The sequence below is a fragment of the Aquarana catesbeiana genome, linkage group LG11, assembly GCF_042186555.1.
Source record: "Aquarana catesbeiana isolate 2022-GZ linkage group LG11, ASM4218655v1, whole genome shotgun sequence".
Classification (NCBI taxonomy): Eukaryota; Metazoa; Chordata; class Amphibia; order Anura; family Ranidae; genus Aquarana; species Aquarana catesbeiana.
Genome location: NC_133334.1, coordinates 234,086,758 through 234,193,107, shown reverse-complemented (window position 1 = coordinate 234,193,107; position 106,350 = coordinate 234,086,758). Strand labels below are relative to the sequence as shown.

The 106,350-nt window shown below is 42.9% G+C and overlaps 3 protein-coding genes and 1 pseudogene across 7 annotated transcripts; 2 read left to right on the top strand and 2 right to left on the bottom strand.

Moving 5' to 3' along the window:
• Window positions 1-9,569: 9,569 nt before the first annotated feature.
• Window positions 9,570-53,046, bottom strand: RSPRY1 (ring finger and SPRY domain containing 1). 2 transcript variants are annotated; one of them, XM_073605515.1, is made up of 15 exons: window positions 52,888-53,046; window positions 38,313-38,793; window positions 30,620-30,672; window positions 26,035-26,147; window positions 24,208-24,334; window positions 23,821-23,879; window positions 22,404-22,470; window positions 22,191-22,322; window positions 21,026-21,141; window positions 19,229-19,372; window positions 17,853-17,964; window positions 16,266-16,368; window positions 16,034-16,186; window positions 12,982-13,086; window positions 9,570-10,220 (listed from the first exon to the last, which is right to left on the bottom strand). In XM_073605515.1, the coding sequence occupies exons 2-15, from the start codon at window positions 38,657-38,659 to the stop codon at window positions 10,124-10,126; spliced, it is 1,728 nt and encodes a 575-aa protein (XP_073461616.1). In that variant the 5' UTR covers window positions 38,660-38,793; window positions 52,888-53,046; the 3' UTR covers window positions 9,570-10,123. The 2 variants fall into 2 exon arrangements, with proteins under 2 accessions (XP_073461616.1, XP_073461617.1); XM_073605516.1 differs by lacking the exon at window positions 52,888-53,046 and adding an exon at window positions 41,332-41,607.
• Window positions 53,021-84,490, top strand: PSME3IP1 (proteasome activator subunit 3 interacting protein 1). Of its 4 annotated transcripts, none has more exons than XM_073605520.1 (7): window positions 53,021-53,229; window positions 56,630-56,762; window positions 59,271-59,369; window positions 62,438-62,560; window positions 65,062-65,194; window positions 65,760-65,812; window positions 84,102-84,490. In XM_073605520.1, exons 2-7 carry the CDS (start codon window positions 56,639-56,641, stop codon window positions 84,314-84,316), a joined length of 747 nt encoding a protein of 248 aa, XP_073461621.1. In that variant the 5' UTR covers window positions 53,021-53,229; window positions 56,630-56,638; the 3' UTR covers window positions 84,317-84,490. The 4 variants fall into 4 exon arrangements, with proteins under 4 accessions (XP_073461621.1, XP_073461620.1, XP_073461619.1 ...); XM_073605519.1 differs by having other exon boundaries at window positions 53,023-53,249; XM_073605518.1 differs by lacking the exon at window positions 53,021-53,229 and adding an exon at window positions 55,084-55,107 and having other exon boundaries at window positions 65,763-65,812.
• LOC141113043 (5S ribosomal RNA) lies at window positions 69,369-69,487 on the top strand (annotated as a pseudogene).
• Window positions 84,491-96,527: 12,037 nt separating the features above from the next.
• On the bottom strand, window positions 96,528-99,033 carry LOC141111657 (carbohydrate sulfotransferase 5-like). Its single transcript, XM_073603809.1, has one exon. It carries the CDS (start codon window positions 97,884-97,886, stop codon window positions 96,753-96,755), a length of 1,134 nt encoding a protein of 377 aa, XP_073459910.1. The 5' UTR covers window positions 97,887-99,033; the 3' UTR covers window positions 96,528-96,752.
• Between the last annotated feature and the right edge of the window lie 7,317 nt (window positions 99,034-106,350).

Genomic DNA, 106,350 nt, shown 5'->3' with positions numbered 1-106,350 from the left:
ATCTTGAGGGTTTGGGGAATTTTCAGAATAGGGACAGAAGCAACACAAAACACTTCTTCCACACAAAAAAAAAAAAAATAAAGATTGTTGGGTTACCTGTAAAATAATTTCCCTGGGGTACATCACAGGACACAGGGCCTCTTCCTATCTATTTCAATAGGGTTATGCTGCCACCTTCAGGTAATTGGACCCTAGCAGAAAAAAAAAAAAAAAAAAGGAAGGCAGCAGTCTTCGTTTTGTAGCAAGTCGTGAGACAACCAACGAAGAGGGGTGGCATCTCTGTGTCCTCCGATGTACTCAAAGAAAGGGATTTTACGGGCAAACCAAAATTTCCAACATTTTTTTTTTCCCTATCTTACATCACATCTTTGTATCCATTACGATAGGGATCCCCCAAAGCACTGCATATGATGGGAGGGAAACCAGCCCCAAAAACCAACAGGTTAGAACCTCATATAGCTGCATGAAAGACCTTCTGCCTGAAGGTTGCATCTGTAGAGGCCTGAACATCTACCTAGTAGAAGTTAGTAAAGGTGTGAAGTTAAGACCAGGTTGCAGCCTTCCAAACTTGAGCAACAGAAGCCTTATGTTGAATAGCCCAGAAAGTGGCAACACTCTGTAGAATGAGCTGTGACAAGGAACAGCAGATCCATCATCTTAAAGTGGAACTCCAGGTTAGAACTAAGTTTAAAGTAGTTGTAAAGGCAGAAGGTTTTTTTTTTTTTTTTATCTTAATGCTGAGTTCTAACCTGGAGTTTATGTTTAGGATGCATTAGGATAAAAAGCCTTCTGTGTGTAGCAGCCCCCCTAATACTTACCTGAGCCCCATCTCTACCCAGAGATGTTGCAGGAGCGACTTGGCTGCTCTGGACTCTCCCTCTTCATTGGCTTAGACAGCAGCAGAGCGTCATTGGCTCTTGCTGCTGTCAGTGATGCAATGAGGAGAGAGAGGGGGCAGGGCCTAGCTGTGGCAGAGGTGCCCCCATAGCAAGCTGCTGGCTTTGGAGACACTCATCAAGAGGAAGGGGCCAGGAGCACCAGCAAGGGACCTGAGAAAAGGAGGATCTGGGTTGCTCAGTGCAAAACCACTGCACAGAGCAGGTAGGTAGTTTCGATGGAACATGTTCTGTGGTGCAAAAAGCACTAAAAATGCATAGGTTTGAATCAGGCCCTACAGAGTAGTTAGCGTAGGAGTTAGAAGGTGGGTGGGAGCAGTTTTACGCTTAGTTCTAGCCTGGAATTCCAATTTATGGCTGTAAGCCTGAGAAATAAGGTGATAGATCCATCTAGAGACTTAAAATCTTCACCACAAACAACATCCAAAAGGTATATGTAAAGCCAGATCAACATTGCTCTGATGATTAGGACAGAATTAAGACCACACAATATCCTGGTTGAGATAAAAATTAAGCCACCTGAAGCAAAAAGGTCAAATAACTACCTTTTGTCAGTAGATGATGACTAGGAGTGGTTCTTTATAGTCAATTGCCACCAACATTAAAACTTAACGAGCTGCTGAATGGAGAAAATCCAAAAAACTCATTCCCCCACTCATCCAAAAATACTTTTTAGATTTACCACTAAACTTGAAAGTTGTACTTTTGCCTGGTGTGAGGTTCAAAATCTTCAACCTCTCAGGTATGTTGTAGCATGAAACACAGACACCCCTATCTCAAAACCAAGCCAGCAGAGCAGGATAGAATAGACCCTGTGAAAAGGAGGTTGGCAAGGTCGAAGAGGCCACAGCTTGCTCACAGAAAAGGTTTGGATGTCCAAGTACCCAGTTCTCCTGGGCAAGCCCAGCAAGAGCAACTAGGATTACCATAATCTCTTCCAACCATTTGGGGAAGAAGCTAATGCAACAGAAATTAATCAAGGAAAACCTGTCCTACGGTGACACCAGGGCATTTGTCATGAAAGCCTGCAGGTTTCTGGGCTTGGATACAAATTCAGTGACTGGGTCCTCCTAGCCCATGCTGACAAGACATTCGTTGCAGAACCCTGGAATGAAACTGGATAAAGGGCACTGCCTTGAAGGAAGCGACCAGCTTTCCCAGAACTTTCATGCACAGAGGGTTGTGGCAAAGCTAGCTGTGACTCCACTTAAGTTCATACCAACAACTACTTCACTGGGGGCAGAATCACCTTTTGCTGATCTGTGTCCAAGATCAGACCCAAGTATTCCAGCCTTTCAATGGAAACTAAGATAGAACCGAGAAGCACCCGACGCACATTTTGAACCCAGAGGAGAGACGGAGTACTCTCAAAGCTGAAGGTCCAGGTAACCTAAAATGGGAACCTCCTGAGAACGTAAGTGACCTAAGACTGGAGCAAACACTTTCATCAACGCCCTGGGGGCTAGAGAAAGATTGAACAGCAGGGTGACAAACTGAAAGAGTCAGTTTTCTACTGCAGCGATGAAGAGGGGGATGCCCTGTGTCCTGCGATGTAGGAAAGGGAAAAATAAATTTTAATCCTGTTTGGTGTTCTACCTTTATCCTTTCAGTGCTATTATTGAATCAAAGTGCTTTCATTTAGAAAGATGTTTGTGTAAGTAGACCACACTTGGACCTCATCATGCAGCTAAATATACACATCACAGTACACAGCTTAAACCTCAGCACCTTCATAAAAAGTGTTCTAGTCATTTTCACTATAAATATAAAACTCTCAGACCCATTTTGTGGGTACACAAATGCACTTCCATGCAGAGCTGACACACCGGCCTACATATGTGTTTGGAAAACAAAAAAAAAAATCCCTGGTGCATGCAGCTCTGCATGCTGATGTCAAAATATTTTCTAGTTATAAGTAAGATTTAATTTGGTACCTGCACTTTGTGTAATTCCACTTCCTGGATAATCCGAGGCACTGATGATGTATCCAGGGCCTTACAGCTGCCCTCTGGGAAAGTTATGTCACCATTGCCTTCTACAGATCTAATTTTTTTTAGAAGAAATCTCATAAGATGGGGGGTTTACACAGTGCCATGGCTTCAGCAAGGTGAGTGTCTGGTAGCATAATGGTGCTTGTGCTGCCATAGCTATGACAACATATAAATAATAGAGAACCACCAGCAGCAAAAGCACAAGAAAAGCCCGGCCACTGATGATGGTTAAAATTAGGGTTGCACCGATACTAGGCTTTTGCAGGGGTATCAGTACTTGTGAAAATGTACTGATACCTGAAACCAATACCTTCTGGCTCAGTTCTTTCAGCAGGATTTCCCCACTAACAGCTGGAATGTAAAGAAAGGAATGCCAGCAATTATTGGTTGTTAAAGTGGGGTTCCACCCAAAAAAAACAAAAATACCTGAAAAATTCTAAAAAACAAAAAAAAAAAAACAAAAAAACATTTGGATTTTTTTTTTTTAACTTACCTCTAAATGCCTGTTGCTAGGTGGTCCCTCGTAGTCTGCCTCTTCCTTTGCCTGGGCTGGTGACATCACTTCCCCCTCGGCACAGGAAGGGCTCGGCTCTGCTCCCTCCCTCCTGTCAATCATCTTGGAACCCATTACAGGTCCCAGGTGATTGAGCGGCCAATCACAGCGCGCGGCGCCACTCGCGCATGCGCAGTGGGTGACAGGCTGTGAAGCCACAGCCCGGCGCCCACAGTTGAAATGCCGGCGCCGACGAGCGGAGAGGGGGGACGAGCGGGGCTTCGATCCCCTGCATCGCTGGACCCAGGGACAGGTAAGTGTCCAATTAAAAGTCAGCAGCTGCAGTACTTGTAGCTGCTGACTTTTAATTTTTTTTTTTTTTTTTAAATGGACCCCCTGGGTGGAACTCCTCTTTAAGGCTGGGTTCACACTGCTGCGGTGCGGGAACGCAGCGAATTTACTGCGGGTTCCCGCATCGCACCAGCTCGCACGGCAGTTCACACTGCCATATGCGAACTGCTGGGGAGTGTCATACAATGTTAATGACACCCCCAGTTCAGCCCGCATATCGCAATGCGAACTGACAATTCGGACATTTTCGGATCGCATAGGTGTGAACACCCATGCGATCCAATTTTGGTCCGAACAAAAAAAAAAGGGTCCTGTGCGAGTTTGGACCGAATGCGGTGCGATATCAGCCATACTATCTGTATGGCTGATATCGCACAGCACAGACATCGCATGTGATGTGAACAGCAGTGCGCTGCGAATCACATGCGATGTCTGCCACCGCAGCAGTGTGAACCCAGCCTAAGGTGCGGAGCCGCATCCTTAACAACAAATCACATTTCAGCTGTCAACAGGGGGGCATGTCTGGCCAGTGAATAAGAGGCAGCTTAGCTCAGTGCTTCTACCTTCCTGAGGTGTTCAGCGGGGGAACACAGCAACTTTAGAGGAGCGGATTCTGGCATTCTAGCAAGCTGCCGTCCAGGATCTTTTTTCACCTGGGTGACATGACCAAAAGTCCTCCAAGCCTCCCTAGCGGCCTACCCACTTCTATCCCTCGGGCAGGCAAGATGGTGCTGGCTGTATGCCTGGAGATGTGGCCCGTCTTCTCAGGACACCGGTGAATTCTCTCCCTCCTCTACCTGCCAAATCTAGGCAGAGGAGGGAGGAGAACACACAATCAGCTATGCAGCTTCAGGCTGATACTGGAGGAGACCCACAGAGAACACAGCCTACCTATTGATTCATTCCCTGCTGCTGACAACTCTACCTCAAATCACACCACGAAAAGTGAAATCGGCTGTCGAAAGCACCGTACTAAACGATCCAAAAATCGGCAGACAGCTCATCGTACGAATTTTCCCATCTGATTTTCGTATCGTGTGTACGGGGCCTTAAGTTCTCTGTTCAAAATTGTGTACCAACGATCTAATCCCCCCCGCTGTGCAGCTATTTCCCCCCCCACCCTGCCCTCACTTACCCCCCTACTCCCCCCCCCCCTCACTCTTCCTAGGTGATGGGTAAACGCCGAGTACTTAAAATTAAAAAAAAAAAAAAAAAAAAAAAAAAAAAAAAAAAATCGGTATTTGTACTCCGTGTTAAAAAAAATGGTATCAGTGCATTCCTAGTCAAAATGGTGGCTTAGATTTAGATTGCATTAGCACACAGAAACCAATAGGGCAAGTAATTTTACCTCTATGTATTTGGCTACAGTAATTACATTAATGGTGGCAAATAAATATGAGAGGTCCACTTTAATAATTGTGACAACTAAAGCTGATTTTTGTTTTGTTTATGGAGATACTCAAACTCTGCACAAATGTCTACCTTGGCTCAAGGCCCTGTATTATCAGACATTCTGTTTTATAAGAAGCCCTCCAAGGCTTCAAAACAGTGACATACTTACTGATGTCCCTGAAAAGTGTCAATAATTGACACTTGGGATTATCTGAAAAAAACAAAAACACTGTAAAACAAGCTTGCTGGATTGTGCTTGTTCCAAGAATGTTTACGGACAATTCTTACAAATCTCGGCTTGGAAAATTCTTTACTTGACATTCTTCCACTTAGGTTAACAAATCAGAACTTAAAAAGTACAGTGTGTACTTGCTTACAACAATATTAAATTCTGAGAGTTTTCAATTTACAGCACATTCATCTATAGAATTGGTGTTGATCAGTAGTTCAAAAATGAAAGTTTTGAAATGCTGTGGCTCTTAGGCATTGTGGAAAATGCAAATCCTCAACATCCTCCTGATTAAAAGACCTGGAGCCACTAAACAGTGTTAGGTGTTCAACATTTAAAATAAACTTCCATCTAAAACATGGGGTATTTTAAAAGAAAGACTTGTTAAAATGAATAAACCAATCATTTTCCCTTCCTGCACCCAGAGAACAGGATCTGCAACCTCACAAATTATGGGGTTTATTTACTAAAGGGGTAGAGGCCGTTTACCTTAAACCCAATAATCTGCTAGAAATTTTTTTATTTGTATACTTTCCCTTGTACACGATAGGATATTTAAAGTGAACGTTGTTTAACCTTGTTTACCAAAATTTACTATTGTAAATGAACAACAACCTGCTCTTTGAGGCTGGGTTCACACTAGCATGAATTGGATGCGGGGTGTCAGGAGACTGACTGGCTCTCAATGGAGCACACATCTCCGGGATGGCTGCGGAGCAGTTTGCGGATGAGTCCTGTGCCTCTTCCGGTCTGTCTTAGGTCCGAATCCAGCCAAAAATTCGGGGCGAAGCGGACCCCTGCTCTGAGCAGCTCCACACAGCAGTGTGAACCCAGCCTTAGTAAAATCCACCTCTATATGTCCACTGCTTTTCTGATTTAGGGCAAGTTCACACCACATGCAGTCCAGTGTGGTTTTTTTCTGCATTAAAAAGGCATGGAAAGTAGGGTACCGTATATGGTTTCCAATAGCATAGTTCACACCAATGCAGTCAGTTCCAAAAGGAAAAAAAAAAAAAAAAAAAAAAAAAAAGGTAGAACATGCTGCATTTTTCCTGCACTGGAATGATGTAAAAAGCATCAAAAATACACCAGATCCCAGTACAGTAAAAATAAAACCAGGGCGGGGGGGGAAGGAAAATAAGCATCTGGAAATGCATAAAAAAAACACACACCGGAACGCATCAAAATTGCGCATGCAGAAATGCATCTGGAGTGAGTTTTTGTGGTGTGAACCAGCCCTTACAACAAAACTCAAATTGGTGGAGCAGGAAGACTGCAGTAGGGCCGAAACAACTAATCGATTAATCGACAACTAATCGATTATGAAATTAATCGATTACTATTTTCATAATCGATTAATCGGCCAGTAACATAATGGGGTTAAAAAAGCTAAAATCAGCCCTATATAGTACAAAAAGAGCAAAAAAATCTCTACTGTAAATATTACTTTCAATGTTGCACAGTAAAAAAACGAAGGGCTAATTTTTTTTTTTTTTTTTTTTTAACTCCATTATGTTACTAAATGTCTTAGGATTGGTTCCCACCCATGTGTTTTTGGTGCTTTTTGCAGAAATGCACTACAGTTCATTTAACGTTCATATTTATGCTTTTTTCAGCTGCTGTGTATTTGGAAAGGGTGCTTTTTTGTTCAATATACTTCAATGGAGAAGCTGCAGAAAAGCATGTGATATTACAGTTCTGTTTGAAAATCTGCAAAACAGTCTAGAATTGTTTTTTTCTTTAAATAAAAAAATTTGTTCTGAGTCTGATGATATTTACCAGATTCAACCTCTAATAGTATATAGAGTATATCTCTTCTGTCTGTTATTCTCAGAGAGGATTAAAGATTTCACTCCCTAACCATATAGTTGGTTATTTATATTTACCACTGCATAGAGATATTTAAGAATAAATTGCCTTTTTTTTAAACTTTACATATTAACTAAATTATACACCACACTTTTTTTTAAGGTTATTAACCGATTAATCGATTAATCGAAACAATAATCGGCCAACTAATCGATTATGAAAATAATCGTTAGTTGCAGCCCTAGACTGCAGTTCTCTCACAGAGCCAAGTTATGGAAAGTAAGGAGTGGCCATGCACAGGAAAACAATATAGACATACCTGACACACAGCACAATCCATGGTGCAGTATTCTATTCCGTACCTAAAACAGTGGTGGCAACTGATTATTACCCTACATTGGACACCTAATTGTACCCCACTCTCTTCCAATCTTAAAGCCCAACTCCACATTTAATGTTCCTTTAAATAGTTTGCTTGGGCCAAGCTGGAACAAATGATTTACTGCACTAACAGGTGCGCTTGCAGGGTAGGGTGTGGTGTATTAACTGTATGTAGCCTCAGCTACAGTATACAGAGATGTATTCCGGCAGTGGGACAAGACCTTTCCATCCCACTCCCAGAATAAAAGAGTCACGCTGGTCAATGCTCAGCCATTTACAGGAAGCTTTGTATTCTATGAACGAATACAAAGTATCCTCTGGTTAAGTCGGAGGGTGTTATCATCCTGCCTCTCCATCCCAGCCAGGGGACACTTTGTATTTATTCACAGAATACAATGCTTTCTGCGAATGGCTGAGCGGCGATCAGCTGAACTCCGTTTTGTTCTGAGAGTGGTATGGGTGGTTCGTCCCACTGCCAGGATCCAGGGCTGTATACTGAATGTAGCTGAGACTACCCAGCAAACACACCTGCTTAACCACTTTAGTACCGCACTATAGCCAAAAGACGGATACAGTGCGGTACTATAGTTCTGGGAGGGCGTCCATGGACGTCCTTCCAGAACCCCACCTCCTGTGGCACACATCGGTGTAAGGGGCCAATCACAGTGGCCCTTTTACCTTGTGATCAGCTTTGTCCCATCACAGCTGATCACATGTAAACAGGCTTACCACTTATTGGCAGTCCTTTCTCTACATGCTGTATCTGTGTAAGGAAAGGAGCGCTGATCATAAGGCCATCAACGCACATCAGTGAAGAAGAAAAATTATTATTTGCAAAATGTTATAACAGAAACTAAGAAAAACAGCGCCCACACAGCGGCCCTTTACCATGTGATCAGCTGTGTCCAATCACAGCTGATCACATGTAACCAGCAAGTGCGACAGGGGACACAGATCATCGGGGCACTCATAATCAGTGCAGTCCCATCATTTCAGCTTCATCAGCACACATCAGTGAAGAAGAAAAATTACTTATGTGCAAAATTTTATAACAGAAACTAAGTAAAAGGTTTTTTATTTTTTTTCCCGGTCTTTGTTTTTCGTTTGTTTACCAAAAAATAACCCCGGTGGTGAGTAGATACCAACAAAAGAAAGCTCCATTTGTCTCAAAAGAAAAAAATTATAAAAACTTCATTTGGGTACAGTGTTGCATGACCGTGCAATTGTCATTCAAAGTGTGATAGCGCTGAAAGCTGAAAATTGGCCTGGGCAGGAAGAGGGTAAAAGTGCCCAGTACTGAAGTGGTTGAGAGACATTAATCATGGAGTTAGTCTTTAAGGTACCTGCACTTGGTGCTGTTGTTATTGCATAGACCGCTGGTGACTTTTACAGATACATCGCTATCCTTTACATATGGCTACATCATGTAAACACATGAATGCGGTATAAAAACAAAAAAAAAAATAAAAAAAACACATGATGTTCCAGGAAACAGATCTGAGCCCCTATAGGGCTGCATGAATCTGCATACACAAGATACAACACTCCAGATCTCTGACAAGGGTTTAGCATGTGTGGAATAGTCCCCATCACCTGTATTGTGAACACAGCTTGGCACAGCAGTGTAATACACCTCCACTTACATTGAAGTGCATAGTCAGACCATTGCTGCATATGCAGATGGAAGCGATTGAGGGCCATCCTGTACTACCAAACACATCACACCTATATAGAGTGACATTAGGGTTTCTGTTCATCCCTCCTAAACTGGATCATATCATTACAGACAAGCCTGCTTATATCAAATCATAAATAGTGAAAAAGATTTTCCAATTCTGTACATCACTACTGTACACACATTACAAAAACCTGTACAGTTACATCTGTAGATTGCATTATTTGCGTAGTTTAACCAAATGTTCTTTGGAATATAAATTAAGCCCTAGACGTTGATTTACTTATGACAATTATCCTGCAATCCACAGTTTTTAAAGACAAAACTACTGACCAGCAGAATGCCACGTGAATAGAAAACATTGGTCATATACTGTATTTTGTCTGGCAAAAATAGACACTTTGCAGTATAATACAATAAGTTACAGTTTTTGCAAATACATTGATGCATTACTATAGTGCAAACCCTTTTCCAGAAATGAAAGGAGGAAAACAGTGCCAAAAAAACATTTTAGGTGTCTTGAGGCAAGGTATATTTACTGCAACCACTGGGTGTGGTCTCCTGAAACTGGGTGGAGTTACTGCCCAAAAAAAAAAAAAAAAAAAAAAGAAAAAGGGTGTGGGACATAGCAGAAATGATGCCCCTAAGCTACAAGTACCCTAAAGGGACAATCCGTGTCCTTCGCATAAAACCCAACTCAAGTCAAAATGTAAGCGAAGTGTCTCATTCAATTGCTTCCCAATAGTCTCCAAGATGGCAGACGGGGCTATTTCTTGTTTAACCACTTTTGTAAAATATGGCCATTTCCGTCAAATGAAGCAGATATAAAACATATGCAAGATTTCCTTTGTAAACAAATGTCAATACAAGAGCCAAGAAAATCTTCCTGCGTTTACTCCACAGCTGTCATGAAATGTGAGCAATCTGACGGACGCGCGTTTTTATTTCCTGTCGGCAGAGTGGACAGGTCTCCAGCTGTAGAGCACATTCCATGCAAAGATCACTGCAGAGACAAGCAGAACACATACATTAGTTATATATCCATATATCCACCATACAGCAAGTACTACTAATAGACCTTTCATATGTGCCCTCCTCCGTTAAGGTAGCAATAGAACCGCACAGTTATCCTGATCAATTACAGGAAGATGTTCACCCAAAAGATATAACTGCCTTGCCCTGGAGTGATGATCTGTATGGCTCAGCTGCTGGGTACATGAAGGACACATTAATAATACTTCCCTTTTGTGTACAGTAATAAGGAAAGAGTTGTGCTTATTACACCGGTCTCACAACCAGCTTCTGTCTAACGGGCATCTAGAAAAATCACCACACCAACATTGCTTGTGTTAGTACAGCTATCTGTCAGGTTTTGTTTGTTCATCCCGCTGGGAGAAAGAGAGAAAGAAAGAAAGAGAGAAAGAAAGAGAAAGAAAGAGAGAAAGAAAGAGAGAAAGAAAGAGAGAAAGAAAGAGAGAAAGAAAGAGAGAAAGAAAGAGAGAAAGAAAGAGAGAGAGAAAGAAAGAAAGAAAGAAAGAAAGAAAGAAAGAAAAAAAAAAGAAGAGTAACCAGCTTAAAAAAGGGATTGTAAACCCTCAAGGTTTTTCACCTTAATGCATGAAGGTGAAAAACCTCCTGTAATGCAGCTTCGCCAACGGGGCACTCGAAAAGAGGAGGAGCCAGGAGCACCACTGGGGGGCCTCAGAAGAGGAGGATTGGGGGTCACTCTGTGCAAAACCAACTGAGGTAAGTATAACATGTTTGTTTTTTTTGTTTTTTTTTTTTAAACACTAACTTTTAGTTATCCTTGAGGCTGGGTTCACACCTATGCAAATTGGATGCGGGGGTTTTTCGGCATCCAATTCGCATGACAGGAGAATGTGACCAGCTCTCTATGAAGCCAGTTCACATATCTCAGGGGCGGCTGCGGAGCGGCTTGCACAGAAAGGCTGTGTGTCTTTGGCTCTGTTTCAGGCAATTTAGGCAAAGAATTTAGGCAAAGATTCGGCCCTCAAATGGAGAACAGGGACGCACAGCGTTCATGTGCGATCCGTGGCCAATTAGGTGTGAACCCAGCCTTAAAGTGATAATAAAGCCCTTTTTTTCCCCTAAAAACAACTCATGTTATACTTACCTGCTCTGTGTGGTGGGTTTTCCAGAGCAGCCCAGATCCTCCTTTTTTCAGGGCTGGCGCTCCTGGCTCCTCCCTGGTGCCCCCCCAGCAAGCAGCTTGCTGGGGGGGCACCCAAGCAGGCGTGGTCCCGAGCCGCAGCTCTATGTGTCTATTTACACACCGAGGCACGGCTCGGCCCTGCCCCCTCAGTCTCCTCATGGGCTCACTGGCTGTGATTGACAGAAGCGGGAGCGAATGGCTCCCGCTGCTGCCAGAAGTGCAAGTCCTCGGAGAGGCAAGGCTCTCGTGGACATCGCTGGATCGAGAGGGGGCTCAGGTAATTATTAAGGGGGACTGGTGCACACAGAAGGTTTTTTACCTTCATGCATAGAATACATGAAGGTAAAAAACCTTGTGCCTTTACAACCACTTTAAGGATAGCCGATATGCAGAAAAAGTCAGGCAGATCAGAATTTAATGATTGGATTTCAACTATGTGCTGTGTGGGAAGGTAGAGACAGGGTGTGGGTGGGGAGCTGCAACTTAAATTGGCCCACTTGCACCCACCTAGATCCAGCCATGAGGCATTTTACTTGCCTGGAGCTGTCTGAGTCCCTGCATTTACTGCTGGCAGTGCTATTACAAACAGGGCAGCCCCGGCATCCCTCCAGACACGAATGGGCTTGGCTTGTCTACGCCGGGCACTGCGGCTGCTATACTTGCACTGCATCCCTCCAGATGTTCCCCAGGCCAAATGCTTAACACTCTTGAGCCTCAGGAGGCCCGCAGGTTGGACACCCCTGGCTTACATTATATGTCCAACAGAATGTGAACACCCCTCCAAATTATTAGGGCGCACAAGGTCTATAAAAAAATTTTTGATGAGTGGTGTTGAGAAATTCAAGTGGTCTGCACAGAGCACTGACCTTTATTCTATTGAGCACCTTTGAAATAAATTGGTATACCGATGGTGAGCCATGTTCTTTCATCCAGCATCAAAACCGGACCTCAAAAATTTTTTCTGACTAAACAGCTACACATTGCCAAAGACCCACTCCATAACCTTGTAAAAAAACAATCCCAGAAGAGTCGAGGCTGGTCCATATTAAAAGAAGTACAGCCAAAGCTCGTATGGCTGTACTTCTCCTGTGGATCACAAGAGTGCAGATTGTTTGCACTCCTGTGACCTGTTTTCAGCAGATAGCGGGCTGAAGCCCGGTGTCAGATGATTGTCATAGAGCCAGGCCAGGCTTGGGAAAGATCGCAACAATATAGTTGGGATCTGCCCACATGCCTGAACCGACACCCGACTCAGCCTCTCAGTGATCCACAGTGAGCCTGAGCTGGCCGCTCCCGCCCCCTCCACAGCCCAGCCAGCGCTCCAGTGAACCGAGCGACTGGCGATGTTTGATTGCGCAGTTTTCTTAGCCTTAGAGCCAACGGCAATAGATGAAGCATCGGTCCCACCTTGGTAAGTATGAGTCTAAAAAAAAAATTTTTTTTAATTTATTTTCCCAGATTTTCTTTTAACGTCCATGGATTTAGAATCTGAAGGCCCAACAAGCTCACATAGCAGGTATCCACAAACACTTGGCCATATAGTGTACTTGTATAGCAGAAAAAAATAATACTAAATCCAGTTGTAACTTACCTGTGGCCACAGGGCTTTAATTCTGTGTCTGCTACCTCATCACAGCATAATGTGCAGCAGTTCTCTCGGATGCTGACCTGTTTTAGCAATGCTAGGCGTCTATGTCTATAGAAACAGAAAATAATGCTTCATCACCTTCTTTGTTGTACGTATGCCCAAATATAGTTTGGACGCAATACTTGGAAGATAAATAGAATAGTTTTGTAGACACAAATATATAAAACAAAAACATAAATATCCTAAAAAGAAAATCTAATGAGAAAATATATATATATATATATATATATATATATATATATATAAATAAATATAAAACACACAATCCTTACCATGGACCAACATGAAAATGAAAATATGCCTCTAGCCAGTATTTTTGCTAGGAAATTAGTTAGGAACTAATTTTTTTTTTTTTTTTTTTAAAGCAGAGGCCCTAGAGAATATGTTGGTGGGTTTTGTGCAGTGGTTTATCAAAACGCAATTTTTTTTAATATTAATGCAAAAAAAGAAAAAAAAAAAAAAAAAAAAAAAAAAAAAAAAAACACAAAAAACATAACCGAATTTTTTTTTTTTTTTGGGTAAAATATAAAAAGATGTTACGCCATGTAAATAGATACCAAACATGTCAGGCTTCAAAACTGCGCATGCTCGTGCAATAACCAACATAAATTTTACTATCCATAGGCGACACTATAAAAGCCTTTACAGTTTACCACTTTAGATTTACACAGGATGTCTGGTGCTAGAATTACTGCCCATGATCTGATTTTCGCGGTAATACCTTGCATGTGCGGAATAGTCAGTTTGCGCGCGGGGCCGACGCGTGCGTTCGCCTTTTCACACGAGCACGGGGGGCACTTTTTTTTTTTTTAATTACCGTATTCATTTATTTTTATACTGTAGCTTTCATTTTTTTTTTTTTTTTTTTTTTTTAAATCACTTCTTTTGCTGCCACAAGGAATGTTAACATCCTTGTGAAAGCAATAGGCGTGTGGACAGGTACTCTTTATGGAGAGATCTGGGGTCTATAAGACCCCAGATCCCTCCTCTGCCCTTAAAAGCACTTGAATATACACCAAGAGCGGTGTGATGGAAGGTTCTTGATTTTTGAAAATGGCACAGTTTACATCCAGGTAAACTGAAAGTGATGTCAGGTCACTTGCAGTCTTTGTTTGGCTCTGTGATCAGCCAACAGAAGCGCCAGCTGGTTGATCGGGACTCCCGGTGGGACGGGAGATCCCCGTAAAGTAATGGAAGACGTCCCCTCCCGCTGATTGTAAAAAATTGCTTTTACAAAAGAGCCGACCGCCGGCTCGAAAAAAAAAAAAAAAAAGGGTATTGGGATGATGTCTGCAGCTGCAGGCATCATCCCAGTATAACCACTTGAAGTCCAGCAACTGGTCGGCAAGTGTAGAACTCTTTGGGAGATTTCCCTTCACTTCCTGCCCTAAAGACATAAGGGACAGTGAATGAAAATCTCTTCAGAGTGGGAATTTCCCCTTGCATAGGTGTCCCCACTGGAAGATTTCCTCTTACCTAATGTTTCAATAGCAACTGTGAAATTGTTGATTTCTCATCATTTCAATGACAGTGGTCACCCGGAGAATTGGAGTGTGAATCACCCCAGTGTGATGAAGACAGCAGTAAAAAACAAACCACATAGGAAAGGATCTAACCCTATTAGATACACTTGAAACGCTCAACTCAAAGCTAGCATCCAAATACGCAAATGCTGAACTGGAATCATGGGGGGGAAATTAGAAGACGGCTCCAAATTGATTTGTGTCCCCCCCCCCCCCCCCCCAACGAAATATCCTTTGTATAGCATTTTCTAATATTTCCTCCACAGCATAGGTAGCCCCCTGCTACCTGTGCATATTTTTGTCCATATTGTAATAAATATAGAAAAGTTCTGTTTTCTCCAATCAATCAATCTGTAATACTGTTTAACCAGTCATGTAACCCAGACAGCACAGCCAGGTCCTAACTGCAGCTGCAACATGGCTTGATCATGACCCCCCCCCCCCCTTCATAAAGCCTGCTAATTTCCCACTTGAGCTCTGGGAGGATTTACCCCCTTCATAGCCAGAGCATTTTTTGCTATTCAGCACTGCAATACTTTTAACTGGCAATTGCCAGTTAAAATTTAATTTGCGCACAGGACCATGCAACACTGTGCGCAAATTAAATTTTTCATACAACTAGAACTTTCTTTTGCTGGTATTTGATCACCTCTGGGGGTTTTTTTATTATTATATAAATGAAAATAGACTGAGTACTTTGAAAGAAAAATTATGTATAATAAATATATTTATTTATTTTTAATACATTTTTTAATACCAGTAATGGCGGTGATCAGCGACTTATAGTGGGACTGTGATAATGCGACGGGCAATCTGACACTGGGTGGGAACTCACTGACTGACACAGACATTACCAGTGACACTAATACAGTGATCAGTGCTAATACTATACATTGTCACTGTACTAATGACACTGGCTGGGAAGGGGTTAACATCTAGGGGATTAGCTGTGTGCCTATCATTGTGTAATGTGTGCAATATGTGCTGCTTTAACTAATGGACGTTGCCGATTTTTGAAAAAACAGCCACATCTCTGCTCCATGTTGCTAGTGGTACAGTGCTCTGTATTGTGTATTGTGATCAGCAGGTCCCGGCCATAAATCATTGGCTGGGACCTGCTGACCGACATGTGCTGTGCCGAATCGCAGCATAGATTGGGCGGCAGGTGCGTGCCTCCCCCCTACCCTCTGTTTACACTAGTCTTTCCCCCGTTAGCAGCTTATTTCCTCTCAGTACACGTAACAAAGATTTACAGGCTCCTAGTGTTGTCTCCCTCTCCCAGTCTGAGTCCTAGAGGATAACTGGAGTGATATTGGGACAAATTCAAGTACCTACACTAACTGCAATAATAATAATACAGTACATTAATGGATTGAAAGCAGGATTTGTTACAATATCTGCCTTTCAAAAGATACGTAATAAATTTGTCCTTTTTTTTACCTTTTTAGAAAACCAATCTGCCTTACGCTTACCTTGGCAAAATGACCTTTTCTTCGGGGGCCAGAACAGCATACTCATTAAAAGTGCTACATTTGTTTGCAGGTGGATATTTGAAGGGCTTGGCTCCAAAATTGAACTCGCACTGCTGATAGGACATAAAACTTGCTGCAGCAAAAAATCCAGATCTACAAAGAAAAAGCAACCCCATAATAATGAAAGAGTAACTTCAACAATGGGACACATTAACACAGGTTCAGGACTTACGTTGCGGAGGTAAAAACTTGCTTCTCGGGAGGAAGCTGATGTCCATTTAATGAAAAAATCATTAACTTTTTGTGCAAATCCAATAAAAAGCCGACAGTGTCACCTGGAAGATTTAAGAGAAATAATAAAATAAATAAATGCATACCAGGATCCAAAAGTAGTCTTTACCCACTTGCCTACTGGGCACGTTCACCCCCTACCTGACCAGACCAATTTTCAGCTTTCCGTGCGGTTGCACTATGAATGACAATTGAGCAGTTTTGATTTTAGCTTTTTTTTTTTTTTTTTTTTACCACCAAAAGAGAACAGAAAATGTTGAAAAAAATAATAATGTTTTTCTCCGTTTCTGTAAGTACCAGTAAATTTTTCTTCTTCAATAATGTGCGCTGATGAGGACATCAGCTACACTGATTGGCACCGATGGGTCTGCACTGATGATCAGTGCCCTGATTATCAGTGTAAATGTCCTCTGTCACAGGATGAGCCGGTTTTCAAAATTTCCTTTCCTCACATACTGGACAGCGCTGAGGAAAGCAAATGCCGATAACTGGCACTTGTTTACATGCGATGAGCTGGGATTGGACACCGCCAATCACATGATAAAGGGCCACTGCGACTGGCCCTTTACCGCAACTTGATCAGCTGCCTCCGAAGGACACATCAATCGTAGAGGGCACCCAGAGGGTGTGCAGGGGGGTGGGGTTCTGGGTGGAAGTCAATAGACGCCCTCCCACAACTGGACGGCCGCGCGGTAGCTGTCTTTCAGCTATAGTGCGGTTGTCAAGTGGTTATACAGCAGCTAAAAAGGTAGCTGAAAAGTGGTGGGTGACTTACAAGAACCCAATCCAATACATTGGTAACGCTATTACCCATTTCCCCAGGTCTGATACCCAGCTACAGGTGGTCACGGGATACCAGTTATCACCACTGCTATGGCCAACGCACTCACCACACACAGTGTAAACGTGGTGGAGCAAACTGTACACTCAGAAAAAAATTGGTTAAACTTTGGATAGAGTTGGGTAGTTTTTATTGATGTTCTTATCCCTATTGAGGAAATTTCCTCCAACATTCTGTTCTGTCCTGGTGACACAACAGGAAGTTAGGAAAGTTCTTTTACAAAAGGTTTTATTGATAACCATAGCAATTACACAGTTTAACAGGGAAGTTAGGAAAGTTCAACAGGGACACAAACAGCAAAAGAAAACCTGATGCAGGTTCTAATCCTATCTACTCTACTAATAAAAACTTGCTTGTCTAAGTCCCCATTGGACAGCTTTCCTTTTACTTCCTGTCCTCTAAACATACCCAGAAGTAAGGAAAAACCTCCCCTTCAAAAGGCATTAGAGCAAGAGCCGGCAATCTGTTGATAGGTAGATTGCTATCAATGGTGGGCAGGTGACGAGTAGCTCACGTCCCTTCCTTCCCAACCCCAGAACCTGGACAGGTGCAGGGTGGCATTTATTGGAACCGTGCCCCTTTCCTCCAGCAGCAGCTGAAAGCTGCTTCTCCTCCTCATCCTCTATCTGAACAGAAGTATTCAGCTTTGTTCTTGTGCCATGGGGCACAGCAAATATTAGGCCTTACCTTCTTTCCAGCAGGGGTGTTGATGAGGTTTACTTTTTGCGTTGTACCAGATCAGCTGCCTGCAGCCATCATATGCACAGGAATACTCATCATCCCCAATTCCGTATCCTTCCTACATACATTAGGGACAGACATTTGTTTACTGATTCATATTGATCTTTTACTTATGAGCAATAGAGGTTTATTAATGTCCATTTTTAATAATTAACAGTAAAAGTTAAATACATTCCAAGTGCACCAAACTTAAAGTGATTATAAAGTTTTGTTTTTTTAATATGAAACACCACAACAACATGCTATACTTGCCTGCTCTGTACAGTGGATTTGCATAGAGCAGCCTGGATCCTCCTCTTCTCAGGTCCCTCCTCTGTGCTCCTGGCTCCTCCCTCCTGTTCAGTGCCCCCACAGCAAGCAGATTGCTATGGGGGCACCCGAGCCGGGTAACAGCTCCCTGGCTCCCTGTGTCCATTCAGACGTGGAGCCCTGACCCGGGCCCACCCCCTCTGATTGGCTAGTTGACATTGATTGACGACAGCAGCAACAAATGGCAACCGCTGCTGTCTCTCAGCCAATCAGGAGAGAGAATCTTGGACGGCTGAGACACTCACTGACACGCTGGACAGAGAGGGACCTCAGGTAAGTACTAGAGAGGCTGAGGGGTTGCTGGCACACACTAGTCTTACTAGTCATAGAATGCATTAAGATAAAAAAAACTTCTGACTTTACAACCCCCTTTAAGGTGAGAAAAGTCTTACCGTTTACTTTCCTTTACAATTCAGCCAAAGCCTGTCCTCTGCCAGCATCTGCACAGATGGACCCTTGCTCTCTGAGAGAAGTAGTTATTTTGCTGCAGAAGTTAAATATGTCCCCTACTGCAGAGCTATAGGTCGACTCAGTAGGGCGTGTGTCAGACCTTTGCAGCGAGACCACTGCTTCCCTACATAGAGCAAGGGTCCTTCTCTGCAGGTACTGGCAGGGGACAGGCTTTTTAAGAAAGAAAAAACGAACTGTAGGGCATTAACAGTGGTTAGGTCTTTGCCACATCATTATGAAAAGAAGCCTACAACCCAACACAAACAAAACCAAACTTCATCTCCACTACCAAGACATTGCAATTTTGGTGCAAGAAAGACAAGACACTACAGCTATGTGACATTGCTCAGTGTGGTACCACCAGCATATATCATTAATCTAGTTAAAACTCACCCAACATAAGCAACATCTTAGCATAATAAATGGTACAAAAAATATAAAGCCGAACCTCTAAACAACCATCATAGTGTACTTTATCGTAAAGGAATTCTCAGCGGTAAAAAAAAAAAAAAAAAGGAGGATTACATTTTCTTTCAAATACAATTTTGCCTTTTGTTACTTACGTGATTAAGGAATTTACTGTCTTTAGTGGCCCATCCTATCTGCATGACCCCAGAGGTAATGACAGTTACTTCATAGTACCACACGCCAGAGTCTACACAGAACGTGCAGCGAACACTCTCAAATGATGAAGCATCACAGCGGGCCTAGTACACAGCAAGTAAAAACACATTACGTTAGGCACAGCCTGTGGGAAAGAGCACTAATATGGATATTAGAGAACTTACTTATATTACTTTCACTTTTTTTGCAGAGATTTTTTTTTATCACTTTTTTTATCACTTTTTTTGCAGAGATTATATATACAGAGGGGACGGAAAGAATTCAGACCCCCTTAAACTTTTCACTCTGTTATATTGCAGCCATTTGCTAAAATCATTTAAGTTCATTTTTTTCCCTCATTAATGTACACACAGCACCCCATATTGACAGAAAAACACAGAATTGTTGACATTTTTGCAGATTTATTAAAAAAGAAAAACTGAAATATTACATGGTCCTAAGTATTCAGACCCTTTGCTATCAGCTCCTCCCCGCATCGTATAACCCCCTAGAAGAAGCACTCTCCCGGGGGGTTACCTTGCGGGCGCGCTCCCGAGTCCAGCATTTGCATCCATAGACGCAGAATGTAGGACTCGGCCCCGCCCCCCTGCGTCATTGTATTTGATTGACAGCAGCGGGAGCCAATGGCTGAGCTGCTATCAATCTATCCAATCAAGAGCAGAGAACCCCGGGCAGAGAGGTATAACGCGTCTCCGCCGAGGGATCGAAGGGGGTCAGGTGAGTAAAAACGGCGGGGGGGGGGGGGGGGGGGGGGGCGCGGGGGCATTCACTATCAGAAGTTTTTTCACCTTAATGCATTAAGGTGAAAAAACACGAGGGTTTACAACCCCTTTAAGCCAATAACCGGCATGTTTGTTTACATGTGACTGGACTCAGCTGTGACTGGACACAGCTGATCACATGGTAAAGGGCTGCTGTGATTGGCCCCTTATCACGATCGGTGATCAGCTATGTCCGAACACAGCACGAGCTGGATGTGCGATTCTGGGAGGATTTCCATGGACGTCCTTCGGGAACGAGAGAACCACGTTGGAGCCGTCCTCCTGCTATAACACGCTTCTGAAGTGGTTAAAAGAAACTTGTAACTTGTACTGAGAAAGCATGGAGGCCCCCCACTGCTGACCTCTCCTTCAGAAAATGCTATTTCTCTGGTTGTTATGATGATCCAGAACAAGAATGCAGATTATGAGTTCCGATTTCCTGATCTTTGTAGATTTTTCTTCAGTCATCACAACAGAAAATTAGGAAGCCAGAGAGCCAGTTAAAGAGGAAGTAAACTTTCATCTTTAAATGTTACCTATAGGTAAGCCTATAATAAGCCTATGACATCACTGGTGCATGTGCTCTGAAGGAACAGCAGCCTGTGCCGTTTCATCAGAGCCCTGTGCCGTGACGTTATCGCGGCTCCGGACAGTCACAGAGCCGGAGTTTGCAAACCCAGAAGGAAGACCAGGTGAAGATAGAAGCCGTCTTCAGCGATGACATCGCATTGCTGGAAGGCTTCGTTTTGAGGCAAGTTTCACATAATGTGCTAGTATGCCTTTGACTTGCAGGTTAGAAAAAAAAAAAAACAAACAAAAAAACCCATGAGCAGCGGTATACAACCACTTTATGTGACATTTTCAGAAGAAGCAATGGCAGCTTGAAATAAAAAATGACCAATGATGGTAACCCTTGGTATACTATGTTTATAAGCATGAATTACAGAGACAAGAACTGCCGAAAAGAACACTTACTTCTAGTCCATAAGGAGAAATTTTGAGGTACTCGCTCACATCATTACTATTAAGCATGGCGTTGATTGGTGATAAATCAGCCTTTTCATAAGTTAATTGTCTGCCTTCCTTTAAAACTAAAACAGAAAATGGAATTAGCAAAAATGACAACACCAAACCCCAATACGTATCAAATGCAACACTCCAGGGTTCGATTTTCAAAAACTGGAGCTGTCGAATACCATAATCATGCACAATTCCTTGTTGTCCAATCCTGGAGAAAGGAAGAAAATCCAAGTGGATGCTCAGGGCAAAAGCTTTAGTCCCGGTTCACACTGGTGTGATACGGGAAACCCTGCGACACTGACATCTGTGGGGGTGTCAACGTAAAGTTAATGACAGCCCCAGATCGGTTTGCAGTCGCAGTGCGAACTGTGCAAAGTTGGAGGAGTCGGATTGCATAGATGTGAATACCCATGTGATCCAATTCCAGTGTGGCCAAAAAAAGATCCTGCACCATTTTGGTGCAAATGTGATTTCATCCATACAGTTTGTATGACTGAATTTGCATCACACAGACATCGCATGTAATCTGCACAGCAATGCGAATCACATGCCATGTCTGTGATTTCACAAGTGTGAACTCAGCCTTACTTTTGTTAGACACTCTCTAAAACTATATATATATTTTTTTAAACAAGCTGAAGAATTCCAAGCAACAAGTAATCAATGAGCTGCTAATGTTATCCAGCAAATACTGCAATCAGAATGTTTACTCAAATTACCTTAATCTATATTTTCTGTAATCAACCATAACCAGAATTCAGGAAGCAACTCACAGGATCACTGGGAATGTACTTCCTGAAGTGGGTGCTGTGTAACCTCGATTGCATGGTTTCCTGTGTCACTAATCACGATCAACAATCCAGGACTATGCCAAAGTTCTCGGTACCAACTTTTTCATTTCATAAAAGCTGTTGTGAGTGTGTTTGGGAATAACACTTCTGAACAAGCAGGTGTTCCTAGATTACCAGCTAAGGGAAGTAAGGTGAACTGGTAAACTGCACGGTTATATGGATAAAATACTGAAACTATAAGCAGGTAGGCTGTGCTCCCTGAATGTATATAAAGGTCCCATTTTCAATTTCAGCTAGAATGTAGGTTTACAGACAAATACACAACTTACACAGGTTGTCTAGACTCCACTGGGCACAGAAGCCAACCTGACGCTTTAGAAAGTCACCATTGTTTGTCCAGGTCTCCAGCAAAAGCAGACGGTCACTTATTTGAGACTCTGAAACGGTCATCTTGTTTTCACCTAAAAAAGCGGCATTAATGATATTAGAATGCGACTAAATTAGAATATGGATGTATATAAAAGATCCAAACCAGATCTTACTTGTTTGTGAAAATTTTTCCAGTGCAATAAGTGCAAACAGAATGACCATGGGATGAAACCGGAAATTCTAGAAGGCAGAAGTTGAAGTCAGTGTTATAGTTTGTACACACAATACATTTTTTAATTTTATAATAAAAGTGTAATTTCACACACAACAGATTTATGCATTTTGGGCAGAGTGAGACAGGGCTCAATGCCTTGTGGGTGTTCAACACTGCCTTAGGCTTTGAAGGGAAATTTTCCCCCATTTTCAGCATTTTTACTTCTTACTGCTTCCTTTTGATGGTCTAAATACTGCTTACATGTCTTTAGAGCAGGGGTAGGCAACCTTAAAGAGGTGGAGATCTATCCGAACAACATCGGAGAAGTCAAAGATCACCGGGCACAGTGTCACCTCCTCACACCTGATTTTAACATATAATTGCTAGACTAACGCGTCGCAATCGCATGCATTGCACGGCAATCATGGCTCTCAATTTTAGCGATCCCAGTAAATTCTTCCAAAACCTTCCATACCACAACAGTAAAAAAAAGGTTTATACACACACACACACACACACACACACACACACACACACACACACACACACACTACAGAAGAATGTAAAAAAATATATTCCCATACTTTAATTGTACAAGTAACTTTTTTCCTGAGTAGTGTCTACTTTGTATGTCAATCTTACAGAGATGCAATTATTACATGACTGCAAAGGGGCGCAATAGACAAACATAGCACACACCAGGAAGGAGATACATCTGTCCAACTGAGGATCACTTACCACAATAGGATCATCAAGAACATGCCAGTAAAAGATTACAATGAGCAGGATCAGGTGCCCGACTCCCTAGCACAACTCTATGCTTATAAACACTTGGGAAGGGGGGGGGGAGGGATAATGAAGGGCAGTGACGGTAGGATCACACATGAATGAGGTGGTCACTGTCACATCTATATGTCTGGCACATGATGACTATAATGCAATACATTTGGGTGATGCAGAATCCTTTACACACCTAGCAGTGTGTGTGTGTCATTCAGTATTGGTCTCTTCCACTCACCCAGGTTTCTTGGCTGCTCCTGGAATCAAGTCCTTCCTAGGCAATCTGAGTGGAAGAGGCAGCAGGTACCTGTCAAAACCAGTTACCTGCTCCCTCTTCTCCCCAAAAAAAGTGCCATTTATGAAAGAGGAGGCCTTAAAGTGGAACCTCCTCTTTTGGGTGATGCTTCACTTTAAGTGCTTTGTATAAATATTTTGACCACCACTCCACGGCCTCTGAATCTGATTTTCAGTAGAGATTGACTGGTGGCACTGGGATAATGCAGCGGCAACTTCCAAAATCCACAGCATATTGCCCGCAACTTCCTATTGCGTTCCAAAAAAAAAAAAAAAAAAAAAAAAACAATACACAAACTTACCAAACTTTCTAACAAATATTCTAATATCCCTGGACTCAGTAGAGAAATGCTGGCAGGGCCTGAAAGAAAACAGCAGGCGTTAGGAGGAGAAAAGCTTTATACCCTTATGAATATATGTAACGCTATCCCTATTCAATTCAGTTACATGGTGCCAACCTACAAGTAAGATTTTGGATTGTGAAAGGAAACATTTTAAGAAAATGCATATCGCCAGTGGGAACTGAACCATGGAACCCAGCACTAGAGTATAACCTGTATTAACATCTATTCAAATATTTCTATAAGGTTTTGCAGGGATTAGGTAGCTTTTCATTGCATCAGTGTCAATTAGCAGGAATTCTGTTAGTAAAGGCAGCATGCAAAGACATTTAATATCACAATACTCACCTGCCAATTTCTCAGCCAAGCAGCCTAATACTGCAGTTGTATTGCGGTGTTTGGCAGGGTTACAGGAATCTTGAATTGCTGTGGTCCCACTTAGGTTCAGTTTTTCTGTCAGCTTCTGAAGAGCATCCTGTAAAGTATACCACATCATCAGAAACTGTTTATCTCTCTCTCTATAATTAAATATATATATATATATATATATATATATATATATATATATATATATATATATATATATATATATATATATATATATATATATTTTTTTTTTTTTTTTTTTTTACACACACACGGGGTGGATTTACTAAAACCGGAGCATTCAAAATCTGGGGCAGCTGTGCATGGTAGTTAATCAGCTTCCAACTTCAGCTTTTTCAATTAAAGTGATACTAAAGACCTATTTGTTTTGTTTAAAAATAACAAACATGTTATACTTACCTACTCTGTGCAGTTGGTTTAGCACAGAGCAGCCCCAATCCTCCTCTTCTCGGATCCCCCACCGGTGCTCCTGGCCCCTCCCTCCTGCCTAGTGCCCCCACAGCAAGCAGCTTGCTATGGGGGCGCCGACCCGCTGCTGTGTGTCCATTCAGGCACAGAGCCGCAGCTCGGCCCCATCCCCTCACTCTCTCTCTCCTCATTGGCTCCCTGACTTTGTTTGACAGCAGCGGGAGCCAATGGCATCAGGTGCTGTGTCTCAGCCAATCAGGAGGGAGAGTCCCTGGAATTTGTGTCTCTCATGCAACATCGCTGGATCAAGAGGGAGCTCAGGTAAGTATAAGGGGGGCTGCTGCACACTGAAGGTTTTTTATCTTAATGCATTACGATAAAAAACCTTCTGCCTTTAGAACCACTTTTTAATATCTGACAATAAAAGCTGGAGACTGATTGGTTTCACTGAAGAGCTGCACCAGATTTTGCACACTCCAGTTTTGTAAAATCCCCCTCCACGCTCCACTAATAGCTGCGTTTTGGTGCATTTGCTCACATTTCTCAAACCTGCACATTAGAACTCCTTCATTAGATGTGAATGCAACACAGGACTTTTTTTTTTTATCATCGGTCTCACTCAAATACCTAGCAAAAGGACAAGCTTTTCATCAAAGTGACCCCTAATATGTACTGTTGCAAGTTGTACACTGACACTAAAGTGCCTGAATTTGAATTGATATCGCCTGCCTACGATCGGCAGCTGGGACCCAGTTGTAATGTTCTCATATTATGAAGATGTAACATTTATGCTCTGATGCCTGCATATTTTTTATATTTTTTTTAGAGCCCTGTGCTTTTTTTCGCTACTTTTTCATGCTATCTTGGTAAATATTTTCAACGCAAACTGTCATTTATATAGTACAAAGCAGCACTGGGGAGGTAATGTATCTCAACTGTGCCATTTTGAAAGAAGAAAAAATGTTGGAGTTCCACTTTAACTTGTCCAAGAAAATGTGTTATGTAAACAAAAGGCTTTCTTTTTATGTGAAATCCAAGGAAAAAAAAAAGTGAATAATCTTGTCAAAGGCTATAAAACTAACTGTATACAGTATATGCAGAATCTTTGCCCAGTCATCACAATGACCAGACACATCGGAATCAGCCTTTTTTTTCTTGGCTAGGAACAAAATCCATCCTTAATTAACTATTACATCCCCGGGATGCCTAAACTCCATACCAAACCAACCATTAGGGAACGGCTACATTTGCACCACATGTTTTAGTAGAGCAGTTAGAGTCCCTGCCCCCTCCTACTGTACCGGAATGCAGGTTTTTATTCCTATTAGGAGGGAACAAATGATTTATTCATAGCTCGGAATATTACCAGATAACACATACTTTTGTTGGCAGCGGACACTCATCCAGTAGCAAAGTAATGACAGCTGGGCCCAGAGGATCTTCTAATGGAATGACTCTAATGAGAGACTGCACCACATCCAGCCAGCCGTTATCTGTCACAGGAAAACAAAGAGATCAACACAAAACACAATAACACAAATTAAAAACAAACATCCACGTCTTGTTTACTTGGATCAGATAAAACATATAATAAAGCTGAGTGATACAAAATGGGAGAAAAAGTCCAAGCTGTGTATAGCGACAAGCAGCTGATGCACATTTTTTTTTTTTTTTTTTTTTTTTATTTTATTTTAGTTTAAAAAAAGGACAGTTGAGATCTTATTGCTGCAAGACTCAGAAATCAGTAAAAGGAACTCAGAATGAATTTGCTCCACAAAGATGCTACTAAGAAGGACAAGCCAAGAATGCCGGACCCAAAGCCCTTTAAAAGAAATGTCACCTATATCTGATAAAGGCGCAACTTTTTTTTTACCTTAAGTCCTTGTTCACATTGAAGCGATTTGTCATGTCAAATCACATGACAAGCCGTAGCCTATTCCAGGCAATGTTCCAATCGGTGGCACTGCACCGATTTTTAAAAGTAGTACCTGCACTACTTCTGTAGATTTTGGGTGCGATTCAATAGACGTCTGTGCATGAAGCTGCACAGATGTCTTTCAAGACGGACCCGAAGTCGCACTGACATATGGCTTTAAAATCGTGCAATTTCAGATGAAGTGGCATGATTTCAAAGCCGTGTTCAATGTGAACAAGGGCTAAGTGCCGGTTCACATATGCGAATTGGATGCATTTTGAACCAAATCCGATTCGCATGACATGTGAAATAAGATTGGTATCCATTAAAGCTGCTTACATATGCGGTGCATCCACAGTTCAAATTGAATAAATTGAGTGCTGTGTGTTTTCTGAGCATTGTGGTGCGGTTCAGGTGCGAATTCCAGTCTCACTGACTTCTATGGGAGCGCTCCTGAATCGCACGTCATCAGTTTTAAAGAGGACGCAAACCCTCTCTAAATAAAAAATAAATAAATAGCATACTAGCTCATTATGAATTACTTACCTGAGATCGAAGCCCCCGAAGCGACCCTCATTCACCTCCCCCATCACGATACCCGGAGTGACTTCCGGGTATCGCTGCTCCGGCGCTGCATGCGCGCGGGAGCAATCAGTGACAGCATGATCGCCTTCACTAATGGTACGCTCCATGCATGCGCCGTAGACTTCGGTGCCCGTTTTTAGGTAAATATCTCCTTAACCGTGTAGATTAAGGAGATATTTCTTGCACCTACAGGTAAGCCTTAATCTAGGCTTATCTGTAGGTTAAAGTGGTCTGTAAGGGTTTACAGCCACTTTAAAAACACGATTTAAAATTTACCAAAAAAACCAAAAAAAAAAACCAAACACATGCACACACCACAGAGTGCCACCCCCCCCCCAATCCATACTAGGCCCTTTGGGTCCGGTATGGATTCGAAGAACATCATGCAAAAAAAAAAAAAAAAAAAAAAACAAAACAAAACAAAACAAAAAAAAAAAAAAGGGGCTGGATGTGGGGGTCCTCCGAAAATACATACCAGACCCTTATCCGAGCATGTAGCCTGAAGAAAGGGGGAATGAGCGAATGCCCAACCATGCCAGGCCACATGACCTCAACAAAGCACCCTGTTCCCATGTTGATAGGGGCACAGGCCTCTTCCCCACAACCCTCGCTTGTGTGTGTGTGTGTGTGTGTGTGTGTGTGTGTGTGTGTGTGTGTGTGTGTGGGGGGGGGGGGGGTGGACCGACCCTCACGTTGTTTTTTTTCTCAAGTTTTATCCGGCAATTATTTTGGTTTATTTTTGGTTTGGGGAATCTGGCCTGCTCCTTAACAACTAGCTATTGCCGCCCGCTCCCAAAATTTGCGCCAGAACTATATCTAAATCGCAGCTGAACAGCTACTTTGGAAATTTGCAGTGAAAACTAACCTGAAATTCACACTGCACATGTGTGAACCCTGTCTAATGCATTCTCTGCATCAAGGTAAAAAGTCTTCTATCATCAGCTCCCCCAAGTACTAACCTGGCTCATCTTTCAATACAGCGCTGTAACAGAGCAGCAACACCCCTGCCCCTCTACTCGCAGGACACAGAGGAAGCAGAAGGAGTCACTGGCTCCTGGTGCTGTCAATTAAATCTCATGAGGAGGGAGGGCGTGAGGGGGTGTTGCTGGGCCGAGCCATAGCCCGGCTTGGGAGCGAGCCTGCACATGTATCCTCATAGTAAGCAGCCTGCTATGGTGGGGCACACAGAACAGAAAGAGCAGGGCCCCTCTGTCCTTTTAAAGTGGTTGCAAATTTTGGACATGTAATATGAACAAAGGATATGCTTCTATAGTGGGTACTCAATAAGAGCACTAAGTGTCATTTCTGTCTGCTGCTTCCTTCCTCTGCTATCAGCACAAATCACTTCTTACAAGTTTTCCTGACACCAAGAGAAAAAAAAGTTGACAGGGGAGGGACCTCCAGCTGATTGACAGCCTCAGCCCTGTTGCTGGGTGCTGTGTGAAGGAGGGCGTGTCCCTCCCCTCCAATCAGCTGTCAGAGCTCTCCTCACTGTGTGCTGCAGAGTGTCATTTCAGATCTCCACCCCCTGTTTTCTGACTGCTCAGACAAGTTTTATAAAATATATATATATAATAAAAAATGTGATATATATATATTTTTTTTTATTTTTTTCTATAATTCACACCCACTTTAAAGTGCATGGCAAAAAAAAAAGCAGTACATCTCTGCAATACATGCGCATTTTCCCAAAGTTTAACAGTTTGACAGCCTAGCAGCGGAAGGCTAAACAAAGCAGCTTGAACAGGAACCACTGCAAGTCCCCAAGCAGATACCGCGCAGCCTGACCTACTAGACAGAAAGGAGAACAGCGGCGTCTGTCCACAAGAGAAGAGGCTGACTTTTTCAACAGTCACAAAAAAAAATAAAATAAAAATAAAAAAAAGGGGCATGGTCCCTGAAGCGCATAGTGCCCGCCCATTATCTCAATGTCTGCTGCATGTGGAGAGGAGGCTGACAGACACCAACGTTCTCCAACCTGTTTGGTGGGTTCGGCTGCACGGTATTGGCTCAGGGACTTACGGTGGTTGCTTTTCAATCTGCTGTGAATACCCTTCCACTGCTAAGCTGTCACATCGAGTTTTTAACATAAGTGTGGATATGCACTGTGTGAAATAAAGTTGTATCATTTTACATTTTCCTTGTCCGGCACTTTATTAAAGTGATTGTAAAGTCTCGTTTGTCATTTTTATTTAAAAAACAATCAATCATTACATTAGAACTAAGCATCAGGTAGTGAAGGTAAAGAAATGTTTCAGCTGCCACACACTTCTCCTGGCTGTGTAATTCACAGGTAAAAGCGGCCTCATCTCACGCCATCCAAGCCCTGTCCAACGTGTTTCACTCTGTCCTGGGTTTAATTATTTAATTAAAGTGATTCTAAAGGCAGTCTTCAAAAAAACCCACACACACACAAACAGGTTATGCCCCGTACACACGGTCGGACATTGATCGGACATTCCGACAACAAAATCCTAGGATTTTTTCAGACGGATGTTGGCTCAAACTTGTCTTGCATACACACAGTCACACAAAGTTGTCGGAAAATCCGATCGTTCTAAACGCGGTGACGTAAAACACGTACGTCGGGACTATAAACGGGGCAGTGGCCAATAGCTTTCATCTCTTTATTTATTCTGAGCACGCGTGGCACTTTGTCCGTCGGATTTGTGTACACACGATTGGAATTTCCGACAACGGATTTTGTTGTCGGAAAATTTTACATCCTGCTCTCAAACTTTGTGTGTCGGAAAATCCGATGGAAAATGTCCGATGGAGCCCACACACAGTCGGAATTTCCGACAACAAGGTCCTATCACACATTTTCCGTCAGAAAATCCGACCGTGTGTACGGGGCATTATACTTACCTGCTCTGTGCAGTGGTTTTGCATAGAGCAGCCCCGATCCTCCTCTTCTCGGGTCCCTCGCTGGTGCTCTTTGCCCCTTCCTCCTTTAGAGGGCCCCTAGAGCAAGCAGCTTTCAATGGGGGCACCCAAGCAGGTTCACTCCTGAGCCGCTGCTCTGCAGGTCCATTCAAACACAGAGACACGACTCAGGCCCCCCCTCTCTCCTCATTGGCTCAGTGGCTGTGATTGAAAGTAGCGAAAGCCAATGGCTCCTGCTGCCATTTCAGCCAATGAAGGAGAGTCCCCAGAGACAAAGCGCTCGTGCACATCGCTGGATCGAGATGGGGCTCAGGCGATTAGGGGGGCTGCTACACAGAGGAGATTTTTTTTACCTTCATGCACATGCGTATATATATATATATATATATATATATATATATATATATATATATATATATATATATATATATATATATAAATTTTTTTTTTATTTTTTTATTTTTTTTTTTATTTATATTACACACACACACACACACACACACACACACACACACACACACACACACACACACACACACACACACAAAGCAGAATATAAGAAAAGCGGACTCTAGATACCTGTTTCTGCCATTTCATGCAGCGTGATCATGGAATAGGGGGGCTCCTGGTCACTGAAAGATAATTGTTACAATATTGATTTTAGATAAGCACAGGAAAGGATGCGTAATCTTAATTAGACTCAAATGTTTCATCATTAACATGCAGTCAATGATCCGGGGATTATGTGTTTCAAAGCAAAGGACATGAGGATGGATCAGAGTCGTTCTAAACAGGAAATGATGGCAGATGTTGCACAGCCAGACTATCGATTCACAATCAGCTAGTGACATAACTTCAGCAGAAGGAGCAAACACCATCACCTCTGCTACAAGCTCTATGGAAGTTTAAAGTGGTGTTCCACCCTAAAAAAAAAAAAAAAAAAAAAAAAAATTCATGACTGTGCCAAAAAAAAAAAAAAAAAAAAAAAAAAAAAACCCATTTGGAAAATGTTTTTTTTTTTTTTTTTTTAATTTATTTACCTCTAAATGCCTGTTGCTAGGGGGGTCCCTCGTAGTCTGCCTCTTCCAGTGCCTGGGCTGGTGACATCACTTCCCCCTCGGCACAGGAAGGGCTCGGCTCTGCTCCCTCCTGTCAATCATTACAGGTCCGCAGGTGACTGAGCGGCCCAATCACGGCGCGCGGCGCGCTCCGCTCGCCGCAGTGGGTGCCAGGCTGTGAAGCCACAGCCCAGCGCGCCACAGGTTGCAATGCCGCGCGCCGCTGAACGGAGGGGGAGACGAGCGGGGCTTCGATCTCCCGCATCGCTGGGGTCCTGGGACAGGTAAGTGTCCAAAATAAAAGTCAGGCAGCTGCAGTATTTGTAGCTGCTGACTTTTAATTTCTTTTTTTTTTTTGATGGGCCCCTCCTCTCTTTAATGTAAGGAATGGACAAATCCCCGAAGACAAGCAACAAATGCTTCCAAAATCAAAACCAGTGGTAGAGAACTGGTGGACACAGAATCTGGTGCAGCTGTGCATAGTAACCAATCAGCTTCCAGATTTTATTGTCATAGCTTAATTGAACAAGTTAGAAGCTGGAAAAAAAAAAATAAAAAAAAAGAGAGAGAGGAGGCGCCTCTGGGTGCAGATTTTAAACAGGTTTAATATACACAATAAGGATTTTTTGTAATGCAATCACATTTTTGTAGTTATACAGAAGGCATGGAATGATATCCCAAAAACTTGGGTCTGTTCTTTGGTGTTGTCGATCCCTTTAACCCGTTTGTGTGCGTCCCATGGTGTAGAACAGGAGTTAGTTCAGGTGGCTGTGAAGAGGCTCTCCCAGCTGGGTAAGCATTTCCTGCTCCAGGCACTGCTGGATGGTGCTCGGCCGATCCGACGCGCTGTGGAGTCTATGCTTGACACGAGGCTTGCGAACGTAAGGAAGTGTTCAGGCGGGGCGGGGGTTGACGTCACCATACTGCGACGCGTTTCACAAGCATGCAGGCTGTTGATGACGTAAACAGCCGTGCTCCTTTCTCAAGCTATTAGGACTGTCCTAATTGCTTGAGAAAGAAGCACAGCTATTTACGTCATCAACAACCTGCACTCTCGTGAATCGCGTTGCAGTATGGTGACGTCACACCCCCCCCCCCCCCCGCCTGAACACTTCCTTGCGTTCCAAGCCTCGTGTCAAGGCATAGACTCCACAGCGATCGGGTCCGAGCACCATCCAGCAGTGCCTGGAGCAGGAAATGCTTACCCAGCTGAGAGACCTCTTCACAGCCACCTGAACTAACTCCTGTTCTACACCATGGAACGCACACAGACGGGTTAAAGGAAACGACCACACCAAGGACAGACCCAAGTTTTTGGGATATCATTCCATGCCTTCTTTTAACTACATAAAGAGTGCATTACAAAAAATCCTTATAGTATATTAAACCTGTTTAAACAGCTGCACCCAGAGGCGCCTCCTCTCTTTTTCTTTGCAGTTTTTGGGGAACATGGTTACTGTTCCCTTGTGACGGCAGCCCTGAGAGTGGATTATCCCCATCTCTTCCCCTCCCCCTTTACTAATCATTCTTCTTTGAAAGAATTTTTGTGGACTCTTCTCCATGATCTATGTTAGAGACTGTGGGCTTCATATATATGCCACCTAGCACCAAGTTATTACAGGATATTACTGTATTAATATTTTTTGCGCCTTTTTTACTTGTATACAATGAAGTTAGAAGCTGATTGGTTGCCATGTACAGCTGCAGTGGATTCTGTGTGCACCCGATTTAATAAATCCCCCCCAGTTTTTTTTTTCTAACACCATACATGAATGTGTCACGGGCAGACTGGAAACCTTGGTCTTGAGACCCCTCTTCTTCTGCTCTACCTTTTTCTGTTCTTCTCTCTGCTCCTTTCTGATATTTTTAGGTAACTCAGGGGAGTACTACCACCCTTGTATTGCTATTCTTTTTCTTCCATCTTTTATACCAAAATGTAAAAATGTTACTACAGTGTTCTTTCATGTCTAGGTCTACTGACATTGTAATCTGCATCTACTTTGCTACGATGTTCGATACTCTTCCATATAATATTTGCTCTTTTAGGTTCAACAAAAACACAATTTTGAGCAAAAATTAGACCAGTGCCTGTGTTGGAACCATTTTTTTTGCTGTTACAGATGAATTCCAGGAATTCAGACACTTTGTGAAGGCACGCTATAAGTTAAGTCCAAGGAGGTGCATAACATCTCCTGGATCTCTCTTTATTATTTCCCTTTAACAGGTTCTTGTTCTGCTGATCTGAGAGAAGAGAGGCACGCAGAGCAGCTATGTCTCCCCTCAGGTGTCCATTTACAGAGAGCCTTTGTATTATTTTGTGAATGATTTCATGCAATGCAAAGGCTTCTGTGATTGGGCAGGTGGAGGAGGAGAGGGAATAGCAGCTGCAGCGTCTCTACTGTTGAAGATTCCGAGATCAGAATGATTAGCATCAGGCTAGAGGGTCGACCGATATGGATTTTTCTCTGGCCGATGCCAATATTTAGAAATTGCGGGGGGCCGATATATGATTCTGATTTTTTTGGGCCGATATGTTAAGCCGATTTTTTTTTTTTTTCCTTTTTCCTTCATCTCATAAAATCTAACAGTTAGACCCCTTTCACAATGGGGCGTTTTTCAGGTGCTTTTGGGCTAAAAATAGTGCCTGTAAAGTGCCTGCAAAACGCGCTCCCCTGCAGTCTCAGTGTGATATCCCAAGTGCTTTCACACTAAGGCGATGCGCTGGCAGGATGTTAAAGTCCTGCAAGCAGCATCTTTGGAGTGGTGTATACCGCTCCTCCACCACTCCTGCCCATTGAAATGAACGCGCACCGCTGCCAAAGCGCCTGAAAAGCGATTCGGGCAGCGGCGTTCATGGGAGCATTCAACCCCTTCCTCGGGTGCTAGCTGGGTTTTAATTCCCCCGCTAGCAGCCGAATAGCGCCGCTAAAATGACGGTAAAGCACCACTAGAACTAGCAGTGTTTTACCGTCAACGCCTGCCCGCTCTCAGTGTGAAAGCAGCCTTAAGTAATACAGAAAATTTCTTACATTTAAGCAGGTAATCAAAACCTTTTGGACGAAAAAAAAAAAAATGGGCTAACTTTACTGCTTAGTTTTTTGTTTTTTTTAAATTCATTAGTGTATTTTTTTCCAAAAAAAAATGCGTCTTGAAAAAACCGCTGCGCAAATACCGTGTGACATAAAATATTGCAGCAACCGCTATTTTATTCCCTAGGGTCTCTGCAAAAAAAAAAAAAAAAAATTATATTAAATATATATATAGTATATAATATATATATATGTATAATATAGTATATAGATAATATATATATATATTATATATAATATATATATATAATTTTTTGGGGGTTCTAAGTGATTTTCTAGCAGGATTATATATTATATACAGGGATTTTTAGTTGTAAGCAACAGAATGTCAGAAAAGATTTAGTCTTTAAATGGTTAAAACTGAGAACTCCTACACATGGAGTTCAGTTCATTGACAAGTGGAAACATTGCATCTTTTTAGTTTCTTTTATCAGACTTGGCAGGCTGCCCAGAGAGGATAGAAGTCTCCACAAAAGACTTCAGGCAACTTGCATTGACTTCTATTACAGAAGTCATTTGCAAGTCACGCTGAAGTTATAATCGGGACCTTTTTTATCAGCACAATCAGCTGATGCCGATTAATTTAAGAAAAACGCCAAAATATCGGGCCGATATATCGGTTGACCTCTACATCAGGCTCCCAGACATACAGGGATAGCTTTCTTCTGTGAGTACTATAAACCTGTCAGATATAAATAATAGAGAAAAGTGCAGGAGATGTCATGCACCTTGTTGAGGTTAATACATAGCGTGCCTTCTCTTTTTTAGCAAAGGAGCTGAATTCTTGGAATTTAGCTTTAAAAGCTGAATACCAGGGAATTCAGGTCACTAAACTATGCTGGATTCTTATGTGGTTAAGTTGAACAAGGTGCATGCCAGCTTGTAGACTTATGTCTTATTTACAGACTGACAGTTTTACTTGAGCGCTGGGGAGTACAGTTATCAGTATAATCACAGGGCTCTGACAAGAGAAATTATTATTACAAAGGATTTTGATATAGTGCCAACAGTTTGTGCAGCACTTTAAAACGTTAGGGGCAAACAGTACAGTTACAAATCAAGACAGGAGGAATCAGAGGGTTCTGCTGTTAAGAGATGCTGCCTTCGCAAAATGGGTACCCACACACTGCCCACCCCTCCACTATCCATTCACAGAAGGTTTTGTATTTTGTGAATGAATAAAAGTGTTTTTCTTTTTTTTATTATACGCAATTCAAGCACTCTGTAGATGGGCAGGAGGAGAGAAGGGTTGGGCATTATTAGATATAGATATAGATATATAGATCTTTTTTATTTTTTTAGTAAAAAGATTCTGTGCTGTACAACTTTCCACTTGTGCTCAAATGTTTGTGAGTAAAGCTGCAATGGCAGTGCTGGGGCCACAAAGCAGACTAGTCCGCCTTCTGGCAGGCTTCAATTCAACGCTGTTCAGTGGAAAAAGATACCGGAAACTATGAGATCTGATACAATATGAAGACAAAAACAGCTCATTGACTTTAAAAAGGGTGATCGGATGATTAGGATCACTTTAACCACTTCAGCTCCGGAAGGGTTTACCCCCCCCCCCCCCCCCATGACCAGGCCATTTTTTTGCGATACGGCCCTGCGTTACTTTAACTGATAATTGCGCGATACTGTACTCAAAAAAAAAAATCCCCCCTCCCCCATAAATAGAGGTTTCTTTTGGTGGTATTTGGTCACCTCTGCGTTTTTTTTTTGTGCTACAAAATAAATTTTGAAAAAAAAAAAAAAAATTCTTCATCAATTTAGGCCAATATGTATTCTGCTACATGTTTAAGGCAAAAAAAATAAAAATAAATAAATCCCAATCGGCCTATATAATAATATAATTTTATTAGTAACAGCGGCAAATCGGAAACTTATAGCAGGACTGCAATATTGCGGTGGCCAAAATCTGGACGTGATTTTGCGCAGTATATATGCGGTGGGCGGTTGTTAAGCAGGTAAAGAGACCCTGTCACCTTACCCCTTATCCATGTGACTGCGCTCAAACATAGTAACTGCCAGCTAAGCCTTAGCGCTGATTCACACCTCCGCATTTTGTAGCTTGAAGCTCAAAGCTCCAAAATACTCAATACTGCATAATGGTTGAAGGTCTTATGCTTCCCTATGGCCTTATGCATTGGGCATTTTACAACTGCAGCCGCAAAGGGTGGAGCAGTGGTGGACTACTCTGAATGGTTGATAAAATGGTCAGGTGCCCCTCTTTACTTATCTTGACCAACTTCATTATATTCTATGTAATGAGAAGGGAGGAGAGAGCAGAGAGGAGGCTTCCTATATTGGCTTATCAAAAAGAAACAGTAATGCTGGGAATACTCAAAGTTTTGTTCGTTCAACCCAGTGGGCTAAACAAAAAAAAAAAAAAACTGGGGAGGTCTCTCGTACTAAGTGATGTTAGTTTAGCAATTTCCCCCGCTGTGCTTTTGTGTAATGCGCCCCCCCCCCCCCCCCACACACACCAATCAGCCATTGGCTACCATCACTGATCAGCTGCTAGTTTCCCAGCATGCCCGTTAGACCTGCTTCTGTCAGACAGGCTGCTGTACACACTTGGCCAAAAGTCGGCCAACTTCTTTTGGGAATCGGTATGGTGCCGCAAAGTCTGCGTCGCACCGATTAGGACGGTGCCGCTGCCGGCTATAGGCAGCAATTTGACATGTCAAAATGGCCCAATGTGAATGGGGGCTGAATGGTAGACTTCTGTTGAACAGGGAAGACTAAACATGGACTGAAATACTGCTGGTTCCTGCTGAACTGACTGAGATGGGATCCATCTATGGCCAGCTTAAAAATTCCCAGACGATAATAAAGTGTTTTTCTTTTTTTTTTTTTATTATACCAAACAGGCCCCAAGTCTTACAAATTTTCAAGGGTTGTCAAACTAATTTTTGATTAAAGTTAAAATCATTATGCACAGAAATCAGACTGAAACATGGGCACTGCCAGCGCACAGCAGAAACAATTTTCCTGCATGACCAAGAATCACTGTACCGTGACTGACTGGCCTAACAAAGAGCTTTTAATCTGAATAGTTACACAAGATGTAGGGATGAAGAGCTGCTGCTTAGAACAAGTTAGCACCCATTGAACATATAAGCATCCCAGGTAGTCAGTTTCACTTCTATTTGATCCCAAGTAGAGAGCACAATTAAAGAATAAACCATGCAGCTCTGCCCCAATCTCTGTGTAACTACTAATCCTATGAATAGAAATATAGATATTATTAACCACCTGCCGACCGAAGTGCAGTTGCTCCAGAGTTTAGTAAATGAGGGGGGAGCTCTGAGACTTCCATCATCCAATCATATGCAGGCAAAATGCTGTTTTTTTTATTTTCCTTGCATGTGATTGGTTGTTCCTTGCAAAGTGAAGCTTTACCCAATTTACTAAGCTCTTAAGCAACTGCATTTGCAAAAGTGCACAGTCTATTTGCCTTTAGTACATCATCCCCTATATAAAACTTTGGCACAAACCCATTAATATAAACTTATTGGGATTTGGGTTTTTCTTAATTTCTTTCTTACTTGGATTTTTTTTTTTTTTTTTTTTTTTTACCAAGGACATGTGGCAGAATACTTTTTGGCCTCCATTTTTTGAAGAAATTCGATTTATTGGATATGTTTTAACAGAAATGGGAAAAGTTTTTTTTTTTTTTTTTTTTTTTTCCCCTTTCTAAATTTTCAGTCTTTTTTTGTTTGTATAATAAAAAACCCTGTGGCAATCAAATACCACCAAAAGAAAGCTCTATTTGTGTGAAAAAAAAAAAAAGAATCTGTGTACATTGTTGCATGACCGCACAATTGCCAGTTAAAGCACAGTGCCGAATAGCAAAAAATGGCCTGGTCATAAAGGGAGTAAAATTTTCTGGAGGGCAAAAAAAAAAAAACAAAACAAAAAAAAAAAAAAAAAACAAATAATAGAGTGGTGCTGTGATTTTTTTTTTATTAGCACTAAAAGTTTTTCAGGACAAGCTTTTGGAGGACTACTATAAAAAATGATCTGTTATTGCACCAACACAGCTACAATCACCTTATGTGCGATTTATAGAAAAATCAAGTGTGTTGTTATGTGGCCAATGAACAGCATGAAGCTCAAACTTACTTGTCCACCAGCGTTCTGATGACAGCCAGAGTATCCAGCACCAGGCCGTCTACATTAGGTTTTTTCCTCCGAGGCTCGTGTGGCCCCCGACCTCTCCTCGGAGGCCTCACTGGGTCCCTTGGGCGGTTTCTGGCTTCGCTAACAGGTGTGATGCGGTTTTCAGTTTGTTGGCTCGGGGAATCTACATTGTCCTCCAGTCCACTCTCTTCTCTGCATACACAGGTATTTCCCATGTTTCTGGTCCCCGACTGTTCATTTACACAGACTGTACGATGCCCAAATCGTAACAGCAAACCTTGGAGAAGGCTTCTGCTGGTGTAAAAAGCAATCCAAGCGAGCACAATCATCTAGAACGTTGAATATTTTTTGACTCCATGTCCAGGATTTCTAGTTTTCGCCATGGTCCTCTAAAAAATTCAAGTGCTCTGGTATTCAGTGCTGGACATTATCTGGGGCAAGGATCCATGTCACACAAACTGGTCTATAAAAAAATAAATAAATTACAGGGTGTGAGTAGACATAAAAGTAAATACATACATAACACTCCTGTGCATTATTTAACATAGCAAGTATTTCATAGATCTTTTTAAAGGCTTGAAGGTAATGAACATATTTCTCCAATGCGCTTTGTCCAACAGTATGTAGGCACATAACCAGATGAACCTGCAGACAAATCCATCATGGAAGAAAATACCAGGGTTGAGTGGGGACACTTGAGGGGGAGCACTAAGTCACCAAAGATACTGGGAGCACTCAAGTCACGTTTTTGAAAAATTCCTTTTTCACCGTGTTGAAGACATCTTTATGTATCAAATATGGACTGTTATATAAACACTTTAAAATAATAAATTTTTTATAATAATTTTGTTCACCGATTATGCTTATGGACTTCATAACTTGGTAGCTGTATGTCATTTACCCAATTATATAATTCACCCAATTATATGGTGTTTTATGGGCATACCGCTATCTTTATTATCTATGATGCTATCACTAGTTGAGTTATAGTTACTGAGGTTTATTATTGATTTATCACTATTTTTTGCACGTATGCAGATGGGTTTATACATGTATAAGTCACTCTTCCGTACTTATATGGATACTACTTATGGCATAATTCTACACATGATGAGTGCATAATTTTGGTTGATCCACACTATTACTATCACCAGTACAATAATCACTTATTGTGAGGAGATTACACATGTAATAGTACACCTGGTTATACACATAAACCTGCAATTAGGTGGGGCACCCCCGCTGTGGAGCCAGCACATTGGCCCTCTTTTACTATCTTAGTTTTTTATTCTTACACTCACTTACGCTCATTATAAACAATCATAGGGAGCGCCATTACCCCATTCTATCTATTCGTTTACCTCTGAAGTAACCCTAGGGGAGCTTCTTTAGGGGGGCAGCATACCTACATATTGTCTTAAGCGCAGTCATCACACCATATACAAATGTCACATTTTACTACAATGCACAGGCAGACATTGCAGTGTGTTGCGCTGCTGTGTAGAGCCATGAATGAAGCAAACAGTGTGATGTGCTGAAATGAACATCACACCGCCCCATCACTGCAGCTGAAAACTGACAGCTGCCCACAAGCTAAAGTTTAGCATGGTGGGCAGTGTGAACGGGCCCTAAATGAGGCCGATACCAGCAGTATACGTAGCTTGTATCTAAACAGTACATTTAGAAATAAATTAATGAGGACAGAGCTGCTTTCATTTGTGCTTTTAGATCAGAGTTCATCTTCAGCCATTGAAAGAGCTTTCTTATATCCATTTGAGAAGTGCCAAAAAATACCTGTTGATCCTGTCAGAAGTCCAGGACTGTGCTATGCCCTGTGCACTCTGCAGTGTCATCATCTAACAAGAGATCTGATAAAAGGGCACCAGAGACAATGCATCAGCCAATACTTTTCACCACTGTATGCCTAGTCATACTTATGCAGTGCAATATGAGCAATATTTTTTGTGCAATTTCAAGAACACGTCCAGTGCAACCTGATGCAGATTCAGCTGTGATTTTAATGCATTTTGCATGCAATTTGGATGCAGCCTGGGGTCCTTGCACTCTCAAAATTCCATCACACCAAAACAGGCGCAGGACCCCATTTCAACCACTTGCGGGATCCAGGACATATCTATACGTCACTGGACTCAAGCAGCTGCAGGCATCATGCTGGTACTTATTTTTTTAGAACCAGCGGTCGGCTCTCTTGTAAAAGCAATCCCAGCAGCCAACTAGCCGCTCGATTGCTTTAACCCCTACCCTATTGGGCTCTTCCGTCGCACCAGGAGACCTGAGCGACCAGCTGGTACATCCGCCAGCTAGCCTGACAGCTAAACAAAGCTGGGATCGGCTCTCCATGGTAACCCGAAAGCGATGACCTGACATCAATTATGTTTTAAAAAGCAAAAAAAAAAAAAACCCTACACACAGAACTTGGTGTTTTGAATGCTTTTAAAGGGCGGAAGAGGGATTTGGGGTCTTATAGAACCCAGATCTCTCCATAAAGAGTACTATCACATGATCAAAAAATGAAATACCAAATGTAAAAGCAACAGTATAAAAAAAAAAAAAAAAAAGTACTAGTTACTTACCGGTAACTGTCTTTCTGGGAAATCTTCCAGGACGGCACACCTGGGAGATGAGAGGCTCCTCCCCACAGGAAACACAATCAATCAACAGCTGTTTTAAGTCCACACCCTTCCCCCTGATCCTCAGTTTGTCGAGAAGTAACTCCTGAACCTGGTTCACAAGGGAAATCATTCCTCATAGATACTCACCTTCTAGTGTTCTAAAATTTTCCCTCCTCCAACGGGTGGGAAGTAGGCCTGCCGTCCTGGAAGATTTCCCAGAAAGACAGTTATCGGTAAGTAACTAGTACTTTTCTCAAGTCATCTTCCAGGACGGCACACCTGAGAGGATAATCAAGTACCTCAGGCCTACCTTAGGGTGGGACCACTGCAAGACTCTTGGCGAACCTCGGTTCTGCAGTAAGCTTTACCTTTACTCCATATGCTTGATGAAGGTATCTTAGCTGGATCATGCGGCTGATCTGCCGGTCTACTTCACCGGTGTCCCTGCCTTCTCTGTTTCGGATGCAGGATCTAGGTGGAGTGGGCTCTTAAAGATGGAATCAGAAAACATGTTAAACTTGTAGGTTATCAATGTTGCCTGTCACACATCTACCAACAATGGCCTATTCTGCCTATAGGTGCTGTTTAGAACCACTAAAAAGATTAATCAGAGACCTGTGTTGTAAGACAAGGACACTACATTGATCCATAAGGGGGCCTGTCTTAAAACAACCCTGTCCAGGGAAATAAAACTGCCAAAAAAGGGGGGGCCCTGACAGACAACCCCTTTTTGTTCATTTTTAGCTTTACGTCAGCAAAGACTGAAGGGAAACCTACTTAAGGGAAATAGATTAACAAAAACTTAATCCCTGGGTTTAAGGCATGCCCAATCTATAGTTTTACTTACGCCTGAGAGCCTACTCAGGAGATTAACATCTATAGCAGGAGAAGAACACTCATATTGCTACATCTAGTTTTGCTAGAAGGGCAAAATGAAGGCCATGCACCGAGCTGTAATCTATTTGGTCGGGTATACATGTTTATACTTCATCTTCAGGCCATAAAACTCCTCTGAACGGAACTTCCTAAGTTCTTATTAAACAGGGCGATTCATTATCGCCTTCCTCCAGTGACCCATAACTCTACTGGGCTTCAACCCTAGGAAATGGCTCTGGCATCCCTGAATGTAAGGGGTCGAGGCTTTCTGACATGTGACATCTGCACCAGAACTCCTGGCCCTTTCACGGAAGAGAAGGCTGAAATACAAAAAAGGTGATACATGTATTATTAATATCACAAATAAAAAAAATCATAGATTGTGGACATAGCACAATAGATTTAGACAGAAAGGACACAAGCATAGACATCAATGTTGTGTATCTGAGTGTGACTAGCTAAACCAAAATATCAAATATGGGAAGAGACCCAAATCTGAACCTCACAGTCTGGTTTTCTGATGTGTGGCCAATATGTAAGCATTAAGACACAAACACACCTTAAATGCTGTGCATTTCTGAAGTGCAGCTAGCTAGGTCATAACTGGTAAATACAGAAAGGACGGGAACCCCTTTTACAGTGGTGTTTTACTGATGTACAGCAAAACAAGGCTATAAAGAGAAGACAGAAAGACCCAAACTTCTATGTTGCGTATTTATGACGAACCACCAAGTACAGTTATAAGACAATCCTTCCTGTTATGCAGTTCTGTAGTGCAGTTACATAGAACCAACAGAGAAAGAACACAAGCAACCTACCACATTGTGTTTTTCTGAAGTGCCATAAGGTAAGGCAATATGAAACAGAAAGCACCAACAAGCTTCAATGTTGAGTACTTCTGCTGTGCGGCAACATAAAAACAAAGAAACAACAGACAGCCTTTACAGCTGCGATCTTTCTGGTCTACTGCAAAATAAGGCAATAACTCCACAATGAGTATTCCTGCAGCATTGCAAAACCTGAACCAGAAGGGACAGATAAGCTTAGGGTTCCCACACCCGTGCGACCCAACCTGCCACTTGGGACTGCAAGACACATGAGAAGTCATACTATGGCTTCCAAAGGGTATCATTCGTGACTGTGCGACTCCAGGTCGCAGCGTATCCAGCAGTCCCTGCTTACGGAACCACAGACCTCAAGATTACACAGGTCGCAGGAAAAGCAGTTTTCGGGTCGAACAAACAAGGGGTCCCCATGCTGTGGCTCCCTGGAGGAGTGCAGCCAACAACCCCCTACTGTGTATACCTAAGAAACAGCAAGGAAGATCAATGAGAAACACCACTTACTGCTGTGCCTTTCTGATATACGGACGATAAGGCAGTAAATATAGGACATACAGGACACAAACAATGTTCAATCTTTGTGTATGTCTGATGTGTAGCATACACCAATACTGAGCAGAGATGTCATTACCCTCAATGTGTCTCCCTGCTGAGCAGCAAAAACAAATCAGAAAAAGACAAACAACCTTCACTGTTGTGTCCTTTCTGATATGCAGCCAATAAGGCAGTAAACCTTCAATTTTGTATGTGTCTGATGTGCAACAACAATCTTGAATAGAGATAGCACATCCATATTCAAGTGATTTGGCATGTGACTCAACATGTCAAATCGCATGCCTAAAATTGGCAGCCATTGCAGTTAATAGCACTGTCTGAATCAGCCCGGGCCACTTTGTGGTGCTGCACCGATTACCAATGGCAGTATGTGTACTACCCCTGGCACAGGTTCAATTTTGTATTTTCCAACAAAATCAGGACCATCCATCATCACTGCTGCCTTTCCGATAAGCAACCAATAAGGCAGTAATACAACACCCACAGACAAACTTCAATCGTGTATATCTCTAATGTGCAACAATCTAACAATTCTGAATAGAGATAGCACATCCATATTGAAGCGATTTGGCATGCGACTCACATGTCAAATCACATGCCTAAAAGCGGCAGCTATTGCCGTTAATAGCACTGTCTGAATCAGCACGACGCCACCTTGTGGTGCTGTACCGATTACCAAAGGCAGTATGTGTACTACCCCTGCCATCAATCTTTCCTGCTGCCTTTCTGATAAGCAACCAATAAGGCAGTAATACAGGACACAAAAACCCCACAGACAGACCCCAATCTTGTGTAGGTCTGATGTGCAGCAATATAACAATTATGAGCAGAAATGTCATCACCAGACTCAATGATGTGCGTTTCTGGCGTGCGGCACAAAACCAGAAAGTACAGACCACCTTCCCTGTTGTATTTTCTGATCTGTAGCCAAACAAAGCAGTACCTTTAGGATATAAAGGACACCCAACAAGCTTCAGCAGAGATGTCACAAATCTCAATGTGTACTTTAGTTGTGCCACCAAACACCCCAGCAAGGACAAACCTTCACTACTGAGGTCTACTGGTGAGCAGCCAAGAAGGAGTCATGGTGTATCCCTTTATGAAATAACCAAACAGGAGCAAATTATTTCATAGGCATAGCCTGGGCTGTAGATACTAATCCTTCACCACCAGTGAAGGAACCAATCCTAAAATGGTTGGACACCTTACTATAGTAGCTATTGTCCTACCTTACCTCCGTAGATTGAGCAAACGCTAGCCAGCTCATACACGGGTGGGGCTGATCAGTAACTAAAGTCTCAATGAGCCCAGCCCTAGAGACCAATATAAGACCTCTAAAAAAGGGTGGTTACCAATTTAGCCTGGAGGTAAATAGCCACCTGCAGCCCTTAAAGAAGCAATCATATAGCCATCTAGCTCTTGCATATGTTTGCACAGGAAATCCTTAATCAAAGGATATAGGAAAAACGATTTATGGTAAATCGCTTTTAGATCTGTCACTGAGTGGACTGTAGCCCAAACCAACAAAAAGGTTTTTCTTACCCCCTGCATTAAAATATAACCACAATGTAAGAGTGGAGTGGGAGGTTGGAGCTTATGAAAAGTTATCCATAGCAAGCAACCCCCAAAAGGAGGATCTGTCACAAGGGAACCCCTACTGTGCCACACAGAAGCTTGGTTCCTGCCACATTGTTGAAAGTTAGGTCAGCTTTTAAGCATCTTGGAGCAACTTTAAGCAGATTCCTAGCAGCTGGGCTAATAGGGCCAGATAACCTAGTGCACCTGCTGAGCAAGGGAGCTTACTCCTGAATCCTTCAACCATTGCACCATTAATAACTTGTTCAGTGATATACCTGGCCAGTAAGGAACTCTTTGTTCTACCAGGTCACCCTCTTTGCTGTATTCACCCCTACTAATGTACCACAACCGGGTATGTAGGGAGAGGCTGACAACCTACTGTTGTGATAACCACAGTGTTTCTGCTATAAGAGGAAGCTGTGGCTGGTGGTTTTTACCAGTAGCTTCTGGGCTATTTTGTTATGGAGACCCCAGGTCCTGCACTGCACCACTCAGTAAATACAGGTGGAAGGGGAAAAAATGCCTTACCTACCTCTTTCCCATCTGAAGTGGTTTAGGCACACTCGCTCCTCTGCACCACTTGTCCACCATACAGCATCTCTGATGTAGGAGGGAGCTGTGGCTGGTGTCTTTAGCAAAAGCTTCTGGGCTATTTGAATCCAGACCCCAGGGGAGATTATCTCAAATGCCCAGAAACCATCTGGCTGGGATTGGGGATTTTTGACTCACCGTTGTCGTCTTCCCCTTTTTCCACAGCCACCGGGCTTGCTTTTCCATCCTTATGGTCCACACGCAAGGAGGATAGCCGCCAAAGTGCCCCCCCCCCCACAACTGCTGTCCCTTTAGGGAGCTGCAAGGTTAGGCTGTGTCCTGCACTGTCCAGTCAGTATATACACATGGGGGGGGGGGGGGGGGCAATGCCGTACGTTCCTCATTCCCATGAGGTGGTTTAGGCAGACATTCACCATAGTAAACTATGAAGGAGGATGTGGGCGCCTGCTCCTGCTGACTCTCAGCCTTCCCTTCTGGGTAAGAACGCGGGTCGTTCAGGCGGTGCCCTCCCCAGCAGCCCACGCAAGCTACCAGGGACCCAGGAGTCAGGGGATACGATCCCCCTGGAAAGAACCGATGGCCAGCACCCCCATCTGAACGGACGTCCGGACAGGTAAAAGGGGGAGACAGGATAAAGGCCCCTGAAGTTCTGGGGACACCACTGTACCCAGGGGCCTTCAGCTCTCAGGGGGGCTTTCCCAGTTTCTGCTGCCCCCCCTGAGGAAAGGATAGGGGAACCCCCCCCCCGGGAAGGATAAATATATCCCGCCAGACCCAGAGGCTTCCCAGGCATTTGGTCCGGCTCCCAGGGGGAGACCACCAGCCCCAGGCTTCGGTCATTTGGAAAAAAAAAAAAAAACAAACAGTTTCGTCGTGTAGGGAGAAACACAATCAAAAACTGAGGATCAGGGGGAAGGGTGTGGACTTAAAACAGCTGTTGATTGATTGTGTTTCCTGTGGGGAGGAGCCTCTCATCTCTCAGGTGTGCCGTCCTGGAAGATGACTTGAGAAAATTAATTAATGATAATTAAAAAAAAATGTAAGTGCCCCTGTCCCTAAAAGGAGACTGCACGTGTCGGTCCTCCATTCATGCAAACAGCGATCATTCCATACATGGGAGGCCATCACTAAGCATGTCAGATCATGGGCAGCAATTCCAGCACTAAACCTCCTCTGTAAATTTAACGTTGTAACCTGTAAAGGCTTTTAAAGCACCGCCAATGGATATTAAAATTTACGCTGTTTGTCGCCATTGCACAGGCGTGCGCAATTTTGAAGCATGACACATTTTGTATCCATTTACTTGGCGCAACATCTTTTACAAAGCATTTGGGTTATGTAGTATGCTTTTTTGCACCAAAATTTTAAAAAGTGTATTCTTTACAAAAAAAAAAAAAAATAGCATTTGAAAAACCGCTGTGCAACAAAAATTTCAAAACCCAACATTTTATGCTCTAGCGCCTCTGCTTTAAAATAAAATTAAAATTTCACTAACATATACACACATATATATATATATATATATTTTTTTTTTTTTTCTTTCAAGGTTCTAAACTAATTTTAGCAAAACTTACTGATTTTTAAAGGTAAACAAGAGTGTCATAAAAAGGCCTGAAGGTCAAGTGGTTAAAATCGCATTGCCTTCACATTGCATATATGTGAACAGCCTCCAAAGAAAATAAGGTTATTTCACTTGTCATGCGATTCAATGCATTCTGGAAGGTATCAGTGTGGACCAAGGCTTACTTATACCTGCTGATCTGCCTTTTGGATTGTGGGATTTATATGCCTCTTGTCTACTGGTGTATGCGAGTAGCCATATAGTTTATTTATTCTTATAATAAAGTGTGAGCTTTCTTCACTAGGCCAGTGCGCTCAGCTTTATTCATATTGCTGGTTCTCCCTGATGGAAGAGCAGTAAGCCATTCAAGTTTTATCACTGATTTTATGGGTGTTGTGAGGCTACAATATATGTGACACTTTGATGCTGCTGGAAAGCACCTTGGAAATGGTGGTTTCTATGGACATGCATCTCAAACTGCCTTTCATGCTTATCTTTGACTCTTTGTATTGTCTGGTACTTTCTTCAATCATTGCCAGCACTCAAGCCCCGAGGAAGGGAGAATTGTGACCCCTCCATTTTAATTTTTTTTTAACGCAATTTATAATAGGACCCTGAAACCTTTACACTGAAAAAAAAAAAAAAAAAGAAGGATATTAACAAAAAAAAAAAAACCCACACAAAAAGAAAGATATTTATATAGCAGAGTGGAAGAGGGTTGGAGAGGAGGAAAAGTTTATTTTCAAGGTGAAGATCCGCTTTAAGTTGGGGAGGTTAAACCACAGCTGAAATGTGCGTTTTTTACCGTCCCCCAAATGCAAGCCTAAATGATCTCATCCTTTGTTCATGAAAAAGGAACATATTTCAAGTGATTAGTAATGAGATTAGATGATAGAAACAGATGCAATCAATTACAAGCGATGGTAAATTAAGATTGCATCTATCAATCAAATGCCACTTCCCCGTGGTATGGGAAGCCGATTACAAATAGATTATTCTTAGCCAGGGAGATAGATCGGAAAAGGAATCGATCATTTATAGAAGCATGCATGGCCACCATAAGGACACTTTGGGTGGCATTTATTAAAACTGGCGCACACAGAATCTGGTGCAACTGTACATAGTAACCAGCTTCTACCTTCAGCTTGTTCAATTAAAGCTTTGATAATAAAACCTGGAAGCCGATTGGTTACTACGTACTGCTTCACCAGTCTTAGTAAATCTCCCTCTTTGTTAGCCAAGTGTAGAAGTCCTTAGTCTAGCAGAGAAGCTCACAATCTACACTCATGCACACTAGGGGCCATATGGGGAGGAAACCAACAAAACCCATATTACTGTCACCTGGCATCCCACTAACCTCTTCCTGACCGCACTATAGCCAAAAGGCAGCTACAACGCGGTGGACCAGTTCTAGGAGGGCGTCCATGGACAGAACCACTACCCCCCCCCCCCGGCGTGCATCCGTGCACTCAATGATCTCTATATTCTTTGGTCATAGTTGCTCATAGATCGGTTTAAAGGGTCAATCACCACAGCCCTTTACCATGTGATCAGCTGTGTCCAATCACAGCTGATCACATGTAAGCAAACTTGCCTGTTGTAGGCATTCCTTTTCTAACGCGCTGCCACCGGCATATGTGAGAGGGGACATTTACGCGGATCATCAGGCACTGATAATCAGTGCAGCCCATCAGTGAAGGAGAAAATGTTTTTTTTTCTAAATTTTCAGCCTTTTTTTTTTTTTTTTTATCTTTTGCTAAACAAACAAAAAAAAAAACAGTGGTGATTAAATATCACCAAAAGAAAGCTCTGTCTCAAAAAAATTATACAAAATGTCATCTGGGTACAGCATTGCCTGACCACGCAATTGTCAAAGTGCGACAGCACTGAAAGCTGAAAATTGGCCTGGGCAGGAAGGGGGTGAAAATGCCTGGTGTTGAAGTGGTTAAAAGGGCAGTAGACAGATTCTAGATATAGATATATCAGCCATAACATTAAGACCACCCACCATAACCCATGAAGGCATGGACTCCACTAGAACTCTGAAGGTATGCTGTGGTATCTGGCACCAAGTCCTCAGTACAGGTCCGGCCCCACCATGGCACTCGGTGGGACCATGGGTCCCGAGCGGCACTTTCAGGGGGACGGCAAACAGCCTCCCAAGAGCAGTGAGAGAACTGCCGCCCGCCAGCAAGCCTGTTCCGCTGCTAATCCCACTGTGAGGAGCCCGGCACCACTGCTGTTAGAGGTGACAAGAACGCTGCATGCGGGAAGAACACTCTCTGCCCGGGGGAAGCAGTCAGCGGGTGAGGGAATGGGCAGGCCAGTCGGCAGGTGAGCGGCCTTGCTGGCCAGTCAGCGGGCCGAAGGGCGGGGGAGCAGAAAGATTACATCATCTCTCACCGCCCGCACTGCATCACTGCAGTTCCGCCCTCACTGTCCAGCCGCGGGCAGCAGAGAGATTACATTATCTGTTACCTGCCTTCACTCTGGGACACAGCAAGTGACAATCCACAACATGTGGCAAGTGACAATCTGCATCTGGTGGCAAGTGACAATCCGCATCTAGTGGCAAGTGGCGTGGCAAGTGACAATTAGCAACAAGTGGCAAGTGACAATCCGCATGTGGTGGTGGAGTCCGAATCAAAACTTTAAAGTACAAACACACATCACAAGTTGTATGAGACATGAGAGCCTGAGAGGGACTTGCCACTTACAGACCGGAAGGATTTGCCCCCTTAATGACTGGGACATTTTTTGCGATACGGCGCTGCGTCACTTTAACTGAAAATTGCGCGGTCGTGCAATGCTATACACAAATAAAATTGACGTCTTTTTTTCCCACAAATAGAGCTTTCTTTTGGTGGTATTTAATCACTTCTACGTTTTTTCTTTTTTGGGCTATAAACAAACAAAAAAAAAAAAAGCGACAATTTTGAAAAAAACCTTAATTTTTTTTACTTTTTGCTATAATAAAATATCCCAAAAAAAATTTTAAAAAACCCACAAAATGTCTTCATCAGTTTAGGCCAATATGTATTCTTCTACATATTTTTGGTAAAAACAAAAACGCAATTAGCGTATATTGATTAGTTTGCGCAAAAGTTATAGCGTCTACAAAATAGGGGATATATTTATGCCATTTATTTATTTTTACTAGTAATGGCGGCGATCTGTGATTTTTAGCGGGACTACGACAATGCAGTGGACAGACAGGACACCTGACACATTTTTTGAACCACTGATATATATACAGCGATCAGTGCTATAAAAATGCACTGACTACTGTATAAATGTCACTGGCAGGGAAGGGGTTAACACTAGAGGGTGATCAAGGGGTTAAATGTGTTCCCTGGGAGGTGTTTCTAACTGGGGGGGGGGGGGGGGGGGTTGGCTGTTCCTAATACCTAGGAACAGCAGATCTGTCTCTTCTCCCCTGTCAGAATGGGGATCTGTCTGTTTGCATTGACAGATCCCTGTTCTGGCTCTTTGGAGCTGCGGGCCACGCGCAGATCCTTTATTACCCCTATATACATGTATAGAGCCATGATAGGTCCTCTTTATACATGTATAGAGCCATGACAGGTCCACTTTATACTTGTGGCTTGTAGTTCTCAATGAACTACTGCAGCACTAGTGAGTTCTGGGTTAGTTCATTGAGGCTTCCTGGTAATGTGTAACTGCTTGGCTGTATGATGTATGGCCACAGAACCTGCAAGAGCCCTGCATATCACCCATGTTCTGCTGATCTTGGGTGCAAGGCTTTCCAGGTTCCCAATAAAAAAAATAAAATAAATGCTAATTTTTTCAAAAAGATGTGCATTTATTTTATTTTTTTTAAAAGGTGAAATTATCCTTTAAAAGGGGTTGTAAAGGCAGAAGGTTTTTGATCTTAATGCATTCCTTTTTTGTCCAGCGATGTCCATGAGTTTCTCAGCTGTCCGGGATTCTCCCTCCTGATTGGCTAAGATACAGCAGCAGCACCATTGGCTGCTACTGTTTTCAAAGTCAGCTAGCCAATCAGGAGAGAGAGGGAGTGGGGCCAGGTTGGGGCTCTGTGCCTGAATGGACATGGAGCAGTGACTCAGCTCGGGTGCCCCTATAGCAAGCTGCTTGCTGTGGCTGAACAGGAGGGAGGGGCCAGGATCACAGAAGAGGGACCAGAGAAGAGGAGGATCCGGGCTGATCGGTGCAAATCCACTGCAACAGAGCAGGTAAGTATAACATGTTTGTTATTTTTATAGGAAAAAAAAATGGAGACTTTACTATCACTTTAAAGCATTAGATCAGGGCTTGACAATTCATTTGCTTTGAATCCAGAAGCCAGCTAAAAAAGTTAGAAGCCTGTAATTGTGCCTGTCAGAATTGCCAATTACAAGCTCTCCTTTCCTCATGCTGTGACAGCACGTGAGGAAAGTACTGCCGATAACCAGCAAGTCCGTTTACAATGTGACCAGCTGTAATTGGACACAGCTGATCACATAATAAAGGACCACTGTGATTGGCCGTTTACCTTGATCCGTAATCAGCTGTCTGGCGGAAAGCACGCCTGGGGGGCGTGGTTCTAGGAGGACATGAACTGCAGTGCCATTAACTGTAGTGCCCTGATTACAATAGAAATACAGTGCCACCAATCAGTACCCATTAGCGATGCCAGTTAGTGCTGGCAATCAGTGCTGCCCATCACCGCTGTCGATCAATGCCCAGTGTCACCATCAGTGCCACCTATCAATGCCCATCAGTACCGCCTAGCAGTGCCATATAGCAGTGCGGCATATTAGTGCCTCCTCATCAATGCCACTAAATCAGTGCCCACCAGTTCAGCCTATCAGTGCCACCTCATCAGCGCACATCAGTGAAGGCAAAAAATTACCTGACAGATAAAAAGTAAAGAACACATTTTTTTTTCAAAATTTTTGGTCTTTTTTTTGTAAAGAATAAAAAACCCAGCGGTGATTAAATACCACCAAAAGAAAGCTCTGTGTGAAGAAAATGATAAAAAATTAGTTTGGGTATGATGGATGACCGGGCAATTGTCAAAGTGTGACAGCGCGGAAAGCCGAAAAATTGGCCTGGGCAGGAAGGGGGAGTAAGTGCCCTGTAGGCAAGTAGTTAATAGTCGCACTCCCAGAACTAACAGACCCTGCGGTCAGCAACCAGCTGCCTGGCGCCCAGAGGGGCACGTCCGAGGCTTCTGCCAATCGTTTTCGGCAATTTGAGCTCCAGTAGTTCTTCTATTGGATGGGATGACATGGCCCAGCCTTCATTCCTCATGTGCCTCAGTGAGCCTCGGCCGCCCCACATCCCTCTCACCGGTTTTCCTTCCATGGACACGTTCGGTCGGTCGGTCCTGACCGCCAACATCCCACAGGAGCTGCAGAGAGGATCTGACCCCCGTCATCCAATCATTACAGGTTGGTCCTCGTCGGAGTCACTCAAGTCTTTACACTTGCCCATGTTTTTCTGCTATCAACTTCAGGGACCACATGTTCACTTCCTGTTCCTGCCTAATATATCCCGCCTACTTTCAGGTGCCGTTATAATGAGATAATCAACGTTCACTTTACCTGTCAGTGGTCATAATGTTATGGCTGATGGGTGTGTATATATATATATATATATATATATATATATATAATGTATGGGCAGACACCCCCTCCCCTCCCCCATACTGACAGATCTACATCACCCATGTCTGTCCTATGATCCAGATCCTGTGGTCACCTATATATTGGATCCACACCATTATAGATATATATATATATATATATGAGATATGATATAATAATAATTCCCCCTCCTCCCCACGTGATGTGTGTGGGATGGCAGACTCTCCTCCTGTGCCCAGTGATATCAGACAAAGGACGGACACACAATGACGGGCAGGGCTCAGCCATGCTGCCAGGCGCTCCGCACACCTCCAGGCTCCTGTCACCACCATACGGGGCCCCTTCTCTTACCGTCACCAGGCTCCCCCACTCCTCCGCGCACTTCCTGTTTCCTTTCCTTCTTCTCTGTTGCTTCAAGCCGAGACCAATCCCGTAGTGACGACCCGGGAAGTAAGCTGAGACTTCTGCGCATGCTCACCAGCCCTTTTTTTTTTTTCCCTCAGTCTCGCACAGCCTTGAAGCCGAGGCGGCCATCTTTTCGTCAGGCGCTTTTTTGATTGGCCGGCTTTCCGTAGCGGCGGCCCGTGGTTGGTGCGCAAGTGTTGTCAGTGGCGCTTTGATTGGTCTGTAGAGGGCAGTGCGCCGCGTTTTGGTTGGCTGCCGGCTGCTGGCTGGAGAAGGCTGTGCTGAAGAGTGAGTCGGGCAAGAGAGAGGTGGGTGAGGGGGTGACACCGGGAGGTAGAGGGGGGTAATATGCCTTCTACAGGGAGTGAGAGTTGCCATGTCTGTGGGATCACTTTCCTTAGTTGGCAGCTGTGTGTGTAAGCTGGGTACACATTGGCCAAGGTGGGCATGATTACCCAGAACCCTTTGCTGCTGAAGCAGTGGCCCTGTCTGGTCAGAGGTCTGCCATACAGCTTTGCCTTGGTAGGCTGGAGAGTATTCCCTGCTGTGATAACCCACATTCAGTGGAAGCTGCCCCACCAGCCGCAGGGATCTGCCTTGATTTATAAAGGTGGTCATACACTATACAATCTGATTGTACAATCGCCTTCAGATCCACCAACAACTATGCATTACAAGTGAGCGCTTGATTGGATACAGATTGAATTGGTGGTCTAGGGTTGTCCTCATAGAGTTTTAGTAAAGTTTAAAGATTATATGGACGTTATACAATCAGATTGTATAGTGTATGGCCAGCCTTAGAGAGATCACAGTCGTTAATGGGTTGTTCATCAATGTAATGTGCAGCATAGACACTTAAAGGGCTAGTTCACCTACCTATGCAGATAAGGGGTGTCTGTATATAAAAACAAATTGTGCAGCTCTGACCAAAGTTGAATAATGTCCTTGCTATAGGTGTAAGCCATTTGCATACCTCCTGAAGCCTGAGTGGGAAACTCTTAGGACAGTGCTGAGAGACGACTCGCTGTTACTATTCTCACCCTCCAATCACAGGAGCGAGGTCTTTCTTTGATTCAAACCCCCTCACATATACACTATGTTGTCAAAATTATTGGGACACCTGCCTTTACATGCCCATTAACTTTAATGGCATCCCAGTCTGTAGGGTTGAATACTGAGTTGGCCCACCCTTTGCAGCTATAACAGCTTCAACTCTTCTGGGAAGGCCGTCCATGTGGGATCATTCTTCCAGAAGTGCATTTGTGAGGTCAGACACTGGTGTTGGATGAGAAGGCCTGGCTCTCAGTCTCCGCTCTAATTCAACCCAAAGGTGTTTTATCAGGTTGGGGTCAGGACTCTGTGCAGGCCAGTCAAGTTCCTCCACCCCAAACTCACTCATCCATGTCTTTATGGACCTTGCTTAGTGCACTGGTGTGCAGTCATGTTGGAAGAGGAAGGGGGCATCTCCAAACTGTTCCCACAAAGTTGGAAGCATGAAATTGTCCAAAATGTCTTGGTATGCTGACGCCTTAAGAGTTTCCATCACTGGAACTAAAGGGCCAAACCCAACCCCTGAAAAACAACCCCACACCATAATCCCCCCTCCACCAAATGATTTGGATCAGTGCACAAAGCAAGGTCCATAAAGACATGAATGAGTGAGTTTGGGGTGGAAGAACTTGACTGGCCTGCACAGAGTCCTGACCTCAACCTGATAGAACACTTTTGGGATGAATTAGAGTGGAGACTGTGAGCCAGGCCTACTGGTCCTCATCAGTGCCTGACCTCACAAATGCACTTCTGGAAGAATGGTCCAACATTCCCATAGACACACTCCTAAACCAAATGTGGACAGTCTTCTCAGAAGAGTTGAAGCTGCAAAGGATGGGCCAACTCAATATTGAACCCTATGGACCAAGACTGGATGCCATTAAAGTTCATGTGCGTGTAAAGGCAGACGTTCCAATATTTTTGGTAATATAGTGTACTTTCTCTCCTCTGATGCAGTAGTGCAAACACCACAACCTATAACTGGTCTTTGCAGCAAACAGCACATGGAAGGACAACGCTTGTCAAAAAACAACAAAGAAGAATTTCCAGCTCACTTGTCAGCCAGGCAGTAGCTCTAAGCTCAGCGTTGGAGAGCTCACTCCTGTGATGGTGGAGGTGAGCAGTGAGAGCCGAGATTCTCTTAGCATTGTTCTGGCAGTTTTCTAGTCAGGCTTCATGAAGTGCATAAATAGTGCGTAAATGGCCTACACCTATAGCAAGGATATTATTCAACTTTAGTTAGGGCTGCACAGTTTGTTTTTATCTACAAATGCCCCTTATCTGCATAGGCAGTTTTTTGGTAAAGGTGAACTAAGCCTTTGATAGACTGAGACGAGTTTTATCTCATCTGGTGTTGTTACCCATAGCAACCAATCAGCTCCTAGCCACAGTGGCAGTGACAGAGCAGGGAGGTGGTAAAGTAGCATGAATGAGCGAGGCTATCTTGCCAGGAGGTTGGGAGAGCGAGGCTATCTTGCTGGGTTGCAGGATGAGCGAGGCTATCTTGCCGGGAGGCTGGAAGAGCGAGGCTATCTTGCCGGGAGGCTGGAAGAGCGAGGCTCTCTTGCCGGGAGGCGGAAAGAGCGAGGCTCTCTTGCCGGGAGGCGGAAAGAGCGAGGCTCTCTTGCCGGGAGGCGGAAAGAGCGAGGCTCTCTTGCCGGGAGGCGGAAAGAGCGAGGCTCTCTTGCCGGGAGGCGGAAAGAGCGAGGCCCTCTTGCCGGGAGGCGGAAAGAGCGAGGCTCTCTTGCCGGGAGGCGGAAAGAGGGAGGCTCTCTTGCCGGGAGGCGGAAAGAGCGAGGATATCTTTCTGGGAGGTGGGAAGAATGAGGCTATCTTTCTGGGAGGTGGGAAGAGTGAGGATATCTTGCTAGGATGCAGGATGAGCGAGGCTATCTTGCCGGGAGGTGGAAAGAGCGAGGCTATCTTGCCGGGAGGCGGAAAGAGCGAGGCTCTCTTGCCGGGAGGTGGAAAGAGCGAGGCTATCTTGCCGGGAGGCGGAAAGAGCGAGGCTCTCTTGCCGGGAGGCGGAAAGAGCGAGGCTCTCTTGCCGGGAGGTGGAAAGAGCGAGGCTCTCTTGCCGGGAGGTGGAAAGAGCGAGGCTCTCTTGCCGGGAGGTGGAAAGAGCGAGGCTCTCTTGCCGGGAGGTGGAAAGAGCGAGGCTCTCTTGCCGGGAGGTGGAAAGAGCGAGGCTCTCTTGCCGGGAGGTGGAAAGAGCGAGGCTCTCTTGCCGGGAGGTGGAAAGAGCGAGGCTCTCTTGCCGGGAGGTGGAAAGAGCGAGGATATCTTGCAGGGTGGCGGGAAGAGAGATGATATCTTGCTAGGATGCAGGATGAGCAAGGATATCATGCCGGGAGGTGGAAAGAGCAAGAATATCTTGCCGGGAGGCAGGAAGAGCGAGGATATTTTTGCCGGGAGTTGGGAACAATGAGGCTATCTTTCCAGGAGGTGGAATGGATATCAAGAGGCACTGTCACATTGTCCTGCATTGTGAATATATGGGGTTATAATGAGGTTTTTGCACATGATTAGAGTTCTTTAAATGTACCAAGAATAAAAAAAAATAGGGCAAATTCAGTTGTTCTTGTTATTCATCACATAATCCATGCTAATAATGTTTTTATTTTGGCGCATTTTGCAGTCTTCAAAAATGGCTGGTAGCGAAGGGGATTTTGTCATAAACAAAAAATTTGTGACAGAATCTGAATTGGAGGAAAAAAGAAAGAAAAGACAAGAAGAATGGGAGAAGGTGCGGAAACCTGAAGATCCAGAAGGTACTACCTAAAACAAGCAATACCTATAATATTGCAGTACTCAAACTCTTATGCCCTGTACACACGCTCGGAATTTCCGACAACAAATGTTCGATGTGAGCTTGTTGTTGGAAATTCAGACCGTGTGTAGGCTCCATCGGACATTTGTTGTCGGAATTTCCAACAACAAAAATTTGAGAGCAGGTTCTTAAATTTTCCGACAACAAAATCCGTTGTCGGAAATTCCGATCATGTGTACACAGTTCCAATGCACAAAATTCCACGCATGCTCGGAATCAAGCAGAAGAGCCGCACTGGCTATTGAACTTCATTTTTCTCGGCTCGTCATACGTGTTGTACGTTACCGCGTTCTTGACGTTCGGAATTTCCGACATTTGTGTGACCGAGTGTATGTAAGACAAGTTTGAGCCAACATCCGTCGGAAATAAATCCACGGTTTTGTTGTCAGAATGTCCGATTGTGTGTACGCGGCATTAGTGTCCATTTACACTTCCACTACTTACTGCGATTTCCACTGCAACTTTACTGTGCATCTTGATGCGACTTTGGATGAGTGCGACTTTGTTATGACTTTTGGCTTGACCAGTGTGATGGTTTTGATTGTGCTCTACAAAGTTGCTAGACGTGCAGAATGGAAAAATTTTTTGTTTCGTTGGTTTCTTCATTTTCTAACGAATTCCAAATTTTCAGAACAATTCAAATTGGTCGAAAATTGATTGACCAATTCATCGGTTGTTAAGGACTTGGCGGCCGGCTTCCCAGCCCGCTCCTTAACAACCGATGACTCATCAGCTGTCAGCGGGTTTCCTCACTGAATGTAAACAAAAGAATACCGGTCTCTAAAATAAAAAAATAAAAAAAACGATGTAGCCCCCCCTAGAAGTTCATACCAGACCTTTATCCGAGCGTGCAGCCTGGCAGGTCAGGAAAGGGGGATGGCGAGCGCCCCCCTCAACCATGCCAGGCCACATGCCCTCAACATGGGTAAACGGGTGCTTTGCGGCTCTGCACCCCCCTTCAAAGCACCTTGTCCCTCTTGCTAGGGACAAGGGCCTCTTCCCTGCAACTCTGGCCAGTTGTTTAACAAGGGGGCCCCCAGATCCCGGATCCCCCCCCCCCCACTCATTCACCAAAAAAGTAAATAAAAACACACACACACAAGTCCTTTATTAAAAAATAAATTAAAAAATGTCCCCAGGTGTAAATCCATCGTCCTTCACAAAGCCCGTTGCCACTGCCGACCCGAAGAAAGGAAAAAAAACACTCCAGTCCTGATGAAGGCTCCTGCTGTCTGTCAGCTCTTAAATAACCAAGGGGTGGGGGCCACCCTTATTAAAGGGGGCTTCTATTTTCTGGTAAGCGACTGGCCGCAGATCCCCCACAACCACTGGCCAGGGTTGTGGGGGAGAGGACCCTGTCCCCATCAACATGGGGACAAGGTGCTTTAAGCCCCAAAGCACCCCCCTTCCATGCTGAGGGTATGGGCCTAGTATGGTTGAGGAGGAGGAGGGGGGGGGGGGCTTGCTCACCGACTTTTGAGGGTTTACATTGAAGTCTATGAAAGTTGGACCAAAGTAGTGCAGGAATTACTTTAAAGTCGCTGCCACTTTAAGTAGCACAGATATGAACGGTACTCATTGGGAAACATGGGGTGTGACTTGTCATGTGACTTTGGGGTCCAAAGTTGCATGACAAGTCCCATAAGTGTGAATGGGGCCTTACCTGATTACTGTGAAATACCTGACAGAGCTTCCCACCCTTCCACAGTCTAATTAAAATATATATATATATACTATTCATGCCCCTGTTGGAGAGATTTTGCTAATTTCTTGTCTTGATGACCGCATAGGGAATAAGGAAAATCTCCCCAAATGGCTACAGAGATTGTAACCCTATCCAGAAATAAACCATTTTGGCTGGCTTTATATTTTGGCAAACATACCCATCTTGCAAGGTTTTTTCTTGCCTAGGTAGGCCATCCCGGTCCCTTTCCGGCCCCATATCTGGGTGCAGGGGATTGCTAATCAAGCACTGCAGATGCACTTGGCCATTCCCCTTGTACAGACGTCACTTCTCTTCTGGATCCTAAAAGATCCCTGCCTCTGGACAGCCAATAGAAAATGCCCAATTTACCTTTGCTTCTGCAGGCAAGCAAGTAAAAATCTGCAAGACAATTTGCTAAAACCAATACAGAGTACACAGTATAGGTGACATGAAGAGGAATACATTTAGACACTTATATGGCATTACCATAATGTAATAAGCTCCTATTATCTGAAATGATTAGTATGGAGACCCGTATTGGCTATGTGTGGGGGGGAGTGCAGACCCCATTACGGTGTAGATGACCCCATTCTGCCCTCTTAAAGGTTTATAAGGACCATAATACAAATGTCTGGTGAGTCCTTGATTTGAGTGACTTGAAATGAATGCCATTATTATACTGTTGCTGCAAATTGTGTTATGGTGTTTATTAGCTGGAGATTGTAATTGAATTCTTTTCTCCAGAATGTCCAGAGGAAGTGTATGACCCTCGTTCTTTATATGAGAAGCTACAGGAACAGAAGGAGAAGAAACAGCAAGAATACGAAGAACAGTTTAAATTCAGTAAGTAACCATGTAAGTCATGCCAGTTACTTTTATAAGAAAATGTTTCAATTGGTGAAGAAGAAGTAAAACGGCAGATATGTCTGGCATCACTTTAATCCTACGGAACAAAAAGATAAACAATTGGTTCTTTACTCAACCTGGACTAGCCAGAGCTCTAGATTGCCCAGTGGCACTTGACCATTTCAGAAAGGACTATACACTTGTATGCCCATCCACATCCAAAATGTTATGCTTTATCATTGTGGTCAGTTTACGTTAATCAGTTAACGGGATAGCTGTATGCTTCGTAGTTAGTGCTTACAAACTGCATGGAAAATCAGCAATGCAAGCCTTATTTAGATGAGCAAATTCATCAGAGTGACTCTACTTAACTTTAGACCAGTGGCGGCTGGTGCTTAAAATTTTTGGGGGGGCACAAACAGACTGAAAAAAAAAAACAAACGCAGCCACTGTGCCCATCAAGCGCAGCCACTGTACCCATCAGCTACTGTGCCCCATCAATTGCTGCCAGTGTGCCCCATCAATTGCTGCCAGTGTGCCCCATCAATTGCTGCTACTGTGCCCCATCTATTGCTGCTACTGTGCCCCATCTATTGCTGCTACTGTGCCCCATCTATTGCTGCTACTGTGCCCCATCTATTGCTGCTACTGTGCCCCATCTATTGCTGCTACTGTGCCCCATCTATTGCTGCTACTGTGCCCCATCTATTGCTGCTACTGTGCCCCATCTATTGCTGCTACTGTGCCCCATCTATTGCTGCTACTGTGCCCCATCTATTGCTGCTACTGTGCCCCATCTATTGCCGCTACTGTGCCCCGTCTATTGCCGCTACTGTGCCCCATCAAATGCTGCCAGTGTGCATCGCCTGGGAGTCTGGACTTGCCTGTCTCGCAGCGAGTCACGGTGGCGTCCTCCATGCCCGCGCTCCTCAGTGTCTCTCTATCAGGCGTCAAATCACAGCGCCTGTTGTTTCAGCCAATCAGGTGACAGGTAACCAGACCCGAGCACCTATTGGCTGAGAGGCGGGTCAGCGTTAGGAAACCGATTTATTCGCTTTCCTAACACAACACTGAGTAAACAGTGAACGCACAGCATTGCGCCTGCTGTTTACCATTTTATAAGCCTATTAGAGCCTACGGCTCTAATCAGGACGCCTATTAGAGCCCACTGCTCTAATCAGGCGCTTCCAAAAAAACCCCACCGCTGTAATTCAGATGCCCGGCGCCCGACAAGGGGCCGGACACCTGAATAGGGGGCGGCAGCGGCGACCATAGATGGATTCATGCAATGCATGAATCCATCTATGGTGAGAGAGAGGGGGTGGTGCTCCTGCGCCCTTTATGGATGCACCACCACTGCTTTAGACTTTTTTTATTTTCAAGCAAGACCAGTCTATAAGCACATCACACTTGTGATGGTGGGGGTGAACAGTAACAGCTGGGAGTGTTCTAACAACATCGTAGGAACAAGGCAGGACAGGGGATGCCATCTCTGGGAGTTTTTTAGCCAGGTTTCGGAAGGTATGTAAATGGCTATATACCTATAGCAAGGGCCATTATTCAACTTTAGTCAAAGATGCATAGCATAAACAAGAGATAAAATAGTTCGCTAGGCTACACCTCCGTATAATGGATCCAGGGGGACAATTCATTCCACAACCTTGGATCGGTATTTACCGTCACTCCAATTAATCCACAAAGGGAATGGGCACTCCAATTAATCCACAAAGGGAATGGGCACTCCAATTAATCCACAAAGGGAATGGGAGTGTGTTCCTCTAGATTACTATCAGCATATACATAAATGGACAAGGAGTCCACAAGAATTTGTCAACAAGGAACAACCAGTATTACAAAAATACAGAAAGCTTTATTGAAAAAATCAATATCTAAATGAATACAAAAACTATACCTCCACCATATGTTCAATTAAAATATAACATTGTACACAGGTAGCTACCAGGGACACTCATCCATCCACTTGCATACTGATACAGTGGGGAGGGAAAGTATTCAGACCCCCTTAAATTTTTCACTCTTTGTTATATTGCAGCCATTTGCTAAAATCATTTAAGTTCATTTTTTTCCTCATTAATGTACACACAGCACCCCATATTGACAGAAAAACACAGAATTGTTGAAATTTTTGCAGATTTATTAAAAAAGAAAAACTGAAATATCACATGGTCCTAAGTATTCAGACCCTTTGCTCAGTATTTAGTAGAAGCACCCTTTTGATCTAATACAGCCATGAGTCTTTTTGGGAAAGATGCAACAAGTTTTTCACACCTGGATTTGGGGATCCTCTGCCATTCCTCCTTGCAGATCCTCTCCAGTTCTGTCAGGTTGGATGGTAAACGTTGGTGGACAGCCATTTTTAGGTCTCTCCAGAGATGCTCAATTAGGTTTAAGTCAGGCCTCTGGCTGGGCCATTCAAGAACAGTCACGGAGTTGTTATGAAGCCACTCCTTCGTTATTTTAGCTTTGTGCTTAGGGTCATTGTCTTGTTGGAAGGTAAACCTTCGGCCCAGTCTGAGGTCCTGAGCACTCTGGAGAAGGTTTTCGTCCAGGATATCCCTGTACTTGGCCGCATTCATCTTTCCCTTGATTGCAACCAGTCGTCCTGTCCCTGCAGCTGAAAAACACCCCCACAGCATGAGCTTACACTAGACTCTATGCACAAGCATACCTGTAACTCTCAATTTTGCCTCAGAACTTGGTCTGTTGAATTTAAAAATAACAGACTTACTTCTCAGATCACTGGGTGAAAATAAAGGGGACAAAAGTCAAAGAAAACTAATGCAGCTACCACATTTAAAGATTGGTAAGATGCAATATATACATTTTTTTGCTGTAAGGCAGCATCATTTCCATTTTATTACATTCAGATGGTTTTATGTGCTGTTTACTTGTCATTGTACTTTAACTTTCCATGCAAAAAATATTATGGTGAAATACAGATGTTTTGTAAAATGAAAAATGATTATTTCACCTTTCTTTTAAATAGGGTCCTTTAGCGTTTCCAAATCTTTTCTTACACTAAACTGTGTGTTTGCATTCCTTAGAAAATATGGTGCGAGGCTTAGAAGAAGATGAAACAGCATTTTTAGATGAAGTTTCAAGAAAACAGGAAATGTTGGAAAAGGAGAGAAGAGAAGAAGAAAAGAAGGAATTAAATGAGTTTCGAATATCCTTTTTTGTATATTTTCATGCAGCTGAAGGGTTTTAAAAACTGTATCAATATAGTAGTAATTGCATTTCAGTAAGCAGAGCCCTTCCAAAACCGCGTTCATGATGTGTCCTTGCCAACAATCCTGCTTCTGGCACGATAAGGGTGTTTCTAGGTGGGTCCAGACAACTTATTTTTGCATTTTTAAATGTTATGCTGTGTACATACGACCGGACTTTTTGTCGGACTGAACTCCGACGGAGTTCCAACGAAACGGACTTGCCTACACACGATCACACCAAAGTCCGATCGTTTCGAACGTGATGACGTACGACCGGACTAGAATAAGGAAGTTGGTAGCCAATAGCTGCCCCTGCGTCCTTTTTTGTCCGTCGGACTAGCATACAGACGAACGGATTTTTCGATCGGACTCGAGTCCGTCGGAAAGATTTGAAACATGTTCCATTTCTAAAGTCCGACAGATTTTTCGACAGAAAAGGTCAGATGAAGCCCACACACGATCGAATTGTCCGACGGATTCGTTCCGTCGGATTAGTTCGGTCGAAAAGTTCGGTCGTGTGTACACGGCATTAGATGAAGGAAAGTTGTATCATTGAAAGGTGGAAAGGCAATATTTGTACTAATTCTCACAGCAGTAGTAATCAGGGGTTTCAGGCTGTGAAAATAAGACATCATACTTTAACACTTTAGCAAACATTGGTTCTGAGTCATTTTGGTTGCACACAAGAAATCTGTATTGAGAGAAATATGAAGGCTGCATTTGCTGGCCTCTCCTTAAAATGCAGGTTTTCTGGCTGCCATACTGATCCAGTTTATTTGGACTTTCTAAATCACTGATCCTCAACCAGTATGCAGATGAAGTTTTAGATTTTTCTGTGACTTTGTAATTTGCATGCTTGTTCCAGGTCAGTGACTTGGATAGTATTAAAGACAGAGAAAGCCAGGCAACTGGTATTTGCAGATTGAGGTAAGAAGTTGCAGCTGCTTATTTCTCTCCTTTAGAGTTATCATTGCATATGTGTTTTTTTTTTCCTTTACCGAATGGGTGAACAGGCAATGTTCCGGCTGAATGACGAATGTTTGCTCAGCTCGAACTGTTCACCCATCTCTAATGACCAGTACAATAGGAGCAGAGCAAGAAAGAGGAGCACTAATCAACTTTACACAAACAGGCTGGGCCCTGGCCACTGGCAACCAGCATGCATGCAATAATAAAAGTACTCAGATGACAGTGCACACTCCACAGCAATGCCCCTGTACTGGTGACATTACCTCCTACCTTTACCGACATGTTTCAGTCGGGGACCGTCAATCTTTCTCAAGGTGTGTGAACACTGCCGGAATTGTTTATAGTGTTTGATTTGTGCTGCTTTTAGAGGATTTAGGCTGTCTCCTAGCTGGCTGCCCCACAGATCTTTTTAACCACTTGTTGCTCTCCTATTTGCACTGGAGTTATTTATTGTCAGGAATGGAAATGTGTACTGGAGTATTTGTATTTGCCAAGTCTATCCCAAAAAGAGTTCAGGCAAATTGTGGGCTTTAGTTCTGGAAGCTTGTGAGTATGCACAATCTGCAGGGTATCTTTTCAGTTTTAGCATTTATTTTTTACTTGGAGGTCTGAAGGCTTTGTGTCCATGGTTCTATGGGAGAGATTACAGAGAGTGTGCAGAAGGTAGGATTACAGTGGCGTCACTAGGGGTTGGCTAATGGGGCTATACCCCCGAATCTAGGGCCCATAGCCCCGAGTCCAGGGCCGGCCCTACCGTGAGAGTGTCGCGGGCTGCCTGACACAGCGCTATCCCGCACAGCCACGGCACTCTCACTGAGTCTGCACTCGGTGGTTTACTGACAGCCAGAGCCAGAGATCAGTGTGAGAGCTAGTCTCCTCTCTTGCTCTGCCAATATCATAGTCGGGAGGAACTTTCTCACACGAGCTCCTGAGCTGGGGAGGCGGCAGGTGAGTGCAGAACATGGGGGAGGGGGTAAATTCTGTACTACCCTATGCTGTCTTCTGTATACCCTAGCCTCTCTGTATACCCTAGCCTCTCTGTATACCCTAGCCTCTCTGTATACCCTAGTCTCTCTGTATACTCTAGCCTCTCTGTATACCCTAGCCTTCCTGTATACCCTAGCCTTCCTGTATACCCTAGCCTCTCTGTATACCCTAGCCTCTCTGTATACTCTAGCCTTCCTGTATACCCTAGCCTTCCTGTATACCCTACCCTCTCTGTATGTGACAATTCGTATCTGGTGGCAGGTGATGTGACAAACTGCATCTTATGGCAGGTAACGTGACAAGCTCTCTGGGGGCCCTGATGTAAGGGGGAGGCTCTCTGGGGACCCTGATGTAAGGGGGAGGCTCTCTGGGGACCTTGATGTAATGATAATATATAATGTAATATGTATGGGCTCTAGCACCAGATCTTTTGTAGACTTAGCAAGGCCCCTGTAGGGTTACATACTTAATGGAAAGTTTTTCCTCTTAACCGATATCTCACAATGCCCTCACAATAGCAGCCACATCCACAGAGCACAAGAAGAGGGAGCCTGAGAAGAAGACTGTGGCAAAACCTCCTGACACCAAGAAGCTCTCTCAGTCGAAGCTGCTGGCAGGCGCAGTGCGGCATAGAAGGTTGGAGCTAATGAATACAGTACATGGAATTTCAGTGAATACAAGGCGTTCATTCATTTAATGAGATGGAGATGGTGACGTCACCCTCCCGCCTATCCACCTCGCCCAATCGAACGCCTTGCATTCACTGAAAAAAATATGAGGCATTTTGTGAATAGCTGCAGTGCCTAGTAAGCAGTTGCTATGCAGAGGGACAGCCAGAAGAAGTTTCTGCTGTATCACTGTAGAAGCAGCAACTACTACAGTAAATTGCAGCTTTTACAGGGATCTGTCAGGTATAGGATATGCATTCTTACATTGTTCCAAGTTGAACCAATGTAACTGCAATAAAAGTCACACCTAAACATAAGCTTTAAAAAAATAAAATACAGCATTCACCATCTTTTGGTGCTTTCCGTGTGTGTAAAAGAGAGTTCAAGTGCTTTGACTCTATATTTTTAGGAGGGAGTAAATGTGATGTCACGAAGACCATTGTAGTGCATTTAAACCCTCCTTCAGACTCTACCTTATATCCTAGCTAAATACAAAATCCATTATATAACCATCTCTCATTTTGCATTTTTAGCAGTTCTGAAAGCTCTGGTGCAAAGAAATTGAAGCTTGATCAGGAACATGATGGTATGTACCTGAGTATCAAATGTGTTCTTCTCATAAATCAGACATATGTATTCTTCACAAGACTGAAAGACTAAAAAGTTGTTCAGATTTAGGTCAAAGCTGTGGTCTGGACGATATCTAGTAGAGATGAGCCAAGTGACGATTCGCTGGAAAATCCAGGAATGTTGAATAGGATAGATTAGTGTTGCATAGATTCACCCAAATATAAACCTGCTGTGATATACGAACTGTACTAGACACTGGCCGATTTGAATGAATCGCCACAGTTGAGTATTCTTTGGATGATACAAGAAGAATTCTTCTGTACTTTAAAGCCTGGTACACACTACAGTTTTGTTTTTCATCCAACCCTGTGTTTCGTCAGATTAGGCGACCCGTCAGAACGTGTAACGGAAGTGACGTTCTGTCGCCGCCATCTTGCTACACCCTGCACTCCTCCATATTAAGGATACACTGAGAAGGGGGAAAGCGGACATCTTGTTACACCCACCAGAGTTTTGCATTTTGCACTTATTTTTAACAGTGAAGTGAGTTTATATAGTGAAATACAGTACTTGGAATTCTGTCTGGTTAGATTTTGAATTTTAAAAGCAACGGCAAACCTGCTCATCTCATAGGTTTGCTAATCTGACAGCAGTTCGCTGCTTTTAAAATTTAACATCTAACCAGTCAGACGGAGTTCTAAGTACTGTATTTCACTATATAAACTCACTTTACTGTTAAAAATAAGTGTAAAATGCAAACCTCCGGTGGGTGTAACAAGATGTCCGCTTTCCCCCTTCACAGTGTATCCTTACAATGGAGGAGTGCAGGGTGTAGCAAGATGTCGGCGACGGAACGTCACTTCTGTTACACATTCTGACGGGTCGCCAAATCTGATGAAGCACAAGTTGCATGAAAAAAACGGACTGCTCCGGTCAGAGTCGCTGTACTCCCCCACTGAGCTGTTGTGTTCTGACAGGGGGACAGCCCCCCTCCCCCGCCAGGACACTACAATCGGTGCTCTCTGCCATTGGCTGAAAGCTCTGATCGGGAGTCAGTTGGCTGCTGGGTTTTCCAGCATGCATGTCCGACAAAAGCCGTCCGGACAGACAGACCGACATACACACGTGCAGAATGTTGCTGGCATTTTTCTTAATCGTACAGCAAGGGACACAGAGCCATAGTAATTACTATGTGGGTTAGAGGCCACCTTCAGGTGATGGACACTGGCACACCCTAAGACAGGAAGTCCACTCCCTATATAACCCCTCCCGCTACTGGGAGTACTTCAGTTTTTTCGCCACTGTCTTAAGGTGTTGGTCACGAGTAAAGATGTGCTGTGCTGAGCTCCACTGGTGCAATCCTTGCTGGGGCTAGCTATGCAGCCGGATCCATTCAAAGTGTCTTTTTTAGGCCAAATTAAATGGTACCTGGGCTTCGTGCCGGAAGAAACGAGGTTTAGCCCGTAACACTTCTCTTTCTAGGGAGCTAGACCCTGGGATCCAGTACTTTTGGTTTTTTCAGCCTTAAGTTTTTGCTGGTGGGGTGGTTTACGGGTTCCGGAGTGCGGATCCCCCGATAAAAAGGCCCACCATAAGAGGTGAAGATTGGGTCTGTTGGTTTTACCACAGAAAACCCTGCGGCGGGAAAGGTAAGTGGAGACTTCTAAAGAATTTTAAAGTTTCTTGTGAATTGTCTCCTTTAAAAAGTAAATGTTGTCATGCCTAAAAGTCACCACTGGGGGCTGTATAGAGCACGTACCTTGTCATGCTTTCTCAGATCATGCTGTGTCAGCAGACGCTGACAGATCTCTCTCCGGCTAGCAGTCACAGGACTCCAGAAAGATGTTGGGGGACGTTTTTCTTGAAAACACACCCCACCCAGACAAAAGCTCTCCCCCTCTCCCTGAGTAGAGGGAGAAGCAGAACGATCGGCGGATGCCGCTCCGTTCCCCACCGCCTCTGTATGGCGGTTTGTCACAGCCCTCCTCCCACACACATGCCAATCCCATCGGATCGGAGGCCGGCGATCTTGCCTGGAAAAACTTTTTTTTTTTTTAAAAAGGGGGAGGGCACGGTGGAAACACGGAGTGGGCTTGGTTTAGAGCGGCGTTGGTGTGCAACAACGTCCAGAGCAGGGGGGTAATTTTAAAAGACTCTATATTTTGCTGACTGCAGCAGTCGGAGAGACACAAAAGCTAAAAAGAGGGCATGTAAGTGGTGACACAGGTATTCCTTTGGCACATTTACTAAAAGCAGCAGGCTGAGCGTTAAATAGCAGCAGCAGTTGCTGGACTATTTGCTCAAGCAGTGGATGAGATTTCTTCTGGTAGTCCCTCTGCATTTGTGCATTGGGCTATGGTCAGAAGGGGGGGTAGAAACCCCCCAAAAAGGGCTTAAAAGGGACTCCTGCAAGCTCTAAACACTCTACATTGGCATCCTCCCCTGAGAGTTCTGGGCTGGCCGGTCAGAGTAAGTGATCAGGGCTATCAAATATTGCAGTTGTTTTCAACACTGCAGCCCCTGTCTATATTACTGAAGAGGGTTTTCCTCAAGCCATGATGGGATTGGCTGCGATTTCCCTCAGGGGACCGTGAGAAGGCTGGTGACTCCTCTTCTGAGGGGTCAAATGTGTGTGGGGGGGGTCAGCTTCACAATCTGAAAGATTCATGGTGCAATTCTTGCTGAATTTGTCCACTCCACTTTTTTTGCTACTCTTCATTGAGTCGGTTGATATGCCCACTTTCTTGTTTGGGTTCACTAAAGCCTCCTCAAGCTGCGCATGCCTTTCCTGTCCACTCCTGCTGGAAAGGCTTATATATTTTGAGTGGGATCACCCAGATAAACATTTTTTTTTCCTCCTAGAAAGTTTTAACACTTTTTCCTATGGAGGAAAAATTCACTAAATGTGGGATATACCAGCAATTGTCACTGCTATATCCTCTGTGAATGAAAGTTTGACTTGTCTGATAGACAGTGCTCAAATGCTTAGGGATCCAACGGATGAAAAGTTGGAAATTCCTCTTAAAAAAAAAAAATGATGTCTTAACCTGCGCTAGCAGCAATTGGTGTATGTCAATCCTTGAGAGACCTGTCTGAACAGGTGCTCAAGGTTATTCCTGATCAGCAGGCCAGGATTTAGCCGAGTTACCAGCGGCATTATGTTTGGCAATAGACGCCATGAGAGGTTCTATTCTTCAAGCCTCTCGCCTTACGCTTGGCTGGTGCATAGGCATATGATCTTATGGTTGAAAATTTGGTCAGCCGAAGCGCCATGCAAAGCTCCTGGCTAGTTTTCTTTTTCACGGTGAACGGCTGTTTAGGGATGATTTGGATAAATACATAGAAAAAAATATTGGTGCAAAAAGTATTTTTTTGCTAGTTTGGAAGCGGAGTAAACGTATTTAATTTAAACAAGCTTCTTCTCCAATGCCAGGAGCATCTGCTTCCAGGCAGTCACGACGGCCTCCGCCATAAAGTTCAAGAAGGAAACTGAAACCTTCTTATGAGGGAGCACCCCGAGTGGGGGGGAAGACTTTCGCAGTTCCCAAGAATCTGGCAGGAAGAGTGTCAGAGCCTACAGCCACATTACCCTGAAAGCGCCCGATCTTGTCTGATCTCAGAGGCTAAGCAGGGCCGGGCCTGGTCAGTACCTGGATGGGAGACCGCCTAGGAATACCAGGTGCCGTAGGCTTCAGATGGGTGACTTCCTCAATAACTCTAGGGTACAAACTTGAGTTCTGAAGTTCCCCGTCTCCTCATTTTCTCAGGCTCCAGAGGAAAAGAAGTCTCTCTTTCAAGCATTGGACCATCTTTTGTCTCAAAAGATTGATCTTAGTGGTTCACAGGCAAGAGCAGTGATTGGGGTTTTATTTAAACCTTTTCACGGTACCAAAACCAAATGAGTATGTCAGACCCATTCTAGATCTCAAATATCAAAACCGGTTCTGAATATCCGCTCTTTCCGCATGGAGTCAATCCGATCAGTGGTCTGCGTCCTACAAGGTGGAGAACTTCTGGCGTCAATAGACATCAGGGATGCATACCTCCATGTACCTATATTTCCCGCTCACTAGAAATATCTACGTTTCGAGGTAGAAAATCTTCTTTTTCAGTTTGTAGCTCTGCCTTTTCGGTCTAGCTACTGCACCTCGAGTATTTACAAAGGTCTGGCCCCTCCTATAGCCGGATTAAGGCCCCAAGATATAACGATTATAGCTTACCTAAACAATCTGCTCTTGATAGACCAGCCGGTAGCCTGCTTAGACCAAAGTATGATCTACAGTCAACTACCTGGAATACCAAGGTCAGATTCTCAACCTAGAGAAATCCTCCATAAAAAACTATCAAGGAGATTGGAATACTTGTTTCTGGTTATTGCTATTATAGCAAAGAAGAATCCTTCTATTCGACTTTGCATGAGGTTGTTGGGAAAGATGGTGGCTTCATTTGAGGCCGTTACTTATGCTCAGTTTCATTTGAGGCTGCTGCAAACAGTAGTTTCTCGGCTTGGAACAAGTAGGTCCAAGCTCTAGATTTCCCTATGTGTCTGTCTCCAGGGTGCACCGGAGCCTCAGTTGGTGGTTGATGACCAAGAATCTGCAAAAGGGAAAATCTTTCCTACCAGCTTCCTGGAAGATGGTAACAGCAGATGCCAGCCTTTTGAGTTGGGGAGCAGTCCGGGAAGAAGCAACTGTCCAGGGGAAATAGTCCAGATCAAAAATGCCCATCAACATTCTAGATATCTGGGCAGTGCGCTTGGCCCTGAGGGCCTGGATGTTCAGGTTACGGAATTATCCTTCCAGGATCCAATCTGGCAATACCACAGTAGTGGCCTATATCCATCACCAAGGGGGCACGACAAGTTGTGCAGCCCAGAGAGAGGTGAATTATATCTTAACTTGGGCAGAAAACAATGTACCTTGCCTATCGGCAGTCTTCGTTCTTTCTACGAATAGAAAATTGGCAGGCGGACTACTTGAGTCGCCAGCAGTTGTTCCCGGGAGAATGTTCCCTTCACCCTGATATCTTCCTGGCAATATGCCGAGGATGGGGGATCCCAGACATAGATCTGTTTGCGTCCAGGTTCAACAAGAAAATCGACAACTTTGTGTCAAGACCAAAAGCATGCATGCAGAACAGATGCCTTAGTGTTTCCATGGAATTAGTTCTCACAGTTCTTTTCCTCCTATTCTGCTGTTTCCATGACTGCTTCGCAGGACCAAGCAGGAAGGGAGATCGGTGATTCTCGTGGCCCAAAAGATCTTGGTATGCAGAGATCATAAGGATGGCGGCAGGGGACCTATGGACCCTACCACCATGTCCAGACCTTCTCTCGCAAGGTCCGGTATTCCATCCTACCTTACAAATGCTAAATTTAACAGTTTGGCTGTTGAATCCCACATTCTGAAGCAGTGTGGGCTGTCGGGTCCAGTGGTATTTACCTTGATTAATGCAGGGAAGCTGGCTTCCAGAATCATAGATTAGAGTCTAGAAAGCATATGTCTCCTGGTGTGAATCCAGGGGTTGGCACCCCAGGAAGTATGTCATAGGTAGAATCCTTGACTTTCTGTAGATGGGGTTAGAAATGAAGCTGGCCTTGCGTACTATCAAAGGCCAGGTTTCGGACTTGTCGGTATTATTTCAACAACCTCTTACTTCGCATTCTTTGATTCGTAGCTTATTCAGAGGGTAATGCGGCTTAGTCCACCGGTTAAGTCACCCCTGAACCCTTGGGACTTGGATTTAGTTCTGTCAGCATTACTGAAACAGCCTTTTTGAGCCACTACAGCATATTCCCTTGGTCCTTTTGACAAGGAATCTAATTTTCTGGTAGCCATGTCTTCTGCAAGAAGGGTATAAGAGTTGGCTGCTCTTTCTTGTAAGAGCCATATTTGATTATTCACAAGGATAAGGTAGTATTGCGTCCTCACCCTAACTTTCTACCGAAGGTAGTGTCTAATTTTATCCGAACTAGGATATTGTTCTAACTTCATTTTTTCCAGAACCCTGTTCTACGGAAGGAAAATTACTACATGATGTGGTGAGAGCACTCAAGGTCTACTTGAAGGCGACTGCTCAGATTAAAAAAATGGATGTTTTGTTGTGTTGTCTGAAGGTCCTAGAAAAAGGACAGGCAGCATCAAAATCTACTATTTTTAAATGGATTCAGCAAGTAACTGTTCAGGCTTATGGTTTAAAGAGGAGGATTCCACCCTCAAATCAAAAGCGCACTCCACTAGGTCTGTTAGTGCTTTGTGGACTGTGCATCACCAAGCTTCCATGGTTCAAATCTGCAAGGCCTCAACTTGGTCTTCAGCCCATACATTTACCAGATTTTATCAGGTGAATGTAAAAAGGCATGAGGATATCGCCTTTGGCCGTAGTGTGCTGCAGGCAGAAGTATAACTAATGCCTCTAATCTCATGTTGCCCTTATTCTGTTGTGTCTCCCTCCCCTCAGTTGGCATTTCTCTGGGACATCCCACGTAGTAATTACTATGGCACTGTGTCCCGTGATGTACAATTAAGAAAATAGGATTTTTATAACAGCTTACCTGTAAAATCCTTTTCTTTGAAGTACATCACGGGACACAGAGGTCTCTCTCCTCTTTCTGGTATGCGCGTGTATTGCTTTGCTACAAAACTGAGGTACTCCCAGTAGTGGGAGGGGTTATATAGGGAGTGGACTTCCTGTCTTAGGGTGTGCCAGTGTCCATCACCTGAAGGTGGACTGTAAGTAACCGGTTAAGTAATTACTATGGCTCTGTGTCCCGTGATGTACTTCAAAGAAAAGAATTTTACAGGTAAGCTGTTATAAAAATCCTATTTTTTGTACTGGCAATTGTCTCCTGGCATTCTGCCCGTGTGTACGGGGTTTAAGATTTGTTGACAGATTGTAAATCAGCACACTTTGTTGGCTGCTTGCATGCAGAGTGAGTGGTGAGTGTGTGTATTAAATCTTGGTATTCTTCCAGATAAAGTTATGTTCACAGTCCCATGTGCCAGTTCTGTCCTTGCTCTACTCCCCTGAGTCATTTAGGTCCAGACTGCATATATCATAAAGCACACAGTCCTGTCAGCTGTAATCCTGTATGTCCATAGGTGCAGCTGATTTGACCTATGACTCAACCATAACCATGGCAGACTGTTCCACATTATTACATATAAGCTTGTAAGATCTCACCATTGACTCTCTGGTCCCATATGGCTGCTGTGCCTCCTCAAGTGTGGACTGAATCCTCCATGTCCATATTTCCAGGATATATTGGAGCGCTCTGGCTGTGTCCATAGTCTCTACTGACTAGCATGCACTCCAATGTATAGATGTGGGGATCTGGTCCTCAAGGGGTTTGTCCTGGCGATGACACGTTTCTCCCCACCCTTTTTCTGAGACATCTTCAGGGCGTGCTATACCTGCTTGGATATTTGAACTGTACTAGACAATAGTTGATTTGAATGAATCACCATAGTTGACTCCTAAAGTCTTCTTTGGTTGGCACAAGAAGAAATTTTCTGTACTTTAGGATTTGTTGAAAGACTGTAAATCAGCTCACCTCTATGCTTTTATTAAGTGTATCTGTACCCAAACATTTTTCTTTTCCTGATAGAGTAGGAAATGGTTAAAGCCCTTGTCGGGTTTTTATTGCTGTCTGTTCTAGAAAAGTTCTAAATCTCGATTGTGACTGGGACAGAAAGTGATGTGAAATCCAATATTTTAAAGTTGTCCCCAGGACAGAAGGTGATAGAAAATCTAATGGGGACACCTCTTCAGGTGATAATTGTCTAAGAGAGTATTTCTTCCTCCTTTGGAGAGATTTCCTTTCACTTCTTGTTGTGTCTCTAGGGAAGAGAATCAAGAGAAATTTTCTTAAAAGGACACGGATGGGAAAAAGAAAAACCGATGTGTTTGAACAATTCCCTACTTTTTTTTTAAACTAGTTTTGGCTACAAATACACTAAAAACAAGTGATTTTTTTTCTTACTGCATAGTATTGCATCATGTCTTTTAAGAGCATGGCCACAAGCATTGTTTATCAGCAGGTCAGTAGTGACATGATAGCTGCCAAATTAAGAGCTGCAGAAACTACAGCAACATCTTTTGTGCAGTGGTCAGATTAGAGGATCTCCCCCTATTTAATTAGGTTTATTGATGTCACTCAAGGTATACAGTGGTTGTGAAAGTATATTTCCTTTTGCAGTCAAGTTTGTGTAAACCCTACTATAAGTTTGTACTGTGTTTCACGCGAAATACTTAAGAAAAATGTAAACAAAATATCTTATACGTACAGTACAGGACACAGGCAAAGTATTCATAGACCCTTGTTATAGGCTTGTACCTTCAGGTGGATGGACACAGGAAAGCTTTTGAGCACATGTCCCCCTGGCACCAAGCCAAAAACCAATCCCACGCTGAGTCCTGAGTTTTTTGCTAGTGTCCTAAGATGATGGACCTCTTCTCTCTTGCAGAAAAAAATCACTCTAAGCTTAACTAGTTTATTATTTTGTCTTTGGATTCTTTAACTGTTCAGTCATCCTCTTCACTGACTTCTAATACCAAGAATAGAAGCAGCGCATTCAGATCGGTGCAACCATACTAGAACCCGAAACTGTGGGATCAGCCTGTAATGTTGCTTCATGCACTGGATCCTGCGTGGGCACTCATCTTTTCATTTAGTGCAACGTGTTGTAGTCAAGTGCAGGGTGCTATACAGGTCCAGGGTTGTGGTCTGTCGCTATAGAACCTTGAAGACCCCTTCGGGGGTATGCCCACTGTGACAGGAAAAACCTGGACTTTATATACAGTCCAGCGTTATGGTTCGGTAAGTCAGAGTAACCCTGTATCTCTGACTGTTACTGTAAAAATTGGGGAATGTATTTGGAATTTATTCAATTTACAATTTAAACTTTTCAAAATTGGCAATAAAAATTCAACCATGTATAGTTTAGACTCAGATGGATGATTAGGTGTTACATCACACCACTGGTCACATACTGTACCACCACTTCCCTCTAGAGTCCTTATAAGGTACTCAGGCACTTTCTCCTGCCCTTTCGCCACGAGGACACGTTCCAGGACAGACACCTGGGTTTAATGTATACTCTTTTCAGACATGATTACCATATAATACACACCCTATTACATGAGTACCCCGCACCAGGCAAGAGGGAGTCACGGGTAAACTTTTGCTCCGCTAAGGGCCCACTTAACACTTAAACTGAGAATGACAATGCTTCCCTTGCACTGGAGCAGGAACCTGTTTAACACCAGTTTATGCATCTAATTCTAGATTTATCTCAGGCATGCAATAAGAGGCCTACCTGCCAAAGCAGAATTTTCTGCATCTATGTCACAGTTCCTCGGACAACTAATAGCTTTATTACAGCCATCTTTGTCCAGGGACACAAAACGCCATGCCCTCCCTCCCTACCTCTCTGCTTCACGCACAATGCTTGCTAATATGGATAATCTCCCTGCTGCTTTACTCAAAATCTTTGCTGAATTTTATCCAGTAGAAAAAACATTCATCTTACTGTACCGATTTGAAGATGTTGCTTCATTCAAAGATTCTGCAGATTGAAAGATGCTCCTAGAAGTACTCTAGAGTCTTTCAGGCCCAGCCCTGCAACCAGATCTTACTGTAATTTCAGTATGTCAGACTGCAGCTAACTGGACTAGGGCAGTGAAAAACGAACATGATTCTGTATTCCAGGACCTTGCTTTAACATTGGTTGCAATTACAGCAATTTCCTTCTGCTCTACTCTTTTGTGCGGATGCCTTTTGAACATCAACACAAATTTCTGAATTGGTTCTCATCTCCTTTCACATGCCCAGAATCTTGTGACTAAAACCCTGGAAGGCTGAAGCTGCCTGTAAAAAGTGTCACTTTTTCAAGACAGATGTCTTTTTGGGGAGGCACTTGACCAATCCATTAAAGATGTCACAAGAGGCAGGGTTTTACTTCCATGGTGGAAGATTCCAAGGAGGAATGTTCTACTCCCTCATGATCCTGGGAACATGGTCCCCCATGAAAGCCAAGCTCCTCATCATCATCCTGGAGCTCAGAGCAATACAAATGGCTCTGCCACAGTGGACCCCCACTTCTACGTGATCACCCCATCAGGGTACAGACAGAAAATGCCACAGCTGTGGTATACATCAGTCATTAAGGGAGCACCAGGCATCGTGCAGCCTTGAAGGAAGCAAGCCAAATAATCTCATTGACGGAAACTCCCTGTCCAGTGATCTCTGTGGTCCACATCCTTAGAGTAGACTGCCGGAAGGCAGACTACCTCAGCCACCACTGCCTGTATCAAGGGGAATGTGCTCTTCACCCAGGCATCTTTAATCTGATTTGTCAGACATGGGGGACTCCAGATGTAGACATCCCAGCCTCCAGACTCAACAACAAACTACCTCTGTTTAAAGCCAGGACCAAAGATCCTCTAGCGTCTGCTTTGGATGCCTTGATATTTCCATGGTCTAAGTTCAGACTAATCTAAGCACACCCCCCCCCCCCCCAGTGTGAATTCTACCTCATCCTCTCAAAAAGATCGAGCAAGAGAGGAAAAAGGGGATTCTTATCGCACCAAACTGTCTCAGAGGAACCTGGTACACAGATATACCCAGACTCACAACCCCTGGCCTCTTCCCCACAGGCAGTATCTGATACACTTAAGCACTCTGAAAGGACAAGTTTGGGCCTTGTTAATTCTTTTTCAAAGACCTTTTGGCTTCATTCTCCCTTTGTGTAAAAACTTTTATCCAAGGTATATCACATGAAGTCCCCTTGCAGCACCCTCTGCTTCCTTGGGAGCTCAACTTGGTTATCTCTGCCCTGCAGAAAGCACCTTTTGATCACATCAGCGTTATTCCCCTAAATGATCTGTCCTGCAAAATGGCCTTTTTGGTTTCCATTACATCTGTCAGACATGTCTGAGTTGGCGACTCTCTCTCTTGCAAGGAGCCATCCCTCATACTTTTTACAATGACTAGGTTGTCTTGCACACATGACCATCCTTTCTTGCTAAGGTATTATCAGTCTACCACCTCAGTGAGGACATAGTCCCACCATCTTTATGCCCTGCTACAAAACAGCCAAATGAAATCTCTATTGCCTGGACGTAGTCAGAGCTATTGAAGTCTACCTTAAAGGAACAAATGGATTCCCTATTTGTCCTGTCGTCAGGACCACGCAAGGAACACCCAGCGTACAAGTCCACCATTGCTGGATAAATCCGAATTCTGATCGCTAGAGCTTGCAATCAGATTGGATGAAAATTTCCTGGGCTTTCTGGCATCGGGCAACTGGAATACAGTATTAACCAAAAAGGAAGAACCATGGCCTTGAATTATGTGTAATAATACACTAATATCCACATAGCATTGTTTACCAAATATAGGTAGCGTCACTCTAGTCATGAAAACTGCATATATATAAAAAAAAAAAAAACGGGGTTGTCCTTATCAAGATTGTAAGGAACCAGAAGACCAAATGAGTGACACAGCATTCAATGTAGGGAAAAATAGAAAAATATAAAGTATTAATGAATTAAAATGTCATTATTCTCCCCAATGGGATATAGTAATTGTGACACTAATAGCATGACATATATCCAGAGGCTACTGTGTCAGTCTCCAGATATGGCAACACACAGCACACGACAATCTGACACAGTAGCCTCTGGATATATGTCATGTTGTTAGTGTCACAATTACTATCTCCCATTGGGGAGAATAATGAAATTTTAATTCATTAACCACTTCAGCCCCAGAAGAATTTACCCCCTTCCTGACCAGAGCACTTTTTGCGATTCGGCACTGCGTCGCTTTAACTGACAATTGCGCGGTCATGCGACGTGACTCCCAAACAAAATTGACGTCCCTTTTTTCCCCACAAATAGAGCTTTCTTTTGGTGGTATTTGATCACCCCTGCGCTTTTTATTTTTTGCGCTATAAACAAAAAAAGTGTATTTACTTTTTGCTATAATAAATATCCCCCCAAAAAATATAAAAAAACATTTTTTCCTCAGTTTAGACCGATACGTATTCTTCTACATATTTTTGTTAAAAAAAAATGCAATAAGCGATTATTAATTGGTTTGCGCAAAAGTTATATAGCGTTTACAAAATAGGGGATAGTTTTATGGCATTTTTATTAATATTTATTTATTTTTATTTTTTTAAATGGCGGCGATCAACGATTTTTATTGTGACTGCGACATTTTGGCGGACACATCGGACATTTTTGACACATTTTTGGGACCATTGTCATTTATACAGCAATCGGTGCTATACAAATGCACTGATTCTTGTGTAAATGACATTGGCAGTGAAGGGGTTAACCACTAGGTGTCAGTGTAGGGGTTAAGTGTGTCCTAGGGGCGTGTTTCTAACTGTAGGGGGGATGGGCTGTGTGTGACACGTCATTGATCTCTGCTCCGATGACAGGGAGCAGAGAACTGACACTGTCACTAGGCAGAACGGGGAGATGCTTGTTTACATTAGCATCTCCCCGTTCTTCCTCCCCGTGAGGCGATCGCGGGTATCCCCGCGGTGATCGAGTCCGCGGGACCCACGATCCGACTCATGGAGCTTGCCGTGGGTGCGCCCGCTGGCCGCTTCTTGAAGGGGAACGTACAGGCACGTGATTCTGCCTGTACGAGCCCTTCTGCCGCAGTATATCTGCGTGAGGCGGTCGGCAAGCGGTTAATAAATACTTTATATTTTCCTTTTTTCCCCTACATTGTATGCTGTGTCACTCATTTGGCCTTCTGGTTCCTTACAATCCTAATAAGGATAAACCTGTTTTTTTTATATATAAATCCGAGTACAGTACAGGACACAGGCCCTCCTCCCTTCCATTCCTTGGGTACACTGCATTGCTTGCTATAAATATATAGCGTGGAGTATGGTTATAGGGGAGTCACCCCGGGGGGGAGGGGTGGTTATGTCCTCAAAATCTTGCCATTGTCCAATCACCTGAAGAGACGGGCCTATAATCAGGGCCTATAAATTCCTTGCTTGTGTCCTGCACCATACTTCAAGATATGGAGTTTACAAGTAGGTCAAAATTCCTCTTATTTCTTACCTTTTTATAGGTCTTTCTTTGTGGCAGGCCTAGGGCAAACTTCAAGCTACTGTGAAAAATCGGGAATGAAGGCAAACTCAATCTGTCACCTTTTGACAAGGAGGGACACACTGGGATTGATTTACTAAGGCCCCTTTCACACGGGGGCTGTCTGTTTTGACGGACTCCGCTTGCTCAGCAGGGATTGATTTGTTGATCCCCACTGAGCTGGCGGATGACAGGTCCATCTCTGCTCACTGTGCAGGGACAGACCTGTCAGAGCTCTGCTCTCCTCTATGGAGGATCGGATGAAAATGGACGACCTGTCCGTTTTCATCCGATCCGCTAGGCAGATGCAAAATAGGGTTTCCATCTGTCTGTATTCAGCGGATCGGATGTCAGCGGACATGTCACCGCTGACATCCATCGCTCCATAGACCTGCATGGAGCGTCCGTTCAGGTTCGCCTAAAAAACAGACAGGCGGACCTGAACGGTCCCCATGTGTGAAAGGGACCTAAAACTGGAGAGTGCTAAAGCTGGTGCAGCTGTGCATGGCATCAGCATCTAATTTCAGCTTGTTTAGTTAACCTCCCTGGCGGTATGATTATTTCGGATTTTAGGTGCTGAAAGCGGTACAATTATTTTGCATGGAAATTTGGCGTTTTATATTGTAGGTCTGTAATTCTTAACAATAACACACTTAAATCTGTCCAAACAAGAGTCTAGTAGATATCCCAGGTATGATAATGTTTGAAACACAAAAACATAAATTATAATATAATAAATAAAAATAAATAATTAAAAAAATAAAAATAAAATAAATTTCCCCACGATTCACTATCGCTCAATTCTGCAAGTGTTCTAATTTACTATCGCTGTTTTCTAGCTGGTCTAAAACCATTTTTGACGTAAAGGGACACTTTTTGGTTGCTATGGACAATCTCCAGTTTCCAGCCAGAAAGAACAGTATATATAATATAGAACTGCATGCAGGGCATAGGACAAAGCACTGGGGACAAAAGGGATGTGAAATAATTTCATACAGTACTGTAATCTGTAAGATTACTGTACTGTATGTGTTATGCTTTTTACAGTTTTTTGAATTTGCCGCCAGGCTCCGCCCCCGTGCGTCGCGACGCTCGCAGGGAACGGAGCCTGGCACGGAGAGGCTTCGGGCAGAGGACGGAGCCCACGGACACTGCGGGGGACATCGCAGGATCCCGGGGACAAGGTAAGTAACGCCGCCCCAGGATCCTGCAATGCGATCCCGAGTGTGGCTCGGGGTTACCGCTAATGGGACTGAATTTTAACCCCGAGCCACACTCAGGAAACCGCCAGGGGGGCTACGCTAGGACAAACAATGTTCAAATCTAATTTACAACTGATAATAAAATCTGCCAGCCCAGCACAAACAGGATTCATTATAATTAACATTAACTCTCCATCCTTCTCTGCATAGCGATAAGAAAAACTTCAGGGGAGATTCCTCCATTCACACTGTTTAGTGTCAATGTTAGTCTACATTTAAATGTAGAGATAAACACAGGCGGGTACAAATTCAGCAATATATAGAAGAGAACAATTAAGGGAGTTTCAAGGTATTGGAAAAATCATAAAGTATATACAATGTCATAAAAAAATGGAAGGGTTTTTTTTTTTTTATTTTGAACATTCATAAAATTGTACATAATCGAGCCCTATACAACAAGACTCATACATGGTAAAATATCATAGGAACTACACTACCATGCTCATATTCTCGGTATTGCCTGTCTATTATTCTAAATGAGAACACCATCTCCTAACAGTACATTTATTTATTGTATAATAAATTCAAAATGATTGGAGAAAGATGAGCAATCGACTCAACGCTTTTCTTTATAGCATATGCAAACAAAGGTCATTTATGTACTGAATAGCAACAGTAACAGCTTATGGGTATTTTAATAAAATATTTTTCCTGATAGTTATACTTATAGTGCAGTGAAAATTCAGCTGGAGGGTCACAACAGAGATATCTTTAATTTTTGCAGCAGATAACGATACAATGTTTCAGTTATTAAAAGACCAGAACTCCACCTGCTGGCTGAATAGACAATGTATTATTTTTTTTTTTTCATCAAACAAGGTTTTATTAAGCAAAGATGATGCATATAAATACATAGTATTACTAATATATATATATATATATACATAGAAAAGGATGCGTATTGAACAAGGAAAGTATACATTGTTAATATAATCAACATTAGGGATAATATATGTTGATGTAGAAATAAATGTATATCACTATAAACTACTATCATCATAATGTGTAATATTATCTCTCTCCCCCCCCCCCCCCCCCCCCCGTTGAACATATTTGGTTTAACTGTATTTTATTTTAGTACACGTGATATGTATATGGATAATGTGATGCTCTCATATGTGTTATATACCTTTAAGTCTAAAGGGGATATATTGTGCTCAGTGCAGACGTGTCCATTTTGGGAGAGCAACATGAACCATGATGTCTTTTGGTTTATACTTTCTCTGTATGTATCTGGAGTAGAGTTTTAGTTACGGAGATCCACGTGTTGTATTACTGGGCGAATTTATAATTAAGTGCAAGTTTTAGGTTCTTGCAACCATCGATCCCAAATTTTGTTGTATTTTGTCGGACATCCTCTATTAATATAAATATGTTTTTTGTATGGCAAGGTAGTGTTAACTTCTATTTTCCACTCCGTCACACTGGGAGGGGATGGTCTCATCCACTTTCTTGCAATAATTTTTCTGACGGAGAATAGAGTCTCATGTAGGAATACCTTGGTAAATTTGTCAATTGTGTCTGGAAATATCCCTAGGAGACATTGTTTTGGTTCTAACGCTATTGGGGAGCCCATGGTGTCGTGTAGAAATGTTATGACCTGTTTCCATAGTTGTTGAATCTTGGGGCATGTCCATATTAAATGAAAGAACGTGCCTGTTTCTTGGCCACACATTGGGCATAGAGTAGACTGATTACGCTTATATCTGGCTACTCGAATTGGAGTGAGGTATGTTCTATGTGTTATGTAAATCTGAGAGAGTCTGTCCGAGAGTTTTGGTGATGCTGCTTTGCATGTCTCGAGGGCTTCCTCCCACTCCTCATTTTCCATCAGGCCTACCTCTCTCTCCCATCGAGGCTTCAAATCAAACGCTATTTTTGATGAGGTGGGAGTTAGGAGCATGTTATAAAATGTGGATATTAGTCCACGTGGGTCTGTACTTTTAACAATAGCCATAACGGGATGAAGAGCAGGCGGAGCCTCAATCTGTAAGAATTGTGTTTGTGTTGCATGTCTTACTTGCAGGTATCTGAAGAACATGAAGTTTGGAAGAGAAAACTCCTCTTTAGACAATGTATTATTAATATGCAATATTAACTTACACTACTTTAAAAAATATGAATATATATTTTTAACTGTGTGTGTGATATTGAGATATATAGATACACACACAGTTGTGCTCATAGGTTCACATACCCTGGCAGAATTTATGATTTCTTGGCCACTTTTCAGAGAATATCAATGATAACACAAAAACATTTCTTATCAATCAACTGCTTTTTAAATCATATTCATGACAGAAAGAAACTACCCAAATGACCCTGATCAAAAGTTTACATACCCTGGTGATTTTGGCCTGATAACATGCACACAAGTTGACACAAAGGAGTTTAAATGGCTGTTAAAGGTAACCATCCTCACCTGCGATCTGTTTGCTTGTAATTAGTGTGTGTATATAAAAGGTCAATAAGTGTCTGGACTTCTGACAGCCCCTTGCATCTTTCATCCAGTGCTGCACTGACGTTTCTGGATTCTGAGTCATGGGGAAAGCAAAAGAATTGTCAAGGGGTCTGGGGGAAAAGGAGGTTGAACTGTATAAAACAGGAAAAGAACATAATAAGATATCCAAGGAATTGAAAATGCCAATCGGGAGTGTTCAAACTTTTATCAAGAAGTGGAAAATGAGGGGTTCTGTTGAAACCAAACTACGGTCAGGTAGACCAACTAAAACTTCAGCCACAGCTGCCTGGAAAATTGTTCGGGATGCAAAGAAAAACCCACATATAACTTCAGGTGAAATACAGGACTCTCTGAAAACATGTGGTGTGGCAGTTTCAAGATGCACAATAAGGAGGCACTTGAAGAAAGATGGGCTGCATGGTTGAGTCGCCAGAAGAAAGACTTTACTACACAAATGCCACAAAGTATTCCACTTACAATACGCCAAACAGCACAGAGACAAGCCTCAAACCTTCTGGCACAAAGTCATTTGGAGTGATGAGACTAAAATTGAGCTTTTTGGCCACAACCATAAACGCTACATTTGGAGAGGAGTCAATAAGGCCTATGATAAAAGGTACGGAGGTGGATCGTTGATGTTTTGGGGTTGTGTGAGCTACAAAGGCACAGGAAATTTGGTCAAAATTGATGGCAAGATGAATGCAGTATGTTATCAAAAAATACTGGAGGAACATTTGCATTCATCAGCCAGGAAGAGAAAGCATGGGACGTACTCGGACCTTCCAACATGATAATGATCCAAAACGCAAGGTCAAGTCGACCTGTCATTGGCTACAGCAGAATAAAGTGAAGGTTCTGGAGTGGCCATCTCAGTCTCCTGACCTCAATATCATTGAGCCACTCTGGGGAGATCTCGAACGTGCAATTTATGCAAGACAGCCCAAGAATTTACAGGAACTGGAGGCTTTTTGCCAAGAGGAATGGGCAGCTTTACCATCTGAGAAGATAACGAGCCTCATCCACAAATACCACAAAAGACTTCAAGCTGTCATTGATGTTACCGCAATACACGGTATTAAGAACTGGGGTATGTAAACTTTTGATCAGGGTCATATGGGTAGTCTCTTTTGTGATTATGATTTAAAAAGAGTAAACACTGTTGATTGATAATAAATGGCTTCAGCCAAACACTAATCATGAGTGAAAGAAAAGTTTTTGTGTTATTCATAGTCTCTGAAAAATGGCCAAGAAATCATAAATTCTGCCAGGGTATGTAAACTTATGAGCACAACTCTGTGTATGTGTGTGTGTGTATATATATATATATATATATATATATATATATATATATATATATATATATATATAATCATGATAAAGAAAATTGGGTACAAAACCAATATGCACTCTCTTTAATTTTCTTTGCTGGCCATATCTTACACATATCTTTTTTTGCCTTTTTTTAGAGAGTCATTCTAGTTTCATTGGAAGCAGTACTACCATAAGCTCTCGACTGCACTGCCCTCCAGCTTCCGTCTGCATTGGAATCTTACCTGGTCTCGGAGCCTACTCAGGAAGCAGCGATTCAGAGTCTAGCTCAGATGGCGAGACCACAATAAACAACATGGGAAAGATTGTGTCCTCCGTATTCCGCTCAGGCACTTTCCTTGATGCCCCCTAAACCCTACCAACCCATCACAAAACCGTTTGCTAAACCTGAAAGTGGAACCTTTACTTGCAGATTATGGACAAATCCTCTGTACTTAAACTGCAGAGCGTATTTTTCCTTTCACTGGTGTCAGCCGTTACCTTTTGTTCAGTGTGTTTGGGAGCTTATTAAAACAAACTCAACAAACCAAGTTTTGTGTCTTTATATCAACACAGGAATAAAAAAATAGAATGCATTAGTTTTATGATGCCTGTGTTGAGATTGCCTTGATCATTCAGAAGCTTGATTTTACTTTATTTGTGCTTTTTAACAATCACAACTGAAAATTTGCTTTTTCACTGATCAGAAAACTATTTGGAATGGCAACGGAATGCATTTACCATCTTTTCAAATTATTTAATTAAATGGATATTTTTTTGGTTAATCTTATCTTAGCAGTTGTTGGTCTTCCAGATGGGCTCCTGTCAGCTCCAGCTCCAAAGTCAACGCTGGAGTTCATGCATTATCTGCAGAGTTTATTAAAAATCAAGTGATCTAGTGTACAGCAGAACACTTACTTATGCCACCTCTATACCTTGTCTTTAAAGTGTAGGTTCACCTTATCATTTTTTCTGAAAAGGTGAATTAACACCATGCACCCTGTTAACCTCCAGTCCCTGATGCACCTGCCTCTGTGGGTAATGAGCTGTCCATACATATGCAGTCAGAGTAGCATTGCAGGAATTTTAAATCTCCCTCTTCTTTCAACAGTACTTTCACAATGGAGCAGAGAGATTCTTATTGGTCAGCACTGGCACAGAGCATCGCTCTGATCCATCCTGGAAGCGTTGCAGAAAGAAGAGGGAGAAGAGCGGGGATTTGAAATCCCTGAACTGCTACACCGGCTTTGTGGGCACTGATAGCTCATCACCACAAAGGTAAGTACAGCACAGAGGGGTGCATGGTGTTATTTAACTTTTTAATTTTTTCTGAAAAGGTGAACTTACACTTGATAGGACTAAATTAGGAGCTGTATTGTGCAGTAGCACACATCATTCCATCAGATTCAGCGCACTGAGAATCTGTTCCATTCCATGTTCCCATTTTTTTTTTTCAGTTTTGGATGGATTGAAGAAGAATTCGAAACTCAGTCAGGTTCTAATTGGAGTCTGGTCTTACTAGGGAGATCTACCTTCAGTTTCTGAATTCTAATGCCCCGTACACACGGTCGGACTTTGTTCGGACATTCCGACAACAAAATCCTAGGATTTTTTCCGATGGATGTTGGCTCAAACTTGTCTTGCATACACAGGGTCACACAAAGTTGTCGGAAAATCCGATCGTTTTAAACGCGGTGATGTAAAACATGTACGTCGGGACTATAAACGGGGCAGTGGCCAATAGCTTTCATCTCTTTATTCTGAGCATGCGTGGCACTTTGTCCGTCGGATTTGTGTACACACGATCGGAATTTCCGACAACGGATTTTGTTGTCGGAAAATCCGATGTAAAATGTCCGATGGAGCCCACACACGGTCGGAATTTCCGACAACACGCTACGATCGGACATTTTCCATCGGAAAATCCGACCGTGTGTACGGGGCATAACATGTCCATTAAATTCATCCAATAGGGACAGAGGCAACAATGCAAATGGGGAGGGTGGATTTAATAAAGGCAAATAGACTGTGCACTTTACAAGTGTAGATGCAGTGTGCAGGGGCATTTGCTCCAAAGCTTAGTAAATGAGGCGAAGAATCACTTTGCACAATCAAATACAGAAAACCAATCACAAGCAAAATAAAAAAAACTGCATTTTTGCTTTCACATGATTGGGTGATAGAAGTCAGCAGAGCTTCCTCTCATTTACTAAGCTCTGGAGCAACTGCACTTGCAAAGTGCATAGTTTGTTTGCGTTTAGTAAATGAACCCCCATTTTGTCTTCCTCTCCCCAGTATAGACACATATAACAATCAAAACAAAAAATAAGTTCTAATTATTACCCACTCTATTCCAAACTAGAGAAGAACATTTTGGTAGAAGTTGCTGTTTACATTATACAGAATGTAAAAGTAACAATTAAACAAGACAATAGGAAAGGAAGCTGCTCTCCATTTAAAAGCCTTGTATGAATTTATTATAGTAAGAATGTAAACGTGCTAAAGAGTTGTCTAAGAGACAGTAAAGATCAGTACTGTTTAATTTCTTTTCTACAGGACATTCATATGGTGTATTATAAAGAACAGTGCAAAAATAATATGAAGAATATGGTACATTTTCTTAAAGAGTTTGATGGCCTTGAGTGCACATTGTCCACGAGTAATTGCTGCTGCTCTAGCCTTCCCATTTTTCACAGAAAATTTGGGGATTTCCTTGTATGTTGCAGTTTTTATGAAGCCAATCTAGCAGTGAAGCTTGCAAATAATGCCCTGTACACACGATAGGATTTTCCGATGGAAAATGTGTGATAGGACCTTGTTGTCGGAAATTCCGACCGTGTGTGGGCTCCATTACACATTTTCCATAGGAATTTCCGACACACAAAGTTTGAGAGCAGGCTATAAAATTTTCCGACAACAAAATCCGATCGGTTAAATTCCGATCGTGTGTACACAAATCCAATGCACAAAGTGCCACGCGTGCTCAGAATAAATTAAGAGACGAAAGCTATTGGCTACTTCCCGTTTATAGTCGCGACGTACGCATTTTACCTCACCGCGTTCAGAACGATCGGATTTTCTGACAACTTTGTGTGACCGTGTGCATGCAAGACAAGTTTGAGCCAACATCCGTCGGAAAAAATCCATTGATTTTGTTGTCGGAATGTCCGATCAATGTCCGATAGTGTGTACAGGGCATAATAGGTATAATAGAACACCTATGAGCTCCATAATATTACCTTAGCTGGACTAAGTTCTCCATCCAGGGCCGATCACTTGCACGCCATCTCTTCATAGCAATTGCGACTGGCTGTGATTAGCTGTGGGAGCCGGCAGCCTCCCATTAAATAAAACCATAAATACTTGCGCTATGTTGTGAATGTGAAAGGCATATATGTGATAAGGACCTGAAGCTGCTGTCCACAAGGTGCTAAAACCTCAAAAATGTCAAACAAAAATCAATACACCACTTACAGTTGTGATATATTAGTGATAAACAACAACAAAGACTTGTCAATATGTAACACAGTCTTTAGCAACATGCTAAGGTGCATTAAATAAGTAGAAAGTGCTGAAGTGCTTCATATGAAATTGCTGTGCCGTGTACCACACTCCCCTCTTGTGTCCCCACTCACCAGAAATGGTGGACCCTCAGCTTTGCATTCGGGGGTCGCTGTGATATCCTTGATGACGCCCTGGTGGAGGTGCGAAACATGTTGACTCATTTCCACTTTTCTAACCACTGATGCTTCTTCCGCCCTCCATGGAATGCAAGCAGATCCCCTGCGAACCCGCATGGACTCATTCTCTGTCCTATGCCTGTTATCGGCAATCTCGTACGTAACACTTATGATTGCGCAATAAATCAAATTTTTAACAGTACTTCACTATCAGCCTCTATTTGTTTTTTTATCGAGCCTGGTGTTTTTTTGGTCACCCCCAAGACTCTCTATGTTTGGAGATCCTGCTGAGAAGTCCTAGAGTTCCATCTTACCAACACCAGATCACAACGTGTTTGACCCTCAGACTGCAAAGCTGAGGGTCCGTTGTTTCTGGTGAGTGGGGACACAAGAGGGGAGTGTGGTACACAGCACAGCAATTTCATATGAAGCACTTTCCACTTATTTGGAGCACCTTGGCACATTGCAAGAGACTGTGTTACATATTTACAATTCTTTGTTGTTGTTTATCACTAATATATCACAACTGTAAGCGCTGTATTGATTTTTGTTTGTTTTTGTTTTTGTATTGATTTTTGTTTGGCAGCCTCCCATTGCTTTCCATGGGGCTACTGCCCCCACCCCCAGAACACACTGGTCAGCGATCGCAGCCATTACCGATCGCTGTTTTTCTAGCATGACCGTTTGACAGAAGATGGACAGGCTGACGTACATACAGGCCGAATGTAGGCTGATCTCTGTTGAACCAGACGATATTCGAGCCGTGTGTATCCACTGGTATATTACAATTTTTTTTTTCTAAAGGCATCTGTATCATCCTAATGTAATGCTGCAATCACTAATCTCATTAATAGCGACGCTATATTTTATTTATAAAACTAGCCTTATATTTCTCTAGTGCTTTTCCATCATGCTTGTGGGCATGTGAAGCCCACTAGGATACTCTCTTCCAGATACGGTGGTACTGAATAACCAGGATGCACTGCCGGATCTTGCGCATTATCCACAACTTGCAGCGCAGGAAACTTCTCTGTTCCCATCACAACGGGCGGCGCCATAGGAAATGCCCACCCCGTTGTTATGGAAACCAAGGTAACCTCGCGAAGATGAGAATCTGTGATGCCCACTGACTCCTGGGAACTATGACAAACCTCTCCCAGGAGCCAGTGCGCGGCCAGATATTGCGCAAATAGCCACAGGTGGGAGACACAGGAAGTGCCGAAGAATGCCTTATAAACAAGGTAAAAACACAGTGGGGAAAATAAAAAAATAAAAATGCCCATTGCAGTGAGTCTGGCAAGGTCTGAATCAGGTGATGTGGAGATCGAAGTGAGTGGAACCCCGCTTTAAAGCAGAATTCCGCCAATTCTTTTTTTTTTTTTTTTTCAAGTCAGCAGCTACAAATACTGCAGCTGCTGACTTAAAATAAGGACACTTACCTGTCCAGGGCGCCCGCGATGTCCTCACCCGAAGCCGATCTGTCCCTCGGCTGTCGGGTGCTGCCGCCGCCATCCTCTGTAGTGGAATCAGGAAGTGAAGCCTTGCGGCTTCACTTCCTGGTTCCCTACTGCGCATGCGCGACTCGCGCTGCGCTGTCCCACTGGTCCCTGCTGTCTTCTGGGATGTGTGTGTATCCCAGAAGACAGCGGGGGGGGGGAGTGGCATAGATACTCACGGGTGGCTCAGGTATCTATGCTCGGAAGTGGTAGCAAAATACCTGTATTATACAGGTATCTGCTCCCCCCTCCCCCCTGAAAGGTGCCAAATGTGACACCGGAGGGGGGGAGGAACTGGAAAAGCGGAAGTTCAGTTTTTGTGTGGAACTCCACTTTAAAGCAATGCGGATGCAGGGATCACCCCTGCTGTGCTTTTGCATTCTGACACCAGAATACAAAGATTAGTGCTGCAGCCATTGGCTGCATGCGCTGATCGAATGCTGGTGTTACAGTAGGACTGTTTAAACAAGATGGTTGTTAGACCGATTTCTGTTGAACAGACAGCGGTACACGCGGCACAAAATCCGCCCGCTTCCTGCTGAACCAGCTAAATTTTGGTACATGTATACACAAGCTTTAGTAAATTAGCTTCATCGCTCCCTCACCAGTGTTCACATTGCTACACACTATGCACAGTGACTGAATGTTGCTCAACTTTAAGATACCAGTCTAGGGATTTAGAATTAACACACTGTATGCCAGAAGACAGTGCCTTGGCATAAAAAATTTTCAGCATTGTTTGAAAAAGAAAATAAATGTAGAATACATATAACTTTAAAAACAAGTAACGATACAGTAAAAGCTCACGTACACTGGGTATTTAGTCCTAGTGCAATGGGCTCTGATGTTTAGCTGCGTTCAGAGGGCACAGGTGTCCCATCTAGCCCTTCTGCAGACAGCCAGTCAAACTATGAATGCTGGGAACGCAGGCTTCTTGCATTTCTGGGCATTCATCCCTGGATGTATACTGTGCTAAAGATTTGTACAGCTAAGTGTACTGTCAGACTCTCATAAAATTTGAGGGGCCTTATGGGACATGCCATGCATCGGGGCTGGGGCTAAACACCCAGTGTGCACGGGTCCTAAATCCTACCAGACAAAACATTTTACTATTCTTCAGTTTGTTTTTTTCAAACGTGATACACAGGTTTTGACTAAGGCTTTATGCACATGGCCATAGAACATGCACAGCCTGCACTTTCCTGGGACCCACTACGGCTGAATACAGCTGCCCATTGAGATGAATGGAAGATACCACTGTAGGCAGTTAAGTGCCAGGGGTTGTGTAAAGCACCCCTCTGCAAATGGACCTATGCAGATAGTGTGCGAATGGAGCATATATGCAAGCAGATACTTTAGGCAAACCCCAACAGACAGCCGCTTATAGCCACACCTTGTAATTCATCTCAATGGGCAGTTGTATGCAGCAGCAGTGAGTCCCAGAAAAGTGATTACGAAGGTTCTAAATGCTATACAGCTGTGTGCATGAAACTTTAAAATGGAAATTAAACTAGTCATCTGTAGAAGTTCTTACCTCTAAGCAGCATCATTTTTACATTATTGATCTACAGCTAGCATTCTAAGGCCTCATGCACACTGAACGTTATTACTGCTGCTTCTTGGGGCTTCTGGCGTCTTTTTTTCCTGCCTCTAAACTTCCCTACATGTTAGATTACTGTATGTGTACATGCACACATGGGCTTTTATCAGCCTTTAGGCTAAACTCTCCTGCCACTAAACGCTGATAAAAAGCCCATGTGTGCATGTACACATAGCCTAACATGCAGGGACATGTTCACAGCATCTGGAGGGCCGACAGTTTGAGAACCCTGGTTTAGAGGCAGCAAAAAAAAGCCCATTGCCAGTGCGTCCGGGAGAGTTTGTGCAGGAAAAAAAAAAAAAACGTGATGCTTGTAAAGGCGTCTAAATACATCTAAATGTGCATTAACACTAGGCACTATTTATTCTGCCCAATAAAATAAATTAATAGCCAAACACTTGACGTGGGTAAATGCAACTAAACACGTTACACACTTTTACAAGCCTCAGCCTTTTTTTTCTGCCAAAAGCCGCTGCCAGGAGGAAGGCTTCTAGGAGAATTTAGAAAACGTCCAGTGTGCATAAGGTCTTAGCCCTGGTTCACATTGGAGCGATTTGGCATATGATTTGACATGTCAAATCACATGCCAAATCGACAGCAATTGCCGACAATGGCACCATCCGAATCCGAAGTTGGGACTGACATGCGGGAATGAAATCATGTAAATTCAGCTGAACTCGCACAATTTCATTCCCGTAAATCTCAGTCCCAGTTACTATGGGCTGTAGAAGTTGCACCACAACAAAATAGAGAGTTTTGAATAGAGTGCAGATTAATTTGAACCCCCCGATTTTTGTTTTTTGTTGTCTGTGGTCCTTTTGGGGAGACCTCCTCTCCATTCCTCTGCAAAGACACAACACAGGCACAACCTCTTTAAAAATAGGAGGAAGTCCCCCCCTTAGCTGTTCCTGGAAATGGTGACCCAATTAGATTTCTCTTCACCTCCTGGTATAGGTGTTGTCAGTTCAGATTTCCTACCACTTTCTGTCTTAGCGACAATAGGTGGATCTCACCAGTAGGTGACAGCAAAAAAAAACAAATGCAAATAACCCGTTTCGCACTCACTCCTTGTTAGCAAATATAATTGTGGGTACTCTGCATACAGTCGTGCCATATACAGTTGTGCTCATAAGTTTACATACCCTGGCAGAATTTATGATTTCTTGGCCATTTTTCAGAGAATATGAATGATAACACAAAAACTTTTCTTTCACTCATGATTAGTGTTTGGCTGAAGCCATTTATTATCAATCAACTGTGTTTACTCTTTTTAAATCATAATGGCAAAGGAAACTACCCAAATTACCCTGATCACAAGTTTACATACCCCAGTACGTAATACTGTGTATTGCCCCCTTTAACATCAATGACAGGTTGAAGTCTTTTATGGTATTTGTGGATGAGGCTCTTTATCTTCTCAGATGGTAAAGCTGCCCATTCCTCTTGGCAAAAAGCATCCAGTTCCTGTAAATTTTTGGGCTGTCTTGCATGAACTGCACATTTGAGATCTCTCCAGAGTGGCTCAATGATATTGAGGTCAGGAGACTAAGATAGCCACTCCAGAACCTTCACTTTATTCTGCTGTAGCCAATGACAGGTCGACTTGGCCTTGTGTTTTGGATCATTGTCATGTTGGAATGTCCAAGTAGGACCCATGTGCAGCTTCCTGGCTGATGAATGCAGCCTCCAGTATTTTTTGACAACATACTGCATTCATCTTGCCAACAATATTGACCAAATTTCCTGTGCCCTTGTAGCTCACACATCCCCAAAAAATCAACGATCCACCTCTGTACCTTTCATCATAGGCCTTGTTGACTCCTCTCCAAATGTAGCATTTATGGTTGTGGCCAAAAAGCTCAATTTTGGTCTCATTACTCCAAATGACCTTGTGCCAGAAGGTTTGTGGTTTGTCTCTGTGCTGTTTGGCGTATTGTAAGTGGGATACTTTGTGGCATTTGCGTAGTAATGGCTTTCTTCTGGCGACTTGACCATGCAGCCCATCTTTCTTCAAGTGCCTCCCCTTTGTGCATCTTGAAACAGCCACACCACATGTTTTCAGAGAGTCCTATATTTTATCTGAAGATATTTGTGGGTTTTTCTTTGCATCCCAAACAATTTTCCTGGCAGTTGTGGCTGAAATTTTAGTTGTTCTACCTGACCGTGGTTAGGTTTCAACAGAACCCCCTCATTTTCCACTTCTTGTTTAGAGTTTGAACACTGCTGATTGGCATTCTCAATTCCTTGGATATCTTTTTATATACCTTTCCTGTTTTATACAGTTCAACTACCTTTTCCCGCAGATCCTTTGACAATTCGTTTGCTTTCCCCATGACTCAGAATCTAGAAACGTCAGTGCAGCACTGGATGAAAGATGCAAGGGTCTGTCAGGAGTCCAGAAACGCATTGACCTTTTATGCACACAAATTATGTGTGCATAATTATACTTACAAGCAAACGGATCACAGGTGATAATGGTTACCTTTAATAGCCATTCAAACCCCTTTGTGTCAACTTGTGTGCATGTTATCAGGGCAAAATCACCAGGGTGTGTAAACTTTTGATCAGGGTCATTTGGGTAATTTCTGTCGCCATTGTGATTTAAAAAGTGTAAAGTCAGTTGACTGATATTAAAAGGCTTCAACCAAACACTAACCATGAGTGAAAGAAATGTTTTTATGTTATCATTCATATTCTCTAAAATATGGCCAAGAAATCATAAATCCTGCCAGGGTATATAAACTTATGAGCACAACTGTAAATCAAAGGTAAGTGTGACAGACCCAACTGGGACAGGGGCTTTTGGAGGGGACTATGGGTCAGCCTTCTACCCACTGATTATGGCCCATGGAGCAGACCGGGGATTTTGGCTGCTTCTCCTGGTCAGACCATGGAGGAGAGCTGGGTCCTGAAACCCTTTGACTGGCCGGGATCTACCAGGTTTATACAGCCAAGAAGTCCCCAGAACAGTGGTGCATCTTTGGGAACATTATGTCACACAGATCGTGCAGATGCACCTTCACCAGCTGGGAATATAAAACGCTTCTTGGGCATGTTTCTTATCTTGCCCCAGCTGGTCCTCAAGAGCTGCATACTACAGCATTTGCCCATTTTGCCCCGGCTATTACCAACTTTATATTACTAACTTTTTTACTATTTCCACCTAAGATGTGCCACTTGGTACTCGAAGAGGGGAATATCCTCCTAGGGATATAAAGTATGTGTCTGGGTTTCAAGAAACAGTTATTTCTTTGGGTTTACCTCAACATCTTGCCTGCGTATGATACTTGGGGTAAAGGGCTGGTACTACCTATTGGTCTGCTGGAAGGGTTTGGAGAGCAGGAGGCACTGTTTGGCAGAGGCACCCAGGTGATCTGTCGCAGTAAGTGAAAGCCAGTGCACCAAAATCAACTCCAGAGATTTAGTCCATTGGCAAAAACCATGATACGAGGAATACATGATACATAGGAACTCATTAAACTTTTGGATTTGATTTGGGTGCATTGTCTTTCACCTCAACATCTTGTTTGCAAATGATGCTTGGGGTAAAGGGCTGGTATTAGCTATCAGTCTGCTGGAGGGGTTTGGAGAGCAGGAGGCACCGTTTGGCGTCAGCACCCAGTTGGGGTGCCAGACGGTTTGTCACAGTAAGTGAAAGCAATTGCACCAAAATCAACTCCAGGGATTTACTGTTGTTCGTTGTCAAAAACCATGACATAACATAGGAATTCAGTAAAGTTTTGGATTTGATTTGGGTGCACTGTTATTCACTTGCCTTAGCAATAAAAACAATATATATATAAAAAATGGAAAATTCCCCCAAGGGGCTTTTTAGCAGCAATATAACAAGGTCCAAGATGAAATAAGTATAAACATTCTTTATTAAAAAGTTCCATTGTCATATTACAATTCAACGATACCGGCTATATGATACAATACATATTCCACAGTCCAATAGTGCAAATATAAATACACAGTATTCCAATATTATTTGACTGTGTAGAGAGCACTGACGTGTTTTGACCTGTGATGGTCTTCTTCAGGGAAATTATTTGCTCTAAAAGGATACATTTAAAAATCTCAAATTTTTCATATAAAGTTATGCATCAAAACAATTATCCATAGTAGTGCTATGTTTACCACTTGAGAATGGAATAGGTGATCTCACAGCCAGAGATATTTCTAAAAAACAGGTGAATGATCCGGGAGGCTCCATGGTTCTGCCCAATTACCCCCAAGGGTGAAGGGCTCAGCAACAGAAGGACTCACAAGGAGCCAAACTCTGGACACCCTTGGAGAGGCAGAAGAAGCAACACCTGCAACAAACACCCGTGCAGCAAAAATATGTTATATATTAGATAAAGAGGAATAATCCAAGTAATAGATAATTGCAATGTAATTGGGTTGAAAAGTGCCTAGTAAATTAATATAAATATTGACAGTGTGCATGCTCACCGTCAACATTGGTTAACATTATATGGGCTCATGTTTCAAAAACCATGATAATATATGAAAATTTATAACTAATTATATAAATAGTGATTGTTATATTTTAATTAGGGGAAATACCAATTAATGTGATATTATTGATGAAGGTGAGGATATTGACCGTGAAAGGAATGTAGTGATCAAACAATTAAATTAATTGAAAAATAAAGTGATGTGAGAATGTGAATGAGTGTTGAATATTAAAATAGTGAAATGAAAAAACCTAAATGTGTGAGTGAGTGAAATCCACCTGCTGTGTGCTAATAAAAATATTAGGATAATACATCAAGTAAGCAACAGCTGCCATGTATGTCAGTGCAAAAATTACAAAAGTGTAGCCCTGAACCAAATGCAATATAAAAAGAAAAAAAAAGGGGAAATATGTGTATGTATTTTTTATGTATTAAATGGCATATTAATTTTATAGTGCCAACATAGTTAAGATAGACCATATGTTCAATGTAGTCCAATACCCAGCTGCAATTATGCAGGGAGGGGTAATAGCTATAGGTTAATAGAGTTAAATAGTTATATTAGGTAAAGTTAGAATTGGATATAGTACAAAGAACATGATCTAAACTGACCCAAGAGCAACTTAAGCAAAGGGCCAGTTGATCTGCTGTTAAATGCTGTACTTACATAACGCCGTACACGAATAGTGACTGTCCATACAGGCTTGCATGGGATCATGAGTTGATCCTCATGCTGCCATATATTTATATGTTGCTTCTGCATTTGGTAAATGGGGCGATTGCCTGCAGGTGCCGCCTTCCCTACCCCCCACGAGACATGGTGCCCCGGCCGCCGGTGTCAGCAGCTCATGTGTGGTTCCCTCGGCGTCCCGGAATGCTAAGCCCTGACCACCGCCGTCACCTTCGCTGCAATACGCGTGACGTCACAGAGCAGTGAGTGCTTTGGTCTTCCCTGATGCATGCGGGGTGAAGAGATTCAAAGGAATCTGATTCCCCTACATCTAGCCGGTATCGTTATATTTGAATTGTAACATGACATTGGAACTTTTTAATAAAGAATGTTTATACTTATTTAATCTTGGAACTTGTTTTTTATTGCTGCTAAAAAGCCCCTTGGGAGAATTTTCCATTTTTTTGTATCCATTTTGGGGTGTGCAGCCTCCATATGTCTCTCATATGTGTCTTCTCTTGTTTTTTTAAAAACTATATATGAGAGAGAGAGAGAGAGATCCATTTTAATAAAACTTTTTGCTATTTGCAACACAAAGAAATCTTAATTTCTTCGACTCGCACAACAGCAGCAGTTCCCCACTGTATTCCCTATGGTGTCTTGTGCATCCTGATCCTGGGGAGGTCACAGATGTCTAGGTCTGGCTAAACACTTTACAACAAAATAGATGTCTAAAAAAAGATGAACATTTATGTAGTTTATTTTTATTTTGTCATGATATTCAAAAATAATACCCGATATTTATAAAGAAAGTTAAGTCCATAATATCATATAAAGAAAACGGTTCTATATACTGTAAGTCAAAATATCGTCCCCCTTAAAATGAAGGAATCATGGTCTGAACTAATGCTTTGTCCTTGGCAATATGAAATTCTCTGACAAATCCCTTTGTTGTGACTCAGATTTCATGAACTGATACTGAAATGTATTCAAGGCATCCTTGCATACATCCTGTATTTGTAAGACATTCTGAAATGGTAGCATGGTCCTCCAAGCTTGGGAGACATTTAACGCATCCCGCGAAGTGATCTCAAAGGCTTCCTTTCGTGTAGGTAGTCCATGACCATGTGTAACATTAGAAATCCATTCACTTACCTTTTCAGTCATTTCTAAATTTGCAAACTTATACATCTCTTGTACTTTTCCAAAAGGATCTTGTACCAAGTCCTCATATCTAATCATCATATATCTTCCATTGAGAAATGTGGGTGGGTCTTTGGTAGCCATTTTGTACATGTTAGCATGACTTTGACAGATTTCTCGCAATACAAGGAAATTGGTATCATTTATTTTTCTTCCTTTTGTGTTGAAGACATGGCCATTATCAGCAGCTAGTGCTCTAAAGGTTTGATTGCGGGACTTTGCAACAGCCCGAGGGTCACGTACTAAATGAAGAATTTTGAAGTTTAATGAAGGGTCTTTTAGAAGAGGATAGATCACACTGAGGTCAAAAATTCGAACCTCCTTTACAACAATGTGACTATACCTGTTGCATGCTTCTTCTGTTTTACTAATTGAATCATTTCCACAAAGTTGTCTACATGCCGTTACATTAACGTATTTATCATGAGAAAGATAGTTGCATGCTGGTGGTGTACACAAGGCTCTACTATTGTACCACATAAAAAGGTCAGAAACATTCATATTTGTCACGTATGTGTCAAATGCAGACATGTCACATTTAAAGATCGATTGGATTAAGTCTCTCACTGGCATATGAAGATCATGTCCACTGGAGTAAGGCTTAGAATTCCATACGTGCCAAGCTGGCTCCATCAGGTAGAAGACATCGGGGTGCTGGCTAAAAAACTGACCAACCAGAGATGAACCTGACCTCCATGTAGAAAGAATCAGCAGATGGACTTTCTCTTTTTTTCGTATATGATTTATTTTTTGCTGATGTAGTAACAATAATAAAAATATATGGACAAAAGTCAGCACAGCCAGCACACAACCAAAAAACCTTATTCTGACCATGATGCCTGAGGTTCACTGTTAAGTTAAAGGAAAGTGAATCAGTTTGCCTTCTGTGGTAAAAAAACATAATCCTTAAAGTGGTAATACACCCAAAAGCAAACATTTTATTGAAGCTTACCTGCTCTTAGATGTAATGGCTGCATTCATTTCCTTTTTTAGGATTTCTTTCTTCTATTTTCATCTGGTGATCTGGCCACTAAGTCTGTTTTTCAAAAGAACAAGCTCTCTTGCAGATGGATCAGTTACAGGGATGAGACAAACCAGTCAACATTGGCAGGGGTGCTTACATTCATCGGTTATTTATGTAAAACCTGTATCCCAAAAGGTAAAATTAAACAGTTTGCTGCAACTGCTTTAAAGTGTTAGCTGGAGTTTGTTAGTGTATTTAAATCTACTGGTCCATCTAACACTCCCCCCCCCTCCAGACTGACAATACTGCTGTCCAAATGTACCCCTATGCTCCTTCATCCAGAGTGGGGGGCACGCTAATACAGGAAGTGTGTTACTGACCAGATCACCAAGGTGAAAATAAAGGGAAAAAAGGCTACAAGAAGAAAACAAATGCAGCCACTCTATCTAAAGCCCTTTTCACATGGGCGTCTCCATGAAGCAGGATCCACTTTCTCAGCGGGGATCTCTCTGCTGATCCCCGCTGAGCAGGCAGATGACAGGTCCGATCCGCTATGCAGAGCAGACACGAACCCCGCTCTCCTCCATGGGGCAATTGGATGGAAACAAACCACCTGTCCGTTTCCATCCGATCCGCCAGATGGATGGGGAATAGGTCTTCCATCTGTTTTTGGTGGACAGGATGAGATGGCAATAGGCATGTGTCTGCTGACATCCACCGCTCCATAGAAGAGACTGGAGGGTCCAATCAGGTCCCCCTGAAAAACTGACAAGCAGTCCTGATCAGATCGCCCGTGTGAAAGGGGCCTAAAGCTGGCTACACATTATACAACTTTTTTATGTTCAATTTCCTTTAGCTTTACCTTCAACTATGTAGTGCAAGGGCCTGCCTGATTGCATACAATTTAAAAGTGTTTAGGTTTTTCCTCATATTATATGGTCTTGGAAAATCTAAAGGAAAATTGTACAAGAAAATTGTATAATGTGTAGACAGCTTAAGGCTGGGTTCGAAACCCGCATCCAATTCGCATAGCAGGAGAATGTGACCGGATCTCTATGGAGCCGGTTCACATATCACCGGGGCGGCTGCGGAGCGCATTGCACAGAAACGTTGTGTGTCTTTGGCTCCGTTTCAGGGCCGAATTCAGGCAAAGATTCGGCCCTGAAACGGAAAACGGGGACACATATCGATCCTGTGCGATCTGCAGCCAGTTCCAGTGTGAACCGAGCCTTATGCCCCATACACACGGTCGGACATTGATCGGATATTCCGACAACAAAATCCTAGGATTTTATCCGACGGATGTTGGCTCAAACTTGTCTTGCATACAAACGGTCACACAAAGTTGTTGGAAAATCCGATCGTTCTGAATGCGGTGACGTAAAACACGTACGTCGGGACTATAAACGGGGCAGTAGCTAATAGCTTTCATCTCTTTATTTATTCTGAGCATGTGTGGCACTTTGTGCGTCGGATTTGTGTACACACGATCGGATTAGCTACTGCCCCGTTTATAGTCCCGACGTACGTGTTTTACGTCACCGCATTCAGAACGATCGGATTTTCCAACAACTTTGTGTGACCGTTTGTATGCAAGACAACGGATTTTGTTGTCGGAAAATTTTATAGCCTGCTCTCAAACTTTGTGTGTCGGAAAATCTGATGGAAAATGTGTGATGGAGCCTACACACGGTTGGAATTTCCGACAACAAGGTTCTATCACACATTTTCTGTCGGAAAATCCGACCGTGTGTACGGGTTATTAGAATTGGTAAGCTGCAATATAATACATTTTTGTTTTAGGGTTTAATACCGCTTTGCCAATAATTCTTATATTAATCTGGCTACTTAATTAATGCTTACATATTTTTTTGAAGGGCGTAAAAGGCTTTTATTTGATACCCTGTTTAATAAATGTTGTTTTTAATTGTAAGTTGAAAAATATACAAAAATGTTTTTTAAAAAAAAGGTGCATTTTGGTTATTTTATATCTAACATTATCTCATCGAATTTGTAAAAAAATGTTTAAATTAATTATTTTTTCTTTTTAACGCTGACATTTTGGATACAAATGTCACTGTGTCTTTTCTCTATGCACAGTAGACAAAACCAAATGTTATCACCATGGATATCACTTCTCCTGCATCATTAGTTGTCCCCAGCCATGCCTAGCATGTTCTTAAAGTATACAATATGTATAGCCAAAACCTTTTGCTTTTTGTTTTGCATAGAGACAGATTTCAGCTTCCTCAGGTCTTATTGCTTTATCACAGAAACGAATAAAGAGAAGAAGGACACAACTAGTGCAGCAGAACACTTCATTAAACTGAAAACATAAATAAATGAAATGCACTCACATTAACAGGTGTGCGCCTTTAAACATCCCACATAGATCACAGAAGAATCATGGCCAGGGATACACCAAGTTTCATAACAGCTTTTCTCTCTCATTGCAGGCTGTGCAGGCAGACAGGAGAAACAAAAAAAAAAATCGCATCCACCCCTGGCTGCGTTCTCATCTGCATGTGTATGATTGCTGGATACTTCCTGATCAAGCTTCCTGGGTTGCCATAAGGACGCATGTTTCATGGGTGTGTCCCCCTTTCTCGAGGGAAAAACAGCTCTCTTATTACGTTATCATTTGAGTCCCCAGGCTTTTTCTCTTTAAATCCTCCTGAGCCCCAGAGGTTTTCTTTCTGTTTCCATGATGCATCAGTTATATACAGTATGACACAGAAGCATATCGATTGGACCCTGGGCAAACGTTTTCTTGGGCCCCCCCAATACAATTTCGCTCTCCACCTGCTCTGAGACATACAATAAATAGCACCTAGACTTAAAATCAGTTTACTGTATCAGATCGGGCAGCGACTGCGATTGGTTGCCAGAGGTTACAGCACACATTACGGCTCACTGATTAGTTTCTAGATGTTACAGCACATGATTACAGTGATACTGCTCACTGATGGGTTGCTAGAGGTTACAGCACATCATCTTCTCACTGCAGGGGGCAAGATATAAATATGAATGCCGCCTTTATTTACATATCTATGCCACCGGATGCAGCTATTTACATATGAATGCTGCTGCTATTTACATATGAATGTTGGTTATTTACATGTAAACACAGGGTCTGCAGATGAGCCATTTGTACACAACAATAGGGCAGAGCTGGGCAGCATTAGTAGTAGCACTTCACACTGAGATATCAGGACACAGCAAGGGACTAAAACTTCAAGGGACAAGGGAATTTAAACTGGGATAGTTGGCAAGTATGAGGCAGCTGCTTTGGGCCCCACAACAATGACAGGGCCCAGGGCAGCTGCCCCTTTTGCCCTGCCTTAAAGACGTCCCTGCACAGAAGTGAGTACACGCCTCATATTTTTGTAAATATTTTATTATATCTTTTCATGTGACAACACTGAAGAAATGACACTTTGCTACAATGTAAAGTAGTGAGTGTACAGCTTGTATAACAGTGTAAATTTGCTGTCACCTCAAAATAACTCCACACAGCCATTAATGTCTAAACCGCAGGCAACAAAAGTGAGTACACCCCTAAGTGAAAATGTCCAAATTGGGCCCAAAGTGTCAAAATTTTGTGTGGCCACCATTATTTTCCAACCCTCTTGGGGATTGAGTTTCACAGGTTGCCACTGGAGTCCTCTTCCACTCCTCCATGACAACATCACGGAGCTGGTGGATGTTAGAGACCTTGCACTCCTCCACCTTCCATCTGAAGCAAATACGTTTATCTTGGTCTCATCAGACCACAGGACATGGTTCCAGTAATCCATGTCCTTAGTCTGCTTGTCTTCAGCAAACTGTTTGTGAGCTTTCTTGTGCATCATCTTCAGAAGAGGCTACCTTCTGGGACGACAGCCATGTAGACCAATTTGATGCAGTGTGCAGAGTATGGTCTGAGCACTGACAGGCTGACCCCCCACCCCTTCAACCTCTTGCAGCACTCATACGTCTATCTCCCAAAGACAACCTCTGGATATGACGCTGAGCACGTGCACTCAACTTCTTTGGTCAACCATGGGGAGGCCTGTTCTGAGTGGAACCTGACCTTAAACTGCTGTATGGTCTTGGCCATCGTGCTGCAGCTCAGTTTTAGGGTCTTGGCAATCTTCTTATAGCCTAGATAATCTTTATGTAGAGCAACAATTCTTTTTTTTCAGATCCTCAGAGAGTTCTTTGCCATGGGGTGCCATGTTGTACTTCCAGTGACAAGTATGAGAGAGTGATAGCGATAACACCAAATTGAACACACCTGCTCCCCATTCACACCTGAGACCTTGTAACACTTACGAGTCACATGACACCGGGAAGGGAAATGGCTAATTGGACCCAATTTGGACATTTTCACTTAGGGGTGTACTCGCTTTTGTTGCCAGCGGTTTAGACATTAATGGCTGTGTGTTGAGTTATTTTGAAGGGACAGCAAATTTACACTGTTATACAAGCTATGCACTCACTAGTTTATATGGTAGCAAAGTGTCATTTCTTCATTGTTGTCACATGAAAAGATATAATAAAATATTTACAAAAATGTGAGGGGTGTACTTACTTTTGTGAGATACTGTACATTATACCCTTTAACATTTTTTTTCTACCCTAACATATTATACATGTTGTCTATTTTTTGAATGATTGGGTTTTAATTTGATAGCAGATTTGGATACATAGTAAAAAAATGTTAAAACAATACAGCTTTCCGTAAATTTTTCCAACACAACATTTACATAATTTGTGCACCGATATACAGCGGGTAAAATAAGTATTGAACACGTCACCATTTATCTAGGTTAATTTAGGTGCTATTAACATGAAATTTTCACCACGTCGGTAACAACCCATGCAATCCATACATACAAAGAAACCACAACATTGAAATGTATTTAATACTTTGTGCAAAATCCTTTGTTGGTAATGAAAGCTTCACGATGCCTCCTGTAAGGAGATACTAGTCGCATGCATTACTCAGGTGTGATTTTGGCCCATTCTTCCACACAGTCTTCCAATCTTGACAGTTCCGTGGGTCTTTTCTATGAACTCTGATCTTTAGTTCTTTCCATAGATTTTCTATTGGATTTAAGTCAGGTTATTGGCTGAGCCATTCTAGCAGCTTTATTTTCTTTCTTTGAAACCAATTGAGAGTTTCCTTGGCTTTGTGTTTGGGATCATTGTCTTGCTGAAATGTCCACCTTCATTTCATCTTCATCATTCTGGTAAGATGGCAGCAGATTTTTATCAAGAATGTCTTTGTACATTTTTCCATTCATCCTTCCTTCAAATGATATGAAGTTTGCCAGTACCTTATGCTGAAAAACAGCCCCACACCATGATGTTCCCACCTCCAAACTTCACTGTTGGTATGGGGGTGTATTTGGGGTGATGTGCAGTGCTTTTTGACCTCCAAACATGGTGTGCATTATGACATCCACAGGGTTCAATTTTGGTCTCATCTGACCAGACTATATTCTGCCAGTATTTCACAGGCTTGAAACATTGTGTAGCAAACTTTAAACAAGCTTTAAAATGCTTTTTCTTCAGCAATGGAGTCTTGCATGGCGAGCGTGCATACAGGCCATGTATTGTTTTCTTTGAAACAATTGTACCTGCTAATTCCAAGTCCTTCTGAAGCTATCCACAAGTGGTCCTTGGCTCTTGGACAACTCTTCTGATAATATTTTTCACTCCTCTGTCAGAAATCTTGCGAGGAGCACCTGGTCGTTGGCAGTTTATGGTGAAATGATGTTCTTTCCACTTCCGGATTATGGCTCCAACAGTGCTCACTGGAACATTCAGATGTTTAGAAGACCTTCTGTAACCAATGCCATCACCGTGTTTTAAAACAAAAGGTTGCGAAGGTCTTGAGAGAGCTCTTTGCTTTTACCCATCATGAGATGTTTCTTGTGCGACACCTTGATAACGAGACCCCTTTTTATAAGCCGTCAGTTGAGACTGAACCAGCTGATATTAATATGCACTGACAAGGGGCAGGATTGCTTTCTAATTACTGATAGATTTCAGCTGGTGTCTTGGCTTTCATGCCTTTTTGCACCTCCCTTTCTTCATGTGTTCAATACTTTTTACCTGTGTCATTCCATTTTATTACACATAACTTGATTTTTGAACATATTTGTTTTGGTTACTTTGTATGTATGGATTGCATTGGTTGTTACCGACATGTGGTGAAAATTTCATGTAAATAGCACCTTTAGTGCTAGGTATATTAGGTATAATTACCTAGAAAAATGGTGACATGCTCAATACTTATTTTACCCGCTGTATATTTATCCAAAAACATATTTATCAAAGAGTGCTGATTAAAATGATAATGAGTCACATTAGTGTGACTTTTGTATAGTAGAATGGTAAAGCTTAAAGTGAACATATACCTTTTATTTTAGGAAAGGTTTTTCCTTCTTATGATGCTGCATTGTGATGCATGTAGGAAAGAAAAAAATCACTTTGTGTAAATTGGTAGCATATCATTACGATAAGATCAAGTTGGTTGGTTCAAGCACAAATTAGTAAAACAGAGATTTTTTCAAAAGTTTGCAATTGCTAAAAATCCAAAAGACATTCCGGTCACTTACATGAGCATTTGACACTTGCGTAGTTAATAATCATCTAATATCATTGATAGAACATGAGGATAATTCTGGCGAGAGTGTTTGATTTTGTATCTTTTTTTTTTTCTTGTTCAAATATTTTATTGAAATGAAGATGGACAAAAGACAGAAAACATGTCGATTTTGTATCTTTTTTTAAATATTTTTTTTGCTCCATGCCTGGATCTGGTCCATGGAGACCTGATCTAGACCTGTCCATGCAGCTGTGCAGCAGCAGATCACTTTAAAATGATTGCTGGTGGTCTTGGCTCCTTCTCTTTTCCGAGAACCCCCATAGCAACCTGCTTGCTATGGAGGCACTCGTGTGGGCTTGATCTTAAGCCGAGTTGTGAGAGTCTACAGACACACACACAATGCGGCTCAGCCTTTGTCCCCCCCACTCCCTTAGGTTTTGGACTTTGCCAATGGCTCCTGCTGCTGCTGGCAAGTCTCCTGTGAGAAAAGAGAGAGGGAAGAAGAGCTGCTGCACATGGGCACAGAGCTGGATCGATATCAGGCTCAGGTAAGTGTGTAAGTGGGGGCTGGGGAGGGCAGAGGCTTTTGAAGGTTTTTTTTTTTTGTTTTTTTTTTTACAATATGCAGAGAATGCATTAAGGTAAAAAAAAAAAAAAAAAAAAAAACTTTTACCTTTACAACCACTTTAATAATAATCTATTTCTGACTGCAATCAACCATCAACAGATCATAATAGTGCTGGGACAAATAGCCCCTATCCCAGCACCGTATTAAAACAGCAGCTGGGACTCGAGTGGTTAAATCAAAGTAAGTCCTTGCCTTGCTCCCCATATACTGTATTCGTATGACACAGATTGGATACAGTTGACCCACTTTCTGTCAAGTTCTCTGAAATTAGCTAAAAACCTTTAAAAACAGCTGGTGAAGGATGTGAAAGGGAAATCTCTCCAACAGAGCACAGACAGCAAAAACTAAACTGATGGGGTTTTTTAACACTTCTCTACTCTATCCATAACTAAAATAAAGAAAAAATAGCTATTAAGAGGTCTATTTTTAAATGTTTTTATACATTTTCACTCAAGGTTTACACATTTCTCCCTCCTGTAATGGTGGGATTCTATGTTGGGTTCCTTGAAATTATCCTCAAGACCTCTTCTCAAGACTTGAATAGCTCTCCCCTATTCATCACAATCCCCAGTTCCCGTATGGCATGTCCCCAACCTCCTTCCCAGGGGAGTTGCTAGGTCTGAAAAAGATCTGGGGCTAGAGCCCATAGGAGCAGTCACCACGGGTGTTGCTAGGTCTACAAAAGATCTCAGGCTAGAGCCCATAGCAGCGTAGTAAAGAAAGTCATACGCTTGGGCGGGCATACATATGTATATAGAGTAATATACACGTGTGTGTGTGTGTGTGTGTGTGTGTGTGTGTGTGTGTGTGTGTGTGTGTGTATATATATATCCCCAGAGAGCCCCCCACTTATATCAGGGTCCCCAGAGAGCCCCCCTTACATCAGGGTCCCCAGAGAGCCTCCTTACATCAGAGTCCTCAGAGAGCCTCCCGCTTTCATCAGGGTACCCAGAGGGCCCCCCCATTTACATCAGGGTTCCCAGAGATCCCACCTTACATTAGGGTCCCCAGAGAGCCCCCCCCCTTAAATCTGGGTCCTTAGAGAGCCTCTGCCTTAAAATCAGGGTCCCCAGAGAACCTCTCCCTTGCAACAGGGTCCCCAGAGAGC

Bases quoted from the DNA above. Each gene is read 5' to 3' on its own strand.
- LOC141111657 (XM_073603809.1), bottom strand. From the start codon at position 97,886: ATGGTCAGAATAAGGTTTTTTGGTTGTGTGCTGGCTGTGCTGACTTTT.
- RSPRY1 (XM_073605515.1), bottom strand. From the start codon at position 38,659: ATGATTGTGCTCGCTTGGATTGCTTTTTACACCAGCAGAAGCCTTCTC. The intron at 19,373-21,025 runs GTAAGTGTTCTT...GCTGTGTACTAG, and splicing joins TTTCTCCTTATGGACTAGAA to GCCCGCTGTGATGCTTCATC. The intron at 13,087-16,033 runs GTAAGCGTAAGG...CTGTTTCTATAG, and splicing joins GAAAAGGTCATTTTGCCAAG to ACATAGACGCCTAGCATTGC.
- PSME3IP1 (XM_073605517.1), top strand. The intron at 62,561-65,061 runs TATCCTTTTTTG...CGATATCTCACA, and splicing joins GGAATTAAATGAGTTTCGAA to ATGCCCTCACAATAGCAGCC. The intron at 65,813-84,101 runs GTATGTACCTGA...GCCTTTTTTTAG, and splicing joins GCTTGATCAGGAACATGATG to AGAGTCATTCTAGTTTCATT.